At 42.3% G+C, this 144,179-nt stretch overlaps 1 protein-coding gene across 1 annotated transcript; it reads left to right on the top strand.

Moving 5' to 3' along the window:
• The first annotated feature begins 40,696 nt into the window (after positions 1-40,696).
• Positions 40,697-134,777, top strand: LOC124016095 (heparan sulfate glucosamine 3-O-sulfotransferase 4-like). Its single transcript, XM_046331621.1, has 2 exons — positions 40,697-41,931; positions 132,571-134,777. The coding sequence occupies exons 1-2, from the start codon at positions 41,312-41,314 to the stop codon at positions 133,223-133,225; spliced, it is 1,275 nt and encodes a 424-aa protein (XP_046187577.1). The 5' UTR covers positions 40,697-41,311; the 3' UTR covers positions 133,226-134,777.
• The last annotated feature ends 9,402 nt before the right edge of the window (positions 134,778-144,179 follow it).

Below are 144,179 nucleotides of genomic sequence, written 5' to 3'. Positions count from 1 at the left end.
ACCAATACAATTTGATTTGATTTGATTTGGAAACAGGATGCACCTGAGCTCAATTTCAAGTCTCATAGCAAAGGGTCTGAATAATTATGTAAATGTTTTTTTTCTACATTTGCAAAAAATTCTAAAAAACTGTTTTTGCTTTGTCATTATGGAGGTATTGTGCGTAGATTTATGAAGGAAAAATATAATTTCATCAATTTTGGAATAACGCCGTAAGGTAACTAAATGTGGAAAAAGTCAAGGGGTCTGAATACTTTCCGAATGTACCGTAGATAGGTGGGACATCCACATATCACAGTCATACTAAGTCATACAGTCATACTAAGTCATACATATTTCCTCAATAAAGTAGCTATCAGCAAAGTCAGATCTAGCAAGTGGGGGGAAAAGTAAAGTGCAAGTTTTAGTTCACCACTCATTTATTAGTAGTAATGTTGTCTCTGCTGATGCTCCACTGTAAGCCTCTTTTAACCAACACGTCAGGGTTTTCGATTAGCCTATTAAAAAGCACTTAAGACAACTTTGTTTCTCAAATCAGTGTCCTGTCACTGTCATTACAGAATGGCAGGTAGTAGCATTCAGGTCTAGTGTTTCTTGGATATCACAGCTCTTTTTCAGACAGCATTCAGAAGGGTTGAGAAGGGAGACACTCAGTGGATAAAGACTGAACATAATATTGCTGGATCAGAGGAAGCAGAAGAGAAAACAACCATTAAAGGACCTAAAAGATGACATTTTTATATCATTATCAAATCATATATGGGTAACAATTAAGTCCCTTACTGTAACAGTTTCCCATTAACTGTAACAGTTTTCCATTTTAGCAAAACTATTTCTCAATCCAGATTTTCGCTCGGACTGTCTGGGAGTGGTCTGAGTGGCGAGGAAAACTGAAAACTATCTGTTATTGGTGGAGAAGTTAATGAACTCTCTTTCTGATTGGTCTATTAGCAAATGTACCGCCTGGTGATGTCACCAGGTAAGATGAAACTCCACCCATGCAAAACCTGCTGATTAGAAGGCCCTATATAGACTATGGTGAACTGTCATTACAACTGCTTCGTGGGAACTGGTCAAATTAAGTATGTAGTGTGGCTAACCACTGGATGGATCTGAATGCACTGTGCATGCAGTCAAAGCTACAAAACACTTTTGGAGCTAACAACTGCTCTCAAATAGTTTGCTGATGTCGACAGCAGATGATAGTTATATTCCTAATATAGCCAACGTAGATACATTTGGAGAAAACAAGTTATATTAACTAACTGGTAAGCTAGCTATCTAGCGTTAGCAACGTTTTCAATGAATGCTAGCCAACCAGCTAGCTAGCAAACAATGCAACAAACTAAGTTTTAGATGCTATTGTTAAGTGACTGTCCCACTGGATGTCATAAGGTGAATTTTGATTCTGGATAAGAGCGTCTGCTAAATGACTTAAATGTAAATGTAAATGTGTAATTTTGATTCAAAACACTCTCCAACAGTCTCTGTATGTCAGGTATCGTAGTTGCAACTACCCCTGGTGCACTATTGAAATTATTTAGCCATTTAAGCTTTGTTTTTGCCATTGCCTCATTAGGCTCCATTGGTTTGAGGTGTCAAGACTCGTCGACAGTTGCTTTCCACCGAAGTGCTACAAATAGTTGCTCAAAACTCTGGGGCGGGGCTTAGCAAAGGGTCAATTGTTAGGTCTGAATCTTGCATATAGTCATGGAAATGTGACGTGCTATGCAGAGGTTGCCTCCTTTCTGAGGCATGTGTTGCTAGGCATCCCCCTGTACATGCCCAGACAGGCCTGCGCCTCCCCTGGCTAAAACCAGTGTGAGAAACTTGCTAGCAAACGTTTGGCCTATGAAACTAAACAAATGCTGCACTCTGAACCACAATACGCATTTGCTAGTTACATTGTAGTGTTGTTAGACAAAGCAAGGAAAGTAAACTTCAAATCATTATGCAGTTTTATTGGGATTTGCAGCTGTTGTTGGTAAGTAATGCCTCCTGAAATCTTCTAAAAATAACTTGCTCAACCTTTACCAGTGTTGCCAACAAATGTTCAGTGAAAATTACTATTGGCTCCTTGATTTATCGCTAGAAGTGGCTAGATGAAGTTGTGCACGTCTGTTGCACAGACAGCTTCTCTCGCTCTCGTTTATGCCCCCCCCCTAGAAATCCTTAATGTCATAACTCGCTAAAAGGCAGCCTGAAAAGTATCTGAATTATTGCACCTTTATTTAACTAGACAAATTCTGGTTAAATAACAAATTCTTATTTACAATGGTGGCCTACCCCAGACAAACCCTAATGACGCTGGGAGAATTGCCCAGTTGTGATACAGCCTGGAATTGAACAAAGGTCTGCAATGATGCCTCTAGCACTGAGATGCAGTGCCTTAGACCACTACGCCACCCTTTTACCAGTTAAAGTCACTGGAATAGTCTGAAAACTCACTTAGCGACAAAAGTTGCTAAATTGGCAACACTGACCTTTACAGTCACTATGGGAACTCTTTCTAGAGCTCCCAGTTAAATTGCGCATAAGATCATTTTTAAAATTTTGTATTTATTTATTTATTTCACCTTTATTTAACCAGGTAGGCAAGTTGAGAACAAGTTCTCATTTACAATTGCGACCTGGCCAAGATAAAGCAAAGCAGTTCGACAGATACAACGACACGGAGTTACACATGGAGTAAAACAAACATACAGTCAATAATACAGTATAAACAAGTCTATATACAATGTGAGCAAATGAGGTGAGAAGGGAGGTAAAGGCAAAAAAGGCCATGGTGGCAAAGTAAATACAATATAGCAAGTAAAACACTGGAATGGTAGTTTTGCAATGGAAGAATGTGCAAGGTAGAAATAAAAATAATGGGGTGCAAAGGAGCAAAAAAAGTAAATAAATTAAATACAGTTGGGAAAGAGGTAGTTGTTTGGGCTAAATTATAGGTGGGCTATGTACAGGTGCAGTAATCTGTGAGCTGCTCTGACAGTTGGTGCTTAAAGCTAGTGAGGGAGATAAGTGTTTCCAGTTTCAGAGATTTTTGTAGTTTGTTCCAGTCATTGGCAGCAGAGAACTGGAAGGAGAGGCGGCCAAAGAAATAATTGGTTTTGGGGGTGACTAGAGAGATATACCTGCTGGAGCGTGTGCTACAGGTGGGAGATGCTATGGTGACCAGCGAGCTGAGATAAGGGGGGACTTTACCTAGCAGGGTCTTGTAGATGACATGGAGCCAGTGGGTTTGGCGACGAGTATGAAGCGAGGGCCAGCCAACGAGAGCGTACAGATTGCAATGGTGGGTAGTATATGGGGCTTTGGTGACAAAACGGATTGCACTGTGATAGACTGCATCCAATTTGTTGAGTAGGGTATTGGAGGCTATTTTTTAAATGACATCGCCAAAGTCGAGGATTGGTAGGATGGTCAGTTTTACAAGGGTATGTTTGGCAGCATGAGTGAAGGATGCTTTGTTGCGAAATAGGAAGCCAATTCTAGATTTAACTTTGGATTGGAGATGTTTGATATGGGTCTGGAAGGAGAGTTTACAGTCTAACCAGACACCTAAGTATTTGTAGTTGTCCACGTATTCTAAGTCAGAGCTGTCCAGAGTAGTGATGTTGGACAGGCGGGTAGGTGCAGGTAGCGATCGGTTGAAGAGCATGCATTTAGTTTTACTTGTATTTAAGAGCAATTGGAGGCCACGGAAGGAGAGTTGTATGGCATTGAAGCTTGCCTGGAGGGTTGTTAACACAGTGTCCAAAGAAGGGCCGGAAGTATACAGAATGGTGTCGTCTGCATAGAGGTGGATCAGAGACTCACCAGCAGCAAGAGCGACCTCATTGATGTATACAGAGAAGAGTCGGTCCAAGAATTGAACCCTGTGGCACCCCCATAGAGACTGCCAGAGGTCCGGACAGCAGACCCTCCGATTTGACACACTGAACTCTATCAGAGAAGTAGTTGGTGAACCAGGCGAGGCAATCATTTGAGAAACCAAGGCTGTCGAGTCTGCCGATGAGGATGTGGTGATTGACAGAGTTGAAAGCCTTGGCCAGATCAATGAATACGGCTGCACAGTAATGTTTCTTATCGATGGCGGTTAAGATATCGTTTAGGACCTTGAGTGTGGCTGAGGTGCACCCATGACCAGCTCTGAAACCAGATTGCATAGCAGAGAAGGTATGGTGAGATTAGAAATGGTCGGTAATCTGTTTGTTGACTTGGCTTTCGAAGACCTTAGAAAGGCATGGTAGGATAGATATAGGTCTGTAGCAGTTTGGGTCAAGAGTGTCCCCCCCTTTGAAGAGGGGGATGACCGCAGCTGCTTTCCAATCTTTGGGAATCTCAGACGACACGAAAGAGAGGTTGATCAGGCTAGTAATAGGGGTGGCAACAATTTGGGCAGATAATTTAAGAAAGAAAGGGTCCAGATTGTCTAGACCGGCTGATTTGTAGGGGTCCAGATTTTGCAGCTCTTTCAGAACATCAGCTGAATGGATTTGGGAGAAGGAGAAATGGGGAAGGCTTGGGCGAGTTGCTGTTGGGGGTGCAGTGCTGTTGACCGGGGTAGGAGTCGCCAGGTGGAAAGCATGGCCAGCCGTAGAAAAATGCTTATTGAAATTCTCAATTATGGTGGATTTATCAGTGGTGACAGTGTTTCCTATCTTCAGTGCAGTGGGCAGCTGGGAGGAGGTGTTCTTATTCTCCATGGACTTTACAGTGTCCCAGAACCTTTTTGAGTTAGTGTTGCAGGAAGCAAATTTCTGCTTGAAAAAGCTAGCCTTGGCTTTTCTAACTGCCTGTGTATAATGGTTTCTAGCTTCCCTGAACAGCTGCATATCACAGGGGCTGTTTGATGCTAATGCAGAACGCCATAGGATGTTTTTGTGTTGGTTAAGGGCAGTCAGGTCTGGGGAGAACCGAGGGCTATATCTGTTCCTGGTTCTAAATTTCTTGAATGGGGCATGTTTATTTAAGATGGTTAGGAAGGCATTTTAAAAAATATCCAGGCATCCTCTACTGACGGGATGAGATCAATATCCTTCCAGGATACCCCGGCCAGGTCGATTAGAAAGGCCTGCTCACTGAAGTGTTTCAGGGAGCGTTTTACAGTGATGAGTGGAGGTCGTTTGACCGCTGACCCATTACGGATGCAGGCAATGAGGCTGTTATCGCTGAGATCTTGGTTGAAGACAGCAGAGGTGTATTTAGAGGGCAAGTTGGTTAGGATGATATCTATGAGGGTGCCCGTGTTTAAGGCTTTGGGGAGGTACCTGGTAGGTTCATTGATAATTTGTGTGAGATTGAGGGCATCGAGTTTAGATTGTAGGATGGCTGGGGTGTTAAGCATTTTCCAATTTAGGTCGCCTCGCAGCACGAGCTCTGATGGTAGATGGGGGGGCAATCAGTTCACATATGGTGTCCAGAGCACAGCTGGGGGCAGAGGGTTGTCTATAGCAGGCGGCAATGGTGAGAGACTTGTTTTTAGAGAGGTGGATTTTTAAAGTAGAAGTTCAAATTATTTGGGTACAGACCTGGATAGTAGGACAGAACTCTGCAGGCTATCTTTGCAGTAGATTGCAACACCGCCCCCTTTGGCAGTTCTATCTTGTCTGAAAATGTTGTAGTTTGGAATTAAAATTTCTGAATTTTTGGTGGTCTTCCTAAGCCAGGATTCAGACACAGCTAGAACATCCGGGTTGGCAGAGTGTGCTAAAGCAGTGAATAGAACAAACTTAGGGAGGAGGCTTCTAATGTTAACATGCATGAAACCAAGGCTATTAAGGTTACAGAAGTCGTCAAAAGAGAGTGACTGGGGAATAGGAGTGGAGCTAGGCACTGCAGGGCCTGGATTCACCTCTACATCGCCAGAGGAACGTAGGAGGAGTAGAATGAGGGTGCGGCTAAAAGCAATAAGAATTGGTCGTCTAGAACGTCTGGAACAGAGAGTAAAAGGTTTCTGGGGGCGATAAAATAGCATCAAGGTATAATGTACAGACAAAGGTATGGTAGGATGTGAATACAGTGGAGGTAAACCTAGGTATTGAGTGATGAAGAGAGATATATTGTCTCTAGAAAAATAATTGAAACCTGGAGATGTCATTGCATGTGTGGGTGGTGGAACTAATAGGTTGCATAAAGTATAGTGAGCAGGACAAGAGGCTCTACAGTGAAATAAGCCAATAAACACTAACCAGAACAGCAATGGACAAGACATATTGACATTAAGGAGAGGCATGCTTAGTCGAGTGATCAAAAGGGTCCAGTGAGTGGAGAGGTTGGTTGGGGGTCACGGCGATTTAGACAGCTAGCCAGGCCATCGGTAGCAAGCTAGCATAGGATGGAGGTCTGTTGTTAGCCACCTCTTGTGTTCCGTCAGTAGATTAGTGGGGTTCCGTGTGGTAGAGGGGATTAATCCAAATCACACAACAACAACAAAAATAAAAACAATAGATATAGTTATAGAGGCCCAAGAATAAAACATAATAATAATAAAAATAAATAAATTGTCCGATTTCTATTCAGATAGCAGCCGGTAAGACAGCTAACGGTTAGCAGGCCGCAGATAGGCGTTCAGGTAACGTCGCGATGGAGGAGCCAGCCGGATCTCCTTTGGGTAGATAACGTCGGCAGTCCAGTTGTGAAGGCCCGGTGGGGCTCTGCGTAGGCAGTAAAACGGGTCCGGATAGGTGACTGCAGCCCTTTCGAGCTAAAGGATAGTTGATGACCACAAACCGTGGTTAGCTGAATACTAATGAATTGCCAGTAAAGAAGCGAACTAGCTTCTGAACTAGCTTCTGATTAGCTTCTGGATTAGCGTCTGGGCTAGCTTCTGGCTAGCTCCTGGCTAGCTTCTGGCTAGCTTCTTGGAATTTCTGGCTAGCTTCTTGGAGGATTACAGATTTGAGGTAAATAATACTTTTTTATAAATATAAATTGGTGAGGCGGGTTGCAGGAGAGTGTTTTGAAGATGAGTTGATGGAAAATAAAAATAAAATGTATGTGAAAAAAGTTGTAAATATATATATATATATATATATATATATATATATATATATATATATATATATATATATATATATATATATATAGGACACGACAAGACGAGGACAAAAGACGTCCTAACTGCTATGCCATCTTGGTTAAATGGTTAAACCTGTGAGAAATAAATGTGATTTTTGTAAAAATCTGTGCGTTTGCTTAATTTACTATCATCCCAAATTAAAATATAAAATAATTTGACATATCTAGTTAATTTATATTACTCTACTTCCCTTGATTTGGACAGTATGTGTTACTCGTTCAGTGAAAATAACGAATCTTTCAACTCATTTTATTCATTTGAGTCAGTAATGCCCACAGCATGCCCTGCCGGCGAACGATGAACTGAAAACTCAAAAGAGTCATGATTCTACAAGCCTCTAGGTCACATGTTGTTCACCATAGGGGGTTTATTGAAGCTGGAATTTGTGACAGAGACTTGTAAAAGTGTCACTTAAACAATGGACATTTGTTGATTGCTAGGCATACAAATATGATCATTTTTCTATACATTTGAAACAAGGTCTAGTTGGGGCTGCAACCGGACTAGCTGCAGGATGACATTTCATGTTAATTAACCAGCTACCTGTCTCAGCTTGCACATTTAAATATATGGGCTCATGTTGATAGAGTTCCCCCTACAGACCAGCAGAGATATCACATCTTGAATCAGTGAAATGCTGACTAAAGGTATCAAACACATCACATGTTGTTGTAGTCGACAGGATTACTTTAGGAAAGTAAAATTGTAGTTGTATATGTAAATGTACATGATTTGAGTTTAAAATGATGCTATTCTGCTGAAGGTATGTTTAGAGCCCTAAACACTGCTAGAGGGGAAACCTCCTTTGGATGAATGGTTATAGCCATCAGCATGTCTAGCATGTACTGCAAGTCCCTTAGTCTCCCTCTGAGTTCCACGGCATTGGTTTCTCTTGATGGAAGATGCCATGAAATCCCACACAACAGCACACTTTTGGATGAAGGATGGCAAATTGAATTTCTTCTCAATTTGCTGAATGCCCTTGGAAATGGATGCTTATTGACATCTGTACCGGAGAGCCCCAAACGTCCAAACCTCAAGTCAAATCAATAATATCTATCAGCACAGCTATGCAACCAGTCCAGGTGAATTAATAATATAACCCAAACTAATATCTGTGCAAAAATATAGATTTATTGTTGGTTCTTTGTCATATCACTTGACTCTGATTCATCTTTGTCATTTCGACAACATTGTCTATCAATCAATAACTGTGGGCCGAAGTAGTCAAGATGAATAATGCTCTAAATTTGGATTCCTAACTGTTATCGATTATGAATTTGTCCCTGTCCTTGAACTCATTCACTGGGCCTAAATGCTTTTATGTGAAGGGAGTGCTTCAATCTCTTTATTTGCCAACTTTTTTTAACAAACAGTATCTATCCCTTGCCCATCATGTATACTAAGATGCAGGTTGTTAACATTACTGTATGTGTGGTGTGAGATTCCTTAACATTGCCCTTCAGAACAGAGCAAGCCAGTATTGCTGATGAATCATGGCTGCAGTGGTTATCTGCATCTGATAACCTGGTAAGGGATGTAACGTGGAGAGTGCCAGAGAGAAAGGCCTAACAGCTGTGAAAATCAGCCCAGAATATTTCCCGGGAAACGGGCTTTGTTGCATCATGGCATGAGGCCTTGGCAAAGTACAAGCCAGAAACATGGAGTCTGAAATTATGTCTCTGTCTCTCTGGGTAAACAAGCCAGCACGCATTCATTACACAGCTCTTGACTGGGCCTCAAATGTGTATTGAACAGCTGGGGGCAAATGGGAACAATTTCCTTCTATGAATTGAGCCCATTTGTTATATTTTAGGATTGATTCTTTGTCATGGGAACCATCAATACCAGTATGTGGATGTGAAATACGAAATTATGTTTTCAACAAATGGATTCCCACAAAAATTTCATCTCTCTCTGAAAGATTGAAAATCCTTATCAAGATGCCACCCAGTTGTGACCCTAAACATCAAAATAATGTGGCTGTATTTTTAAAAACATAATATTAGCATTTTCATGCATTTAACAGTGTAATCGTGAGCCTTGGCCTGTCCAGCAGCAACAGTCTTTGCCTCCCCCAATACCCTGTAGAGAGCTACCCAACAAAACAACTCTGACATGGAATCAGTGTTACATGTAACTGATGTTTGAGAAGCCATTACCTTGGCACATAGTAGACAGCTTTATTTAATCTACAAGCTGCCAGGTCTGTCACCTTCGCAGACTGGCACAGCAGGTGCTTGTTCCTCCAATCTGCAGGGGTTGGCACGAGCCAGGTCAATTTATTCAATCTGGGGGCGGGCTGGAAAATCAGGCAAGGAACAAAGTTCAAAGCTGACCTCCAGGTAAATGTATAATTATTGGTACCGACCATACGCGTTCAGTCTTCCAGTATACACCAGACAGAGGACTGCAATGGAGTCAATTAAGAGTTCAAAATGAATGCATTGCTCTGGTGGAATGCAGCATTTGATATACCTGATTACGTATTTAAACCTTTTTTAATACATTTTTTTCCACATCTAAGCAAAGGAGGATTGACCAAGTTATAATAGATATGTGTAGATATTGAGATGGTAAAATACCTCCCATATTGAATAGGTATTCCCCATCTATTTTTCATATCATCTAGATTCAGGATCAGGGGAGCATTGCCCAAGAAGACTGTCATTCAGAGTGGACAACTACCTCATCTCATACAGGGATCATTTTTTAAATTAGGGAGAGTAGGGCCAGGTGCTAGAATGTAATGTTAAGCTGTCAGAGCCACAGTGTGTCTGGGAGCAAAGGTCGGTGGGATCCTCTGTCTTCAGTCTGGAGTTTGGGACTACATGTGGAAAAAGAGCTTCTCCCCAGGATCTACCAGGCCAGAGGGGTTAAAGGCACAGCTACAGGACTTGTGAGAGATGCCATGATGGTGTCCCGATGTCAGGATTAGACCATGACCATGACATACATGTATGGTAGCTATGTACACTCAGGGAACTACGACATTAGATACTTAAAGCAAAGGAGAGCTGTGGTCAGGGTGGAAATTTGGGACGAGCATTTGAGTCATATTTCATTATGAAGTTAATTGTGCATAAATTGACTTTGTAGACACTTCCAATTGAATATGACTCATATATTCATGTAGCTCATACAAGTGGTTGTGTGCCCACAATCATTTTGGATAAAAGCATCAATATCACAGACATTAGAAACAGACCTTTCGTTGCACCTCAATGGAAACATTATAATTGGACAATCTGCTAACAATGGTTGACATTTCATTTGACAAGGCCTTCATAGTATCATTGTTTCGTTAACCTCCCCCATGACATTCCACCCCCCCCCCACACGCAGACACACACTTTTTAACAAAGCACATTTTATGTTCTTTTTACACAGCATTGTCTTTTATTTTCAAAAACATTTTGTTATAATCTTTTGTAAAGTTCAGTTATTCCGACTCATGTCTCCCTTTAGTGGTGCTGCACCTCTCCATTTCAATTTTTCTGATAGACAGAATATAAATTGAACATTTATATTGTCTTACATTTCTCATGACTCTTGAAGAAGAGAGGATGCGCCACTGTCATCTGCTATCTGAGCCTGTTAGTTTTCCCCAGATGAAATGTGATTTGTCCGCACCAAATCTCCGACCATTTAATGTGGGATGTGATCAAGTGTGCAGGCCGTATCTCTAATGCATCACCGTGTTGCTCTGCACACGGAAAGGCCTATAATAAGTCCTCTTTCACCACACCATTAGAGAGCATGTCTCTTTTCATTTCAGTTTACACTGAAAATTTACACAGGGCCTGACACAGTAAATGAGAAAAACCGGGGTTATTTGTTGTTTTTACTCTTCTTTTCCAGTCTCATCAACATAATGGTGGTTAACGCTTTTCTTCTTCATATACATTGTCTGAAAACGAGTTATTGTATTCTGTAATTGTTGAGCGGTAAACACAATGCTTGTTGACATTTGCAGAAAATAGGTGTTGATCACTGAGCCAGAGCAGATTCACAAAGCCAGGAATTGAATAGCGAGGAGTGCAGTGAGGGAGGGAAAGATGTGGCGAAGCCTGCTGTGGAACAGCAGATGGCACTGGCGGAGCAGGAATGAGTGTGAGATCTGAGCTTGGTCGATCTATGCTTTCCTCTCTTTGAGGCTGGCTGGTCCATCCACTCCACCCAAGGTGAATAATGACGGTGTATAACCCACCCGAACATTAGAGTAGCACTTTTTAATCTAGTTCAGATTTACGATGTCAACAGCGTGAAAATGCCCCCTGCTTCTTGTTCGGGATGAAATAGAATGTATGTGGGCATTTAATAAGAGGAGGGTGTTTTGAAAGGTGATAGAAAAAGGCCTTTGCCTCGGCTCTCACTGAAGTGAGTGGAGTTGTGAGTCATCTCTCAACCTTTTAGATGTGCGAGTGAGGAGGAAAAGCATGAGGTGAACTGATAACCAAGGACTACATCAGACGGGAATGAATTGAAAGACGAAGTGTAAATTGCAGCAACTCCAAGAGAGATGAAAGGCAGAAGCGAAGAATGTTGAAATTGGAACTCAAAACAGGGCCAGAAAAAAAAGATGATGAATAACAAATATAGATTGACTGTATCTAGTGCCTCATTCACCATGTGCACCCCTGTGGCAGAGTTCCTCATTTCCATAAAAGTCTACTTCCTCCGTCTGACAAGAGAGAAAACACTAGCTGCTGCTTTACAAGAACACTGGGCGTACCATTAAGAATTCTCCATTACATGGAGGTAAATGTACTGTGCGTCTAGGTACGCTTGTACTTCATTGATTTATTCATGAATTGATTAATTCACTCATTCATTTCCGAACGATACCCATGGTAGCAGTTCAATATGAAATCCAACACGGGAATATATGGAAATGCAATGCAATGTTGCAATTGGGAGTATCATTTTGAGATACAGAGTAACTCTGCAATTGTCAACAATTAACAACAAAGAACGGATTCATTGTATTGCAAAGGATGTATGAACTGAAGACCGATACTCCAACTCCAGCGACAAATGAGGGGTCAACCAACAAATAGACAGATTGTGAAAAAAATGACAAGCCAGAGTGCGAGAGATTAATGTGATAGATCAATCTAAAAATGTATTTCTTCCCAGCCAAAGGTCTCCATTTCTGTCAAACGCCTCCCCTCTAGATCACTCACCATAGACACAGGGCCATATCATTATCTCCCTAAAATAATTGTTTTGTTGGCTGGCAAACAGATGACCTTAATTATCATGTGCCAGCAATGCTGGGTTTTAGGTTACTGAGTTACTTGAGCAGCCTGCTTCAGTAAAGTATGCTGCATGTTATATTGTGATTGTGTGGGCAGGAGCCGATAGCCCCTCTCCTTTCCCCTGTATGGAACCTGATGCCAGCACAGGGCACTCTGGGGAAGGTTTCAGCAGGACAAGGCATTCAGCCAAATAGCACTGCTGCTCCCACACAGGTCTACAATTTGTCTTGCTGCTCCCCTGGATACACCTCATGAAAACAGATGATCTCTCACCTGTGTTGCTACGGCAAGGAAGTACACAACGTTGTTAGTGACAACAATTCATTACCGGATGCTCAGGGTTATTATGGGATTGTTGAACGCCACCCCCTCAGGGTCCAGATGCCCTACTGTACGGCTGCAACTGAGATATGATTGTGGTGGAAATTGGATGGGGGAGAAATAAAAGTGAAGGATATTTAGTGACCTCAGTTGTCCAGTGATGTTTTGTCCAAAAGGGTTGTCAGGACTACATCAAAGACAAGAGCAGAGAGCAAGTGTAGAAAATTCAGTCCGGGGTCAGAGGTCATGTGCTGTATAAGCACTCCTGGTGAGGGAAGATCATAAACCATGGGGTGTTAAATCGATTTTCAGAGTTCCTGTGTGGCCCGTGGCTGAAACAGTGGGGGATAGAAATGTCCGTCATCTTTATGTGTACGTTTATAGTGCCTATGAGAAAGTGTGACCATCTAGACCAAGTAAAAATAGTACAGTAGTTGACTTTCAGTAGACTGAGCCGAATAACAACATTTTGTCTTTGTCATATGGCGATGAGAAAAATAAAGACAGCGATTGTAATGCACTGTAATCATGAAATGGATTTATGAAATTAATGAATATCTAAAATGAATCTTGTGTCTTACCGTCATAACAGAAGAATAATCAAGTAGATTATGGATCGTTGTGACGTTGTCATCATGTTGGCTTAGTTTAATCACAGTGAAATCCCATGCCATAGCCGTACCCCAAATGACCTTTTCACATATGCCGAGACGTTCATTGGGTTGTGCTTCACATGAAGGTACAGAAAGGTCAGCGTGGGATTGAGGGTAAAACACGGTAATCCCTGATTTTTATGGGATTTCAATGGAAATGAGCGTTGTCTTTCATCCCATAATCAAAATTACAGTGGATTTTTTTCAGCGATTGACTGGCTTCTGTGGCGCATCCCTCCAACCATGCATGCCTCAATGTTTAGTAAGACAGAATGAGATCAAGAATTCAAGCTCAGATTCGGGCTAATTGAGTTTGTGTATTCAAATAAATGCAGGTAGTGGTCTTTGTAGCCCAAGCCTATTGCCACTGCTGCCCATGATTGACTTCAATTATAGGCTTTGGGGATTAGGTTGACCCAGGGTGGAAGTAAATCGTCTGGCTCTGCATACATAAATGAGTGATTATCAATTCTTGATCTGTGGGTAGCATCCCAACTCAATTCTTTGAGTGCATCAATAGAAATGCTGTCCCTTTTATAGAGCTATTAAATGTCAGGACGTATTTTCCTGCCTTAGAGCCTAACAGTCAGACTGGGTTTCATACACCACCGTTACTATGCCGTCATCGTTTTCCATCCGTCACCCCCACAAGTGTCCTCCTGTAATGCCATTTCATAGCAAGACATCAGATGTTATATCATTAGAATCGTGTTCAGAAGTCATTAGGATTGCCTGTGCATAGCGCTAAGTATAGGTATGAACCACATTGCCTCAGTGATCACACAGCTTGGACAGATTCCAAGACTCACTTGCTGCCTACTGAGCAGTCATGGATGGGTGCAGTGACCAAGGATTGGGTTTTACCCAGGACAACCTTTGACTACAGGAAACCTCTTGCCCTGCTGCTATTATGGATTTCTGAAAACAGGTTCTCAGTTCATTTGATATTTCACTTTTGATGTATACCTGAAAGAGGAAAGGATTAGCAGGCTTCAACAGATATAGATCTCTGTGTAAAGCTTTGATCCAAGACAGACGTGAACATAATCTACGATTTGCAGATTCAACAAAAAGATATGTTATCTGCCATTTACGAGTCATTTGGAATGATTTGGACGTTCTCACTGGTACCTCATGTTAGAAGTCACCATTGGTTGGATCTCAGGTATCTCCACTAGAAGTGCACTTGTATACCATCTTAACCGGCAGGGAGGATAGACATGGTTGCAGGATCTCTGCACTAATTACACAAAGCCTGCATGTTGCATGCAGATATCCAGATGTCTTTATCTCCTCTCCATCAGAGCCGGAATGGAGTTATAGAATGCAGAGGAGCCAGTGCGGGGTCAGTGACAGCAAGTGCAGCTGCACATGTGTCATGAAGTTAATGGAGGCGCCACTGTAACAGATTACAGCAGCTCTGTCAGAGGAAGAGGGGAGGCATTGCCTGCGGCACATCCATCACTGGGCCCTGTCTATGTGCATCCTCAGTCTCCCTAAGCCATGTGATAAAGGTGCATGTCAGCTTCCCTCTGCTGCTCAACTGCATCCAATCCCTGCAGAATCCACACAGAGGCTCAACATTGGATAGGCTGGTACTATACTGTACCTGCAGCCTGCTATGTGCACAACAGGACAGAAACATATAGGCTTGAGCTCTCACCAGTGCTATTTCCTTCTTTCTTTGGTCCTTAGGATACCTCAGACTCAGACCCTCTGTCCAGATTCATTCCTGCATATTACACGGTTCTCACTGTTACCAAAGGCAATTATAAAGGGTTGAGCTTATTGTGTGGCAAATCCCCATTCGGCTTGTCTGCACAGGGGACTCTAGAATTAATCCTGTCTGAGGGAGAGAGGGAGAGTAGAGAGAAAAGAGAGGGAATAGCAATAGTAGAGAGAGTAAAGAGAGAGAGAAGGCACACCGTGTTTTCATGTCATTAGTGTCATGCTAGCAATGTGTTAAGAATACTTTGTTCAGGTTGTCTCTCTCTGCTCAAGATTACAACATCAGACATTCTTTAGTCCATTAGCGGCACAAGCTTATGTTTCTTTTAGACATGCTTGTGTAGGCCACTGAGAAGTTGATTCATTTCTCAATCATATCGTTTCATTTTTATCGAGGAGGATAGTAATGGAGTTGAAAAACACCAACAATACATTTTTGCTAATATTCCTTATGACACTACACTGTCTGGACCCTAATGACAGTCGTTACCAGCTCAGATGTATGTTTATAGCACAAATACCAATACCAAATAATGCTAGGGAATTCCACTGGTAATATTTCATACCTACTGTAGAGGCTAATGATGATACTCTGTGTTATGTAGATTGGGACAGTGGGCAGGCTTATAGACTCACCTGCACTGAACTCAGATGTCTCTGTATAACACACTGATGTGGCATATCACCATTCATTGTAAATGCACCAATGCAATAAGCATTTTGTACAGCTCACAACTCCTAATATTGTAGCAGCTTTTACAGTTGAATACATGATTACAAATACATTCACAATGCATTACAGGTGGTTTCTCTATGCCGTTACTTACCGATGCATTGAAAACACTCTCAAAAACAGATGACTTATTTCTCTCAAACTCTGCTTGTCAGATATCACTAGTCTTCATTGACTCCGGGAATACTACATGTATTTTCGCTTGCCTGGCATGGGTTTGTCTGAGAGAGGGGCACATGTTATTTCCTGGAATTGTCAAAGCAAATTGTTTAGTTCAGTGTGTAGGGGCGTAGATTGCACGCACTCTGTTTTAAGGAGTTAAGATCAATCATATTAAAAATCTGGCCTTCAAAAGTTTGTGTTCCTTCCACAATTAACAGAAAAATCATTTTTACATGAATTGGGAGGGACAGCTGGAGCTCTACCAAAGCTGTGTGCTGGGAACGGACAGCAAACTTCACCAGTTCAATTAGACCTTGTCGCCGCCAATATCTATTGATAATGTGATGTGAACATGTATCACAAGGCATACCTTTGATCATCAGAAATGAAGGAGATAGCACATCTGCCAGTTACCAGTTACCATCAAACACAGCGTATCTTTAAAGAATAAAGTTCCAACTGGGTCAGAGAGAATCCTTTAGTATTCAGTAAGCCAACTACTCAGATGTTCAATGTGGACAGAACAAAGATGACAACTGCCAGGGCTGAATGTCAGCTACACACATAAGAGCAGTCATAGACTTGAGCTTTTGTTGAATGAACTGCACCGACTTTACTGGGAAGCCTGATGGAAATCTCATAAATCGGAATAAACTGTGTTGCACATTCAAAATGGTGGTATTTGTACAGGAGGTTATATTATTGATATCGATCCATTTTTTTATGATGGAATTATTTTTTATGACGGTGAAATAGAAGAGGTTGTTTTGATTGACATTACTGTGGACGTGTGTCCAGCGGAGTTATTTATTTTCAGAGGGTATGTCGTCCTAGACATGTATACATCTCAGTATCAGTCGGTCTGAATTTATATTCCGCGGACGTGTTTTATAAACAGCTTTATTGCGTTAGGAAATGTGTGGTTATAGGCAACAGATGTATGGTCATAAACAAAATGGCGTCTGTATACTTTTTGGTGAATATGGATTTTATGTGGCCTCAACGTTATGGTTTTATCTCTCTCAATAATCCCCAAATGATACATCTGAAGACTACAGCATTGCCACGAGGATATTAACATTCATCCATCCACTATCATGTACCTTACCATGTATATTTACCTTCCTGACTGACTTAAAAGCCTCAATAATTCAAGAATACGAGATATACTGCAATTATCCATTTCCCCTGACAATTTTAATTCTATTCTGTTTTGATTAAATACGTAGAACACTAACCAATACAGTCACGATTTTCTGTCTAAAAATATAGTACTCTCAATTCTGAAGCATAATTTCCTCCGAGGTTTATAACAACCCGGGCCTCAATTTAATACGAGATGACCAATGTGCTGCAAACCTTTTTCAGATAGCTTTTTAAATGCACCTATTTGTTTTAATCTCCAATCTCTGCCCTACCATTAGGGTTTCCCATTAAGCCCTGAAAGACAGGCAGGAACCTGGCACATCACAGGAGCAAGAGTCCTAAACAAACATCTGTGTGCCACTCAGCCATGCCTTAAATACAGCAAGGCCGTAGATACATGGAATTGAATTAGTTAACATAAAGAATGAAACTTTCCCTCTAATTGGATTAAGTGATGGATGCCCCACTAGCATAGGGACAGATGTATAAGAACATCACTGATTGTTTCCATGGATTTTAGCTGAGGATAAGAGGAAGGCTGGGATATGGATTGGCTTTGTCTCATAATGCAACCTGGTCTCAGGGCATTTCTTATTATTCTGTATGTAAATTCGAGATACTCCATTTAGTATGATATCTAATGTTCGTATGATATGTATTCATTTGTGGATGTCCATCACCCGTTTTGTATGTTAAAATAATGTATATGTTAAAAATGACAATGCGTATTATGTGTTACAAATGTACAAATTCACAATATGTTACGAATTTGATAAACTTATGACGTGTACGAATTCTAGCTAGGTGGCTAATGTTAGCTAAGCCAGGGGTTAGGGTTAAGGTTAGGGTTAAGTTTAAGTTCAGGAGTTAGGTTAAAGGGTTAAGGTTAGTGTTGGGGAAAGGGTTAGTTAAATGGGTTAAGGCTAGGGTTAGAGGAAGGGTTAGCTAACATGCTAAGTAGTTGAAAAGTAGCTAAAAAGTAGTAAGCAGTTGAACAGTTGCTAAATAGCTAACATGCTAAAGATGTCCACGATGAGATTTGAACTCACAACCTTTGATTTTCGTTCTACATTCCATTTCACTTCACTTCTTTGTCCTGGATCATCTGACCTTGAGGGTGTGTTAAGGGATATTCCCTCAGAGCACCTAGGTGTTATGAAGTGAACCATGGTCAGGGCCTGGGCTCATTCTGCTAAGGCAGATCCCTCCTGAGCTCAATGACTTCACACAAGGAGGGTGCTCTCGGTAATAACACTGCTAGATGATATCTAATCCAGGTACTTGAAGTCTATCTGCACTCGCAATTGGTGTGTGTTTTTTTTCTCCATTTCCCATCTCCCAACAACACACGGGTCTATGAACTGCAGTACATATCAATGATAGCAAGGGCAATAGAAACATTATTAATGTGTTCATTTACAGGACAGGCGAGGTGTGCAGGGCTCAGGAGACTGCAGTTTTTGGGACTGAAGGGGATAAAGCTGGAGGAAACGATTTCTATGATGATGGGGATCAAATAGGAAATATGAATTATTAATCACAAGCGTTTTGTCCCTAATGCCCCCAAGGAAAGAGACTGCTGCTAACACAATCCCCCATGCCATTTATTTTTATGGAAAAGTTATTACTTCGGTTCCGCCCAGGGAGCTTTCTGACCTTGAGGGTTGTTAAGGGAAATTCCCTTTCCTAGGTGTTATCCCAAGTATGTACTTGAGATCAAATGGTTAGCACAAGAGGAAACGATGAAAATAATGAATGTCATCGCCCGGGTCCGAACATTTGGAGGCTTTTAACAAGCGATCAGGCATTTGCTGCCATCGAGCAATAAATTATGACCTAGAGAGAACTTAAAAACCTCCCTATTTATTTAAGTATTTAGCTAAGAGTTCCTTTTCAGAAGACAACGGTTGGCTGCCAAGTGACCGAGACCTCCCTGAGGGATTAGGAGAGTACATACAAAATGATCCAGTCTATTTGGCCCTCATTAAACCAACCTGCCTCAGCTCAGCCATATTCTCCAGATAAACCTGGCCACACCCCATTCATCTCAATGTAACCAAATGTACAGTATTATAATATTCTGCTGCAAAGCATACACACCATAATGCATTATTTAAAACCCCCCTAGCATAGAATTCCATTACAGAAAAATGATCGCTCTGCAGTGCCAAATGATAATTAACCTGCTTGAGTGCAACTTTGTCGACTCAGGGTTGTGCTTACAATGGTAATCACAGTAATCGTATGTGAAATATTAAGCAGCAGTAGAGAAATTCAATCAGTGTTTCCTATATAGCAAAAAAAAGCATGTGTCACATTGCATGGTTCAGAATACATCTCAAATCAAATACAATTTTCTTAATCACATGCGCCGATTACAACTGGTGTAGACTTTACAGTGAAATTGCTTATGAGCCTTTCCCAACGATGCAGAGTTTAAACATAATAATACAAATAAAATAGGAACTAACACAAAATACACGAGAATGGAGCTATACTCTATATAGGGAGTGCCAGTACCAGATCAATGTGCGGAGGAGGTATGAGGTACTTGAAGTAGATTTGTACATGAATGCAGGGCAAAGTGACAAGGCATTCGGATAGATAAGAGTCAAATAAATAATACAGTAACACCAGCAAATGATGATTGTAAAAGTGTGTGAGTGTGCATCTGTGTATGTATGTGTGTTTGTCTTGTGTCAATATATACAGTGCCTTGCGAAAGTTTTCGGCCCCCTTGAACTTTGCGACCTTTTGCCACATTTCAGGCTTCAAACGTAAAGATATAAAACTGTATTTTTTTGTGAAGAATCAACAACAAGTGGGACACAATCATGAAGGGGAACGACATTTATTGGATATTTCAAACTTTTTTAACAAATCAAAAACTGAAAAATTGGGCGTGCAAAATTATTCAGCCCCCTTAAGTTAATACTTTGTAGCGCCACCTTTCGCTGCAATTACAGCTGTAAGTCACTTGGGGTATGTCTCTATCAGTTTTGCACATCGAGAGACTGAAATGTTTTCCCATTCCTCCTTGCAAAACAGCTCGAGCTCAGTGAGGTTGGATGGAGAGCATTTGTGAACAGCAGTTTTCAGTTCTTTCCACAGATTCTCGATTGGATTCAGGTCTGGACTTTGACTTGGCCATTCTAACACCTGGATATGTTTATTTTTGAACCATTCCATTGTAGATTTTGCTTTATGTTTTGGATCATTGTCTTGTTGGAAGACAAATCTCCGTCCCAGTCTCAGGTCTTTTGCAGACTCCATCAGGTTTTCTTCCAGAATGGTCCTGTATTTGGCTCCATCCATCTTCCCATCAATTTTAACCATCTTCCCTGTCCCTGCTGAAGAAAATCAGGCCCAAACCATGATGCTGCCACCACCATGTTTGACAGTGGGGATGGTGTGTTCAGGGTGATGGGCTGTGTTGCTTTTACGCCAAACATAACGTTTTGCATTGTTGCCAAAAAGTTCAATTTTGGTTTCATCTGACCAGAGCACCTTCTTCCATATGTTTGTGTCTCCCAGGTGGCTTGTGGCAAACTTTAAACAACACTTTTTATGAATATCTTTAAGAAATGGCTTTCTTCTTGCCACTCTTCCATAAAGGCCAGATTTGTGCAATATACGACTGATTGTGGTCCTATGGACAGTCTCCCACCTCAGCTGTAGATCTCTGCAGTTTATCCAGAGTGATCATGGGCCTCTTGGCTGCATCTCTGATCAGTCTTCTCCTTGTATGAGCTGAAAGTTTAGAGGGATGGCCAGGTCTTGGTAGATTTGCAGTGGTCTGATACTCCTTCCATTTCAATATTATCGCTTGCACAGTGCTCCTTGGGATGTTTAAAGCTTGGGAAATCTTTTTGTATCCAAATCCGGCTTTAAACTTCTTCAAAACAGTATCTCGGACCTGCCTGGTGTGTTCCTTGTTCTTCATGATGCTCTCTGCGCGTTTAACGGACCTCTGAGACTCACAGTGCAGGTGCATTTATATGGAGACTTGATTACACACAGGTGGATTGTATTTATCATCATTAGTGTCACGCCCTGGTCGAAGTATTTTGTGTTTATCTTCATGTATTGGGTCAGGCCAGGGTGTGGCATGGGGTTTTTGTATTGTGGTGTGTTTTGTCTTGGGGTTTTGGTGTTGGTATTGGGATTGTAGCTTAGTGGGGTATCTAACAAAGTCTATGGCTGTCTGGAGTGGCTGTTTCGGTTTTCGTTTCGTTATTTACGTTCTTTGTTTTGTAGTGTTTGTGTTATTTCGTGTTTACGTTGTTCAATAAACATGGATCGCAATCTACACGCTGCATTTTGGTCCAACTCTCCTTCACACCTAGAAAACCGTTACAATTAGTCATTTAGGTCAACATTGGATCATTCAGAGATCCTCACTGAACTTCTGGAGAGAGTTTGCTGCACTGAAAGTAAAGGGGCTGAATAATTTTGCACACCCAATTTTTCAGTTTTTGATTTGTTAAAAAAGTTTGAAATATCCAAGAAATGTCATTCCACTTCATGATTGTGTCCCACTTGTTGTTGATTCTTCACAAAAAAATACAGTTTTATATCTTTATGTTTGAAACCTGAAATGTGGCAAAAGGTCGCAAAGTTCAAGGGGGCCGAATACTTTCGCAAGGCACTCTATGTATGTGTGTTATGTGTGTGTGTGCATATATAGGGCTTGTGAATTTACGAGGGTTTTGTAACAGAGTGAGTGTGTATACGGTGTGTATATAAAGTCTAGTGAGTGTGTATATGGTGTGTATATAAAGTCTAGTGTGCATAGGGTCAGTGCAAATAGTTTGGGTACCATTAATTGACTATTTCGCAGTCTGGCTATTTAGCAGTCTTATGGCTTTGGGGGAGAAAGCTGTCTCGGAGCCGGTTGGTCCAAGAGCCGATGCTCTGGTACCATTTGCCGGACGGTAGCAGAGGGAGCACAGGGGGCAATTTTTTGGGGCTTCCTCTGACACCGCCTGATATAGAGGTCCTGAATGGAAGGGAGCTCGGCCCCAGTGATATACTGGGCTGTCCACACCACTCTTTGTAACACTTTGCGGTCAAGGGCGGTGCAATTGCCATACCAAGTGATGATGCAGCCAGTCAAGTTGCTCTCGATGGTGCAGCTGTAGAACTTTTTGAGGATCTTAGGGCCCATGTCAAATCTTTTTAGCCTCCTGAGGGGGAAGAGGCGCTGCCATGCCCTCTTCACGACTACGCGGTTCTGTGTGGACGATGTTAAGTCCTTAGTGGGCACCAAGGGACTTGAAGCTCTGGCCACCTCCAGAACAGCTCCGTCAAGCTACCAGGCAAAGTAAGTAACTTTTAGTTAAAGTGTCACTTGTCATTTTCCCCCCTAATTTCATAGCATACACTGAGTGTATGAAACATTAGGAACACCTGCTCTTTCCACAACATAGACTGACCAGGTGAAACCAGGTGAAAGCTTTGATCCCTTATTGATGTCACCTGTTTTGTGTTTTTTTTTAACCTTTGTTTAACTAGGCAAGTCAGTTAAGAACATATTCTTATTTTCAATGATGGCCTAGGAACAGTGTCTTGTTCAGGGGCAGAATAACAGATGTTTACCTTGTCAGCTCGGGGATTCGATCTTGCAACCTTTCAGTTACCAGTCCAACACGCTAACCACTAGGCTACGCTGCCACCCCTGTTAAATCCATTTCAATCAGTGTAGGTTGAAGGAGAGGAGAAAGGTTAAAGAATCAATTGAGACATGGATTGAGTATATCTGTCATCCACAGGGTGAATGGGCAAAATATTTAAGTGCCTTTGAACGAGGTATGGCAGTAGGTGCAAGGCCCACTGTTACGCACGCCCCTGTGAAGAGGGAACGCAACACCCTGCTGCAACTCAACTTCCCGCGAAGGGAAAGAGGTATGGACTGTAGGTGTGAGTAAGGATGACAAAAGACAGAGAGAGTGGTACCGTTTACAAGGACTTCATTCGTTTACACGGTAATATGGAAAAGGGGCTGGACTTACCAAAGCAAAGAAAGTAAATATCAAAGCCCCCTCTCCTATCTTACCTGCCTAACCACTGCTTACCTAATTTAGCACCACCTGGTGCCCTAACCAAAATACAGGGGGTGATCCGCCCAGGTCTTACCTAGTGTGCCTAGACAGTGAATATACTACGGTTATATGTATGCCCGCGGGCCTCTTGCCTCAGCACTCCCTAGGTGCCTTCCCCTTCCCCCCTGGGAACAAATGAAACAGGAGAACAAACAATTTCTCAAACAAACTAAGAAACAAAGGACATCAAATAAGCTATCTGAGCAACAAACTCACACAGAACATATCAACTGCTCCCAGCAACAACTAACACAATACATACCAATGACCAACATGCTATAACCCTCACCCATCAGCCTCCTCTCTCAGCAATGATCTATATCACAATCAATCTCTCCCCTGAACAACAGAACACTGGCTTTTATAGCTTCAGAAGGCATTGGAAATTGGAGACAGCTGCGTCTTGACGAGGGGGCGGGTTCAGCTCTCCAATTAATCGTGGAGTCGACCAATCAGCAGCTGGGGGATTTCAGGAAGCCATCTCCTGAAACACACTCAAATACACAAACTACAACACAGAAACTGGGGAAAGTAACACGCCCACCACAAAATTGCAAACATACAGTTTGTAATAACAAAAACCATATCGCATCCCCAGTTACTAAACTCGTGATAGAGCGTCGGCAACCACATTTGCAGAGCCCTTCACATAGGCTATCTTTACATTATATCCTTGTACAGTCAGAGCCCACTGCATAAGGCGGCGGTTCTGATTGTACATTTGCTTCAAGAACACCAATGGATTATGGTCCGTGAAGACCATTACAGGCAAGGCACTGGAGCCCACATATACCTCAAAGAACTGTAAGGCTAGCAATAAAGCCAGCGTCTCTTGTTCAATTATAGAGTACCTTGACTGACACGAGTTGAACTTACGGGAGAAGAAACTGACAGGCCGATCCACTCTGTCTTCATCTTCCTGTAAGAAAACTGCACCCACCCCCACTATACTAGCATCTACCTCCAACTTAAAAGGCTTGTCAAAGTTGGGGGCGGCCAGCACTGGGGCACTACAAAGTAGCGCTTTAGCGGACTCAAAAGCATAGTTACAGTCCTTGGACCACTTAAATGGTACCTTTGGACTATGCAGAGATGAAAGGGGAGCTACTACCATTGAGAAATTCTTACAGAATGTACGATAGTACCCTACCATCCCTAGGACTCTGCGCAACTGGCGGCGAGTCGTGGGAGCAGGAAAATCAACAATTGCTTCCACTTTGCCAGATACTGGGCGCACTTGACCTTGTCCCACTTGTTTCCCTAAGTAAGTCACAGTAGCCTTCCCAAACTCACACTTGGCCAAATTGAGGGTTAAAGAAGCATTCTCCAACCGCTGAAACACACTTCTCAAAGTGGAGAGATGATCAGACCTAGTAGACGAATGTATAACCAAATCGTCAAGGTAAGCAGTAGAATTTGGCACATCTGCAAACACAATGTTAACTAGCCGCTGAAAAGTAGCAGGTGCATAACACATGCCAAAGGGCATCACAGTGTATTGTATGAAGTGTGTCAAGAACTGCACCTGATTCCCGTGTGTATCAAGAATGGTCCACCACCCAAAGGACAAAGGAGTCTGACACAAATTGTGCAGAGCAACAGACTGGCTACAGTTAGTCAACTGACAGGTCCAGTACAGAATTAGTGCCCAAAGACCTAGAAAATAATGAACTCGTTGTACCTTGACACCAATGGGGTATGGCAGCCGATGACCTTACAGAGTTCCACTTCTTTCAGGAAGAAACTGCAGTTGCAGTGGGCTAAGGAACAAAAAACACTGGACACTGAAGAATTGGAAAAACATTGCCTGGTCTGGTGAATCCTGGTTCCTACTGTTTCAAGCTGACAGGAGGACTAGGGTATGGAAAAAACCACATGAGTACATGCATCCATCATGTCACATGTGTCAACATTGCAGGCTGGTGATGATGGTGTGATGGTGTGGGGTTTGTTGTCATGACTCACATTGGGCCCCTTGATAAAAATGGAGCAACGTTTGAATGCCACAGGATATCTGAACATCATTGCCAATCAGGTGAATCCCTTCATGGCAGCAGTGTATCTATCTGTGAATATATTTTTTCAGCAGGATAAGGCTAGGATTGTCCAGGAATGGTTCCACGAACATGACTGTGAATTCAGCTTACTGCAGTGGCCTGCCCAGTCACCAGATATCAATCCAATTGAGCATCTGTGTGATGAGATGGAATGAGCTATTTGAAGTAGAGATTCACTACCAGCCAACTTGACAACTGTGAGAAGCATTGGAGTCAACATGGGCCAGCATCCCTGCGGAACACTTTCAACACCTTGTAGAGTCCATGCCCCGACAAATTGAGGCTCTTCTGAGGGGAAAAGGGGGGTGCGACTCAATATTAGGAAGGTGTTCATAATGTTTTGAACACTCAGTGTATATTCATCATACTGCACGAGAACACAGTATTTCTTGAGGCAAAGATCGCTGAAACAAATCAATGTTTATTTGGGTCAGTGGAATCCAATCAATCACGTATAGTACTTTGGGCTGTGTCTGTGTTGACCAGGGTGTGCTCATATGCAGTACTGATGTGATGTGGATGACTTCAGCTCTCAGCCTTCCTCTGTGGTTGTCCAGGGGAAGTTAGCTGATGAAGAAGTAGAGAGCCATGGCCACCTGTCAGCAGGGTTTATGACTAGTGTCAACACGCCCGAAACACTTCCCGGTGGATCATTTATACACTCTCACAGCGAGCGGCACCTGCCCAGGGGGATGCGGATCACCTGTGGAGGAATGGCAAATTGTTTCCCATGTTTCCTTCATGCCTAAGGAAGCTTGGCATGTATTATGAATGTGTAGAGAATGATGTTTCTTTCTGAATGTGAAACACATGAAACAACTTTGTACATATATTTTGGACCATGTTACCAGTATCTACTGTTGCTGGATTGTATTTACTGTGCTTTTCACTAAATCTCCATTGAATTAGCTTTCCATCCACCACCAATGTAAATCTCCCACCAAAATGTGGCTTACCACATATCACAGTGGAGAGGTGAGGAATGATTGCACCAATTGAATCTGGAGATGATTAGATGACCATGAAAATTGGAGGAGCCAGGTTGGGCATTTAGCCAGCACACCAGAGTCAACACCTTTATTTTTAAGATAAGTGCCATGGTATTTTGTCACCACAGAGCCAGAACTGTGGATCAAATGTCCAATCTCATACAATCCCCTAGACCGTAACTCACATGGAATTGAATGGGTTGCCAACTAAACATTGACAGTGGGAATTCCATGGACGTATGAGGATACAGACCACTCTGGCTTAGATAAGGCTTACTTACTTCGGAAAGTATTATGAGGTATTGTGCATAGATTGATGAGGATTTATTTGATTGAATCCATGTTAGAATAAGACTGTAACGTAACAAAATGTGGAAAAAGTGAAGGGATCTGAATACTTTCCGAATGCACAGTACCTACCTACTTACTTACCATGATGACATCCAAAAATGAACACCGTGCTCTGAGATGGGCCTCTTCGTCTATTCATTAATTTTGCACAAACTCACATATTACCAAGCGTATTGGGGTAGATCTTTGTTTGAAAGTTTGAAGGACAGCATCCTTTGCAGGGCAGTGTTCCAATCAGTGCCATTGGCCACTATGGCCTCCGATGTATGCTGCTTTCTAATGTATGTTACTTTATAATGTACACCACTTTTCTTTCCCCGATTATTGCTGTTAATCATAAAAGGATGGAGGAACACACCTACAGGTCCCTGAGGCTTTGACAGAGCAGGATCATTTTCATTCATGAAATCCACATCTTTAATTGAAATCTTCGTTTGTCATTTGGAGTATCGTCCACAGTATAAAACAGTCTCTGACATAAGCAGTGCATTGGAATTATTATATCATTAGTAATTAAATAGGTAATACACTCTGATCTTGACTCTGGGGACAGTTACATTCTCACATTTCTATCACATTTCTCTTTTGAATGACACATTTTTGTTCTTGCAAAGCACAGATAAGGCTAATTGGACAGTTGAGAGGTTCATGAATTGATGATATTGCTTGTGTTTCTTTCCATTCAGGACGTGGATGGAATGAATGAATGGAAGGTCTTTCTCGGGTTCCTTGAGTTCTGTGTGACTTTGGGGATGTTTGTGGAATATTTCTTAGTTTTTTTCTTCTCTTTTCCTTTTCCCCTTTTGACAATGACAAAAGAGGCTTTACATGCATACCAATCTGACGCGTGGATGGAATATGGTGACTCTCTGAATGTGAATTCTCTGAACGATTTGAGTCATCGCTAAAGTAGTCATTAGTGGTCAAATCAATGCCAATATAAAGACTGCAGTAAGAGGAAGCAGTACATTGGTCTTTAATAAGTCCCATCCTGTCTCTGCCATAATGATGCTTTCTAAAAGTATGAATCTTTTGTCATCCTTGAAAGCCTTGTCCAGAGATGAAATGCACCTTTTAATACATAGTGGATATGCATTATGGAGGGTTTATTCTGTCATTAAAGTTGGCTGTTAATAAACTGTGTGTAGAACAGCTTGGCAATGCTTGTTCTATTTATGTTGTTGTGATCCAATGTTTCCATGAATCAATCAGCGGCTCACATTGCCAAAACGCCCAACTTGCTCTCACAGTCTCACGTCTGAATGAGATGTTTATCCATGTTTATCATATGTCACATTTCTAAGTTGTTGGTTAAGGTTAAGTTTAGTTTAGTTTCAAAAACAACTTTTATATAATTAGATTCAAACTTGCAACCTTTGGAATCAGAGGCATATGTTTATGCCCATCCACTATCCCAGTACACAATGCCATTGCAAAATCGAAACCTACTTGAAGGTGAAAGCGCTCACTGTTGCATCTCGGATGGTCATCTCCCAACGTCCTCAGACATGGATGGTCATCTCCCAACGTCTTCAGACATGGATGGTCATCTCCCAACGTCCTCAGACATGGATGGTCATCTCCCAACGTCCTCAGACATGGATGGTCATCTCCCAACGTCTTCAGACATGGATGGTCATCTCCCAACGTCTTCAGACATGGATGGTCATCTCCCAACGTCCTCAGACATGGATGGTCATCTCCCAACGTCCTCAGACATGGATGGTCATCTCCCAACGTCCTCAGACATGGATGGTCATCTCCCAACATCTTCAGACATGGATGGTCATCTTCCAACGTCTTCAGACATGGATGGTCATCTCCCAACGTCTTCAGACATAGATGGTCATCTCCCAACGTCCTCAGACATGGATGGTCATCTCCCAACGTCTTCAGACATGGATGGTCATCTCCCAACGTCCTCAGACATGGATGGTCATCTCCCAACGTCCTCAGACATGGATGGTCATCTCCCAACGTCTTCAGACATGGATGGTCATCTCCCAACGTCTTCAGACATGGATGGTCATCTCCCAACGTCCTCAGACATGGATGGTCATCTCCCAACGTCCTCAGACATGGATGGACGTCGAATACTGACTTGTATCACGGTGACCTGGCTGAAAACGTCATGGTCCAGTATAGTATCACAGCCCCAACAAGGTCTCCATTCTTCCATGCCATATTGACTGACAATCAGCAATAGGCTGTAACTCCTAAAGCAGAGCAATCAAAGGGAATCGACAGGCAGTGGAAGCATTATGCCATTTGTTATTGTGTTTCTTCTCAGTAAAGGGATTATGCCTGATGTTGTTGGCTAGAGGGAGGAGTGGGTGTTACCTGAACTGCTCAATAGGAAACTCTAATAATTGCTTATTTTTCAAAACAGAGATGTAGCTTTTTGAGGACTCACAATAGGATCACCAAACGACATTCTTTGAATAATCATAAATATAAAAGGGTTGTTTGGTTCCTGGATGCTGATTGGTTGACAACAACTCCCACACAATATCATCATGTCCCGCAGCCCAGGCAGGAAATTCATCTCCCTCTGGAAATAAATATCTACACATGATTTTTCAATGTTAGTATTTGGTTTGCAACAGTTGGGGGTTGTATAAACCTATCTGTCTGCCTCTACAACCTGTGCAATAATGTATACATTGACTAATGCGATCTCTCCCATACCAGCAAAGAAGAGGCAAGCACTGGCTGTCACCAACCAGCTCCCGGACCATGGACAGTTCTTACACTCATGTGCCATCAACAGAAATGTCACTTTTAACATCACTAACTAGCTTGGTTAGCTCTGACTCGCCAACCATTATAGTTGTTGCCTATTTAGGCCGATTAGATATTTATAAAATTATTATTTATTGAGGTTCTTGTCTCTCGTCTTCATTGAATCTCTGCTCGCTAGCGACATAATGATTTGTTTAGCAATGTCGAATGAATAGAATTAAGAATTAACGACTAGGACAAAAAATGAGAAAGTAGCTAACGACCAGCCTGTCTGGGTAGCATCATCAGAATGCAAAAACACATTTACTCATTAAAATCATATTTGTCATTAATATTTGTATAAATATGTTGGCAACCGTTTTATAGAAGCCCTCAGGCATTATTGCTTAAATAGTCTTTTATCTTTGTGTTTAGAATAACTGGTCTTCGGTAAATTGGTTGCTAAAACCATTTTTTCTTCATCACAAAATGTCACACTTCAACGATAAGAATGCAAAGTATTCTGGGTAGAACTGGAAAAACTAAAGCTTCATCTTTATATATTTTCTAGCAACACAGTGGATAAACACACCACCTCTGTCCATATGTTATCCAACTCCTGTGGGCAAGATCCTATTTCTTAGTTCGCCATCTGAAAATGTGTATCTTCCCACTCGCCTGGTATACAACGGCTCTATATGAAAAGGTGCTGTCATGACGTTGGCCGTGGGTAAGGTTTATGACCCCCCCATAAATACCTTTCTCCATTACCTCTCTCTCTCTGACTCTACTGAAGGTCTGGGAACATCAAACAAGTAGGGGCAAGGAACCATATTTCGGTAATAGAACCAGTTGAAAATATGCGTTGGTACTTAATGAATATGATGTCAGTTCGGTTGTCATCTGAGACATTATGACTAATGACAGGACGACATAAACTGTATCTGGGAAAGTCTACACATTCCATTCACATGGAATTGTTGTGCAATTTAAATGTTTAAATATTACACTATTTGTGAAAAGATTAAATGTAATTTTAGCTTCAAATGAGAGATTGGGGTTTTCATAAAGTTAGAGCTCTGCTCAATCAGTGGCGCGCCCCTGTGAAGAGACATGGGTTATATCCCTCCACTATATAAGCCCTTGACGAAAATGTAACCTTCTGTTCCGAGGACGATAGGACGACGGTCCATCTATTGAAAAGGACTAACATGTCAACTACAGAACTAAGCCAACCTCAGCGTGAGCGTTGGTTGTGAAATGTATAACCTTTGACCTCTTATTCACTAAAGAAGTGAGACATCCTAGCCGTTGAGTTAGCAACAGCAGCTAAAAACGTGGGCTAGGAAAGGACGGACGACGTATTCAGTCTAACACACAACGACGATACTACAACGTATCCAATTTACCACCAGTGACATTCATCCGAGGATAGGAAGATCGCTGTTGGCCAACACGGCCAGCATCTACGACCAACCTACCAAAGCGACGCTCAGAGTAAATATTTATTGCATTTTCCGTTTTCAAATGGGCGGTAATTTAGAATGCATAAGATACCGTATTTACGATAGCAGAGCTTCTCCCTTTGTTCCTCAGTCTTCCCGCTCTTTCACTCAAACCCAACCCCCTTTTCTTTGTGTAACCAGCTGTCATATCTGTTCCGTCACCTAGGGCCGTTTTCCACTATGACATAATTTGTAATCAAGGTATGATTAATTATGTGTATATGTAATTAGGTGTGATTAGTTAGGTATTTAGTAAATAAATAATTTAAGCAATTTTGTATTGCTGATTCAACTTGTTAGCCAGGGTTCGTGAAGAATTCTACGATGTTCAGATGAGACTGAAATAAGGTGACAATTAATATTGACTGCTATTGATGTAAAATATTACTAGGTCTTTCAGAGTTTATTCGGAAGATAACAGCTCTATAAACACTCTTTCGTGGTGCCCTGACTTTCTAGTTAATTACATTTGCATGATTAGCTCATTCAGGTAATATTAATTACAGAGAAAGGATTTTATAGAATAGCATGTCATATCACTTAATCCGGCAAACAAAGACACGACAGTACTCTATCTCTGTATGCTTAGTGTTTGATGAAAAGCCCCTTGTACATCACATATCTTATCCATACTACATACTAAACAGTTTCCCTGGAAGTCAAAGAGAATTACGCTCATGGAATTCTGTAGCATATGATACGTAATACTCTAAATTTGCACCTGAACGCATCTGCTCTACTGAAGAAATAAAGCGTTCTGTGTCTCATTGTCATCGGGACCCTGCTGATCCCTTTAAGGTCACAGAGATCATTCGCCTGTAAAAAAATTGGCTTAACACCGACTGCAAATGATCACTGCTAGAGAATGATAAAGCTGATGATCTCTGGTGTCGATTCTCTGGGTGGTTCAGGACGATAAATCTTCCTCACCAAGAACAACTTTTTCACCTTGTAGTTCTAAGATAACATGAGAAATGATAAAAAGGCCAGTTGGAACTCACCATTTTATAGGACTCCTAGCCTGGGGTCCTGAAAGGGCCACAGATGCCCAATGAATCATACAGCTCCATACATTCTGCAGCCCACTACTCCCCATCTAAAATAATGCTGTGGCCTACTGAGGCTGTGTAAATGACGTAGACTGGAGAACCACAGTGGACATGGCTCAGTGCTCCCTATCTGAGGGGAGAAACGAGACTGGCATCGTGTTTCTGATAAATAAGACACATTCAGAGACGATGGTAGTTGTCAGAGGCCATGCTCTGGAAGTTCAAAGTGAAGCGCTTCATGGAGTTCTGCAAAGGGTCTGTTGGGAATATCGCCCACAAAAAAATATATATCTCAGTGCCCTTATACCACACATATTGTGATGCATAGATATAAAGCATAGCCTCCAGACACTGGTGAATCTTTCAACTTCACACATACAAGCAGTACAAGTTCTGTAACATATGTAAATATGAAATTCTAATCTAGACACATGCTGCTCAGTTGCTATTTTTCCTCCTGCTTACAAACAGTCTTTGTAATAACATCACATGCATGAGATGTATACTACACACATTTGATGGAAGATCATCTTTTTGGTGTATAGCTAATTGTAACAGCCAATTATCCCATGTTGTCATTATACTGGCTCGACAATTTGAGGGTCATATTCCGATTTTCCTGCTGCGTATGGAGAGAGCAAACAAGCTGTGATTTTGTTGTTGTTGTGCAGTAGCATGCCAGGTTTTTGATGTGCGTATTTGTTTATGTCTTGGGGAAATATTGTGAGTATGTATATTTTTAATTGGTAGTGGGGGTGGTGGGAGGCAGGCAGGGGAAGCTGGTTTTATTCCGTTTTTCTGCTGTATGCTTGTTGTGCCTGGCTGCTGCTTTTCACTCCAGCTTGCTGTATGTTCACCCTGATATGCACCCTCAGGCAGTGTGCCTTTCATTATTTCTTTTGAAACTTTCATCTGAATTCTCAGAGGGATTAGCCCTCTTGATTCCTGACACAGTCAATGAAAAACAAGCCTCGTACACTGGGAGGCTTACAGCCGGCAAAGCCGTGCTCAAACCTCCCTCCTTGCCTTCCCTGTGCTGTGTGTGTTGGAGCTGGGATGATTCACACAATGAGTGAATGCTCTTTTTCTCTACTGTTTTGTTTCACGTCAAAACTGGGGTCATTGTCAGATTTAACTGAATTTGTCAAAGCTTCAGAGCTAGAGGTCAATTCAGTGGATAATGTGAGCCATTTTCCATTTCATATGAAATAAGAATAATTTGTACAAGTCAGGATCTGTTGCATAGCAGGTCCAACCCTCACCCTGGGTTGTTGGTATATGAGTCAACTCTCAATATGAAAATAATGAGGGGTGTTTGAAAGGATGGAATTGATGACGTTGAAGAAATAGATTTGGTGGCACTCACACCAAAATGTGACTAAATTAATGTAAGCCGATTGAATTGATCTTGAGTGAGAATTGAATGCAAGCAATTATCTGGGGGATTTGAATGTGAGTTGTCGGAATCGACCCTTACTTATCCCTCGTGATTAGTATTCAATTCGCATGTAGCTCTGAGCAACACTGTGCAATTGGTCTTTTGAGCACTGCCATGCTCCATTCTTCTTTAATGAGGGGTACCCATACAGGCTGCAGAGCACCTTGGAGATCTGTATGTGAGATACACTGTTCACTTCATGTCTGAGAATAATAATTAGCCTGTCTTACCTCCGGTGCTCCCAAACCAAGCATGTTCATTAAGAATAGACAGTGCGCTATGATCACCTTCTGCGCCTGCAAGAATAATGTTAAGCCTGTTTATGTGATATTCCTGGGAAAATGTTGCAGTCCAGATTCCTACTGCTGTACGGAGAGTCGGTGGATTATTAAATAGTGTCTCTGAATCCTTTGGGGTTTTAAATGTCGTGTGTTGTTGACAGCCTCCCTCCTCCCAGTTCTCCTTTGTAACTTATCTTTGTCAGCAGTTTTATTACTTTGCAATGCGCTACTAAGCAGGTGGATTTAATCTATCTCGTTTGCCCTTCAGTTATGGTTTACTGTCCGGGGGACTGGACACAAGTGTCTCCAATAATCCCTTAATTAGGCGATGATGGACTGTTCATTTAGCATGCAAAGCTGAAGATCTGCCTCTCCACTGATCGGGGAGTGCCTCTGCAGTGGTACGGCAGGCCAGCGCTAATGACCTCAGCAAGTGGCAGCAATCCATTGCAGCGCTGCAGCGAGGGCACATTAATCTTGCAGGTGATCTGGTTGATGAATGACCCCGGCCCAGAAGCCCCGGCAGATCCCACCTTAATTATGCTGAGGGAGCCACATCTGGGAGGCACCGGGTCGCACCGCACCGTGGGGACGTCATGCAGATTCAGGGATGGCTGACTGGCTGGGACTCAGGAGGAGTGGAGCCATCGCAGCACCTTACAGGTTGTTCTCGTCTCACCACAGCATAATGCTGGACGAGGAAGTAGAAGCTCCAAAGCGCCCTGGAAGAGAAGAGTGTTTCCTGATGCCACCACTCCAGGGAGGAGATGATGTGTGGGTCATGATCCCCAGGTGGAACTTAGCGGAAAGGGCAAATAGAAAGTCATCAGTCCCAGACGTCACAATGACAGGTCATTAGGAGCCAAGTGATTTCATGGGCTCTTCTCTCTGAATGTGAGACTCTTTGAAGGAGCTTTTTTTTTCTTGTGATGTGGCTTCGAACGGTGCGGTGAGTTTTCATTTGAACATTTCCAGGTGAACCTTATTTCTCTGAAAATAACTGTAACCATTCCAAAAAAAGTCCATGTTAAGTGACACTTGAAGTGGATCAACAGACCAAATGAGTCTAAAGATCTCTGGCCCATTGTCTCTTTCAACATTCTTCTTGATCCTCTCCTGCTGTTTTAGCAATGTGCCAGACCCTTAATACTGTAAAGGTCTGCTGGTGTTTAGGGATGGTATTATGCTTCTGTCTCTCAAAGACAGATTGACCATACAGAATGTATTGCAAATTGCCATGAAGTCTGTCAGGCAGAAACAATATGATAAAGTACAACCCATAGCATAGTCCTTAATGAAGCAAGAGCTGGGATAAAAGTTCTGGCCCCCAAGGACCTGCTGATGTTGGCCCTATGGTGATCCAGTGGGAGAGGCCTAATACAGGTAACTGCTAAAATAAAGGAAACACTTGAGGGATACAAAGTATTTTGAAAGCAAATGCTTCACACAGGCGTGGTGGTTCCTGAGTTAATTAAGCAATTCAAATCCCATCATGCTTAGGGTCATGTATAAAAGTGCTGGACATTATTTTGGCTACCATTGCTATGCCCCCATAGGATGACATGTATAAAATTACCCAGTTGCCCATTAGTTTGGCTACCACGGCTAGAAGAAGTATTAGGCGGAGTGAAACAGGGGAACCCAAGAGCAGACTCAGATGAAACAGGGATGAATGAACCAAAATATTTCTTGTTACACAGGGAGATATGGAGTGCAGATCTGGGGAAGCTCAGATGAGTTGCAGAAAAAAACAAATGTGGAGACTGAGGTTGGAGTTAGCTGAGGAGAACAGGGTAAACAGGTCCTGAGGGGAAACCAAGGTAGTGGTGGTGAGTAAAATCTAGAGCAAGGTAGTTGGGTGGTGAGATGTGGAAGAGGAGCCAGAGACAGAGTGGTAACTGCAATGAGAGGATAAACGGTGTCAGGCAGGGAACCGAGCACAGCAGAGTAACAGGATCTTGAATAATAATAAATGGCTAGACTCATGAACTGACTGAGCAGAGATTACGATCTGGCATAGTGGAAGTGGCAGGACTGAGTATTTGTAGAGGTCTTGATTATGGAACGAGTTGCAGCTGGTAGGGATCTGCTCTGACTCCAGCACACCTGTCTCCAACCACACAATCACACAGAGAGAGAGAGAGAGAGAGAGAGTGTACAGGGGGAGTAACAGCAGGCCATGAAGACACTGGATGAACACCAGAGGGCGTAGCAGGAACAGATGTGACAAGAAGAGATCTCAATTACTTTGAAAGAGGGTTCTCAAAGTGTGTGTGTGTGTGTATGTGTGTGTATGTGTGTGTGTGCGCGCGCGTGTGTGTGCGCGCGCGTGTGTGTGTGCGCGTGCGTGTCTCAGTCACCAGATCTCAACCCAATTTAACACTTATGAGGGATTCTGGACACTTGTAGAATCTATACCAAGGTGCATTGAAGCTAGTTCTGGCTCTATTAAGACACTTTATTTTGGTGTTTCCTTTATTTTGGCAGTTACATGTACATCTCAACTCTGATGCTTCGTGAGTATCAGACCGCCTCTGTCCTCCCTCTGGGTTTGGTCTCTTGGTCTTCACTGGTTGCCATATTGAACATACAGTATGACCCATTCTGAGGTTATTGGATTATTTCGCCCAACAAACCCCACTGTGGATAATTTGTCCCTTTTCTTGCAGTCCTAGACGGAGACTTTTTTATCAGGGCAAATTTGTGAAACCTCATTATCTTGTGCGTTTGAAATGAGGATCAATAGAGATTTATCCTTTGTTGTATTTATTACAATGGAATAGAGGAAAATACCCATTGTCCATTTTCCAACTGCTTTCCATGTAGGACGTTGCCTTATATTTACACATTTAATTGTTCTGCTGTCTTCCGTGGGCTTTTCAAGCACAGAGAGGCCACTCTTATCTGGCCACAACCTTGGAGCCAACTGCTGCATTGCAAACATCCAACAAATTGATTTAATTGCATTCACATACAATAAAGTGGGGATTTAAAAGGTCAGCAAGAAATGATGATCCAAAGCCCAAAGGAGGTTGTTTTAATGGGCCAGCTGAATTTAATTCACATCCATCACTTTTTATCATCTAATTAGTTCACAGAATGGCAGGCTGGTCAACATTATCGATCACATAAAGGCCTGATATCTATCACTTCACCTTCGCATTGACAGATTCCAGCCATTTTCTAACCATGGGAGCCTTATGTGGCTTCAGCAAAGTGTTCTGAGCATCTCACTGAAGTGACGCTTAGCCAGACAGCATGTCTCTACAGCCCGGTGCGGACATCCTCTTGTGATAGTTTACAATAATAACTGTGTTTACTGACATTAGCTAATTAGTTATATCATCGATTGATTTCAATCAAAGAATGACCTTTGGTCTTGGACATGGCTGCTGCCATTGCATGTCTTTTGCATACTGCATCTGTGACTGTGTGACTATGTGGTGCTTTTGTGGTGCAACACGTTCAGCTTATTATGTCAGTGTGAGGCTAAAACATGCAGGGAGTTAATGAATGTAAACCACCTGTATTGATGGGAAATGATGTAAATTCCAGTAAGCTCATAATGACTTCAAATAAGGATTTGCCACATCGATGAGTTGAGGTTACGACCCTGCACAGCAAGTATTTTTCTCGAATGAATGCATAGATATCATTTTGGTAAGACGGGAACTAAAAATGAACTGTTCATTTTGAAATATGGACTCCATTTTATGCCAATTTTGAAGAATGCAATCCAAATGGATTTACTATAAAAAAAAATCTCTCCCTAATCTTAAAACACAGACTTTCTGAGACAGACTGTCTTCCTCCAGAAAAAGAAAAAAACACCCAGGAGACAATGAGTCCTGGATATGGTGATCTCCTTAGGCCGGCTCCAACTACCTCCACATTCCACAACCCACACTGTTACCAAAGAACTTTGGAACTTTTCATACACATCTCCTGTTGATGCCAATACATGCATTATGCAAAAGGATTATTTCAAGTTAGGTGTTATCAACCAGTTGTTATATATAATGTTGAGTTACATTACCAATCAATAATTATTATATCAACAGTTATTAGAACTTCTAGACAATCAAATGTCTCGTATATGTGGACTGCAGGATCCCTGATACAGTACTTTAATGGCAGTGGATATACAGATGACTGACAAAATAAAGGAAACACCATCATAAAGCGTCTCAATAGGGCGTTGGGACACCACAAGCCAGAACCCCTCCTGTCTCAGCCTCCAGTATCTATGCTGCAATAGTTTGTGTTTCTGTCTTAACCGGTTTCCTGTGTGAATTTAAGTACTCTCTCTCTCTCTCTCTCTCTCTCTCTCTCTCTCTCTCTCTCTCTCTCTCTCTCTCTCTCTCTCTCTCTCTCTCTCTCTCTCTCTCTCTCTCTCTCTCTCTTTCTCTCTCTCTCTCTCTCTTGTCAGCAAAACTCTAAAGACATTCTCATTCTCAAAACACATTCTGTACTCTAATGCACATGTCATCCATACTGGTAAACACAAGTAGCAACAATCAAATACAAATAGAGAACATATGTCATTGATTGAACACAACTACTCAAAATGGATTTAACCTGTTTCAAATGATGTGACACAACCAATATAAGCCAGTTCAGAGAGCAAACAGGTTGTTGAAGGTGGGAAGGAGGCGGTATACTGTACAATGGACAAATTGTAAGGCCCTGAACATTGTGCTTTCCATTTATTAAAGTTTTTCTCATTCGCTTTGGTGCATTTCTTCGATCAAAAGTGCAATTTTTGATACTACTTGTACAAATTCCAAATAATCTAGTCACTTGTGCACATCAATAAAGCAATTTCTTATTCCTTTGAACAAATTGCACTTGATAATGTACAAGTGTCAGCTTTTTTCCACATTATCAATTGCTCATGTCATGTTGATCAAAATATAGTAGATGGTTCTCTGTTGAATAGTCTTACCCCTCAAAACATCTAGGCATTAGTTCCTTGCATAAGCCATTACATGCAAAATTGTTCAACTATTTGTCATAAACTGTCAAGCATAGTTTTACACATTTCTATTAGACCTTTTGTACAAAAACATGAATTGATGAATCGTGCAGGTGAAATTGACCCTCACTCATGAAGGAATGTAAAGTGTTAGTTCAACCAACAATAAACCAGTTGTCTAAATTGCTCAAAGGTGCATCTCATGAAGAATCAATTGGCAAGCATATATAGACAGACCACAACACAGAGTTGCAATTTTCCAATAATGGATGGACCAGGAAACGAACAGGGTCAACAGCCAAGAGGAGTTTTAATGCTGCACCTTGGCATAGATTTGACACATTTCTGGAACTTTATTGGAGGGACACCATTCTCTCACAATAAATTCCATAATTTGGTGTTTTGTTGAAGACAGTCAAACGCTGTCCAAGGTGCTGCTCATACTCATCAAACCATTCAGTGGCCACTCGTACCCTGTGGATGGGGGCATTGTCATCCTACGGGGGCATAGCAATGGTAGCCAAAATAATGGCCAGTCCAGCATTTTTATACATGACCCTAAGCATGATGGGATGTTAATTGCTTAATTAACTCAGGAACCACACCTGTGTGGAAGCACCTGCTTTCAATAGACTTTGTATCCCTCGTTTACTCAAGTGTTTCCATTATTTTTGGCAGTTACCTTTACATAACTTTACTATAACAAAGCATACTGTTTGCTGAAGTGGCTGTACAGTATGTACCACAGCTGCTAAGAAGAAAAAAAGAAAGGGTGTGATTTATCTGCCTTTCTCTGTGTAAGAGATGTCCTATTGGATTGTTCAGCATTTCCTGTCCTGTGGGAGGCCATGGGTCTAACACAAAAGAGCCGTACTTTGATTTTTTTGTTCACTACTCCAGGATTATTGCGTTTTGGCAATAAAATATCTTTAGTCTAACCTTTTTTTCCCTCCTTGCTCAGTAATTTCATCCACTGTTTGATTTGCCAAACTGCTGGTTACACGATCTTAGAGATGTGATGGGAAGAGAAATTTGGCCAAATAAGCATACTCTCTCATACTTCCAGATGCTGTAAAATGACCCCTGCCATTCTGCTTTGAGAGCAATGAGCCCTCCATTTATTGTTGTCCAGGCATTGCTGTGGCACAGATATTTCTGGTGTGTTTGAGGAGTATGATGAATGAGACTCTCCAATAAAAGGAGACATATCTCAGTGGCTCACAATCTAGAATCTTACTTTACCTCCCAAAAGGGCATAAGTCAAATTTGTCAACATTTTTCAATTCAGAGAACAATACTGACTGTCACCTTGTGTAATAAATGTGGTACAGATATGTTCTCCCTACATAAGTATCATCAATGCAAAATACCTCAGTAAGGCTACACAGCCTAGTGTCCATTCCAGCTCACTTACATTGCACTCTCTTGCACTGTCACGTAACCCTCCTTTGTATCAGGCCAGCATGCATGAGAAGCAACAACCTCTGTGATATGAATTGGTGGAGTGAAAGGACCACTTTTATCACACATAATTTCCATCGAAAAAAATATTGATCTATTCTTCAACCACCCCTCCTACCTTCTTGTGTAAAATCTCCCAAGATCACGGTTACAATTATTGCAATGTTCCAGAGAACACCAGTAGGGAGCAGCCATGAGCTGCTTGATGAATACTTATTTAGTAGTAGTTGTAGTAGTAGTAGTAGTAGTCGTAGAATAATAATTAATAATAATAATTATTATTATTATTATGACGCATTTTATTCAGTAAATAATTTGAGGCAAGTCAGATGTAGCCTACATTAGTTGGGCAAATTATCTTGAAGATTTCTTCTTCAGTGCATACAGGGCACTACTTTTCCCTACTCACCCTTCCATTCATCCAGCAACATCTTTGCTAATCATAAGGCATAGAAAAAGGAGGAGGAGGAATAGTCATCCCGCCTTCCCAATGCCATCTCAGTGCTATCTGGCTGTCGTATCTGACGTCTCATTGGGTTTCCTACACTCTGGCACCGATTGTGGAAAGTGGGTGTTCACTTACTGAGTTTGTGGTGCTCCTACTAATATAATAGTGCTTCGGTGCGGGCGAGCTCACACAGTTGATGCGCACATCGTATCTACCAATCAACAGAAGGCATTAGGACAGCAAGCAACATTCCTGGCCACTGAGAGAGCGGAGTCAATTAATATTTATGCAAAGGTTGTTCACTTTCTACTTCACAAAGTTAGCAGTGAGAGGACCAATTGTGTGGCAGTTTTTTCACCCTTGTTGGGAAGATCCACCGGATTTGTAATTGGCCGTCAGTGTGTCGGGATGAAGACGTGCTTTGCACACTACTTCAAACACTTTGGCGTTCCCTTTTTTCTTACCAAGACTTCGTCCATGACACTCTGCCCATTTCAAACCAGGCTGCTGGTTTCAAACCAGGCTGCTCATTTGGAAGGACGCCAGACCGCAGGCTTTCTAATCTGCAAATTCAGTCCAATAAACGGTGACATTGGCTGTCAGCGTTGGAATAAGAAATCGATAGGCTACTCAAAAAAGGGACGCGATATTCTTTCGGAATTTTAACGATCTATTTCCTGTATCCTTATAACCATGCGAATTGGGGGTATGCTGGAGTGGTTCAACTACTCACATTTTCAAATGGAGCAATGCTGATAGTGACAGATTATTGTTGTTGAGTGTCCATGCAAGTATTGGGGTGGAAACATGTCTGGCCACTTCTTTGAGAGGATCACTGCTATCAGAGATGGCATTTTGGTCCAGCACTTCGGTTTTTACCTCTAAAGTGCCCCGGAAAATTTTATTCATGTTCACCCTCTCCCTTTCTGTCACCTACTTGTTCTATAGCCTGATGAGCTGTTACAACTCGTTACAGTTCCCCTTGCAAGAGAACTACGTGTACCAAGGGAGGCTGGTGACGGAGGAGACAACTTTCGTAACATTAAGGGAGAAACTTTATTCCACTTCACCCCAGGGCTATTTGGGCGAGGAGCTGATAGAGGTTACTGCCGCCGCCGCCGAGCAAACGGTTGCAATTTCCACTGTCAAAGATAATGTGGAGACCGAGCAAAGAACATTGGATTGGGTTAGGAATCAGGCGGCTCCGACTAAAACTGCCGCGGTGTATCAATCTCCCGCTCTGGAGAGGGAGCACCAGGAATTCAGCACCACGGACAACGAACTCAGGGTGAACTGCACCTCGGATTATGGGGTGAAAAAATTACCCCAAGCCATTATAATTGGGGTGAAGAAAGGAGGCACCAGGGCTCTGCTCGAAGCTTTGAGGGTCCATCCCGATATCAGAGCCGTTGGGAATGAGCCGCATTTCTTCGACAGGAACTACGAGAAAGGGCTGGATTGGTACAGGTGCGCGCATCCACTCTCACTTAATAACCCTATCTGGTTTAGAGGTCTCATTACCCCACATAACATAAACCACGTGTTGGTAGATAGTCTAGATTTGTTCAGATTTCAAATCCATTAGATTACCACTAATAATACGTCGGCCTATACCACTATCAATGTCATTATTCATTATAATCATAATAATCATAATCATAATAAAAAATAACAACTGCTTAAAAAAATTGCCTACCTATTAGATTGGATATCTGCCAAGTAATTCGGCTTAAAAATGTTTCTAGTCTAGTAAAATATCCCCCACTTGTTTTGCATCCAACAATACAAAACAGTTGATCAGTGCTTCTGAAGTACGGTGAACCTAGTTTTACAATAATATACCGTGTTTTATCACAGTATGCATGTATATGAACATAGCATGCAGCAATAGCCAAACTATTCAGTCGAACAGGTGTTCATGCGAGTGCATTCATTGGAACAATACTCAGATCCCACCTACAGTTGTGGTATTACCTTTCTATAGTGTTCAGAACTGCCCCTGTGCAACAGGCCTGGTACTTTAGCAGTGTCCTCTGGGTTTGGGATGTGATGTCGAGTTAGTATTCATACTGTACCACATGTTCTGATAGTGTCACAAATATAGACAATCTTGTCTCATTTAGACAAAATGTATTTCCAAGTGTATTTCCATCTGATAATAGTTAGTTTCCAACTATGGAATATTGAGTTTATTTAGCAAATGCTTTGTAATATCCACACAAAAAATTCCACCATTGCAGAAAAAATGTCCCGTAGCTTGATAACAAAATGAAATCATTCTGCGCTCACCAAGATCCATATCTAATTCAGAATATATTGGAGGAATTGTGAAAAAGTGGTCATTTTAAAGCTATTTAATCTGACACAGAGCTGAAACCAAATGCATGTAGCTAAAGGCCTATTTAAGTCAATCTATCTGAAAGCCATATTGCCAGGCTTTTGCTGTATGACTGCATGGGGGGTAGAGAGATCGTCATTTTGATCAACTAATCCAGATGTTTTTCTACTGATCCTGAGTGTTGTGCCATCCGTGTCTTCTCACATGCAATACATTCAAGGTAAAGATTCCCCCAGTCAGGTTCATCACCCAGTCAGGTTCATCACCCAGTCAGTCATCACCCAGTCAGGTTTTTTACATTTGTTTTCCAACACTGCACATCTCACTGCCTCCTTTGTGATTGTTTTCTTCCTGTTTGTTAAAAGATAAACAACCATGGCATTGAACCACAGTCTGTTTGAGGGTTCGTCCGTCCCTCCGTTTGACAGTGGCACTCGCTCAATAAAGTGCCAGCATCTAGCAAGATGATGGTCTGACCAACCAGGGGAATGCTGGATTTCAAATGGACTCGGTGAGCAGATAATGAAAATGAAGCCAGCCAATAGTACACAGAGTCCCTGACTCCGTGCTTGTGCCCAGAGGGATGAGGTGCTGTGCCTGTGAACCCAGTCTAGTACAGTGGCTCGGGGCTTTGGGTATACCATGGAACCATCTGCCTCAACTCATTGCACTGTGGATGGGAGCTATGCGCTCCTCTGTCCTCGGCTGTTGGCTGTTCATTTAGCCCGTGTTAATGTGAGACGTTTCATTACGCTTTCGGTGTCAGGCTCGTTAGACGACCAGATGACAGGCTTACATAAATAACACCAAAGTGTGCTTGTGTGTTTTTAGTGCCCCTGAGCCAACCAAATCCCTTAAGCGCTCGTAACATTTATTTCCGCGTTTCGTCCTCTGAGTAATGTTAACCTCAGAATGACGTATGCAGAAATGTAAGTATCGGGTGGCGGTGTTTTTTTACACCCATGGGGACGATGTAGCAATGTGTCTATTCTGTCTGCCAAATTTGAACAGTGTTGTAGTGTGACAAGGGAAAGGAAAGTTACACTCAGAGCTATGTGATCTGCCCACGTCCTGATGCTACAGACAAAGCATGTCATTTTTGTGGATTTTTTTCTGTTTAAAAAAATATATACCACATCACGTCTGTGTGCAGGCCTACTGTGTAGGCTGTGTGCCTAATCCTATGACTGAAATCATGATCACAACCATTTTAACGTTGGCTTCCGAGGTTGAGTCTGATAATGTCATCACATGCGCTGAATCAATTTGGTTGTGCAGCGGTGGCCAGTTTCATACTTTGTGATGGCTTGGAGAGTTAGCCACTGGCAGAGGATGAATGTGCTACCGTTGTAAAAGATTTAAAAGAATCCCGTACAAATGCACAGCCTGAAGAGGTGTGCACTGAGAGAGCTATTCTGTGCTTGCCACAGTTATACGGTGCTCCAGAATCCCGGTATGCATACAGAATTCATCTGGTAGAAAATATCAAGTGAAAACATATTTTTATACCCCATCCGCTGGGCATATACTTCACAGGGAGTAAGTTCATCTTCTTGTTCATGAAATATGATGCAGCACCTCGGTGACATCTGTTTTTACCTGGGTTACACATCTGGTTACACAATGTTTACAAGGCTTGCCGGGGAAAGACCTTATGCCTTGTTAAACTCCTTACCGCTTGTGAAGGGAAGCTATAGTCTTTAACCAGCAGGTCATTCTTTCTGTGTGTCGGGTCATAATAGCTATACCATCATTAGAAGAATCCCGCCGTTGACTGGAAGCCTATCTCGGGTTTAAATAGGTGCTGCAAAACAGCAGACGATTCATTGAGCTGGTATTTAGGAACAACTCTATTGCTTGTGATGCAATTGATTTCCCCAGGAAGATTATCTGGGTTGTACTACTATGCTGATCATATTGTGTGAGTTGTCAATGAGATGCTTGGCTCTGAAGCGGCTCTGAGGTCTCCGAGCACTTTATCATTGTGTTGGGAGACTGACACTTGGACCTTGTAAGCGATAAAAGCTGAGGCAATGGGACTGTAAATCTTTTCAGCTGTTTTGTACCTTTGCAAGGCTATGGCCCTGTGTTGCACAAGATGACAAACAATAATGTGAAATTACAGGGGTGCTTATAACGTGCAGAATGGTGTTTTGAATGTGCTCTCCTTCCCCAAGCTATTCCACCTCAGGTGGAGGTCTTGGTTGCTGCCTGCTGGCTTTTATATGAGGTGGCCTTTAAAAAAGATGCCAAAGAATCAGCCTTGCCATCACCAAGGACTTTCTCTCTTTGTGTGAGTTGTAATGCATTCTGATCAATAGGGACCTACACAGCTCAGAAGCCCACACAGTGCAGGCTCTACGCTCTGCCAAGGCCTTGCAATGAAGTGCTCTCATTCTTTTATCTACTTCTTCATCGAGGCTCTGTTTCCCACTGAATGGTGGAAAAAGCTTAACGAAAGAATTTCCAGTTTGCTGCTTCTTCTTTTTCAGTAAATACGAAATGCTAGTAGTGTAGAGACCATGTCAGAGCACCATGTCTTTGCACTGCTGCAGGCCCGGGGGGACTCTGAGGAGAATAGCATGAATTCCAGCCCCAGCTTTATCCGCACCCTTCAGTGTAGTAAGACAGGACCCTCTGACAGGAAGTGTGTGTCGGAGACAGCGATCTACTGCTGAGAGTAGCATCAGAGTCTAAGTCCTGTGTTTATCCCTTGTTTACCCCTCCGCTCCCACCTCAGCATGCCGCTCCACGGCTCAGCTTCCTGAGTCTTGCCACCAGACTAGGGGCCCGTGACTCCAGTCAGCGGGGAGATGGGATGGAGGGAGGTGGGCCTGATCCCTGAGCAGCAGGCTGGATGCCATCCCCTCCATCTTCCAGCTGGGCCTGTGTTGCTGCTCCTGCAGCGCCTCCACGTCCTCCGCTCCTCCCCGGCAAGCCGGAATCTGTCTATGCCTGATAAGATGGCGCCAAGACTCGCAAGGACGCACCTCTGGGTACTTGGATGCCAACGCGGCAGTCGTGGAATTAAACTTTTTAATTAGCAGCATGCCCCAGTGCCTGTCAAGAGAGTGGACCACTGCAGTCAGGTTGGTCTCAACATCCCCCCTCCCCTTTTCCACTTGATTAAACTCCCAAGCACCACAGAGCACAGAGATTCCACCAGTGTCCACAACAGAAACATGTTTATTTCCCATTCCAATAACTTTGACTGGATGCAGACATGGCACAGCGCTATGACACAGACGGTACCTTCCCGCCAGAAAGCCTTTGTGTCATCTCTGTCTGGCTGTTAAACATGAGTTTATGAAGGAGAATAATCAGAACCTTCAGATTGCTGCACCACCAATTACTGTCAGTCTGTATAAATATGGATACTGGATCACACTTAAAAAGCCAAATGTAACTCACTCTGTAGCAAGTTCCTACAACTGTGAATGGCAGGTTTGTGAAGCCATTTACTCGTGTATAATCACATGCACGATACAGTTGAAGTCGGGAAGTTTACATACACTCATTAAAAGTACATTTTCAACCACACCAAAACTATAGTTTGTTAACAAGAAATTTGTGGAAAGTTGGTTAGGACATCTACTTTGTGCATGACACAAGTCATTTTTCTAAAAAATGTTTACAGACAGATTATTTCACTTATAATTAATTCACTGTATCACAATTCCAATGGGCCAGAAGTTTACATACAATAATTTGATTTTGCCATTAAACATCTTGGAAAATTCCAGAAAATGATGTCATGGCTTTAGAAGCTTCTAATAGGCTTATTGACATAATTAGAGTCAATTGGAGGTGTACCTGTGGATGTACTTCAAGGCCTACCTTCAAACTCAGTGGCTCTTTGCTTGACATCATGGGAAAATCAAAAGAAATCAGCGAAGATCTCAGAAAAAAATTGTAGACTTCCACAAGTCTGGTTCATCCTTGGGAACAATTTCCAAACGACTGAAGATACCACATCTGTACAAACAATAGTACGCAAGTATAAACACCATGGGACCACGCAGCCGTCATACCGCTCAGGAAGGAGACGCGTTCTGTCTCCTAGAGATTAACGTACTTTGGTGCAAAAAGTGCTAAATCAATCCCAGAACAATAGCAAAGGACCTTGTGAAGATGCTGGAGGAAACAAGTACAAAAGTATCTATATCCACAGTAAAACGAGTCCTATATCGGCATAACCTGAACGGCTGCTCAGCAATGAAGAAGCCACTGCTCCAAAACCACCATGAAAAAGCTAGACTAGAGTTTGTAACTGCACATGGGGACAAATATTGTACTTTTTGGAGAAATATCCTCTGGTCTGATGAAACAAAAATAGAACTGTTCGGCCATAATGACCATCGTTATGTTTGGAGGAGAATGGGGGAGGCTTGTAAGCCGAAGAACACCAACCCAACCGTGAAGCACAGGGGTGGCAGCATCATGTTGTGGGGGTGCTTTGCCACAGGAGGGACTGGTGCACTTCATGAGGAGGAAAATCATGTGGATAAATTGAAGCAACATCTCAAGACATCAGTCAGGAAGTTTGGTCACAAAGGGGTCTTCCAAATAGACAATGACCCAAAGCATACTTCCAAAGTTGTGGCAAAAGGCCTTAAGGACAGCAAAGACCTCAATCCTATTGAAAATGTGTGGGCAGAACTGAAAAAGCCTGTGTGAGCAAGGAGGCCTACAAACCTGACTCAGTTACACGAGCTCTGTCAGGAGGAATGGGCCAAAATTCACCCAGCTTATTGTGGGAAGCTTATGGAAGGCTACCTGAAACGTTTGATCCACGTTAAACAATTTAAAGGCAATGCTACCAAGTACTATTTGAATGTATGCAAACTTCTGACCCACTGGGAATGTGATGAAAGAAATAAAAGCTGAAATAAATCATTCTCTCAAGTATTATTCTGACATTTCACATTCTTAAAATAAAGTGGTGATGCTAACTGACCTAAGACAGGGCATTTTCACTCTGATTAAATGTCAGGAATTGTGGAAAAACTGAGTTTAAATGTATTTGGCTAAGGTGTATGTAAACCTCCGACTTCAACTGTACCTGAGGTGTGAGCTAGGTAGCTAGCTAGCTAAATGTCTACTAGCTAGATATTTAGGTGTGTATAGCTGTCTTTACAGCGGAACTGTGGGAACAATTCACAACACTTTATCTTTCCAGTTAAACAATATCAGCAGGTATTATCAAAATACGTTTAGTCATGAACACCATCCACACAGTATTTCACTGCCTGGGATTTGTTTTTCTGCAATGGAATCAGTGTTTTCTGTTGGGAGAATGTGGATTCAATTTGTTTTGTGTTACTCTAGGGTCAGCCTTGGGGGGTTATCTGGGTCTATTTCTATTGTGACACTAGAATTATGAAAGAAGTAATACTGCTGCATCCTTTGTGGCTTAGAGAGAGGACAAATCACTCTGGCAGTGGGTTAGTGCAGACAATTTCATTCTACTCCAGCTCCTTCTTGCTATTCACATGCAATACCTTACCCTCTCTCTTTGACATTCATTTCCTATTCCGTGTCATGGACAAAGCTACACCCAAACACCTAAAGTGATCATTCTCCAATTCCAGTAAAGTTGACTTTACTTGAGCTTAGAATTTAATTTGCTGATTCAATTTGCCAACACAATCAATTGGCATTGGGGCATGGTTGCCATCAAGACGCGGCCTCCCTTTAGGTTTGTGTCTGTCAAAATAGAACTGGATGGAATTCTGCCTTGCGTTCTTCTCCATTCCATCGCCAATGGGAAAACAGGGAATTCTTAGACCCCTATTTCAGTTCCATGTCATAGATGGATTGCCTGAAAGTGACAGCCCCAGTCTCGCCTGTTAAATGATTTATTTTGGACCAAAAATAAAGTATAAGCACAAGTCATTTTAAGCTTGAAAGGATTCCTATCTCCCAGGGATTATTTACTTGCCGCTGAATTGCAGTGATGTGCTTCTAGTCAGAAGGAACAACGATTCCATTCAGCAAGAATGCTGCTTTACAGCCATCTTTAAATCTCCCTGAATAAGACTTCCTTTTGGGACAAATAAGCATGTCAATCATACTGGTCAAGATTCCAATGTTCCTTTCGCCTATCCTGGAGCACTTGGTGCTGTGCATACCCTTATCGGTTGTGAATGATGCAGTCTCATGACACAAACCCAAAAGCAAGCTGGTGCATTGGTTCAGTCAGAGCAGGGTTCTCTCTGACAGGGCTGGCCATGGAGCCAAGACGTCACGCAAGGGCTGTTGGGAGCATGTTTCAAATATGTGGCCGTGACCTGACATGTACTCCAGGAGTGTGTTAAGCTGAGGGATGTGGGGAGAGTGGAAATCATAACTTCTCCCTCCACGCTCTACCAGTAGCATTATTCCGCCTGCATGCCCATGACATGTTACACACAGAGCTTATTCATAGGAAATATAGCAGCTTGGCCGTATCAAGATGTAGGAATTACCTTGAGATATAGTCTGGGATGACATGGAAAGCAATTGTCAAAGAACAGAGCAGAATGAAAAGGCAGTTCTAGCTATAGAAATATACAGGTGTCCTGTGAGCCCACGCGCACCTCGCGCCACTGACGCCATCCACAGCTCACAACAATCTTGACAGGCTTAATTCAATTATGGCAGTGCGATGTGCTGAGACTCCGGAGGTGTGAGCTAATTCCTCTGTTTACACCCCTGAGTCACTGTCACAAACAAAGACAAACACATTCATTGGCTTCCAGGAGCTTGTTTGCTGCGATTGCCCCGTTGCCTTTGAAGTTTCTCATCGCTTTATGGTGTTTATTTATTCATGCTCTTTCTTTGCCTGAAATCACCATGGGGTATTCCGCTAGAATATTTTAGCACAGTGCGAAACAATGAAGGAGCTGAGTATTGGACGTGTAAACTACGCACAACACAGTCCTTACATTGAGATGGTACTCTGATTCAGAGGGGATGGGTTCAATGGGGAAGACACATTTCAGTTGAATGCATTCAGTTGTACAACTGACTAGGTATCCCCCTTTCCCTTTCCATGTTGATTGGGCTTTTCAAGTAGGAGCTCTTCATTGGGAGTTGTGTTTATAGAAACCCTTTTATAAGTATTTAGGTTTTCGAGTTTCAACCATCTGTATCAAGAAGACTTTATTAATCAGACCTCCACCATGAGAATGCTGTCCTCTATTCTCTGTATAGGCTGGTGGAAGTGATTTTAATATAGAGGCTGTGGCATTGTGCCAAGCTCCTTTGAGACTTGGTCTAAGCCGATGAAATGCAAAAGGCTGCTTTTAGGGATTATGCTAATTACTAATTGGTGTATAAGAAGGTGATTGTTTTTCCTTGGATAATTTGGATTATTGGGATTAGAGATTTAGTTGCAAGTTAACGTGCTCTTCCTGTTTTAATGGGGCAATTAGCTCCTCCCAACCATGTGAAGCCAACTCTTAGCTAATGTGGCTGAGAGTTTCTCTTTATGCCTGTAACATGCTCAGCCACACACGTGTGCAGGGCAACACACGAGGAAATGTGTTTCAGCGAAATCACGTTTAAAATGCTTGTGTGTTTAAAAGAAAAGTTACATATCCCATAATCCTCTGTGTATGGGGGTACAAAGGGGTACACAGTCAGACATCACAGGTACAATCACGTTTCTCCATGGTCTTGTTTTTCTGTTGAATGTCAGGATTTAGCTTTGTATTTAGCTTTGTATCGTTCCAAAAAAAGATAGATGCCAAACTGTAGTTACAGTATATATATATATTTTTTTCTTTCACCTTTATTTAACCAGGTAGGCTAGTTGAGAACAAGTTCTCATTTGCAACTGCGACCTGGCCAAGATAAAGCATAGCAGTATGAACAGACAACACAGTTACACATGGTGTAAACAATTAACAAGTCAATAACACAGTAGAAAAAAAAGAGAGTATATATACATTGTGTGCAAAAGGCATGAGGAGGTAGGCGAATAATTACAATTTTCCATTTATCACTGGAGTGATAAATGATCAGATGGTCATGTACAGGTAGAGATATTGGTGTGCAAAAGAGCAGAAAAGTAAATAAATAAAAACAGTATGGGGATGAGGTAGGTAAAATTGGGTGGGCTATTTACCGATAGACTATGTACAGCTGCAGCGATCGGTTAGCTATTCACAAGATATGTTTCAGAGCAGGAAGAAAAGATCGGAGTGAAAACATGCCAACCCATACCCAGGGCTATAGCAGGATTAGACTCTCTTTTTGTCTGAGGTTTATCTTTGGAAATGTGAGCTACACTTGGTTATTCATCCCGTTCATTTTCAGTATGCCTGGGATGACTCTACTCACGGTCTCCTTCCACTCCCATCGACCTCCAGTTTGTTTCACATCTGCATGACTCGAGGAGGGAGAATGTTAAGTATGAATTGATTTTTAAATAAGCATACATTTACCTTCAGACACCTGCGAACATATTGGGCTCGTCCTGTATTGCAAAACAGGCTATTGTAATTGATCTTTGTGATGAACATTGAGGACAGACCACCCTGTCTTTGCAGTCAAGGTGACTTTGGCATCACAATCCTATACCGAGTCCCTTGTTTTTTTTCATGATGGGACAACTTACCATGAAAGCGCATCTGGGCAGAGGTGAGAAGGTAACAGTGCTGTAACTAATGGGTTTATTTAATTTAATTTACTGGCTGTGGCCCCCAGGTCATTGGAGGCATGCTGGCCACAGTGAGATTTGAGGTTGCAGTGGGAAAGAAAGAAAGATTAACCCTCTTTTCAAAAGGGCAAATTTCACTCATGTCATGCTGGATTTTCTTGCCGAGATAGCAGGCCAGTATAAATCTGCAGAACTAAATGAATACAGGTTTGCGGTGAAATGGGCCTCTCAAGCTTATTTCGTACAAGCCACCTAATCAACGTCATGCTGGGGCCATGCTCGCTGGGCTGGGGAATCGGTCATAAATGAAAGCTTTGTCAACATGTCCTCAGATGGATGCAAGGGAGCATTTGCAATAACAATTGCTTCTTGATTCGAAACGTTGACGTGCCAACCGAAGGTTAATTGGGCATATCTAACCCGACTGAAGTTTATTTGGGGGGATAGTTGTGAGGGCTAGTATTTTCCTAATGATTAAAGGTATTTAATTCTGTAGAACAGCATGGTAGGGTTGTTGCTGTCATCACTAACACCGGCTTTTAGCTAAATATTATCTTTGATGCCATTGTTGTAGTCACATGTCTCTCCGTATCTATTTCTGGCCACATTGTCTCCAATTAACAGTCTCACAATTTTCTGATGCAATCAGTGGAATATAAATGAAGCAATCCCAGCAGCCTCTGGCTCTGCGTTGTCTCAGCCTCACGCTGAACCACTCGCTGTTAGATCTGTGCTGTAATAAACCCACTTTTTACAGGGCTAAACACGTACTCATTGCACCTTGGGTAAACTCAACAAACGCTTCAGGGTTTCAAAATTAATGTTGCATAATAATTAGTTAACCAACAGTGCGATGCAAGAGGAAGGAATTTACACCTTGTGTTTAATAACAGATCGTTAAATTTGTCTTGCTACTAATGTTGCATGTGTTTCTTCATGCTATTTAATAGTTGGGACTCACTTAGCTGGCTCCTTCCCTCCACACAGATGGATCTGCACAAACACACCCATTCGATGTTTTTCCTTTCAGTAGATTTTTGATTTGTGGTGGCAAGACAGTGTAAAACACTGAAAACTGCCAACAAACCACTGACGGTTGCTCATGGCGGAATCCGATCAAAACAAAGACGCTGTGTTTGGTTAGTTCACTCAGCCAGCCATTGGCTGCTTGATGGGTCGATCTGCATTCTAGCGGATGTTATTGAAGTACATTTTTTAGAACTGAGGCATTTTCTCTTATAGGCTACTCCAGGTGTAAAATGATCACTCTCCTTCTCGCCTGTCTGATGGGCTAACCCAATTCTGAAGCTGCGAGAGGGGTGTGTTTTGTTGTGAGTTCGAGACGAGTGAATGTCCAAATTCAAACCAAGAAGGCGATAGACATCCCACGGTACCACCCATAGATGAAGAGACTAACACTCTAAAAGCCTAGTGCAGTCAAAAGTGTGATTTTACAGTGTTTTATATACACTGCTCAAAAAAATAAAGGGAATACTTAAACAACACAATGTAACTCCAAGTCAATCACACTTCTGTGAAATCAAACTGTCCACTTAGGAAGCGACACTGATTGACAATAAATTTCACATGCAAATGGAATAGACAAAGGTGGAAATTATAGGCAATTAGCAAAACACCCCCAATAAAGGAGTGGTTCTGCAGGTGGTAACCACAGGCCACTTCTCAGTTTCTATGCTTCCTGGCTGATGTTTTGGTCACTTTTGAATGCTGCCGGTGCTTTCACTCTAGTGGTAGCATGAGACGGGAGTCTCCCTACAACCCACACAAGTGGCTCAGGTAGTACAGCTCATCCAGGATGGCACATCAATGCGAGCTGTGGCAAGAAGGTTTGCTGTGTCTGTCAGCGTAGTGTCCAGAGCATGGAGGCGCTACCAGGAGACAGGCCAGTGCATCAGGAGACGTGGAGGAGGCCATAGGAGGGCAACAACCGAGCAGCAGGACCGCTACCTCCGCCTTTGTGCAAGGAGGAGCAGGAGTAGCACTGCCAGAGCCCTGCAAAATGACCTCCAGCAGGCCACAAATGTGTCTGCTCAAACAGTCAGAAACAGACTCCATGAGGGTGGTATGAGGGCCCGACATCCACAGGTGGGGGTTGTGCTTAAAGCCCAACACCGTGCAGGACATTTGGCATTTGCCAGAGAACACCAAGATTGGCAAATTCGCCACTGGCGCCCTGTGCTCTTCACAGATGAAAGCAGGTTCACACTGAGCACATGTGACAGACGTGACAGAGTCTAGAGACGCTGTGGAGAACGTTCTGCTGCCTGCAACATCCTCCAGCATGACTGGTTTGGCGGTGGGTCAGTCATGGTGTGGGGTGGCATTTCTTTAGGGGGCCGCAACAGCCCTCCATGTGCTCTCCAGAGGTAGCTTGACTGCCATTAGGTACCGAGATGACATCCTCAGACCCCTTGTGAGACCATATGCTGTTGCGGTTGGCCCTGGGTTCCTCCTAATGCAAGACAATGCTAGACCTCATGTGGCTGGAGTGTCTCAGCAGTTCCTGCAAGAGGAAGGCATTGATGCTATGGACTGGCCCGCCCGTTCCCCAGACCTGAATCCAATTGAGAATCCATCCACCAACAGACTGTCCAGCAGTTGGCGGATGCTTTAGTCCAGGTCTAGGGGGAGATCCCTCAGGAGACCATCCGCCACCTCATCAGGAGCATGCCCAGGCGTTGTAGGGAGGTCATACAGGCACGTGGAGGCCACACACACTTCTGAGCCTCATTTTGACTTGTTTTAAGGACATTACATCAAAGTTGGATCAGCCTGTAGTGTGGTTTTCCACTTTCATTTTGAGTGTCACTCCAAATTCAGACATCCATGGGTTGATAAATTTGATTTTCAATGATAATTTTTGTGTGATTTTGTTGTCAGCACATTCAACTATGTAACGAAAAAAGTATTTAATAAGAATATTTCATTCATTCAGATCTAGGATGTGTTATTTTAGTGTTCCCTTTATTTTTTTGAGCAGTATATATTACCACACTATGAGTGACTTAAAAAAAAGATTTGTCTTAAAACTGATTATTTTCCCTTTCATGCGATATACACAGTGGTTTGCATCATCTCTTGTTTTGTATCTTTTTTTTGTGCGCTTTCCTATAAATATTGTGAAGCGGAAAATGTCTTTGTAGATCTCATTAGATGTTCCATGAATTTTTCCATACAGTATGGCATTTGGTTCAACTTGAATCATAACTCTATTTGTTCCCCAATTGTCTTCATTCTACTACGTTTTAGTTATCCGTATTCAAGTGTTTCATCATCAGTGCATGATGGGAATTTTTTAGTTTGTAGTTTTAACGTAACTGCTCCGTTGGACTACAGCTCTCACCGGGAGCCTTCACACTCAGATTAGCCGCACTGTGTTTCTAACTTGTTCTGACAGGTGATTTGCCCATAGTCTTTTGATGAGTTGTTCACATTCTGATATAGCAAAGTTTCTGTGCATAAAAATTCCACCGTAAATGCGATTCACAATTGAATCATAGATGTCTTTGCTTGACTGAGTGCACCAGTTTATTTGTAAATGTCTCAACTTTTTGGTATAATCGCCTTAGGTATGGTTGAAATACTGGATGCTGCTTCTTGCTCCCAAACCAGTTCATTCAGGCCACCGTCAGACTGCAGCTGAAGTGTAGGTTGAGTTTAGGTTATTGTAGTGTAAGTCAAAATTATCTGTCCCCCGTATCCTCACGAGTTTGCACAGGAAAAGAGAAGGAAGGTAATGTAACGTTTTCATATTGCGACAGCGTCTTTAGAAAGGCAAAATTCAAAAACTAGCCCTAGTAATACAGGAGTTTGGTAATGAATATCAGTGAAAAACAGTATAGTGTTCAGACAAACCTTGACATTGAAAGGGCATGCCCCCCCCAACTCAAATAAATGGTGCCCCACAGAGCCAGACATGGCCCTGGCATTCCCCGATTTTAGTTCCTTTTGTTTCACGAGTCAAGGGCCTTTTTCTATCAGACTTGTCCATTATCTGAGTCTGAAAGACACAGCAAAGTCCATCACATGGTCTCTCAATTTGTGAACCTCACCAGAGCAGTCCTGGTGTGATAATGAATGTAATTTCTTTCCTCCTATGGCACAGACCCAATTATTTAAAATGCAGTCAGGCCTGTGGACCTGTGCATGTGGGGAAGTGTAAGATACACTAAATAGTCATCTTCACCCACTCCAGGATGAAAATAATTGTCAATGATAATGTATTTCTTTATTATAAGGAAAGTAAATGTTTTAATACAGAAACATGTTCCAATAGGGCTTCAATAGGGACAGGAATATTTCCTAATAATGTCACATGGCTAGGAAAACTCCTGGCCCCAGCATCAACCATGCATTTCTTAACATTCTACAATGCTGCCTCCTGTGCTGGTTCATCTATCTGGCTTGCACCTGACCAGAACTGACAACCCACTGGATTGACTGACTGTCACCAAGGCGCACCCCCTATAAAACCGTATCAGCCCAGCCTGAGGTTGTGATCCCAGCCTCGTGTTGTGTCTGGCTAGGGCATGTTTGTTTTGGAGAGAGCACTCTGCCTTCCTTGGCTGTCCTCTTTATTGCAGCGGCCCCTAATAGCTTGATTTAATGCACTCTCAGAGGTCAGATATTGCGCTGGCAGCCACAGACCACTTCCTTCCTCACTGCCCCATTAATAGCAGCAAACAAATCAGAGACGCACTGTAAATTCTCTCCCTGGCATATTGGAGCTGTTTGGATGGGAGACGTGGACAGATTTATTATGGGGAAGAAGGATGTCTCTAGAAAAGACTAGCCAGGTTTCCCCCCCCCCTCTCTCTCCAAAACATGGGCTGTGTGAACACTAATTAAATGTATTATTCCCAGTAGGATAGCTTAGCTAGTGTTCCGTCACACATCCTCTGATCCTTATGGTATGTCTGTGCAAGATGCGTACTGTATGTAGAGTCATTTGCAGGGTCACACATCAACTTCTTCAGTGACCTCATAAACACTTGTAGTAAAGCCTGTTTATCCTGACCGGCTTTTCACAGGTCTACTTCCCCCAAAGAAGAAGCTCGCTCTCAAGTGGTTTCGTTCGTCAGTGAGGTTCGATAATTGTGCCTTGTAAAAAGACCAGATGTGTACAGTGACAGTCAGAAGCATATCAGTCCAGAATCTTTGACATTGTGCATCTTGGCTTTGTAAAGTCATGTGTTGTGTTTTCATGGACTATCAGCTAAATATTCACTACCGGTCAAAAGTTTTAGAACACCTACTCATTCAAGGGTTTTTCTTTATTTATACTATTTTCTACATTTGTGGAATAACAGTGAAGACATCAAAACTATGAAATAACACATATGGAATCATGTAAACTGACCCTTTTTCAGGACCATGTCTTCCAAAGATAATTAGTCAAAATCGAAATAACTTCACATATCTTCATTGTAAAGGGTTTAAACCCTGTTTCCCATGCTTGTTCAATAAACCATAAACAATGAATGAACATGCACCTGTGGAACGGTCTTTAAGTAGGCAATTGTCACAGTTATGAAAACTTAGGACACTAAAGAGGCCTTTCATAAGGTACCCTTCCTGCAGGCTCATCCTGACATGACCCTCCAGCATGACAATGCCACCAGCCATACTGCTTGTTCTGGGCGGGATTTCCTGCAGGACAGGAATGTCAATGTTCTGCCATGGCCAGCGAAGAGCCCAGATCTCAATCCTATTGAGCACGTCTGGGACCTGTTGGATTGGAGGGTGAGGGCTAGGGCCATTCCCCCCAGAAATGGCTGGGAACTTGCAGGTGCCTTGGTGGAAGAGTGGGGTAACATCTAACAGCCTGAACTGACAAATCTGGTGCAGTCCATGAGGAGGAGATGCACTGCAGTACTTAATGCAGCTGGTGGCCACACCAGATACTGACTGTTGTTTTTAATTTTGATCCCCCCTTTGTTCAGGGACACATTATTCCATTTCTGCTAGTCACATGTCTGTGGAACTTGTTCAGTTTATGTCTCAGTTGTTGTTGAATCTGGTTATGTTCATACAAATATTTGCATGTCCAGTTTGCTGAAAATAAACGCAGTTGACAGTGTGAGAACGTTTCTTTTTTTTGCTGAGTTTAGTAGCCCAAAAATTATTAAACAAATCAAAATATATTTGAGATTTGAGATGGCTATTCAAATAGCCACCCTTTGCCTTGATGACACCTTTGAACACTATTGGCATTCTCTTAACCAGCATTATGAGGTAGTCACCTGGAATGCATTTAAATTAACAGGTGTGCCTTCTTAAAGTTAAGTTGTGCGTTTGAACCAGTCAGTTGTTGTGACAAGGTAGGGGTGGTATACAGACGATAGCCCTATTTGGTAAAAGACAAAGTCCATATTAGGCAAGATTAGCTCAAATAAGCAAAGAGAAACGACAGTCCATCTTTACTTTAAGACATGAAGGTCAGTCAAGAACTTTGAACGTTTCTTTAAGTGCAGTCACAAAAACCATCAACCACTATGGTGAAACTGGCTCTCATGAGGACCTCCACAGGAATGGAAGACCCACAGTTACCTCTGCAGCAGAGGATAAGTTCATTAGATTTGCCAGCCCAAATAAATGCTTCACATAGTTCAATTATCAGACACATCTCAACATCAACTGTTCAGAGGAGTCTGTGTGAATCAGGCCTTCATTGACAAATTTCTGCAAAGACACCACTACTAAAGGACACCAATAAGAAGAAGAGACTTGCTTGGGCCATTAAACATGAGCAATGGACATTATACCAGTGGAAAGCCCAAATTAGACATTTTTGGTTCCAACCACTGTGTCTTTGTGAGATGTGGTGTGGATGAATGGATGATCTCCGCATGTGTAGTTCGCACCGTAAAGCATGGAGGAGGAGGTGTGATGGTGTGGGGGTGTTTTGCTGGTGACATTCAGTGATTTATTTAGAATTTAAGGCACACTTAACCAGCATGGCTACCACAACATTCTGCAGCAATACGCCATCCCATCTGGTTTGTCCTTAGTGGGACTATCATTTGTTTTTAAACAGGACAATAACCCAACACACCTCCAGGCTGTGTAAGAGCTATTTTCCATAGAAGGAGAGTGATGGAGACCTGCATCAGATGTCCTGGCCTCCACAATACTCTGACCTCAACCAAATTGAGATGGTTTGGAATGAGTCGGACCGCAGAGGAAATGAAAAGCAGCCAACAAGTGCTCAGCATATGTGGGAACTTCAAAACTGTTGTAAAAGCATTCCAGGTGAAGCTGGTTGAGAGAATGCCAGGAGTGTGCAAAGCTGTCATCAAGGTAAAGGGTGGCTACTTTGAAGAATCTAAAATATATTTTGATTTGTTTAACACTTTTTTTGTTACTACATGATTCCATGTGTTATTTCATTGTTCTGATGTCATCACTATTATTCTACAATGTAGAAAATAGTAAAAATAAAGAAAAACCCTCGAATGCGTAGGTGTTCTGAAACTTTATACCAGTAGTGTATACCCGATATGAAGCCGTAAATTGGAAATAACCTATTCTCAGACAGCCCTTTCCTTCCAATCACATCTCGGCTTTGCAGCGGTATGATGAAATATTTCCTTTCATCAAATGATGCGTATTTGGTCAGACAGGATAATTATTATTCTTGTCAGCATGTGTTTATCTTGATGTAGCCCTCAATAATCAACTAGATCCAACAAGCACATTTCATTCAGGTGCCACTGGAGTCAAAGCCCTTGCATTTCTAAGGAGCACTGCACAACATCATTTTCAACAATAGTGGTAAAATGAGTTCCTTACACAATGTTAAACATTTTGCTTATATTTCACGCTGTAAATATAGCACACGGGTATATACAGTGGGGCAAAAAAGTATTTAGTCAGCCACCAATTGTGCAAGATCTCCCACTTAAAAAGATGAGAGAGGCCTGTAATTTTCATCATAGGTACACTTCAACTATGACAGACAAAATTAGAAAAAAATCCAGAAAATCACATTGTAGGATTTTTAATGAATTTATTTGCAAATTATGGTGGAAAATAAGTATTTGGTCAATAACAAAAGTTTATCTCAATACTTTGTTATATATCCTTTGTTGGCAATGACAGAGGTCAAACGTTTTCTGTATGTCTTCACAAGGTTTTCACACACTGTTGCTGGTATTTTGGCAGATTTCTCCATGCAGATCTCCTCTAGAGCAGTGATGTTTTGGGGCTGTTGCTGGGCAACACGGACTTTCAACTCCCTCCAAGACCTTGAAATGCTTCTTACGAAGCCACTCCTTCGTTGCCCGGGCGGTGTGTTTGGGATCATTGTCATGCTGAAAGACCCAGCCACGTTTCATCTTCAATGCCCACGCTGATGGAAGGAGGTTTTCACTCAAAATCTCACGATACATGGCCCCATTCATTCTTTCCTTTACACGGATCAGTCGTCCTGGTCCCTTTGCAGAAAACAGCCCCAAAGCATGATGTTTCCACCCCCATGCTTCACAGTAGGTATGGCGTTCTTTAGATGCAACTCAGCATTCTTTGTCCTCCAAACACGACGAGTTGAGTTTTTACCAAAAAGTTATATTTTGGTTTCATCTGACCATATGACATTCTCCCAATCTTCTTCTGGATCATCCAAATGCTCTCTAGCAAACTTCAGATGGGCCTGGACATGTACTGGCTTAAGCAGGGGGACACGTCTGGCACTGCAGGATTTGAGTCCCTGGCGGCGTAGTGTGTTACTGATGGTAGGCTTTGTTACTTTGGTCCCAGCTCTCTGCAGGTCATTCCCTAGGTCCCCCCGCGTGGTTCTGGGATTTTTGCTCACCGTTCTTGTGATCATTTTGACCCCACTGGGTGAGATCTTGCGTGGAGCCCCAGATCAAGGGAGATTATCAGTGGTCTTGTATGTCTTCCATTGCCTAATAATTGCTCCCACAGTTGATTTCTTCAAACCAAGCTGCTTACCTATTGCAGATTCAGTCTTCCCAGCCTGGTGCAGGTCTACAATTTTGTTTCTGGTGTCCTTTGACAGCTCTTTGGTCTTGGTCATAGTGGAGTTTGGAGTGTGACTGATTGAGGTTGTGGACAGGTGTCTTTTATACTGATAACAAGTTCAAACTGGTGCCATTAATACAGGTAACGAGTGGAGAACAGAGGAGCCTCTTAAAGAAGAAGTTACAGGTCTGTGAGAGCCAGAAAGCTTGCTTGAAAATTACAGGCCTCTCTCATCTTTTTAAGTGGGAGAACTTGCACAATTGGTGGCTGACTAAATACTTTTTTGCCCCACTCTATATCAGAGCCTTCATTGTTCAATATTTTTATTGTCATGAATACATTTGAGAATCATCCACTATGTTTCCTAGGATAAATGGAACAAAGTTAATCATGTGGTTTCCATATATTTGATGTGTTTAATACCGTTCCATTTATTCCATTCCAGTCATTTTTTTTTATTTATTCATTATTTTACCAGGTAAGTTGACTGAGAACACGTTCTCATTTGCAGCAACAACCTGGGGAATAGTTACAGGGGAGAGGAGGGGATGAATGAGCCAATTGTAAACTGGGGATTATTAGGTGACCATGATGGTTTGAGGGCCAGATTGGGAATTTAGCCAGGACACCAGGGTTAACACCCCTACTATAAGTGCCATGGGATCTCTAATGACCTCAGAGAGTCAGGACACCCGTTTAACGTTCCCATCCGAAAGACAGCACCCTACACAGGGCAGTGTCCCCAATCACTGCCCTTGGGTATTGGGATATTTATTTAGACCAGAGGAAAGAGTGCCTCCTACTGGCCCTCCAGCACCACTTCCAGCAGCATCTGGTCTCCCATCCAGCAACTGACCAGTACCAACCCTGTTTAGCTTCAGAAGCAAGCCAGCAGTGGTATGCATGGTGGTATGCTGCTGGCATACAATAAGCCCGTCCCCCTATAGCTCCTCCATCCAGCTTGCTCTGATCCCAGGGTGCATTTACTGTAAAGGCATGACTGTATTTGAAGCGTTTCTCTGAAGCCTTTTATAACCAACCTTCCCTGTAGATGTGACATGAGTACAGCTGCTTTGAAAGAAATTACCCAGAAACCCTTTTTTTAAATAAAGTTATTGGGAATTGACCACTACACTTGTCAACAATCACTTAGAGAGACATGGAAAAGCTACATAACTGTCAACCCTTCTGTAGCTTATCTTTAAAGTCCTTCATTATGGGTTAGAGCCATATACTTAGGGTTTTATCAAATGTATGAAACCAACTGGCCGGTGGTCGTAAATGAATCATGTTGTGGTGTATAAACCCGGGACGGTAGTGATTTTTAGGCAGAAAGAGCTCCAGTAATGCTGAATCACTGAGGCAGATGTCTGTATTTAGACAGGACAGGTAGCATATTTGAGCAACAGATACTCCAGGGAGTAAAAAGCCTTTCAGCAAGCTCTCTGTTTGAGCTTGTGATTTACAGTGTTTCTGACAATTACAAAACTCCTCTTCTTATACTCTTCTCCATATTGTTCCTACACCAATCTCCCACTGCATTCTCACCTTGACTTTCCATATGAAGCATAAACTGCCTTGGGGCTACTCTCATGGAACAATGGTTCACACTGTCCATAACACAGAAAAGCATTCACCTTACTCACAGGAGACCATGACTATTTCAACAGTGTGGACCTCTTGTCGCAGAAGAGCAGGAGCGAGGGAGGACGGTAGTATTGTATGCGATTGAAAAGTAGAGATTTTGCCCATCCCTGTATCACTTGATTATGTTGTGGAGAAAGAAAACTTCACAAGGAGTGGAATATCAATTTTGTCTCCTGTTCTAAAAATGGCAGTAATCAAAGACTTGGTATTAATTACACACATAAACAAAGCAGCCTTTTTAATGGTAATCAACATCAAAGGTAGTGGCAGACTCAACAAAAAAATAGTCCTTGGAGAATTGTGTGTGTGTGTGTGTGTGTGTGTGTGTGCGCGTGCGTGTGTGTGTGTGTGTGTGTGTGTGTGTGTGTGTGTGTGTGTGTGTGTGTGTGTGTGTGTGTGTGTGTGTGTGTGTGTGTGTGTGTGTGTGTGTGTGTGTGTGTGTGTGTGTGTGTGTGTGCGTGTGCGTGTGATTGCGTGTGTGTGTATGTGTGCGCGCGTGCGTGCGTGTTCGTGTGTGTGTGTGTGTGTGTGTGTGTGTGTGTGTGTGTGTGTGTGTGTGTGTGTGTGTGTGTGTGTGTGTGTGTGTGTGTGTGTGTGTGTGTGTGTGTGTGTGTGTGTGTGTGTGTGCGTGCGTGTGTGCATTATGTTTTGTGTCAGCCTGTCAGTCTGTCTGTGTGTTTTTGTTTGTGCTGAATGAGAATATTTTCAATTTGGAAAGTCTATGATGATTCATACTTTACTCAAGGAAAAAGGCAACATGTTGGTCTGCCCCACTAAATAACCAACATCATTATGAATTCTATTTCTCTCCCCTCGCTATTAAAAATGAACAGGTCCGCTATGGCTGCAAAACTTGGCAGCAGGGACTTGGTCTTGATTTGCGGGGGAACCAATAAAACGGCTTGGCGGGGGCGGCCATTCTCAGATGTTAAGACATATGAATTATGCAGAAACCAGCTGTTCCAATATTTATCACTATGTGTGAATATTCTTTAATGCATATGGGGGAAGCCAAAGCATTATATCTGTTACATATTTAGGCATACATTTGGTTGATGGATGCTAAAGGATGAAATATGAGGGTATTAAGAATTGCACTTCATGCAAATCATTAAATACGGTTTGCAGTGTTCGGTATTGTGCTAGCATAACAATATCCCAATAAAATGTCCTCAGCTGCTCAATGGTAAGTGATCTCATTATTTAGAATTGGGCTTTTTAGGCAACAGCAAGGAATTTTGAGGCAACCAGGAGAGTGAAAGGATCTCGTGTTTCCTTTCTTCTTTTAACACCCAATCTAAATTATGCACCATAGCATTGTTTATGCGTCAAACCAGGCCTCGTTCCAGAATCCTCACAAAGAAGCTCAGTATTAATTGGCAACAACAGAATGGAGACACAGCAAACAGACACCTTTCTCACTCAGTCCACGATGCAAATCATATTCAGTATGGGGAAAAGCAGAGCCAACAGTCATTTAAGTTTCATCCCCTCAGTTCTAATGCCAAATTCAGTTGAGTTGTGCAGTGTTTAACCTCTCCACCTCCGGATCCCCAAGTCTCCGAAAGGAATATCCTGACCAAAATGAATGCAGGGGTAGACGCCGATTGGAGAGGTGAATGAGGGTTTGTGAATGACGCTGAGATAATTGGGGTCTGCTGCAGCTCTCTATCCCCCTCTCACATCCAGGGGCAGCCAATGGAAGGGGAGACAGGGGGGAGAAGAGGTCAAAAAGACTTACTTAGCAGTGGAACACGTTTGAGGTGGGCATGCACACACCCTCTACTTCCTTGTACTCTCATAGTGGCCCCTTTAGTACACAGGGAGTGAGTTAGGTAGATAGATTGCGTGCATCTCATCTATATTGAGAGTTACTCCTCAGCGGTGCTATCAGCGGCCCCGGTGAAGAGTGCTGACCACGCTTGAGGGGGAATTGGGGGAGTGGCTAAGTGGTGCACCTTGGCGAGGGCTGGGTGTACCCACGAGACACTCACAACACTGACACATGCTTTCACTTTTGCTAATAAATCATTGAAGGTCTGATGTGCACCGATGGGGATGCAGTGTCAGTTTTGATACTTGATTAGCATTTCTGTCACTTCGCTTTATGCTTAACATAACTCCAGCTGTGCAACCAATTCCCACTGCCCATCGGCATGACAATGGCGAGCCATTCCTCAAAGTGACAGGCCGTCATGACGACATGTCCACTAAAGGGGAATTGCACTGAACGTCCAGAACACACCTGCAAAAAAAAAAATGTTTTTCTTAGAGACGTTACACATCTCAAGTGTCATAGTATAAGACTGTGTTGGTATCTGTGTGTAGAACACTGCCAACGGATTGGGGAGTCACGATAACTGCACAACGTGTATACAGATTTATGGTTTACTAGGTCCTTTACTGTAGTTTAGTTCTATACTGTGAATGCTCACTCACACTCCTATTGGACGGAGAAGCTGATGCCGCGTCACACACGACTCACCAGCACTAAAATCTCTGACTACCGGTGGAAAACATGGATATAAACTTTACGTGAGTGTGGCTTATTAATTGATCAGTCCCAGTTGTAAAGCCTACTCCACTGGAAACTTCTCCGCTCAGGGATGGATCTGCAGAGCGCAGGTCAAGTAGCCATGTCATCCTTGTTTGATTGCTACCATTTTAAAGGTGATCATATTGTCTAATATCATCTCATTAGATTGATTTAGATTCAGTGTGGAAGATCAGGCGTTGACTCTGACCTTGGGCACCCACCTTGCTCTGGTCTGCGGCAGTTGCTTAGTCTAAGGTCCTAACACACACTCTTAGTATGGTAATGAGCGATGTTAATATTCCATGCCTGACTTCCTGGTTCGCCATTGGTATGTTGAAATCTGTCAGTCGGCTGCATCATTTCTGATAGCACCCAGTCAGTCTGCTCTGACCGTTCCCTGTCAACTAGGAGGTGGTTTGCGTTGCTGGCTAGAAATAGACGATTATACTTAAATGTATAACTGTGGACTTTACAGGACAATGTTACATTTACATTAATCAAGCTCTTTTGATTTTATGGTTCACTGCTGTATTGGTGATATAATTCAACTTGAAACAATAAAACGATTGCTGTGCCTTATTGTTTAACAATAAATTGCATTTCTCTTGGAATTGTTAAAAACACTTCTACTACACAGTAAATGAAAATGAAACGATAACTGAAGCGTCATTTTCCATCTCTGCACAGACGAGTAGCGTCAGAAAAATAGAAATACTCTGAAAAATAGTTGTTACATAACAGCCTAATGTAATTGTGACTTTTTAAATGGTTTTGTTTGTTGTATTACTGCGTGTCTTTAACAATGTATAACAAGGCCAAGCTGTTCTCTGTGGGTTTGGTGGGTACTCTCTGATTCTCTTCCAGAGCATGACCATAGTATCTATCCACTGTGGGGCCTGACCCTTGCTTGAAGGCGCATGGCCTACATTGTACTGAATATAGTAAGTCCTCTTTGTCTTCTCCTCAGAGGGCCTCTGATTCAAGAACATAAAGGAATAAAGAAACACATGGTTTAGAGAAAGAAAATACACTCTAGGGTATTTTGCTATTCTTGGGCTGGTTTTGCCTGTCCATTATGATTCAATTTTACCATGTCTTTATGCTGTGGAAATGTAAATAGCTAGCTACAAAGTATTACGCGTTATGCTATTAACATTCAGCTCTGTGCATATCTTGGGAAAAGCAGTGTTCCACTTTCAGATAAGATATTGGAGATAGCTTGACAGTACGATACTTAGCTTTCAGAAGTCATTTCGCCCTTCAAATGACAACAGACCTGAAGTCATTACATTCTTCCTGTATCCTCTATCCACTATGAAGGTCTGGACTGGAGAGCAGATCATGGTTAGCATCAGCAACAGAACGATGATGAAAGCCTTTCTAAAACTTGTGTGACCTGACTAACCTGCACAATGACTTTGACTAATTAGATGTCATGGAGCGTGGTGCGCTGGTTCAGAATGCTAAGCCTGCAAATTAATATTCCATCATGTTGTGCTTAACAAGATAATTAAATGCTAATATACGCTAACAAGCAACTCTGTTTGTATAATTGGTGCTGGTGGCATTGTGCTGTATGTGGAAATGATTTGGATGGAGGGTGAAGATTGTAGGATTTAAAACATGTAATAATTCTAAGGAAAGTCAAGTTTAATACATATCAAAGCATTTGTTGTGGCAAGAAACCTGTTCAGATTATGGTCTGTCTTTAGACTAATGGATAAACAATAGATATAGATTCAACCTATTGTTTTGCTTGATAAGTAAGGGGATGTTTTTGTTTTCTACTTCCAGACAAGATGAGCGTAAGTACAGTAAATTATTGAATCTAATTCTAGTTTTGTTTGACATAAGATTGCAGTATATTAGTATATTATTATGCATCGTTTCCGTCGCTGTATATTTTCCCCATCACATCTTGGCTGTCACTCTGGGTGTATCCCTGCCTCTCACTCCATCATATTTGTTGCTGTACATATTTGAGTTTCACAGTAGCACCAGTAATAGCCTTTTAGTGCTGGCAGCTGTACATCTGCAGTGCTATTACACATCCTGACAGCTTTAGTGGCACAGCTGCATTAACCCAACACTAAGGGAAAGAACTGCGAGTCTACCATGCCGGTCCCTCCTGATCTCACCCGATGCCATTTATCCGAGTGGAGCTCACACCTGCCGAAACGCCACACATTAATCTGTCAGAAGTGAGTTCCGTCATAAGTCTTGTCTGCAAATGCGTGACAATGGAATAGTTTTTTTTCCGCCACACGGTAGGTTAAGTTAGGAACGTACATTGTTTTCAACTGGTCCAACTGACTAAGGAAATGTTTTCTGGTTGTTGAATTTGTTCATTGCATGGGAGCTATGATTTTTCCTCCCCGAATGGTTTCAGTGGAGTCATTAATGTTTGGATGAAAACCAAATTGTTCCTTTAGAATCATTAGTCAAGGTTAAAGACAAATATTCCGTGTTTGTCTTGGATGTTGGCCCATGTTTTCAATGTTAATTGGCACACAAAATTGACAGTTTTACTGGCACAGCAGACATGGTTCTGGCCAAAGACGGGAGTCAAAGCAGAATTAATTTAGACATCTATGCACCAAAAGTAATGGTGGGTCTAGAATGTTACTAGTGATTTAAAATACGCATATTCTCTGCCCTTTAATGCACCATACCAATATTACTACAATTGGCAATGTACTGATTGTTTGCTTTAGACTAGAGTACACTAAATACACCCGGTGATTAAAGTACACTTTAAGAGCACATTCCCACAGAGACATGCCGATGCAGTCAGTGACACCTGGTCAAGCACTCATAGCCTGTTCTATTTAACCTTAGACGCCTTGCCAAGACATGATTTTTAGCTCCAAATTAACAGGTTTGCTGGCAAGTCCGAACTGAACATTTCTAAATTGAAAAAGTCCTTATTCTTCATTGTTGATCTCAGCTGTAGCCGTATCTTACTATGCTCTATATACAGTTGAAGTCGAAACAATAGTACGCAAGTATGAACACCATGTGACCACGCAGCCGTCATACCGCTCAGGAATGTCTCCTAGAGATGAACATACATTGGTGCGAAAAGTGCAAATCAATCCCAGAACAACAGCAAAGGACCTTGTGAAGAAGCTGGAGGAAACAGGTACAAAAGTATCTATATCTATAAAACGAGCCCAATATCGATATAACCTGAAATGCAGCTCAGCAAGGAAGAAGCCACTGCTCCAAAACCGCATAAAAAAAGCCAGACTATGGTTTGCAACTGCACATGGGGATAAAGATTGTACTTTTTGGTGAAATATCCTTAGGTCTGATGAAACAAAAATAGAACTGTTCGGTCATAATGACCATTGTTATGTTTGGAGGAGAAAGGGGTAGGCTTGCAAGCCGAAGAACACCATCCCAACTGTGAAGCACAGGGGTGGCAGGATCAAAATAGATGGCTTCATGAGGTAGCAAAATTATGTGGATAAATTGAAGCAACATCTCAAGACATCAGTCAGGAAGTTAAAGTTTGGTTGCAAATGGGTCTTCCAAATGGACAATGACCCCAAGCATACTTCCAAAATTGTGGCAAAATGGCTTAAGGACAACAAAGTCTAAGTATTGGAGTGGCCATCACAAAACCTCAACCCTATAGACAATTTGTGGGCAGAACTGAAAAAGCGTGTGCGAGCAAGGAGGCCTACAAACCTGACTCAGTTACACCAGCTGTGTCAGGAGGAATGGGTCAAAATTCACCCAGCTTCTGTGGGAGATTGTTGAAGGCTACCCGAAACGTTTGACCCAAATTAAACAATTTAAAGGCAATGCTACCAAATACTAATTGAGTGTATGTAAACGTCTGACCCACTGGGAATGTGATGAAAGAAATAAAAGCTGAAATAAATAATTCTCAACTATCATTTTGTTATTTCATTCTTAAAATAAAGTAGTGATCCTAACTGACCTAAGAAAGGGAATTTTTACCAGTTTAAATATATTTGGCTAATGTGTATGAATACTTCAGACTTCAACTGTAGTTTGATATAACAAGATTGTTTTATGTTAATGGGTTTCACAATTGTCATTAAAACAGAAGTTCAACTATTACAAATGAGTGTTATTCAAATCCTCTGTAATTGAATAGTTGAATGGCCAATTAAAATCCCTGTTGTAGGGTGAGATAAGGGAAATTAGCCTTCCTTTATGCACCTGCTCTGAATATGCACCTCCTTTCCCTTTCCATTCCTTTCTATGTCGTAATAGAACTTTTCCTTTCCCTGGTCTGTCACGCTGGTTTAATAAAAGATAGCCCGGAATTAGATGAAGACAATACCCAGTGTTTGCACCCCCCCCCCCCCCCGCTGAGGTAATGGCCTGGGGAGCCTGATTAAATACCACAAGAACCTCTAGCCAACCAGCTCGCTCCGCTCCATCCCATAAACTGCTATATGTGGGTGAAGCATCACCATTCCGTAGTGTTCACACCCGCCCCTAGAAAAGAATGAAATTAGCCACACATCCCACATATTACAGGAATGGCTCCTCCTGCACGCTTTATCTTTGGATCCCCAAGTCTCTTTTCTTTCTATCCTTCTGTTTTTTTTTCTTCCTTTTTTTTCTATCGCAAGCAATCAAGTCATCGAATGTATTTTGTCTTTTGTCTTAACGCTGCATGTTGGAGTATTTATAGAAGTGCAGTTAACAGTAGCACAGAGTTGGGGGGGGTGAAAAAAACCCTCTGAAATGCGTCAGCTTCTGCAGCTAGTATCAGCTCTGTGAATCCAGTCCCCTTGTGGGATCCATGGAAAGACGGGGGAAATTTGCGCATCTGAAAATAATTTTGCTTGCTGTGAAACTAAACAGATTTTCAACTCCCACTAGTCCCGACTGAGGTCTCACTCAAGTTACAGGAATCGTGATGACAGTAATGTGTCTGTATTCATTTGATGTGTGCCAACCGAAGACATCTCAGTGACTAACGATTAAGCATATATCCATTTAGCCATGAAGAAAGGCAAAGTAAACTGATGTTAATGGCATGGTTACCCTGATTGATTGATTCATTGGCCACTAATTGCCATTGAATTTATTGGGTAACCTCCCTTTTTACACTGTCAATGAGAAGGCAGCAGTAATTCAGGATGATTTAAAGAGAACAATGCTTACAGCACACACATGTAGCAGATGATGCAATTACTTTTGGTAAGATCTCAGCTAGATTGCACACTGGGAGAGCTGTTGAGCCAACTTCCAATTATTGCCAATGGATGATATTCAAATGATAAGATAAAAGTGGGCCATAATCTGTCGCACTGCTGAGCATAAAATGGCAGCCTCAAAGTGAGAGGAGTTCAAACACACCATGTCAAACGTTCCCTCACTTTCATATACAACCGCATACATCTACCCTACAGTCAGTTGAGCTTAATTTTATGGAATGCAATCCTGGTGAATATTGTGTCATATGCACTGTATAAAAGCAGGGATTAGCCTTGGACTAGTCAGTAAAAAAATAGCATTTGAGAGATCACTGATTGATGTGTGTCCCAGCACTCTGGTACTGATGTACCATTCCAACGTGTGCCCGTGCTGTGGAAACTGCCAGAAAGCTCCGGTTGATTCTCTCTCATTTCAGTGCACTCAGCACGTTGGGCCCATAATGCCTTGAGTGCTTGCCTGAGCCACATGACATCACTCTGTGTAGCCACTCTCTCCGATTCTAGTTTGTCCTCCATTATCCAGGGTAACAAGAGCAGAGATAGGGTGGGGGTGGGGGGGGTTGGGTTCCCGACAGAGTCCCAGAGCAGCCTCTCATGCAGAAGGCAAAAAGCTCGCCCGGGGCATGATACACCAGAGAGCTGTCTGGCTGCACGCTAATCTCGCCAGCCACCCACCAGCTCTGACCCGTGTTTCCAGTGTCAGTAGCAGACTTCAGGACAAGCCCACCCCTCCATCACTGTCAGAGCCAGGCCTAATGAGTGCCAGAGGGCACCGGGTCAATGACTAAGCTGATTTGCCTACTGATACGCCGTCACCAGGAGACACAGCAGTAAGGAGCAGGAAAAGGAGACTTCTCTGCTGTGTCTAGGCTTGGTCTCTCGCGTTACAATGGGTCATGTGGTTTCCCATTACCTGGGCTGGCGGTGGATGTCTACACTGATCATCCAACTCCCCCTCACAATATACGCATGACCTACTGCAGAAAATCTCAGGGACACCTGGAACAGACTGTGAGAATCCAATGCTAGTGCTAAGGACACAATATATATAAACGAGGATGAGCACAAAGGGGGATTAACTCAAAGAATACCCCCTATAACATCCATTGCAGAGTTTGTAATAAATGTCAGATGTTTCCTTCTCAACCTCAAAAGAGCCACATTTTGTCTTCCAGGCTGCATGATACATTAATGACTTAACACTTTTATTTCTACCTGATCTGTTGTTATTCTTAATGCTGCAATAAGTGATGTGAGACTGAAACTTCTCCTCTGTGATTTTAAGAATGCCATTCAAATATGTCCGCGATTATATCCTCCGAGCTAATTTACATGTGATTATGCAGCTGTTTCTGTGGAAGAAAAAAAAGACCGGATGGCTGTAATTGTCTAACTTTTAGCATGTAATTATACAGCAATTTGCCCACTGTAGTCTTAGGTGCCGTGGTAAATGCCGTGTGGCAGAATTAATTGCAGAAAATGGGTGCATGTTGTCTCAATTTACACTTTCCTTTTTGTTCACTTTTCATTGTCCCTCATATTCAGTTTTCAATAACGATCACCTGGCCCTATTTTCTCTGTGGGAAAGTTCCTTTGTGTGATAGAGACACAGGCTGTATGAACTCTGTTTCATTTCTTGAAGTATACGCACGTTTCAGGCTCCTACACTGTGTCTAACCCCACATCTAACATAGCAGGGGACAAAAAGTGATGAACAATTATCCCCATACCTTCTCCTCCTTGTGTTGCATGGATAGCTCCTTATCAGCCGGTCACTTTGCCAGCTTATCTCCCTTTTAACTTCACTGAAAGCGCCATTGAGCTGCTGATTACTTGAATCTATTGGGAATGAGGCCTATATTTAACAGTGGAGCTCAGAGCATATGACATTTCAGGCTACCAGGGCTTATCCTCTGTCAGTCAGCGGTTGGATCCATCTGCTGGCCATGCCTCTCTGTCTGGGGGAGGTAGGCTTGGTAATTCTAGATACACACTTGATGCCTTTATTTTGGCATGGCCTTTCCTCGTCTGACTCTTGATAGGGAGTATTGGCAGTTCTGAGGAAGACTGGCAGCAGGCGTAATCAATCGGGCCATCCTGTGTCAGGGGGAGACAGCTGAGCCTAGAGGCTGGCTATCCATCAGGGAGAGCAGGCAGAGCCGGCCTCCACGAGTACCTGGATCTCCACCGGACTTGTAAAAGTTCAACAGCCGTGTGCATAAATAAAAAGGTTGTTTTAATTAGGTAGTGCACTGTTGAAGTTTATTCAATCCTCTGTGCCTCCTAAGTGCCATTAAGATGTGGTTAAATAATGCATCAGGTAGAATGGTGAAAGGTAGATTTTTCACCTTCTCCAGTCCGTGGATTTGAAAAACATTGTTACTCTCTGAGACGTCAGGGGAGTGATTTGGCCTCTTAGCCGCCCCCCACTAGAGGCTTGAGTTGTGCGCGTGGGAGTTGATGCTCCGAGGACAGGTACAGCAGTTCTCTTAGCTGCTGGAGACGAAGGACTCAAGAATGGTGTAGAACTGACCACTGACCTTAAGTTCTACACAATTCTGTGGATATTCAAACTGAACTTTATAGTGTGAGGGTGAAAGAGTTCAGTTGGAGGTTCTCTCTATGTCTTACTTGGTCTGAGTAAGACACCTATATACAGCGGGCAAAGTTTGGTGAGATTGATTTCTGCTTCCACTTTTGTATTCTATCTATTTGTTAAATACTTGCCTGCAGTGGGCATGGTATTTGTTTTACTCACACCGTGGGAAGGTGGACACTCTCCACTAGTAGAGCCATAGGGGCTTGGGCACCGTGTCTGCTGCCCCACAGAGTGTGCCCCTGCCTGGCCTGACTCTGACTGTTGTATGGCCGGAGGGGGCAGAGCGCCAGGCTCAGGCAGCTTACTGAGGTGACATTTGTAGTAAGTGATCCGGCACCACAGTAGAGGGACATTAGCAGAGTATCAGTCAGCGTCAGCCTTCCCTCTAACCCTTGCATCCTGCCCCCTGCTATGACCATGATACAGGCAGGTACACTGACATCAGTGAATCATAGGACATGACCCCAGTGCTCCCAAGTGCATAGGTCAGATCAACCCACCCTTTTGTACTGCGTGGGAAGTCATGTGGAAAATTGTTTATCATTAAAAAAGGACACATTTTCATGATGAAGATCGAAGCAACGATTCCATCCGCCATAAACATTAAACAACAACAGACCCTGCCAAATAACCATTATCATCATCGCCCCCACCAAACAACACTCATTAAGAACAGAGCTTTCAGTGACACTAACCCTGTGACTAATGCGCTCCTACTGTGTGAGAGCCATAATGGTGAATTAATGCTCTGGTTGCACAAACTGTGCATTGTGAAAGCCAGCCGCTGTGAGTTCAGTAATCAGTGTTTGCATTTTTGTGTGCGAGGCTTAAACATTGATGCAATGTTTACTCAGGACCCACTGCGCTCATCCCTGACAGCTGATGAGCTTTATTAATACAGGGACATGTAATTATAGGGTAAAATTAGACTGGAAAAAGTCATTTGAATGGATGCAGTACATTCTTCGAGCAACAACAAAAGAGAGATACCAGTACCACTGTCTCCCCCACTGTTCTTCAAAGCATGGAACGGATGCTATTAGCATCTATGAAGTATGATTTTCTCGAGTCATAGCAAGACATATGTTTAATGCCCTTAAAATAATGTGTATTTCTTCCCCCGCTGCATAATAGGGATGCAACTGCAAGTGCTTTCATGTTCTTTCCCCGCATGGCCAAATGTGTCAGCGTCACTTCTGATATGCTTCATTTAGATCAGTCATTTCAATTATGTCATGCAATACATCCTGGGAAGAAAGTCAGGATGGAACTTATGACGGAAGCAAGCGTTATCTCTCTACGTGTGTAAACAAATACAGACCCTCCTCCATTCATGCAGGCTAATAAAAGCTGTGTTGAGTATAATCCTGCCACAAGGTCCAGCAATACTAATTACCTGCTGTTTACTGGGCTCTATACAGTCCACCTTTCTCGGGACAATCGATGACTACACACAAAGGCCGGTGGAATCAAATCACCGCTGATAACCATTAGAATGAAATTGGATGTTGGAAGTTCATTAGTGATTCCTAGGGCATACTCTGGTCTGCAATATTGGAGAGACAACCCTCCCCTCCTATCCTTTGGTCTTTTGTTCTCGCCCTGTGTGGAAAGCATACAAGTCGGGACTTCTATAAGACAATTAATTAAACTCGCAGACGATAGGCAACCTCATGCACTGCCTGCCTCACAGCAATCTGCAGGAAGATTAGCGGAATTGTATTCTCAGTGTTTTTCCTGCTGTTTGGTTATTTGCACACGCTGTCTCCAGTGTTTGTCATCTGGCATGACTGCACTGATGTTGCCGTCCCATCGCTGCGTGTGTTGTTCAGCAGCGTCTTCATGGGTTGGTCTAGAACAGCCTCCTCTCTGTTGCCAAGGCGCAGTCTTAAGTCCCTCGCCCACCATGGCACAAGCAGCACTTTTGGGTTGAAATCGCTGCCAGAGATGTTTAAAGAGTGCAGATTTTTTTTTGTCAACAATGTGGCACCATGATGTGTTTTGATCTAATTATTATTTGTAAATTTTTGTGAAGTGTGTTGCGTAATCTGGTAATTGCTAGGTTCGATCCATTCTTAGGCGACTCTGTTATCAGAGGAAAAATAACATGATGTGTTACTCTCAGACGATCACAATAGCTTTGGGATTATGAAAGATGCCATCTGGCCAAAATGTCAGACTTGTATCATCAATTAAGCATCAGTAGAGTTTGGACTCAGACAGTGTCTGGCAAGTGTGAAAGTGTTTTAGTACGTTTAGTACGTTTAAGATGGGAGAAGCAAAGTTTGCTCTACTGTGAAGTCTTGAATTCCTCTAACAGTACTTCTGCAACCTGCACAAAGTGAGGTCACTGCAAGGTTTACAGATAATCTATTCCAACCTTTACCAAAGCAGAGATTGTGCGGTTGGTTTGTTGCACTGATGCTTTTTATGAACGGATGTATGTGCTGCTTATAGTTCACAGTTCTGCTGTATAGTACACTGCACTGTATAGTACTGTACATCCCTGGCATATCCAAATAATTACCTTATATTTACTGTGGAGGGCTATTTGCATGTGCTGAATATTTATAATGAATGGTAATGTATTCAAATCCTGTGATTTTTGTATTTTTTACTAATTCAAGTAATTATATGCACAAGCTACTTATTAAACCATGTCAACTGCAAGGCATGACAGAAACACAATTAAGAGACAATCTGTGTACCTTTGAATCGGTTCTCTTACAGTGCCTATTTTCACTTGAAATGGGTGGAGAAATTAGACTGCACTCTAACTACACCAGCACAGAACACAAACCGTAATGCTCTCAATTACACTGCATCATTTTGAGCAATGAACATGTGTTATGACTTGTGCATTATACACTACTTCATTCTGCCTCTCCTTCATCTCACTGTTGCATTTGAAACGAGTAGCTGTACGAGGTAGATCAGTGTAATCCACACAATACTCTGGCTTCCATGATTTTAAGACAGTTCATTTCTCCATTGGACCCTCAGATTAGATGAGTTGTATTGGATAGAGTGGCCCCTAACCTACGGCTTTTGCCTTCATCACAAAATGTATTAACTCACGTGGCCTATCTAATTAAGCATGCAACAGACCATGAGCATCGAGCCAACAAGAGTGAAGCGGGAACAAAAGATTGGGCAATATCAGCTAGGGATACGCTGTGGCTGTTTCATTGTATAAAAGCCCTCTACAGCTCTCACTGGTCTTTTGAGCCGGATAGGAACGATTGTCCTGGAACATGAATTTTCTCTTTCTGTTTAGATGTTGACTCATTTGTATTTTCACATGGGAAGACCTATTGTACTGAAGTCCACCTTTACCAAGATGGAAAGGAGCATTGTGGGTATCTGTATGCTCTAACCCAGGTTCCCTACACCTCAAATATTCAAGAGGTGTCCGGAGGCCAATTCTCAGCAGGTTTAGTCCAAGTGCATCACCTGTCAAACGGCATCGATTCAGCCTCTGACTCAGCTGAAATAAAAACAGAGACACATGTGTACCTAAGCACTGCTACTTTCCACGTACACGTTCTCACTACTCCAGGAAGGGAGCGTTACGCCATGTGGCCAAGCCATTTGCTCTGCCTATAAAATGCTTGGCTGGTTTTCTCTTTCTCTCCCCTTTTACTTTGGTGAACGTATTGGAAACCACCGTCCGTATAAACTGTTAAATGCAAGGAGTGTGGAGCATGTCAGAGAGAAGATAGGAAAGGCCTTCTCACCTCTGAATACTCACTTTGAAACCATTGTGTGTATTGATTTTAGCAGTCATCGAAGGTCTCGTGCAGTATCTCCTTGTTTTTTTATACAACTTTTTAAAACCAATACTCAATTCATCATCAATATTGCAGGTAGTGGTTAGAGCGTGTTGGGCCAGTAACTGAAAGGTCATTGGTTTGAATCCCTGAGCCGACAAGAGAAATCTGTCAACGTGCCCTTGAGCAAGGCACTTAACCCTAATTGCTCTAGGGTTGCCGTTGATAATGGCTGACCCTGACTGTGACCCCACTCTTCTTGGGAATGGGATATGTGGAGAAAAAAAACACATTTCCAATTCACACATGAAGATTGTGGAGAAATGTAAGCAACTCACCTAATAATGGGGCAGCAGGGTAGCCTAGTGGTTAGAGGGTTGGACTAGTAACAGGAAGGTTGCAAGTTCAAATCCCCAAAATCCCAGAGCTGACAACTGCCCCTGAACAGGCAGTCAGTTAACCCACTGTTCCTAGGCCGTCATTGAAAATAAGAATTTGTTCTTAACTGACTTGCCTAGTAAATAAAGGTAAAATAAATAAAAAAAATAAAAAAACATTTGAAGTTGGAAATTGACACACACTTAGGTTGGAGTCATTAAAACTCATTTTTCAACCACTCCATAAATTTCTTGTTAGCAAACTATAGTGTTGGCAAGTCGATTAGGACATCTACTTTATGCATGACACAAGTAATCTTTCCAACAATTGTTTACAGACAGATTATTTCACTTATAATTCACTGTATCACAATTCCAGTCGGTCAGAAGTTTACTTACACTAAGTTGACTGTCTTTAAACAGCTTGGAAAATTCCAGAAAATTATGTCATGGCTTTAGAAGCTTCTGATAGGCTAATTGACATAATTTGAGTCAATTGGAGGTGTACCTGTGGATGTATTTCAAGGCCTACCTTCAAACACAGTGCCTCTCTGCTTGACATCATGGGAAAATCAAAAGAAATCAGCCAAGACCTCAGAGAAAAAATTATAGACCTCCACAAGTCTGGTTCATCCTTGGGAGCAATTTCAAATGCCTGAAGGTACCATGTTCATCTGTACAAACAGTAGTATGCAAGTATAAACACCATGTGACCACACAGCCGTCATACCACTCAGGAAGGTCTCCTAGAGATGAACGTACTTTGGTGCGAAAAGTGCAAATCAATCCCAGAAAAACAGCAAAGGACCTTGTGAAGAAGCTGGAGGAAACATGTACAAAAGATATCTATATCCACAGTAAAACGAGTCCTATATCGACATAACCTGAAAGGCCGCTCAGCAAGGAAGAAGCCGCTGCTCAAAAAACGTCATAAAAAATCCAGAATACAGTTTGCAACTGCACATGGAGACAGATTGTACTTTTTGGAGAAATATCCTCTGGTCTGATGAAACAAAAATAGAACTGTTCGGCCATAATGACCATTGTTATGTTAGGAGGAGAAAGGGGGAGGCCTGCAAGCCGAAGAACACCATCCCAACCGTGAAGCACAGGAATGGCAGGAACATGTTGTGGGGGTGCTTTGCTGCAGGAGGGACTGGTGCACTTCACAAAATAGATGGCATCATGAAGTAGGGAAATTATGTGGATAAATTGAAGCAACATCTCAAGACATCAGTCAGGAATTTAAAGCTTGGTCACAAAGGGGTCTTCCAAATGGATAATGGCCCCAAGCATACTATGGCAAAATGGCTTAAGGACAACAAAGTCAAGGTATTGGAGTGGCCATCACAAAACCATACCTCAATCCTATAGACAATTTGTGAGCAGAACTTAAAAAGCGTGTGCGAGCAAGGAGGCCTACAAACCTGACTCCGTTACACCAGCTCTGTCAGGAGGAAGGGGCCAAAATTCACCCAACTTATTGTGGTAAGCTTGTGGAAGGTTAACCGAAACGTTTGACCCAAATTAAACCATTTAAAGGCAATGCTACCAAATACTAATTGAGTGTATGTAAACTTCTGACCCACTGGGAATATGAAAGATGAAATAAATTATTCTCCACTATTATTCTGATATTTCACATTCTTAAAATAAAGTAGTGATCCTAACTGACCTAAGACAGGGAATTTTTACTTGAATTAAATGTCAGGAATTGTTAAACTGAAATTTCATATATTTGGCTAAGGTGTATGTAAACTTCCGACCTCAACTGTACTTACAAATTGAGAATCTCTTTTATATATATTTTTTTTTAAATGTATGTATGTTAATGGAAATATGTCTGAAGTGCAGGTTTGAAGGCGATCATATGGGCTGTTATTGACATATAAACACTCAATGTTCGTATCCCTTCTCAGCTTCTCTCACCACAGGTTTCTTTTAACTGTGCTATGTGTCACAGATGTCCAACTTGCCCCCCAAAGGGGATTTTGGTGGTTCTAGTTCTACGTATCTTTTTCAGTAAGAAGGATTATTTACTGTGTGCCGGGGGAAACCTTACTTCACTCTTGTAAATGTACATCTTTCAAGTTTCTTCTCTGCAGTCGGTGCTCTAAATCAAATGAGCACAGACCTCTTTTTTCCTCCCCCATCTCCTGAGAGATATTTTGTTTCAGGGTTCAGAAAATAAAACAGTTTAGTCAGGGTTCGAGGGCATTGTTTACTGCATTAGCAACACTCCTTGGAAAGAATTCTGACATCTTATGATTTGGAACAGAAGGTGGTTTTGTTTTGTTGCCTCTTGTCTCTTGTACATTTACTGCCATGTCACCCTGCTGTGTCTCTCTGTGTACAAAGTGTTTGCTAGGGGAGTTATCTTCGATAGAGATCTGTGAAGACCACTGATAACCTTTTAACATGCTTGTCCATGTCTGGTTGGGTGCTTGATGAAAAGAGAAGAGTGTCTCAAACAGTGGATAGGTGAAAGTGCTGCCTATGCCCTTCCAGTGACATTATCTCAAGTGCGACACTACTGGGGAGCAAGTGGACTGGAGTGCAGGGAACGTCTCAGGAAAAAACTAAAGATGACATTGATCAAGGAGACAAATAGGATGCCTCCACAGAGCCATTCATCATTAGCTTTCGCTAATACTAGAACCCCTGTACGTTTCAAAAACATGTTAGTCGGATACAGTAGAAATAAAACGCATGAACTAAGGAAGTGCACACTACAGAGTGCAGCTCAAACTAGTGGAATAAAACAAGCCTCTTTCATGAGATAAGAAGCTAGCGATGAAACTGTGGACTTTAAAGCTGCGTCGATCAGGTCAGGATGGATGGAATACTGGACGTCTGGAAAGGGATAAAGAGAGTTTGTGACCTTGTTAATAATTCCTTCCCAAACCACTGGAGACCCTCCACCATTACCAACACAAACACCCTAAAGAAACAACTGCCATAGCCTTGACATTAGGTATATACTGGTGCAGGCATTAGCTTTGAGCAAACCTTAGCTTATTGCCTTTTCACCCGGGGAATATTGCTTACATGGCGGAAACACAGTATTTCCATAAAAAAAATGCCCAGGCTTATTCATCGGAGTGTTTCAGGCCATTATGAGAAGTGCCCTCTGTGAAGATGGTTCCTGTCCTCTAACAACTGAAACAGCACAAGGAATAAGTGAAAACCATATGTCTGGTATACCCCCGGCCTGCAGTGAAATCACTGGTAGTTTCACTTCTAAGGAAAAGACAAGTGCATGAACATCCCTCTTGCTTCTGGGGTGGGGGTGTTTGCTTTAGGACATACTGAAGCCCCAGCTAAAATGTTTTTCTCAGTTCCATCCACTGTTTATCCATCAGGCTTTTCTCTCCCACTCGGATTAGTTAGAAATCCATGCGCCAGTTTCGAGGGGTTAGCCTACTTGACGGCAATTGCTTGCAGTTCTTTCAGGTAATTAAGAGGGGAAGCCAACCGCCTCCCCAATGTCTAACGGATTTCACTATCAGCTTTGCAAAGAGCTAAAATGAAATTAGTAGGCTACCGGCGGTTAAGTCTAATCTATCTCCTTCTTCAGACACTGTCCTGAATTGCATTTTTAGACAGGGGGTGCTGTCCCGTGTCGGGGATGCGATCATTAGAAGGTCAGCAGCACACAAAAGAGGACAGCTTTGCACAGCCACCTCTCAACAGGACTCATCTAATCTCGTTTACAGCACAGTGGGTTCTCCGCTCTGCTCACAGGGCGCTATGCTAGCTAAGGAATGTGACGTGGCTAATACTGACAACTACTGGAAACTAAATACATAAATAAATAAATAAAACACCTCCAGACGAACGACAGAGTGGCCTGCCTGTGTTTTGAGATGCAAATGTGTCATTAAGGATGAGCTTGTCACCTTGCGCTCCTTGTACCGTTGTCACATGGCCGACTGCTGCTGTCTGAACATTCAGTTTAATGATACCACCGGTAATGAGGCAGCTTTTGATGAGAAGCTATTGCGCCGATGTTGATGTCCACTGGATGTAAACGGGGTCACATCTACCTTGAGTAATGTAATCAATGCTGTGCTTCTATACCACTTAGCCTGCTTTGAGGGCTCGGAAAGTTGTCACGAAAGAGATATGCTATGTCGCTACCTGTGCTGTTGTGCTGCAATGGAACGGTTCATTAAAATGGGGTTGAGCTTTGTGCTGCATGCTATGTTGGCTATGTCATGTCACTGACCCACAACTGATTCCAATGATTCAACGTTATTATGTTTCACACTAACGCTAACACCTCGACTTACTGTCTTGCACAAGTTATAACAGGATCATACATGTAATTTCTTTACATTATCGGTAAACTAATATAGTTGACCTTTTTAATAAGCTTTTGCTCATTGTAAATCTAAGCTTAAACGATTTTTCCAATTGTCTTAATATTAGTTTTCCAAGCTCCATAGTACCATTGGTGCGTTGTTGGCTGCTGGACATGAATACAGAGCCCATTGTGATCACTATATGTGTGTACAGTAATGTGTGTGCCTCACAGGCAGCTCTTAACTGATGGCTGTGATTGACATGACGGCTGCCACAGGGCTCTGGATCTCAATTATGACTCACACCCCATCCCTCTGTGAAGCACACACACCCACAGACTCTCCTCTGTGAAGCACACACACCCACAGACTCTCCTCTCTGAAGCATATACACCCACAGACTCTCCTCTCTGAAGCACACACACCCACAGACTCTCCTCTGTGAAGCACACACACCCACAGACTCTCCTCTCTGAAGCACACACACCCACAGACTCTCCTCTGTGAAGCACACACACCCACAGACTCTCCTCTCTGAAGCACACACACAAACCCCTGACACACGCACACTCACACCCTATGTGAAGAAAACGCATCCACAGTGTCTCTCCCCTGTGAAGCACACATATCCACAGCCTTCTGTCATACACTGTGTCTGACTGCACATCAAATAGCAGGGTAGTCTCCAAAATGTTGCTAATTTTAACTCGCTAAAACGCTAGCAATACATTCTTCATCCACAGCTTTGGGGAGCATATTTAATGACCGAGTATTTAATTACAGCAGTTGTACACTGCAAGGCAGTTAGTTATTCGCAGTGCTGCTTGTCAGTTTTAGCGCAATGTCCAGGCTATGAAGAGACACTTTGTATGGTGCTTTTTGTTCAGGGCACTAAGGGCAAAGCATTCTGGGAATGCTTGTTCTTTTAGCCATCAATTTTTCATACTTACGTCATATTTGAGCTTTTAACTAGAGAGAGAGGAAGTTGCCTACTGATTTGCTAGATTTATACAACGCAAAATGTGTAAAATGTATGACCTACTTTATATTTCTGGAATAAGATGGGTGGGAAAAATTAATTGAAATAATTTGACCACCCTCATGTCTTCCTTTTCAAGTGCTTAATTTTTCCCTCTTCCTCTCTCTCTCCCACTACCATTACCTTCTTGCGTTCTTCTCTTTTTCTTCTTCTAGCTTTGTATGTACACCTTGCTTTTTCACTCCCCCTCATGTTCAGCTTTTAAACATTGATAATACCTGCAGAGAACATGGAGGCCCATGTAGGGAGAGTGTTGGTGACCTCAGGTGACGCGGAACACCTGCCTCTCTGAGGAGATGTGAGGAACAGCTATGCTTCTCTCCTTTGCACTCCGAAAGGACTTGTACAGACCCTCTTTTTCTGACTGATGATGGAGTTCTCTTTCCTGGTTGCCAGTCCCAGATGTGCCTTTGATCGCTGTGTCTATTTTTAGAGCCTTTCATTGTCGCCAAGGAGTGAAATTTATAGAACAAATACATCGTTAGAACAAATACAGCATTGTGCAGCATTCAAAATATGTAGAACAATTCAGTCTCATTTTTCGTAACCCGAAGACACATCTCAGATGTTTGACAGCAGGCGCTAAATTAGCGACACATGTGTTTTCATTACTGGATCTTCCTTGTGATTGGTTGTGGCTCTAGCTGTTTGAAGTTGAACACCAGGAACTGCATCCACAGTGATGAAGAGGATGGGCATACTCAACTCGCACCTAATTTAGAATTACTATTTTAGCACCACATGTTTAAGCATCATAGATTTTTTTTCCCTGGCACCCAGTTTTGCACTGATTGCTGTGTTTATGGAACTGACACGGAGCAGCATGTCCCTGTATATTATCGGCTGTGGTGTGCAATGTCATGCCTCTCTTTGCTTGCCCTAGTAAATGGAGCTTTCTATTTCCAAGGAGACGTTTAGTCATAGCTCATTTGGTTTGAGGATACTCATCACGCTCAATTAGTTAAGTGTATGCTTTTGCTGTCACCCTTTTTAATAATAATTATTGTCTGTTTTTATGGTCAAATCAAATCATGACTGCTCGCTGTAGAGATAGCCTCGCTGTAGAACTAGCCTCTCTGTGGAGCTAGCCTCTCTTTGGAGCTAGCCCCTCTGTGGAGCTAGCCTCTCTGTGGAGCTAGCCCTCTGTGGAGCTAGCCCTCTGTGGAGCTAGCCTCTACACTAATGTTTAGACAAAATATTACGCCTGTATAGAGAGAGGTCTCTAGTGAATTAACTGGTGTAGTTGCACAATGTCAACGAGTACAGATTTAGCCACACATCACCTGCTGGTCTGCATTGATCTATGGAACTGAGATTTACTGTAGATGCTAAGAGCACTGTTGGACCATAATGCTTTGTAAAAGCAGAAATATACAGACAAATAGTGGATGAAAGTGGTCGTGCTTGGTGATTATTGTCCTAAATTCCCTGAAATGGGTGGATTTTGGAGGATTAATATAGAGCTGTTGTGCGCAGCCATTTCCAGATGTTGCAGCTGTAATGATTGATGCTTACTGCCTCCTAGTCAGTGGGTGGTTTTAACTTTTTATTTCACTTTATCTATGCAAATGTTCTTTCCTAGGGAGTTGAATTGGAAACTCGTCAATGTCCATGACGGTATATCACCGCCAAACTGCTTTGATAATGCACTAAAAAGGGATGTCTGTCTTACCTGGGACTTCTTGACGACATGTCTTGAGATAAAACAATTTCCCAAGCTGACAATCTGGCAATGACTGAGAAACGTCCTATTCTAATTGTTAGTGCCATGTAAATGTTTTCGTCTTTATCCTTTCGTCTTTACACCCCGCTTAATGGCAGAACCTACAGTGACTTTAAGGGTAAAATAAAATAATGGCCACAGGAAAATCACATTGAATATAAAAATGGCATATCCTGTACATACACAAAACATATAAATATATACACATACTGAGATGCTTCACATACACTATATACACACATATATGAACTCAGCGAAAAAGGAAATGCCCCTTTTTCAGGACCCTGTCTTTCAAAGATAATTTGTAAAAATCCAAATAACTTCACAGATCTCCATTGTAAAGGGTTTAAACACTGTTTCCCATGCTTGTTCAATGAAACATAAACAATTAATGAACATGCACCTGTGGAACGGTCGTTAAGACACTAACAGCTTACAGACGGAAGGCAATTAAGGTCACAGTTATGAAAACTTAGGACACTAAAGAGGCCTTTTTACTGACTCTAAAAAACTAATCTTCGTGAATGTGACTTAGGCATGCTGCAAGGAGGCATGAGGACTGCAGATGTGGCCAGGGCAATAAATTGCAACATCCGTACTGTGAGATGCCTAAGACAGCTCTACATGGAGACGGGACAGACAGCTGATCGTCCTCGCAGTGGCAGACCACTTGTAACAACACCTGCACAGGATCGGTACATTATACCAGGAATGCACAATCCTTCCATCGGTGCTCAGACTGTCCACAATAGGCTGAGAGAGGCTGGACTGAGGGCTTGTAGGCCTGTTGTAAGGCAGGTCCTCACCGGACATCACCGGCAACAATGTCGCCTATGGTCACAACCCCACCGTCGCTGGACCAGACAGGACTGGAAAAGAGTGCTCTTCACTGACGAGTCGCGGTTTTGCTTTACAAGGGGTGATGGTCGGATTCGCGTTTATCGTCGAAGGAATGAGCGTTACATCGAGGCCTGTACTCTGGAGCAGGATCAATTTGGAGGTTGTGGCTCCGTCATGTCATGGTCTTGGGTGGTGTGTCATAGCATCATCGGACTGAGCTTGTCATTGCAGGCAGTCTTAATGTTGTGCATTACAGGGAGGACTTCCTCCTCCTTCATGTGGTACCCTTCCTGCAGGCTCATCCTGATATGACCTTCCAGCATGACAATGCCACCAGCCACAATGCTCGATTCAGAAATCCCGGATCCCAATCCCATTGACCACGTCTGGGACCTGTTGGATCGGAGAGTGAGGGCTATGGTCATTCTCCCCAGAAATGTCCGGGAACTTGCAGGTGCCTTGGTGGAAGAGTGGGGTAATATCTCACAGCAAGAACTGGCAAATCTGGTGCAGTCCATGAGGAGGAGATGCACTGCAGTACTTAATACAGCTGGTGGCCACACCAGATACTGACTGTTACTTTTGATTTTGATCCCCCCTTTGTTCAGGGACACATTATTTCATTTCTGTTGGTCACACGTCTGTGGAACTTGTTCAGTTTATGTCTCAGTTGTTGAATCTTGTTATATTCATACAAATATTTACACATGTTAAGTTTGCTGAACATAGACGCAGTTGACAGTGAGAGGACGTTTCTTTTTTTGCTGAGTTTAGTATGAACATCAGTACTCATATCTTAGACGGTCAGTGAGTATGGTTACATGCACACAATAACACGATTATTGTGAATAGTCATTAGTCAAACATTTTATAGTTTGTTTTAAATGTTTACATGCTTTGCAAGAAGGACAATTTTCCTAATAATCCTGTGGACATGGGCACATCTGAAATCAGGCTTCCCTAATGGACTTTGAGAAAGGGAGAAAAACAATCGAAATAAACATTCTTCCACAGCGACTATGTTATTTTTGGGAAGCCTAGTTTGGCCATATAACGTTTGTATGTGAAAACTATGTCTAAGATGAATACTTTCAGTTTTTCCAAACTCACTTGACATAAGAGGGAGGTTGCTGGTGGCACATGCGCAGGACAAACACACTGCTGGAACTCTGAACTGTTATACATGTACTAATAATATGAAAGATTGCTCAGAAAGCCAGGCGTTTTAATCTGTGTTTCGATGATGACCGTATGCTGTTAAGCTAAGCAGAGCAAGGTGTTTACATGACTAATGCTGTGTTGGGCCTACTGCCCTAATCAGTTTAATAGTGAATGACTAGTTTATTATGTATAATTGTGATGTCTACTGTATGAGGGTAACTCGTCAGATGAATGCCAGCTGAATGACATGTGTTCATTGCTTTAAACCTCCCAAACAGGCAAGTGGAAAATGATTCCAGCCATTTCAGTTGGATTTAGGAGAAAATATGAGCCATAACAAATCTTGCTCTATGCCCTGCCTAGTCCTTGACATAGAATCTGATAAGATGTACCACATGCAATCCTTTATATTCTATTGGCTGTACAGTAAAATCATTAACTACTGGAGGTGAAATTGATGAACACTAATCTAATCCCCATTGGTGCCGGAAGAAATGGCAGCAGTTTTACGGGCGCCTAACCAATTGTGCTATTATGGCTCCTAACCAATGTTTTGTGCTATTATGCAAAAAAAGAGCTTTTTTTCTCACCTTGGATTATTTGTAACTTGGATTTTTGTACATAATGTTTCTGTCACCGTATCACTCACCTCGGATTAGACAAAGAGCTTCTGGATATCAGGACAGCGATCACTCACCTCGGATTAGACAAAGAGCTTCTGGATAAGCGATCACTCACCTCGGATTAGACAAAGAGCTTCTGGACATCAGGACAGCGATCACTCGGATTAGACAAAGAGCTTCTGGATTCTGGATATTAGACAGCTTCTGGATATCAGGCGATCACTTGGATTAGACAAAGAGCTTCTGGATATCAGGACAGTGATCACTCACCTTGGATTAGACAAAGAGCTTCTGGATATCAGGACAGTGATCACTCACCTCGGATTAGACAAAGAGCTTCTGGATATCAGGACAGTGATCACTCACCTTGGATTAGACAAAGAGCTTCTGGATATCAGGACAGTGATCACTCACAAAGAGCTTCTGGATATCAGGACAGTGATCACTCACCTTGGATTAGAGCTTCTGGATATCAGGACAGTGATCACTCACCTCGGATTAGACAGGATGTACTTCGAACACCCGACAAAGCCAACATCTTCCTCATTGGCAAGAGAAAGAGATGCAGGGACAGACGACACACAGCGTTGTGCCTCGTAAGGGTCTGCAGACGGCGAGTGGGAAAGCTGCCGTTACCGTCAGTATTACTTGCCAACTGACAATCATTGGACAATAAATTAGACAAGGTACTATCACGAATATCCTACCAACCGGACATCAGAAACTGGATATTCAGCTAGTGGGATATACGCTGCACCAGCTAGATAGAACAGCACACTGGTAAGACGAGGGTTGGGCGGTCTGTGCATATTTGTAAACAACAGTTGGTGCACGAAATCTAAGGAAGTCTCTAGATTTTGCTCGCCTGGAGTAGAGTATCTTATTATTAGCATCTATACTTTTCGTGGCTGTTTATTTACCACCACAGAGAGATGCTGGCACGAAGACCGCTTTCAATCAGCTGTATAAGGAAATAAGCAAACAGGAAACCACTCACCCAGACACGACGCTCCTAGTGGCCGGGGACTTTAATGCAGGGAAACTTAAATCAGTTTTACCTCATTTCTCTCACCATGTTAAATGTGCAACCAGAGGGGAAAAAAATATAGATCACCTGTACTCCACACACAGAGACGCATACAAGCTCTCCCTCGCCCTCCATTTGGGTAAATCTGACCACAACTCTATCCTCCTGATTCCTGCTTACAAGCAAAAATGAAAGCAGGAAGCACCAGTGACTCGGTCTATAAAACAAAGTGGTCAGATGAAGCAGATGCTAGACTACAGGACTGTTTTGCTATCACAGACTGGAACACGTTGTGGGATTCTTCTGATGGCATTGAGGAGTACACATCAGTCGCTGGCTTTATCAATAAGTGCATCGAGGATGTCGTCCCCACAGTGACTGTACGTACAGTGGCTTGCAAAGGTTTTCACCCCTCTTGGCATTTTTCCTATTTTGTTGCCTTACAACCTGGAATTAAAATGGATTTTGGGGGGGTATGTATCATTTGATTTACATAACATGCCTACCAATTTGAAGATGCAGAATATTTTTATTGTGAAACAAACAAGAAATAAGACAAAAAACTTGAAAACTTGAACGTGCATAACTTTTCACCCCCCCAATGTCAATACTTTGGGGTATGTCTCTATAAGCTAGCCACTGGGATTTTTGCCCATCCTTCAAGTCAAAACTGCTCCAGCTCCTTCAAGTTGGATGGGTTCCGCTGGTGTTCAGCAATCTTTAAGTCATACCACAGATTCTCAATTGGATTGAAGTTTGGGCTTTGACTAGGCCATTTCAAGATATTTAAATGTTTCCCCTTAAACCACTCAAGTGTTGCTTTAGCAGTATGCTTAGGGCCATTGTCCTGCTGGAAAGTGAATCTCCGCCCCAGTCTCAAATCTCTGGAAGACTAAAATAGGTTTCCCTCAAGAATTACCCTGTATTTAGCGCCATCCGTCATTCCTTCAATTCTGACCAGTTTCCCAGTCCCTGCTGACGAAAAACACCCGACAGTGTATGGCTTAAACTGGGCCTATGGACAGATACTCCAATCTCTGCTGTGGAGCTTTGCAGCTCCTTCAGGGTTATCGTTGGTCTCTTTGTTGCCTCTCTGATTAATACCCTCCTTGCCTGGTCCATGAGTTTTGGTGGGCGGCCCCCTCTTGGCAGGTTTGTTGTGGTGTCATATTCTTTCCTTTTTTTTTACAATTGATTTAGTTGTGCTTCATGGGATGTTCAAAGTTTCTGATATTTTATAACCTAACCCAACCCTGATCTGTACTTCTCCACAACTTTGTCCTTGAGCAGTTTGGAGAGCTCCTTGGTCTTCATGGTGCCGCTTGCTTGGTGGTGCCCCTTGCTTAGTGGTGTTGCATAGTCTGGGGCCTTTCAGAACAGGTGTATATATACTGAGATCATATGACAGATCACGTGACACTTAGATTGCACACAGGTGGACTTTCTTTAACTAGTACTGTCATGTCTTTGGCTATGCCGGATTAAGTGATATGACATGCTATTCTATATAATCCTTTCTCTGTAATTACAATTACCTGATTGAGCTAATGATGTAAATGTAATTAACTAGAAAGTCAGGGCACCATAAAATAATATTTATAGAGCTGTTATCTTCCGTATAAACTCTTAAAGAGCGGGTAATATTTTACATCAAAGTATTCAATATTAATCATCACCTTACTTCAGTCTCATCTGTCATTGATGAGAATGTCTCAGATGACAACCGAACTGACATCATATTCATTAAGTACCAACGCATATGTTCAACTGGTCGGATTACCAAAATACGGTTCATTTCCCCCCACCTTCTGATGTTCCCTGAATCTCTATGTTAACCAAGGGATTTTCAATAGTCACATCTGTAGGGTAGATAGAGGAAAAAAGGGGGGAGAGGTATTTATGACTGTCATAAACCTATCCCCTGGCCAGCATCATCACAGTACCCTCAAAGCTTATTACTAAGCTAAGGATCCTGGGACTAAACACCTCCCACTGCAACTGGATCCTGGACTTCCTGACGGGCCGCCCCCAGGTGGTGAGGGTTGGTCGCAACACATCCGGCATGCTGATCCTCGACAAAGCCTATTCCCCCTCAGGAAACGAAAAAGATTTGGCTTGGGTCCTCAGATCCTCAAAAGGTTCTACAGCTGCACCATCGAGAGCATCCTGACTGGTTGCATCACTGCCTGGTATGGCAACTGCTCGGCCTCCGACCGCAAGGCACTACAGAGGGTAATGCGTACAGCCCAGTACATCACTGGGGCTAAGCTGCCTGCCATCCAGGACCTCTACACCAGGCGGTGTCAGAGGAAGGCCCTAAAAATGATCAAAGACCCCAGCCACCCCAGTCATAGATTGTTCTCTCTACTGCCGCATGGCAAGCGGTACCAGAGTGCCAAGTCTAGGACAAAAAGGCTTCTCAACAGCTTTTACCCCCAAGCCATAAGACTCCTGAACAGGTAATCAAATGGCTACCCGGACTATTTGCATCATGTACCCCTCCCCCCAAGCCCTCTTTTACGCTGCTGCTACTCTCTGTTTATCAAATATGCATAGTCACGTTAACCATACCTACATGTACATACTACCTCAATTGGTCCGACTAACCGGTGCCTGTATTTAGCCTCGCTACTGTATATAGTCTCGTCACTGTTATAGCCTTTCTACGATTATAGCCTCGCTACTGTTATATCTTCGCTACTGTATATAACCTTGCTACTGTTTATTCTTCACTGTCTTTTTACTGTTGTTTTTACTTCTTATCTATTGTTCACCTAATACCTATTTTTATACTTACAATTGCACTGGTGGTTATGGGTTGTAAGTAAGCATTTCACTGTAAGGTCTACTACACCTTTTGTATTCGGCGCACATGGCAAATCAACTTGGAATATTTCAAATCAAATCAGACTGTATATGATTTTTTTTATTAACGGCTGAAACAGTTGTCTTTGTACATACTCAGAATGCATGCTGAAGAATAGCTACTGTATTCCAGGAGATATGAATCACTTGTTTTGACCAGTTTAAATCTTGAGAGTTAAGAGTCTCTTCATTTTGAGTTGTGGTCCTCGGTAACTCAAAGCATATGACATGTCTGCTGTGGAGACAGTTTTATTTGAATAACTCGAGTGCATGAATTAAAAGGGATCTGATGTGTTCAGCGAGCTAACTTTTAATTAGCGTCAGCTGTACAAGTTGAGCCGAACAAACCCCTGCTATACTGAGCTTAATTAGACGCTGACTTGTTTTTATTTATTTACAAAGCCTCGCATAGACACTCAACTCCCCTACTGACGACTCATTGTGACCAACGGGAACTCACTCACTCCGTGCTTTGCCTGCTGGGGGGGCCTGGGGGTTGGCATTCTCATCCTCATATCAGCCATGCGTGGAAACAGCAGAACTCATGCCTGAAAGAGCTTTTTCCATTCCTCTAAACGTTTTTCCTTTTGACACATTAGTCATTTGGTTTGTGGGGTCCAGATTAAGTCAGCACACTATCATCCAAATGAGGCAGGAGAGATAAGTAATCTAATTTACATTTGTTGTTCTGCTTTAAGCATAAACAGCCAGATGCTCTATTTGTGAGACTGTCACAATTAGCAAATAAACATTTTCACATTAAACCTGATTAAAATTCATAGTAGGACATTGGGTATTCAATCAAAAGTAAGGTGAGGAGCCTCCCGGGTGGCGCAGTGGTTAAGGGTGCTGTACTGCAGCGCCAGCTGTGCCACCAGAGACTCTGGGTTCACGCCCAGGCTCTGTCATAACCGGCCGCGACGCACAATTGGCCTAGCGTCGTCCGGGTTAGGAAGGGTTTGGCCGGTAGGGATATCCTTGTCTCATCGTGCACCTGTGGCAGGCCAGGTGCAGTGCACGCTAACCAAGGTTGCTAGGTGCATGGTGTTTCCTCTGACACATTGGTGCGGCTGGCTTCCGGGTTGGATGCGCACTGTGTTAAAAAGCAGTGTGGCTTGGTTGGGTTGTGTATCGGAGGATGCATGACTTTCAACCTTCGTCTCTCCTGAGCCCGTACGGGAGTTGTAGCGATGAGACAAGATAGTAGCTACTAACAATTGGATACCACGGAGGAGAAAAAAAGTAAGGTAAGAGAGGCACTTAGTGGTAATCCGATACAGTGTCTTTTCCTAAGGCATTCTATTCAAATTTTAGAAATAACCTGTTCATTCTCATACTCTGTCTGTAATCAATAGGGTTGATGGCAAAGAAAGCACACTTACATAACCCACAAACCCGTCTATGGTCATTGTAAGCCACGTTGCTTCAAACTGAAGCTAAAATAATTTTACGTCATCCAGAAACAATGCTTCCTATTCAGCCCTTTAAGAGCCAGTCCATGTGACCTGTTGATAAAAGCTCAAGATGTGACCAGTACAGTCTGATTATATGTTAGTGAAATTGATTGAAATACTGTACTTCAAACACTGCTAAAAAAATGTTATTCTAATTATTATGAGCTTGAGTAGCGTTGGTGCAATGCCAGAAATGGTATATAATTTGCACAGCTCTCAGATCCCTCCATTTAGAATGTTCAGGACTATGCGTCATTGCAGATACGTCTGTTAGTTGGTAATATTCATAGGATGACATTGTAGTCGCCCACCTTTTTCCAATACATTTCATTTTCTACAGATTACAATAGTTAGAAACCTTCTACAGTTCATACATTCTACAGTTCATACATGGTACAGTATGTACATTCTACAGTTCATACACGGTACAGTATGTACATTCTACAGTTCATACATGGTACAGTATGTACATTCTTCAGTTCATACATGGTACAGTATGTACATTCTACAGTTCATACACGGTACAGTATGTACATTCTACAGTTCATACATGGTACAGTATGTAGATTCTACAGTTCATACATGGTACAGTATGTACATTCTACAGTTCATACACGGTACAGTATGTGCATTCTACAGTTCATACATGGTACAGTATGTACATTCTACAGTTCATACATGGTACAGTATGTACATTCTACAGTTCATACACGGTACAGTATGTGCATTCTACAGTTCATACACGGTACAGTATGTGCATTCTACAGTTCATACATGGTACAGTATGTACATTCTACAGTTCATACATGGTACAGTATGTACATTCTACAGTTCATACATGGTACAGTATGTACATTCTACAGTTCATACATGGTACAGTATGTACATTCTACAGTTCATACATGGTACAGTATGTACATTCTACAGTTCATACACGGTATAGTATGTACATTCTACAGTTCATACATGGTACAGTATGTACATTCTACAGTTCATACATGGTACAGTATGTACATTCTACAGTTCATACATGGTACAGTATGTACATTCTACAGTTCATACATGGTACAGTATGTACATTCTACAGTTCATACACGGTACAGTATGTACATTCTACAGTTCATACATGGTACAGTATGTAGATTCTACAGTTCATACATGGTACAGTATGTACATTCTACAGTTCATACACTGTACAGTATGTGCATTCTACAGTTCATACATGGTACAGTATGTACATTCTACAGTTCATACATGGTACAGTATGTACATTCTACAGTTCATACACGGTACAGTATGTGCATTCTACAGTTCATACACGGTACAGTATGTGCATTCTACAGTTCATACATGGTACAGTATGTACATTCTACAGTTCATACATGGTACAGTATGTACATTCTACAGTTCATACATGGTACAGTATGTACATTCTACAGTTCATACATGGTACAGTATGTACATTCTACAGTTCATACATGGTACAGTATGTACATTCTACAGTTCATACACGGTATAGTATGTACATTCTACAGTTCATACATGGTACAGTATGTACATTCTACAGTTCATACATGGTACAGTATGTACATTCTACAGTTCATACATGGTACAGTATGTACATTCTACAGTTCATACATGGTACAGTATGTACATTCTACAGTTCATACACGGTACAGTATGTACATTCTACAGTTCATACATGGTACAGTATGTACATACTGACAGCATGTTTGCACAACTGGCCTATGCTTCCCTTTTCAATACAGATTTGATACTTCTATTGAATCTAATTCACCCACACACCACCCGACTTCAACAGTATTCAGAAAAACACATTCAAAACTACGATTATTGCGTGGTCATTGTCCTACCATTTCGTATTTAATTGATTCCTCACATTTCACATTTGCTTTCCCCGTGGTTTGGTGTTTACTTTTGAGTCCACTTTATTAAGTTGTTCCAATATCCTGGTCAATTTCTTTGTGTGTGACGTGAGCCTCTCCTTATCGTTACCACGGTAACCACTCTGAGCAGATGAAAGTTTGCCGTAAACATGTCCCCCCACAATAGCTCTGTGTCTCCCATTAGAGATGAGGCTTTAAATACGGGGGAAACAAAACGAGTATACTGTATATTGTTCTGTTTTTAAACATTAGCTGACTCCAAGGCCACACTTGTCAAGGGAAATGTCAGTGTGCTCCTCAGCCTTTTATCACGCTCGCCGCTGCTGTCACAATGAAGCGCCATTTCATTTCTCTTCCCCCAGATGAAGTGATAAGAGTTGAAAAGTGGTTTTGACATGTAGATGATGGAGGAGAGAAGTAAATAAGTCCCACCGCTCTGTGGAGCTCTGTACACTTCAGACAGTGTCTGGAAGCAGGATTGCACAAGGGTTATGTCTCCTCATGAGATGAAAGAAAGCAGGCTTGATTTTGTCTGGGAAACAGGTTATATAAAAAAGCCATATAGCGTGCAACTGCAAAAAAATGTTGATCAAGAAATAAGGAGACAAAACTAATTGAGACAAGGTTGTTTTCTGTCAAGCTTGTTAAAGATGACATGAAGAGGAAGAATATTTTTAACTGCAGTTGATGGGAAAATACAACAAGCATGTCTCGTTACTATACATCATATTGGAGAACACAGAAGACTGGATGATAGCTACCAATTCCTATGGGATGATAGTGAGGTTTAGTTCTATATACTATCATTAATAATGATGAAGGTGATGATGATGATGATGACAATTATGATTCGTAATGGCTGACAAATCTAGCATTAATGGATATGAGATATTGTTGGCTATAAAGTGGCAATAAATAAACAAACCTCTTCAAACAAAAACCTGTGCTGCCCACTGACATTAAAGGATGTGCCTAGTGCTCAGCAACTCTTGTGCCAGTGAGGAGGAAGGCCATGACAGTTAGCTACGGCATTATGTAGAGAGGATTAAATTGCAAAGCAACTGTAATTGATTAACCATTCAAGAGTTGACTGCTTTGAATTCTGACCTCAATGATGTAGCATTTCAAATGACCTGGCTTATAGAAGTGACTTTGAATGTGTGCTGTGCGAGGCCCAGTTTTGTGCCTGTGGTTTGTGCACAGAATCTCAGATTAGTTCTCAGAAATGTAGACTTGATAAAACTGTATAGCTAATATTCCAGGTGAATTCTTTTGACATTACATTTCCCCAGACGAAATGAAGCCCACTGACTAAAATGTCTTCTCATTTCATGTTTTCATCAACCGTTTCCATTTTTTTTTTTTTACTTTCTGATACACTGTAAAAGTACGCCTGTGTTGTAGTAAAGGCTTAAAATGCATTTGTAGCTCTCCTTCAGTCGCAACTCTCCCAGGGCTTGTGTATTCCTTCTCTGTGCATTGTTCCTCTTTAATAGCCCTGTCTCCATGTCTCTCTGGATTACCATGTAAAGGAACCATTTACTTGGTCAAATACTGTATGTTAGAAGAAAAGACAATCATGCATTTTTAATGATATTGTTTGTTTCTGTCTCTCCTTTTTCTCCAGAGTGCCATCCACCCTGAGCCAGGGTAGTTCTGGCGTCAGTTCATCCAACATCAAGTGCATTTTTCATGGGGCAATCTGTGTGATTCTTTTCATGTGAGCAATTCCTGCCCCCCCCCTCCCACCCCACCAGCCTGCTTCTCTGTGCCTAAGCAATGTGGCATATGAAAGGAACTCATCAGAAAGGAATTGTTTTGTGTGCAGGAGAAAAGAGGTGAGAGGAATAACAGTGTCTGCAGGTCAATTTAGATGTCCATTGACAAGGCCTCAGAAAGGTCATCTGTGGCATTTCTTTATTTTGCCAGTTTATAAAGGCCATGTGTTGTAGGGCATGAAGGGCAGCAATGAGCAAGGGGGATCGTGACTGGCAGATTGGCACATTGGTTCAAACCCTACCCATGACATGTGCTCACTACAATTATATTAAGGACTCTGTCAGAACAACCCAGCAATATTGGAGGTAGCAAAGGTCATGGACATTGATTCCAACAAAACTGATTTCATGTTACAGGTCTGTGGAACTCTTCACATGAAGCTGAACTGCTCAGCAGTCGGAGAAGCTCCCAGTCTTCTGCAAACTAATTGCTGTAAAATGGAAGTGCCCTGAACCGGATGGCTCTCATATCAATCCATGACATATTTATCTTTAATTGGGCGCAAGAAAGTTTTTAGGGCCCAGATCTATGCCATTTTTCACATGACATTTAACTGCTTTTGACTGCCATTTTATTCACAATTTTTGTTCACAAGTTCACCAAGACACCCATCAAAACACTTCTGCCTACAGTATGTGGGTAATAGCTTTTTTCCCCCTGGCAGTAGTCTTCGTTGTGCAAGCTTTAGAAATGGCTGTACAATAATTTGCAACAGACAGTAGGCAAAGATAACATGGTATTGAGAGTAGAATGATCAAATCAAAGTTTATTTGTCACGTGCGCCGAACAAGTGTAGACCTTACAGTGAAATGCTTACTTCCAGGCTCTAACCAATAGGGCAAAAAAGGTATTAGGTGAACAATAGGTAGGTAAAGAAATAAAACATCAGTAAAAAGACAGGCTATATACAGTAGCGAGGCTATAAAATTAGCGAGGCTCCATACAGACACCGGTTAGTCAGGCTGATTGAGGTAGTATGTGCATGTAGATATGGTTAAAGTGACTATGCATATATGATGAACAGAGAGTAGCAGTAGCATAAAAGAGGGATCGGCGGGTGGTGGGTGGGACACAATGCAGATAGCCCGGTTATCCAATGTGCGGGAGCACTGGTTGGTCGGCCCAATTGAGGTAGTATGTACATGACTGTATACTATGCATATATGATATATACATATATGATAAACAGAGAGTAGCAGCAACGTAAAAAGAGGGGTTGAGGGGGAGGCACACAATGCAAATAGTCCGGGTAGCCATTTGATTACCTCTTCAGGAGTCTTATGGCTTGGCGGTAAAAACTGTTGAGAAGCCTTTTTGTCCTAGACTTGGCACTCTGATACCGCTTGCCATGCGATAGTAGAGAGAACAATCTATGACTGGGGTGGCTGGGGTCTTTGACAATTTTTAGAGCCTTCCTCTGACACTGCCTGGTGTAGAGGTCCTGGATGGCAGGCAGCTTAAGCCCAATGATGTACTGGGCCGTACACATTACCCTCTGTAGTGCCTTGCAGTCAGAGGCCGAGAAATTGCCGTACCAGGAAGTGATGCAACCAGTCAGAATGCTCTCAATGTTGCAGCTATAGAACCTTTTGAGGATCTGAGGACCCATGCCAAATCTTTTTAGTTTCTTGAGGGGGAATAGGTTTTGTCGTGCCCACTTCACAACTGTCTTAGTGTGTTTGGACCATTTTAGTTTGTTGTTGATGTGGACACCAAGGAACTCTCAATCTGCTCCACTACAGCCCCATCGATGAGAATTGGGGCATGCTCGGTCCTCCTTTTCCTGTAGTCCACAACCATCTCCTTAGTCTTGGTTACGTTGAGGGATAGGTTGTTATTCTGGCACTACCCGGCCAGGTCTCTGATGATGGTGTTGGAGTCGTGCCGGGCCATGCAGTCGTGGGTGAACATTACATTTACATTTACATTTAAGTCATTTAGCAGACGCTCTTATCCAGAGCGACTTACAAATTGGTGCATTCACCTTATGACATCCAGTGGAACAACCACTTTACAATAGTGCATCTAAATATTTTAAGGGGGGTGAGAAGGATTACTTTATCCTATCCTAGGTATTCCTTAAAGAGGTGGGGTTTCAGGTGTCTCCGGAAGGTGGTGATTGACTCCGCTGTCCTGGCGTCGTGAGGGAGTTTGTTCCACCATTGGGGAGCCAGAGCAGCGAACAGTTTTGACTGAGCTGAGCGGGAACTGTACTTCCTCAGTGGTAGGGAGGCGAGCAGGCCAGAGGTGGATGAACGCAGTGCCCTTATTTGGGTGTAGGGCCTGATCAGAGCCTGGAGGTACTGAGGTGCCGTTCCCCTCACAGCTCCGTAGGCAAGCACCATGGTCTTGTAGCGGATGCGAGCTTCAACTGGAAGCCAGTGGAGAGAGCGGAGGAGCGGGGTGACGTGAGAGAACTTGGGAAGGTTGAACACTAGACGGGCTGCGGCGTTCTGGATGAGTTGTAGGGGTTTAATGGCACAGGCAGGGAGCCCAGCCAACAGCGAGTTGCAGTAATCCAGACGGGAGATGACAAGTGCCTGGATTAGGACCTGCGCCGCTTCCTGTGTGAGGCAGGGTCGTACTCTGCGGATGTTGTAGAGCATGAACCTACAGGAACGGGCCACCGCCTTGATGTTAGTTGAGAACGACAGTTTGTTGTCCAGGATCACGCCAAGGTTCTTAGCGCTCTGGGAGGAGGACACAATGGAGTTGTCAACCGTGATGGCGAGATCATGGAACGGGCAGTCCTTCCCGGGAGGAAGAGCAGCTCCGTCTTGCCGAAGTTCAGCTTGAGGTGGTGATCCGTCATCCACACTGATATGTCTGCCAGACATGCAGAGATGCGATTCGCCACCTGGTCATCAGAAGGGGGAAAGGAGAAGATTAATTGTGTGTCGTCTGCATAGCAATGATAGGAGAGACCATGTGAGGTTATGACAGAGCCAAGTGACTTGGTGTATAGCGAGAATAGGAGAGGGCCTAGAACAGAGCCCTGGGGGACACCAGTGGTGAGAGCGCGTGGTGAGGAGACAGATTCTCGCCACGCCACCTGGTAGGAGCGACCTGTCAGGTAGGACGCAATCCAAGCGTGGGCCGCGCCGGAGATGCCCAACTCGGAGAGGGTGGAGAGGAGGATCTGATGGTTCACAGTATCGAAGGCAGCCGATAGGTCTAGAAGGATGAGAGCAGAGGAGAGAGAGTTAGCTTTAGCGGTGCGGAGCGCCTCCGTGATACAGAGAAGAGCAGTCTCAGTTGAATGACTAGTCTTGAAACCTGACTGATTTGGATCAAGAAGGTCATTCTGAGAGAGATAGCGGGAGAGCTGACCAAGGACGGCACGTTCAAGAGTTTTGGAGAGAAAAGAAAGAAGGGATACTGGTCTGTAGTTGTTGACATCGGAGGGATCGAGTGTAGGTTTTTTTCAGAAGGGGTGCAACTCTCGCTCTCTTGAAGACGGAAGGGACGTAGCCAGCGGTCAGGGATAAGTTGATGAGCGAGGTGAGGTAAGGGAGAAGGTCTCCGGAAATGGTCTGGAGAAGAGAGGAGGGGATAGGGTCGAGCGGGCAGGTTGTTGGGCGGCCGGCCGTCACAAGACGCGAGATTTCATCTGGAGAGAGAGGGGAGAAAGAGGTCAGAGCACAGGGTAGGGCAGTGTGAGCAGAACCAGCGGTGTTGTTTGACTTAGCAAACGAGGATCGGATGTCGTCGATCTTCTTTTCAAAATGGTTGACGAAGTCATCTGCAGAGAGGGAGGAGGGGGGAGGGGAGGAGGATTCAGGAGGGAGGAGAATGTGGCAAAGAGCTTCCTAGGGTTAGAGGCAGATGCTTGGAATTTAGAGTGGTAGAAAGTGGCTTTAGCAGCAGAGACAGAGGAGGAAAATGTAGAGAGGAGGGAGTGAAAGGATGCCAGGTCCGCAGGGAGGCGAGTTTTCCTCCATTTCCAGAACAGTAGTCCAAATAGTCCAGGCGATATGTGCCAAATTTAACTTTTTCATAAAAGCATGAAACTTGTAAAGTTTGGGGCCCTGAATATTTTCACATATGGAGCCATCTCAAAAATGCCTCCAGGCGGTCATTTTCCATTCCACCATAACCGAATGATGTATTTTGTGATATACCGTAGCTACTGAACCAAACATAATAACCCTGAAAAGGTGATGTCTAGAGGTGTTACTTCCGGCGCCAACAGAGATGGCCGCCTCGCTTCGCAATCCTAGGAAACTATGCAGTATTTTTTTTTTTTATGTGTTATTTCTTACATTATTAGCCCAGGAAATATTAGGTTTTATTACATACAGTCGGGAGGAACTATTGGATATAAGAGCAACATCAACTCACCAACTTTACAACCAGGAATACGACTTTCCCGAAGCGGATCCTCTGTTTGGTCCACCACCCAGGACAATGGATCGGATCCCAGCCGGCAACCCAAAACAATGGCGCCGCAGAAGGGGCAGACGGAGCGGTCTTCTTGTCAGGGTCCGTAGACGGGCACATCGCGCACCGATCCCGAGCATACTATTCGCCAATGTCCAGTCTCTTGACAACAAGGTAGACGAAATCCGAGCAAGGGTAGCATTCTAGAGAGACATCAGAGATTGTAACGTTCTTTGTTTCATGGAAACATGGCTCACTCGGGCTACGTCACCTGGCTTCTTCACGCATCACGCCGACAGAAACAAACATCTCTCTGGTAAGAAGAAGGGCAGGGGTATGTATGCCTTATGAATAACGAGACATGGTGTGATCATAACAACATACAGGTCCTTTTGTTCACCTGACCTAGAATTCCTTACAATCAAATGCCGACCGCAAACATCTACCAAGAGAATTCTCTTCAATCATAATCACAGTCGTGTATATCCTGCCCCAATCAGACACATTGATGACCTTGAAAGAACTTAATTTGACTCTATGTAAACTGGAAATCACATACCCTGAGGCTGCATTGATTGTAGTTGGGGATTTTAACAAGGCTAATCTGAAAACAAGGCTCCCTAAATTCTATCAGCATATCGAATGTGCGACCCGGCATGCAAAACCCTGGATCATCGTTATTCTAACTTCCGCAACACATATAAAGTCCTCCCCCACCGTCCTTTTGGAAAATCTAACCACGATTCCATTTTGTTGCTCCCAGCCTATAAACAGAAGCTAAAACAGGAAGCGCCCGTGCTCAGGTCTGTTCAACGCTGGTCCAACCAATCAGATTCCACGCTTCAAGATTGCTTCGATCACGTGGACTGGGATATGTTCCGCATAGAGTCGGACAATAACATTGATGAATACGCTGATTCGGTGAGAAAGTTTATTAGCAAGTGCATCGGTGATGTTGTACCCACAGCGTCTATTAAAACCTTCCCAACCAGAAACTGTGGATTGATGGCAGCATTCGCGCAAAACTAAAAGCGCGAACCACTTATTTCAGTCAGGGCAAGGTGACCGGAAACATGACCAAATACAAACAGTGTTTATTCCCTCCGCAAGGCAATCAAACAAGTTAAGCGTCAGTATAGAGACAAAGTAGAGTCGTAATTCAATGGCTCAGACACGAGAGGTATGTGGCAGGGTCTACAGTCAGTCACGGACTACAAAAGACTACTCCTTCGAGACCCTGGGTCTCGACCCCACCCTGTGCAACTGGGTCCTGGACTTCCTGACGGGCCGCCCCCAGCTGGTGAGGGTAGGTAACAACTTCTACATCCCGCTGATCCTCAACACTGCGGCCCCACATGGGTGCGTTCTCAGCCCTCTCCTGTACTCCCTGCTCACCTATGACTGCGTGGCCATGCACGCCTCCAACTCAATCATCAAGTTTGCCGACGACACTACAGTGGTAGGCTTGATTACCAACAATGACGAGACGGCCTACAGGGAGGAATAGCAGCGCCTCTTCAACCTCAGGAGGCTGAAGAAATTTGGCTTGTCACCAAAAGCACTTACAAACTTTTACTGATGCACAATTGAAAGCATCCTGTCGGGCTGTATCACTGCCTGGTACGGCAGCTGCTCCGCCCACAACCGTAAGGCTCTCCAGAGGGTAGTGAGGTTTGCACAACGCATCACCGGGGGCAAACTACATGCCCTCCAGGACACCTACACCACCCGATGTCACAGGAAGGCCATAAAGATCATCAAGGACAACAGCCACCCGAGCCACTGCCTGTTCACCCCACTATCATCCAGAAGGCGAGGTCAGTACAGGTGCATCAAAGCAGGGACCGAGAGACTGAAAAACAGCTTCTATCTCAAGGCCAACAGACTGTTAAACAGCCATCACTAACATTGAGTGGCTGCTGCCAACATACTGACTCATCTCTAGGTACTTTAATAATGAAAAATTGATGTAATAAATGAATCACTAGCTACTTTAAACAATGCCACTTTATAAAATGTTTACATACCCTACATTACTCATCTCATATGTATATACTGTACCATATACCATCTACTGCATCTTGCCTATGCCGTTCGGGCCATCGCTCATTCATATATTTATATGTACATATTCTTATTCATTCCTTTACACTTGTGTGTATGAGGTAGTTGTTGTGAAATTGTTAGGTTAGATTACTTGTTAGATATTACTGCATGGTCGGAACTAGAAGCACAAGCATTTAGCTACACTCGCACTAACATCTGCTAACCATGTGTATGTGACAAATCAAATTTGATTTGATTTGTCTATGTGTTTCAATGGTCAAGGATTACAATGCTGCCATGCACAACATAAAAAAAGACTCCAGACAGCCGTGGCGGACATTTTGTTAATCAGCCATAAACGTACAATGTATTTTTCGCCATATCTGTAGAACCAACCATGATAACACAGAAAAGCTGATGTTTACACCTCTGTTTTGATGGTCAATGATTACAACAGTGACATGTGCAACATCACAAACAGGTTAGATGATTATATAATGGTGGCCTGCCAAGTTAAGCCATGGGATGAAATTCAATAAAATCGTTGTTTCTGACAGCGTGCCCTATTGAATATTATTTATGTAGCACACAGAGCCATACAGTTGTCTACTGCTGTCGTCTTGTCCCTGGTTGTGAATGTGGATACTGTGTGACACTGTGTAAATTCATGGAACACAAGGGAGGTTTTAGAAATGGTCTGGACCCAGGTATTTGGTGAGTTTATGGGCACATATGTACCTCAAGTGCTTGTCGGTCCCAAGTGCGGCCCACCACTCCTCAAGTAATATTTCTGAAGAGAACATTTCCATTTTTGAGCACTTCACAATTGTCCTTTTACGCACACACCATAACCGGACAATGTATTTTCCATCATATCTGCTGAACTAAACATGACAACAAACATTTGATGTCTACCCCCATGTTTTGATGGTAAGAGATTAAAATGGTACCATGTACAACACCATAAACAGTTCTGATTATTATATGGCAAGAAATCCAATGAAATCGGCGTTTCTGACAACCTACCAAATATAATATTATTTCTGATGTTGATTAGAAAGTTGTATTACATTATTTTTTTTTACATAATGCTTGAAAGTGAAGCTCACGGGTAATACCACAGTGGCTTCAAACCCAGAGTAACAAGTGGCCAATACTACTGGGAACGTCTCAAGGAGCAGACTCAACAGACCAGACGGATTTGGGGAGTCTATGGGAGAAGTGAAAATGTCTTCCTTACTAGTTACTTTTCTCTGAAGGCACAACCTAAATTCAAGCCAATGTCTCAAATATCTGAACATGTAATTACTACAACCTCATAAAAGTGACAAACTGACACGTTTGAATTTGAGTCAAAAACAGCTTTTTTTCAAAGTAGTGCCTTTGATTTGATGGCCTGCACATGCGTAGACTGGCGGGACACTGACCTGATTATGTGTTTCTGTGCATGAGCTTAGTTAGCCAACGTCACGATGACATTGCCCACAAGCGTGATGAAGGATTTCTATTAGAGAAGCAGTTTCTGGACCTCTTTATGTATATTCTCTTTGGCAGTACCCTCTAAGTGATTCCCTGTACAGTCTGGAGTAAGACAGGCCCGGGGTCACTCATCTCTCCTATCCTCTTTCTTATTAACATTGACTCGATCATGACCAAAACCAATCTTATAAACCCAGTGGTATTGAGTGTTCTCCCAGCTGGAAGATCTCTAGACAACAATCTTTCATTGTGCATTTGCCAAAGTCATCCCATTTGAATTTCTTAGCAGAACAGCCTCAAAACAAATATCCATCTAGAATAGAACAGCTCTGTCAAATCTGTTCTGTTGTATGGTTTGGAGTGTTGCTGTGTTGTCAAGAACATGAGAAGGGTGGAGTCTTTTAGCAGTGGTTGTCTCGAGAATCTGCTGCGTCTTCTGGACGAATAAAATGCACTACAGTAAGCTATACAAGACCAGTTGCCAAAATGTCACAGCATGACTCTGATGGCTTGGCCACATTCTCAGAATGCCCAGAAATAGACTCATTATGGACTTATGTCCCAATGGGGATGAAGTGGATTGACCGGATTGAGGCCTATTTAGGATATGAGATGTTTGTCGGCCTATGTGGACAGCTCTCTGGCTAAAGTGTCTTGTACACTCTGATCTAATATGGTCATCCATGGCGTGAATATTGCGTAAATGAACAACTGGTTAATTAATGGTCACATACTTTACATGTACTCTCGTCTAAATTGACAATTTGTCTGGCCTAGATGGTCATATGCACTCCAACCTTTGCTGCGTGCTCTTTGTTCGTCTAGACCAGGATGTTGTAAAACACTCTGAAAGTCGTTGTGAAAAGGACTATACAAATAACTTTTGTATTCAATTTGAATGTGCTGCACCAAAGTATCGTTTGTGGGAAGATCTGCACCTTTTCTCATCCTTTCTTCACGAACATAGCAAAATTAGCTTTAATAGTAGAGAGACTTATTTCAGCTTTTATTTCTTTCATTACATTCCCAGTGGGTCAGAAGTTTACATACACTCAATTAGTATTGCCTTTAAATCCTCAGTTTTCACCTATCAAAGCCATTCAACTCTAACTGTTTTAGTCAAATGGCATCATGTTGAAATCCCTGAGCTGTTTCCTTCCTCCAGCAACTGAGTTAGGAAGGACGCCTCTCTTTGTTGTGACTGCATGTATTAATACTCCATCCAAAGTGTAATTAATAACTTCACCAAGCCCAAATGTATATTCAATGTCTGCTTTAAAAAAAAAAGATCTACCAATAGGTGCACTTTTTTTGCTAGCCATTGGAAAACCTCCCTGATCTTTGCGGTTGAATTTGTGTTTGACCTTACAGATAATTGTATGTGTGGGGTACAGAGATGAGGTAGTCATTCAAAAATCATGTTAAACACTATTATTGCACACAGAGCCCATGCAACTTATTATGTGACTTGTTAAGCAAAATATTTTAACTAACTTATTTAGGCTTTAATAGTACATGCAGTCACAACAAAGATAGAGGCGTCCTTCCTAACTCAGTTGCCGGAGAGGAAGGAAACAGCTCAGGGATTTCAACATGATGCCATTTATGACTTTAAATCAGTTACAGGGTAACGGCAGATTTCCTCCTATTCGTCTGAAGAGGTGTAGCAGGGATTGGACCAAAACGCATCGTAGTAAGTGTCCATATCGTTTATTGTAAAACATAAACTGAACACTAAGAACAACAAAACAATAAATGTGAACATGAACGAAAACCAAACCGAAACAGTCCCGTGTGGTGACACAGACATGGAAACAAACCAACAGTGAAACCCAGGCAACCTAAATATGATTCTCAATCAGAGACAACTAACACCTGCCTCTGATTGAGAACCATACTAGGCCGAAACAGAAACCTAAATATAGAAACACAAAACCTAGACTTCCCACCCCAACTCATGCCCTGACCATACTAAATAAAGACAAAACAAAGGAAAATAAAAGGTAAGAACGTGACAGTAGTACCCCCCCCCCAAATGTGCGGACTCCGGTCGCAAAACCTGAACATATAGGGGAGGGTCTGGGTGGGCGTCTGTCCGCGGTGGAGGTTCTGGCGTAGGACGTGGACCCCACTTCACCATAGTTCTAATGCGCCTCTTCGCCCGCCTCCGTGGCCTCTTTGGAACGGCGATCCTCGCCGCCAACCTAGGACTGGCCACACTACTAAAATGCCCACTGGACTGAGGGGCAGCTCCGGACTGAGGGGCAGCTCCGGACTGAGGGGCAGCTCCGGACTGAGGGGCAGCTCCGGACTGAGGGGCAGCTCCGGACTGAGGGGCAGCTCCGGACTGAGGGGCAGCTCTGAGGGGCAGCTCCGGACTGAGGGGCAGCTCCGGACTGAGGGGCAGCTCCGGACTGAGGGGCAGCTCCGGACAGACGGGAGGCTCCGGACAGACGGGAGGCTCTGGCAGCTCCGGACAGACGGGAGGCTCTGGCAGCTCCGGACAGACGGGAGGCTCTGGCAGCTCCGGACAGACGGGAGGCTCTGGCAGCTCCGGACAGACGGGAGGCTCTGGCAGCTCCGGACAGACGGGAGGCTCTGGCAGCTCCGGACAGACGGGAGGCTCTGGCAGCTCCGGACAGACGGGAGGCTCTGGCAGCTCCGGACAGACGGGAGGCTCTGGCAGCTCCGGACAGACGGGAGGCTCTGGCAGCTCTGGACAGACGGGAGGCTCTGGCAGCGCTGGACAGGCGGGAGACCCTGTAGGCAGAAGACAGAGAGACAGTCTGGTGCGGGGGGCTGCCACCAGAGGGCTGGTGCGGTAGCCAGGCCAGGCCAATGTCCCCTAGCCAGACCAGTGCGGCGAGGTGGAATAGCCCGCACTGGGCTGTGCTGGCGAACCGGGGACACCATGCGTAAGGCTGGTGCCATGTACGTCGGCCCAAGAAGACGCACTGGAGGCCAGATGCGTAGAGCCAGCCTCATGGCACCTGGCTCAATGCCCACTCTTGCCCGGCCGATACCAGCCACACCCGCACCAGGGACACCGTGCGCTCCACAGCTTAACACGGTGCCTGTCCGGTCTCTCTCGCGCTCCGGTAAGCACAGGAAGTTGGCGCAGGTCTCCTACCTGGCTTCGCCACACTTTCTGTGTTCCCCCAATAATTTTTTGGGGCTGCCTCTCGGGCTTCCTACCGCGCCGCCGTGCTGCCTCCATTCGCCAGGATCCCTCCTCACACTGCTCCAGAGAATCCCAGGCGGGCTCCGGCACTCTCCCTGGGTCAACCACCCACCCGTCTATCTCCTCCCAAGTAGTGACACAGTCCAGATCACGCTCCCATGTCCAGAAATCCTGACATCGCTGCCAATGCTTCTGCTGCCCGTTACCACGCCGCTTGGTCCTCTGTTGGTGGGTGTTTCTGTAATGGCAGATTTCCTCCTCTTCGCCTGTAGCAGGGATTGGACCAAAACGCAGCATGGTAAGTGTCCATATCGTTTATTATAAAACATAAACTGAACACTAAGAACTACAAAACAATAAATGTGAAAACCAAACCGAAACACTCCCGTGTGGTAACAGATATGGAAACAAACACCCACAAACCAACAGTGAACCCAGGCTACCTAAGTATGATTCTCAATCAGAGACAACTAACGACACCTGCCTCTGATTGAGAACCATACTAGGCCGAAACAGAAACCTAAACATAGAAACACAGAACCTAGACTGCCCACCCCAAATCACTCCCTGACCATACTAAATAAAGACAAAACAAAGGAAAATAAAGGTCAGAACGTGACATACAGAGATTTAATGGCTTTGATAGGTGAAAACTGAGGATTTAAAGGCAATGCAACAAAAAATCGTCCCGCTGCTGAATCTAGTTGATGATCCCTGCTTTACATACAGCTAGTTAAGTCTAGTGTCGTTAAAATTGCTAGAGTGTACAACACACAGCTTGGCATAGCTTGACAGGTATTCAGAAACTCCCCATACCTCTTTTCTAGACAGCCAGGAGTTGCTCCCAGGGCCTTCCAACATAGCTCATCCGACATGAGATGGACTGTCACAGTCTGAGGCAGCAGAATCAGTGCAGGGGAAATGTGTGAGCTGCCTGCAGCCTTATGCCTCTCTGTCATCGTCAGGGCCAGTGACAGCCAGGCAGGCAGACAGGAGCTGGGGGTTTCTGAGACTCAGCTTTCAGTGTCAGGATCAGGAACCCAAAGGGCCCTGTGCTGTGTTATCTCATATGGGAGTGGGAAGACAGGGAGGAGGGAGGAGAGGGAGGGTGAGATGGGGAGCTTTGGTCAATGATGAGCAAACTGCCCATGGCTAGTTTATGCAATATGCATGCAAGCTGTCAGATCAGAAATGTCACCGTGAGTGAAGCTGTTGAATGAGAATATTATTTAAGTGATAAAATGTTGGGGAAATTGAAAGTTTGGCTGTTTTTTTGTCCCTTTTTATTATATATATTTTTTTATCAGAACATGTGTTTTGTGATTTAGAATGAGTACAAAATCAGTTCTATGTAGGCTACAGATCTTAATTTGAGCCAGTTTGCTACAGCGGGAAGATAATCCTGTAGCAACAGGAAATGTGAATTATTATGTGGATTATAATTCATTGATATTTTTGTAGGGGTAGATACATTTGGGGGTAGGGGGGCTGCAAAAATAGGTTTGTCCGCGCTACAGGTGGCTACATCGGTCCACTAATACTAGTAAAGGCCCAGGGCAATACTTTTGTGATGTAGATATATATATATATATATATAATTTTTTGTAACATATTGTTGTATTGTTCAGATTTTTCAGGGGGTGCTGCATCACCCTCAGCACCCCTGTTTCCCACGGCAATGTAAAATACACTACAAGTTTAAAATGTCCTGCATTGCAGGAAAATTCTTCTGCAACAGGGTGATACAATGAAGATCCAACATCTGTACAGGATATTTTTGTCAGTCCTGCTCTTGAGTCTGGACTGACTGGTAAATGGAATGTTTAGGCTAAACAGGTGCTTGAAGAAAAGAGAAGATGTCCCAAAATGGTTTCTTTCAATCAGTTTCTCTCTTTTTGGATCTCATCTCAAGCAGCAATTTCAAATCCATTGTAATTCACTATAAGGAGAAACTAAATACCCAAGTCACTGACTTTCTCTCTGAAGCAAGTTCCACCTAACAAATGATTCCAATGTCTGGTTCAGAGCACTTAAGCAGCATGAATAATTACACTCTGTGGTAGGATGGGGCAACAACAGCTTGTATGTGTGCATTCTGTAGGGATGACCAGGGATGACCAGTAGGGATGAGTAGGGATGACCAGTAGGGATGACCAGGGATGTTTACTTGATAAGTCCGTGAATTGGACCGTTTTCTTGTCCTGCTAGGCATTCACAATAAGGAGTACTTTTGGTTGTCAGAGAAAATGTATGGAGTAAAAAGTACAACATTTTCTTTAGGAATGTAGTGGAGTAAAAGTAAAAGTTGTCAAAAATATAAATAGTAAAGTAAAGTACAGTGCCCGGTTGCATAAAACATCTAAAGTGTTTCCCTTAAGGGTTTCCCTTAATAAATAATGTTCCCTTACCTAAGGGAATTGTTTAAGGGCGTTGCATAGAGCCCCTCAAATATTTCCTTAGGTAAGGGCATACTTAAGGGGTTTTACGGTAGTTTGAAGGCATGTATGGCAGAAAGAGTATCTGGCTACCATGGAGATGGACTGATTCACTGACTAAACGTCTCCTCAAAGAGATCCCTTTCGTTTTGTGAGATTGGAAAAAAAATATACCGTCTACAATCAAGACAGGACAACCAAATTGCTTCAGAAGATAGTAAACCATGTTTCATGCTACTTTTCTTTTTTAAACCAACTTGTTTATATCACTTTCTAGTACGTCAAGCTAGCTTACAGAGTAGCTACAGTATAGCTAACAAGCCAGCTATCTTTGTATCCAGGGGTAGTGCACCTTCCAATGTTTATCTAAATAGCTATCCAGTTGAGGTTTTACTTTTGTAACCACATCAGATGAAAGCAACATTCACCTCCACAGATGCTTTTTACATTGATATCAAAACTGAACGAAGCAATTAAAGGACCTCATGGGCACCCTTAATGTTATGCAGGTGAATGAGGACCCAAAAGCGACTTGGCGAAAACAGAGTCTTTAATCCAGTAAAGTAATTCTACAATCATAAGACATAATTCCACTCGTAATGACGAGAACAGACTGGAGACTCGATCAAGAACTGCAGGTTGCCTCGGGAAGGCACTTGAACATAGCAGACTCAGACACCTGCTCACCACGCAGCATCTGAGGGAAACACGACACGACAGGGCGATACACAGACACAGCACGGTGAACAATAGACAAGGATCCGACAGGGCAGGAACGGAAAACAAGGGGAGAAATAGGGACTCTAATCAGGGAAAAAGATATGGAACAGGTGTGGGAAGACTAAATGATTGATTAGGGGAATAGGAACAGCTGGGAGCAGGAACGGAACGATAGAGAGAAGAGAGAGAGGAAGGGAGAGAGAAAAAGGGGAACGAACCTAAAAAGACCAGCAGGGGGAAAACGAACAGAAGGAAAAGCAAAATGACAAGACAATCTAAGACAAAACATGACACTTAACTTTTCTCTTAATTTAAGGGGGGAATTCACCTTAAAGTGTTTTATGCAACGGGGCCGTGATACCCACTACTTAAGTAGTACTTTAAAGTATTTTTAACTTAAGTACATTACACCACTGTGTGTGTGAAAACAGCATCACTAGTGAGTGTGTGAGGTCTGACCGTGTGTGACTGTCATCAGCTGCACATTAGGGCAACGTGATTTCAGCACTGTCCAACTGGGGCTGTTGTCACATCAATAATGAAAGGCAGATTCAGACCTCCCATTGAGCTTGTACCGTGCTGCTCTAGTAATGTCTTTAAGGCCATCGAACCCGCATTGCAGTATTCTTGTTGTAATGGTCAAAGAGAAGGCTAGTGGGAGGCGCTATAGGAGGACAGGCTCATTGTAATTGCTGGAATGGAATAAATAGAACCGAGTCAAACATGGTTTCCATATGTTTGATGTGTTTGATAACGTACCATTAATACCTTTCCAGCCATTACAATGAGCCTGTCCTGATATAGCTCCTCTCACTAGACCTCCTCTGGTACAAACATACTAATAAGACCAGGGCCGGCTCCAGGCATAAGCCAAAAACCTAATGTTGAGAGAGAATAATCGAATTACAGGGGGGACCAAGATGCAAGTTCAATATTTGGTTGTGCATCAGCAATTAAAGAATAAATAATTTGGTTAGTCATTCTCACTCATATCATTAGCATGGCATAAATCTTTTTTTTATTTTTATAAAATTCTAATAATTAATTTTTGATGCCTGTGTAGAATGTGTAGAATTACAGGGGGGACCAACCAAATCTCGGTTAGGGCCCCCAAAAGGCGAGAGCCAGTCCTGAATAAGACACCTGAATAAACATTGCTGTGAATCCGAACTCCTCCTCAATACAACCACAGATTCAGACACTACATTGGTGTAGATTGCAGCACTGATGCACTGAGAGATAATCCTTCCATGGAAAGTAATGTATTGCTGAGTGTGCAACTGACGTCAGTGTGCTGATAACAGTTTAGCTTCCTCCACAGTTCCTGTCCCAATACTGCACTCAAACCAGTGTTGCTGTGCTCGCAGACACACGTGACTGCCCTCCTTGACAACGTACCAACTTTTTGAGCTATCGAATTATATCAAATATCTCATTCGATAGCTCCTTCGGTGACATTTCAAGCTATCCGTGGAGTGAGCTTACGGTACGTTCTTAACTCCGTTCCACGTGGTCATTGGGTATAATGGTGTGAAAGAATTCCAAAGCTGCATGATACTAATGTCAACCCTAACCATGATGTGGACATGCAAGGAGGCAGGACTTTTGGGAGGACTGTGAGATGCCGGCGTCCTTTGCTCAAGGAAATAATGAACAGTTAAAGGGATAAAATAAGCTCGTAATAGCTCACTGCCTGTGTGAGGCAAGAATTAATGTAGAAACCATTTATAATGAGTCCATCAGGAGCTTGGACCTCATCATAATACCCTTCTGCTCGTTTGGTGGACAGCAAAGCCATTTACTCACAAACCTTGTATGGACGTGTCATGCCCCTACCCTCTGAACTGAATTGTTCACCATAGTCTTAGATAGTCAATATACACATTATTCAAGCTTATAGTGCTCTGTGTATGTTGATTCTATCTTGAACGGTGCAAACAACTACCACTCGTATACAGCACATGATATTTCTGCCTGTAGTTTTGAATCTGCTCATTTGAGATGTGATCATGTGAAATAAGCAAGCAGGGAATTAATTGCCTGGAAAATTCCTTCGACAAGCTTTTAACTGCTGTGCTCAAATATAAAAACGGTCTATTAAAAACAATAATAACTCCAATGTTATTCATCAGTAGATGTGAATGCTTGAGATCTGTTTTCAATGCAAGATGAGTCAGGACAGAATTCATTAAGCCAATGTTGAAGAAAAATGTACACACTTTCACTTTGATTACATGGAAAGTGAATATGCATGCAGGTGTGTCACAATTGCTAAATGGTTGTGAAACTAACTGTACACAACCTTAGCTAGCTAGCGAACCATCTTAGCTAACTGTGGGGTTAAATAATTCACTTGTGTTTGTGTGTGCACTTATATGCTGTTAGCTGCACACCATTCTTTGCTAGCAAACAAAAGCAGTCTAGTCAATCAATATACAAAGTTGTGTGCTATGCAGATGTCCTTTAACTTCCTTGTTGGTCCACATTTTCAGTTGCTTCTGTGAGGCATTATGGATCGATGGCCCCAACCAAATTATTCAAAGCAACTATTCATTCCTCTCCTAGCAGGAATGCATCCAACACACCACCTGTGTCAGATGCAGCCTTCAGTAGGAGTTCAAGGGTCGGTCATCTTACCGCTGATGGCTGTTGCTTTTAGATGATTGTTTCTACTAGATGATAAATCAGTAAAAAGCCCAGCAGTTAATGACATATACAGATGGACCACTTATTGTAGTGTTGATGAAGACATGGGGTGTTGTTGTAGTGAGTGTTTCATTTTCAGCCAGAGTTTCGGGATTAGTAGCTCTGTTTCAGGTAGAGTAGGTCTATCCATGTGTCTTATAGATTTAAAAGCAACCAGACAAATGCATACCCAGTCATGCTGACAATCTAGACCAGAATCCAAATGTATTCTGAACTAAAGTCTGCAAGTTCTCAGACAGGTGAAAAAAAAAAAACATGTATCCTCAATATAGGTTGACTCCACTCCCTCCTTCCTCCCTCATTATAAAGAGTCTTCTCTTTGAAATAACATCTGTTTCGGATTCCTCGCAGTAGGGGAGACGCCAGAAATCCGCAATGCAGTTTGCTGTGTCAAATCATCAGATCACAGTACTTAATTGAATGTTGTTCAAGAACCAGGCAGCAAGGAACAGCCAGCCGGCTAAATTCAAAGTAATTCCAATATACATTTCAGTTCATGGCAAATTATTTTGATCATTTTACCCTTTAAACTCCTGTACCGCTCCGTATACGCACTTTCTGAAAGCTGCTGATGTAAAAAAGGGCTTTATGAAATAAATGTGATTGATAGATAGATAGATAGATAGATAGATAGATAGATAGATAGATAGATAGATAGATAGATAGATAGATAGATAGATAGATAGATAGATAGATAGATAGATAGATAGATAGATAGATACTTTGGTTACAGAGGAATAGGCCTGATATCATTATTGTGTTCGGATACAGCCCTTCCACGGTCAGAGGTGTATGGTGATGAACTGTCATTGAACTGTCATGGAATGCAAAAATCTATTTTTACAACCTACAGTTCCGTGGCATGACGGGTCTTGACAATGTGCTGTGGTCTCAGAAACAGGGGCTTATTATAACAATAGGGTGGGGGAACATGTTCCTGATGAGTGGAGTACCCTCCACTTAAGTGCTCACCGGTAACCAAGCTGGAGCACGGGTAGCAGTCCCCATGAGCTTTCCAGGGCTTTACTGGGATGTTTTATCCTTTTGTACCCTGTCTCGCTCAACTTAATGAGGCCCAGGGACAGTCTCTGGCACTGGGGTGACTGGGGTTATAGGAAGTTCTCAGGTATCAAGTGAGTGTAAGGTATAAAGCTGCTAGTGAACCTTCCTTGCTCCCCATGATTCAGAAGTGCTTTGGAAGGGGTTTATCTGATCAGCAGAATGATTCCTGCCAAGGCGGTTTTATGTGATTATACATATTCAGTACCACAAGTAGACAATGTAATGAACAAGAGAAAAAGTCCACAATTCCTGAATAGGTTTTTTAAAAACTTGTAAAGTTGTGAAATTCTCTGTAATGTTTGATCACATTAAACAATCTTTGGTCAGATATGAGATATGTTATTATATCCAGTGATTCTGACACTCGGGTTAATTGACAGGCAGTGGATCGTCCTTAAACAAAAGAGACTCTCACAGCAGTTGAGGAAAACTAAAGTGGGTCATGAGGGAGTTGTTTGAGGGTCGAGTGTTAAAATGAGGCTGATGGAACTACAATGGTGCATAAGAGGGAGGCTGTACTATTACATGGAATATATCTGCATGTATTATAGGAAAGGAAATCAGCCTCAGTGGAAATGATGCCAAAAGGCCATCATTTCATTACCACACGAGTAAGATGACTTTCCCCTCCTAATATGTCTTCATTCATTTAAAAGGATGTCTTATTTTCTCAAATATTTGCAGGGTTTGGTTGCTAAACTGTTATCTTGTTCCACATATATCAGCAGAAGACATGGACTGACACTCTACAGATGATAAGTACAGACATTCAGTTGCATCGTAAAATCGGGTGAAACACATTTACTCGAACAGTTTATAAGGTAAAAAAAATCAAATCTGCAGAAGCGGAATATAGGCCAATAAAATAGAAATTGTGTAATGTACTGTAGCTAGCTGAGGAAAATAAACAAAACACCAAATTCATACTCGTTTGTAGAAAAAACGGGTGCCTCTCTATTATACCATCCCTAGATGAATCCAGCCTTTCAAGGAGCTAACTGTCATGGAAAATTGTAAATTGTACCATTTCACTTCTCTTCAAAGTATTTTTATTTTTTTATTCTCCTGAGTTACTGTAGAAAATATAGTCTAACTGAAGCAGTATATGGATAAAAGTGGGGAGAGTAAACTCTCCAAGAGGTTATTCATCGGCCAGACACCTTTTAGTCCACATCCTTGCCATTTCTGAAGTGGAGCAGGCCTTCTTTGTGGCAAGCTTCAAAGGCTCTGACTGTGCTGCATACCGTCCCAGGTCAATCACTCCATCACACAGGCACAGAGCCGGAGATATGCCCCTGCTTTAACTGATCAGGACCATCACCGCCCACAAAGTCATGCAATCATAACAGTTCGCATTTAGTATTGGGCATTTGTATTTTTGTATTTATGTGTATTTCTGCAACTACTTTGGGATGAAAGATGCGTAAGTACAGAAGGTCACCTGAAGTTTCTGTTTCACTGCAGTGCTCCACCCAGTCAAATGTATTTTGTTTACTTTTTTGAGGTGATGTAAGCTGTTGTTTAGCAGTAAAATGTTTTATATCGCCCTGCCTGCTAAATGAAAAAAAAATTCAAGGTTGGCTGTGCAGCTGGGGATCGAAGGACAGGATCCTCCATCAGTGTCTGAAGATGTATCTTATTTCCAGTTAGGAAATGCTCACTGATACTGGAACACTCTTTCATCCTGCAAAATCCTCTTGGCTGGGTTATCTTCACTCACTTCACTTGCTGGAAACGCCAATATTTGGTCAAAAAGGCACATTTAGGCACAACTTAAATCCATCAAAAGGCCTTTAGAATAATAGTCCGGTATCTCAGACTGTAAAACTGCTGCTGATGATGGTGAATAAGTCAGTTTAACCTCGGCAGTGTGAGCCAGCCCACTGACATTCTGGAAAAGATTTACCCTAGCACTCATTTTTCTCCATAACCTTGGTGAATAGTACTGTTAAATAGTTTATTTCAGCTGTGGTCAGAGAAACACCGCTTATACTTAGCGCTGTTATAACCCCGGGATCACAGTCATTTGTCACCATGGACACTGTTGGTAAAGTTCTTCAACTATTCATTTTTAACCTTCTTGTTCAGCAAAGGGAGATTCTCAGTTCTCTTGAGAGGGAGAAGATTTGTCAGTGATCTTGCAGATACTCCTAGAAGAGAAAATGTTTCAGATTAGAGCAACAAGAGAAAAAAAAAAGAGTTTAATATTTGGGTTTTATTTTGTCCATAAACGTTTGATACGTTACTTTTTAAGCTCCCCCTTTGGCAGCGAGGATTACACGAGTTAATCTGTACATCTGCAAAACACTATCCTGCATTTGCGATGTGTGTTTATGGCAGATTCACTCACAGTGTCAGACTACCTCTAGCTGAGGAGATTAAGGATGTGTACAGTGGTTTATTGGAAGTGCTGCTCATTGGCTCAAAGCTGGCCTCAGAGGGATGCACTGAGATCTATTCCAGGATAACAAACCTATCCCCCCCCCCCCCCCCATCTTTAGCATTGCAAGCCAGTGAGTCTGCTCAATGACTTGGGATGGCCATTTCACAACTGACGTGTTCCCTGTCCCTTTTCCCAAAGATAAAGAAGGACTTTATATTGAGTTGGCTCAGCATACTGTTGAGGAGACATAATGCTAAACTTTCAACAATCAATCTGTACTGAATGTGGAATATTGTCTAAGATTCGCTTTATAACATAGTTGCAAGTGGGGTACTTGGGCACAGTTCAATTGGACTGCAGGTGCTAGGCTTTGATCCTGAGAATCATGAAATATACAGTGCCTAGTGAAAGTCTACACACCCCTTGTAGATTCGTCACATTTTACTGCCTTAAAATGAACTCCAAAAAAGGATCACATTGAGGGTTGTAATATAAAGCTACAAAACCTACTCCACATTTTCAAAGTATAAATTATGATTATGTATTTAAATTATGATGTCTTGATTGTGTATGTCGTCACGCCTAATAATACAGTGCATTGGGAAAGTATTCAGACCCCTTGACTTTTTCCACATTTTGTTACGTTACAGCCTTATTCTAAAATGGATTATATCATTTCTTCCCCCTCATCAATCTACACACAATACCCCATAATGTAAAAGGTTTTTAGAAATTTCTGCAAATGTATAAATAAATAAAAACTGAAAACAGACCGTTTACTCACTACTTTGTTGAAGCCATGGCAGCGATTACAGCCTCGAGTCTTCTTGGGTATGACGCTACAAGCTTGGCACACCTGTATTTCGGGAGTTTCTCCCATTCCTCTCTGCATATCCTCTCAAGCTCTGTCAGGTTGGATGGGGCTGCACAGCTATTTCAGGTCTCTCCAGAGATGTTTGATCGGGTTCAAGTCCGTGCTCTGGCTGGGCCACTCAAGGACATTCATAGACTTGTCCCAAAGCCACTCCTACGTTGTCTTGGCAGTGTGCTTAGGGTTGTTGTCCTGTTGGAAGGTGAACCTTCATCCCAGTCTGAGTTCCTGAACGCTCTGGAGCAGGTTTCCATCAAGGATCTCTCTGTACTTTGCTCTGTTCATCGTTCACTCGATCCTGACTAGTCTCCCAGTCCCTGCCGCTGAAAAACATCTCCACAACATGATGCTGCCTCTACCATTCTTTTCTAAAGGGATTGTGCCAGGTTTCCTCCAGACGTGACGCTTGGCTATTTAGGCCAAAGAGATCATTCTTGGTTTCATCAGACCAGAGAATATTGTTTCTCATGGTCTGAGAGTCCTTTAGGTGCCTTTTAGCAAACTCCAAGCGGGCTGTCATGTGTATTTTACTGAGGAGTTGCTACCGCCTGGCCACTGTACCATAAATGACTAATTGGTGGAGTGCTGCAGAGATGGTTGTCCATCTGGAAGGTTCTCCCATCTCCACGTAGGAACTCTGGATGTCTGTCAGAGTAACCATTGGGTTCTTGGTAACCGCACAGACCAAGGCCCTTCTCCTCGATTGCTCAGTTTGGCCAGGCGGCCAGCTCTAGGAAGGGTCTTGGTGGTTCCAAACTTCTTCCATTTAAGAATGATGGAGGTCACTGTGTTCTTGGGGACCTTCAATGCTGCAGACATTTTTTGGTACCCTTCCCCAGATCTGTGCCTCGACACAATCCTGTCTCAGAGCTCTATGGACAATTCCTTCGAACTCATGGCTTGGTTTTTGCTTTGACATGCACTGTCAACTGTGGGACCTTATATAGACAGGTGTGTGCCTTTCTAAATCATATCTAATCAGTTGAATTTAGCACGCAATATTGTGTATGATTCTCAAGAAGATTTAAGTCAGGACCGAGACAAGACAACTCAGGAACACTCAACACCTCTTGGAAAGCTATTCTGGTGTCTTTGGCATTCAAATGTGTGTAGTTGTCCCGCTGAAAAATAAAACACTATCCCAGGGTAATGTTTTCCAAAGACTGGTGCGGATTTTCCTCTCACTTTGTACCAAGGCTTTGCTCCTTTCATATTTATTTTGATCCCCAGTCTCTGCCAGTGACAAGCATACCCATAACATTATGTCAAAATGTGAATACCTTCACTAGGCACTGTACATGAAAATATAACCTAGAATGAAAAAAAGACTCTTTGTGTTACGTGAACCCTGTCCAGCGCAGAGAGCGACATTAAATCGAGTGGTCTGGCCATAACATTTTTTTTTATCTTGAGTTGTTTATTTTGACAGTGTTGTTAACCCTCTTGCCCTTATGTTGTTGAACAAGGGTCCCTACCTTAGGGATGCTGGATCAGAAACAGGGCACACTATGGGGATTCCTTAAGAAGCAATCTTTTGAGATTAAGTTGTTCTCTGGTGTTTTTGTGAGATCAGATTGCAATTAATTATATTACATCAACAGGAAATTCAAGTAGCCAGTGGCATGTTCACTCAAATGTACTCAAACTGAACACGGCATCAACCCATCCATAAAGAGCCAGGCTTGCATAAACCAACCCACATAGAGTAATGGTAATAAGACTATTCCCTGAAGACAGGCCAGAACTCAGTACAACAACACATCTGCCCATACATATTGAATGATTTTAAACCCATTTCAAAGCATTTTGTCAGACATTACCGGGGAAAACAATCCCTGCATTAACTGTCGTTCTTATATAAGCATGCATTTCCTGTCCTTCACCTACTCTACTATCGTGCCTGTGAAAAGGTCTGTTGCACATCCGTGTGTGATGTAACTATACCACAGCTGTGGAAGAACTATGAAATGTCCAAATGATAGCATGCTAAATTTCATAGATACAGTCAGATCCCATATTATTGACACCCTTGATAAAGATGAGCAATAACGTCTGTATCAAATAAATAATACAAATACTGTATTGTATGTAAAAAAAAAAACGGTGTTTTAAATTCTATTATTTTATACTAATACAGTTCAGAAACACACATTTTGTTTCACAAGTAATACTTTTTTCTCACTGTTTTTGTCTCCTTGTTTCTCTATAGAACTTTCAGATCTTGTTATGATGAGAAATCAGGTCTGTGCGCACGGTAGAAAAATGAACTCTGTAGCTGATTGGCCGATTTATGGGCAATTGAGAAATAGATGCACTTCCTCAATCAAGAAAGCTAAATCAGGCTACTTTCTAAGTTCTCAGACTCTCCTGGTGATCCGTCAACATTTTGGAAAACAGTTAATGCACTGAAGCATGGACATTCCTCTCTTTCCCTGCCTAAGCAAGTTGTGTCAGACTTGGGCATCATTACTGAGAAAAACTTGATAAGTGATGCTTGTAATCAACATTTGATATCGGCGGGCTTTTTATTTGGTTTAATTTACCCTGGTCAGCCAATCGACTGACTGCCCTTATCTCAGCCTCTAGCTGGCTCGGTGTAAGTTTTGTTAACTTCTAGTGAATCTTTGTTCTCATTTCAATAGTTGATACTTCTTTTCCAAATCACTTTGTATGGTGCCCACATTGATTGTGTCCCCGCATATACTGTAAATACCAGGGAATCTGGATTCAAGAAAAGCTATCTGTAATGCAGGCGCTGGGAGTCAGGAAGCAAGTACAGGGGGTGAATTTAATTATACAAAAACCATGGCGCAAAACAAGAGTGGTGTCTGGACATGAGAAACATAACTAATACTGCCTGGGGAAAGAACCACGGGGTGTGACAGATATAGGGGAGGTAATCACAGAAGCGATGGAGTCCAGGTGAGTCTCATGTTGCGCAGGTGCGGGTAGTAATTAGTAAACTAGCGACAATGAGTGCCAAAGAGGGGGAGCGGGAGTAGACATGACACTATCTTTCAATAAAGCAGGTTGATGACTTAGTTAAGAAATTAAGAATTAAAATATAGGAATTCCTATAGAACTCTTCTATAGGAACAGGTTATGTCTTTCGTGAAATAGCTGAAAACAAATAATTCAGTCAACATTCATTCCCATTATTGACTATGGCAATATTGTCTATATGAATGTGGCTGCCACTGTATTGAAAACATTTGAACGCAGTTTATAATAGAGCATTGCATCCTTATTTCGACGCCAATCCCCACCACTGATGTGCGTGGCCTCAGAGCTTGTTTTTCATGTCATCCAACAAATGTAAACACCTGGAGTTTGCTAAATGCCATTGGTACTTGGATTGGAACCGGTGTTATATTCAGATGACATGAAAATAGAGCTCTTTGGCCACGCACACCAGTGTTGGGTTTGGCATCAAAATAAGGATGCTTAAGCAGAAAGGAACCCCCATACTTACTGTAAAATAAGGTGGTGTATCTTTGATGTTGTGGGGCTATTTTGCTTCCACTGGTCCTGGGGCCCTTGTTTAAGATCACCGGCTTCATTAACTTTATCCAGTACAAGAACATTTTAGCCAAAAATCTGGTTGCCTCTACCAGGAGGTTGACACTTGTGCACAAGTGGATCTTCCAGCAAGACAATGACCCCAAACACACATCAAAGAAATGGTTAATTGACCACAAATGGTTAATTGACCACAAAATCAACATTTTGCAATAGGCTTGGCCAGTATTCAGATTTTCATAACATGACATTGCTCTTCTGCCATCCCGGAATTTACAGTATTACCGCTGGACACCACACAAGGTGGCGCAAAGAAAACACACAAAAAAGCCCATTGAGGGTCTACTATTAACCACAATGCTAACAAAATCAGCACAAGTAATAGCGAAGTCACATAGACGCTGTTAGCTAAATGCTAACGTGTGAAAGCGAACATAAACTAATTGCAAAGACAGGTGAATCCAGTTCATAAGGTTATACAAGCATAGCTAGGCTCTACCGGATGTCACTTTCTATGAGTGTCGACATTTACAAGCGAAGGTGTACGAGAGAAATTGTGCAAATGAACAAAACATGCTGTTTCTGAAGGAAGAGCCTCATGTGTACACGGAGCAGACGGGGGAAGAACAGAGGAGAGAAAAAGCACAGGGGGAAAAAATGGCAGCTGTACAGATAATTCACTTAAACTTCTCACGGCAGAAAGCCGTTATTTACATTTACATTTAAGTCATTTAGCAGACGCTCTTATCCAGAGCGACTTACAAATTGGTGCATTCACCTTATGACATCCAGTGGAACAGCCACTTTACAATAGTGAATATAAATATTTTAAGGGGGGGAGGGAGGGGGGGTGAGAAGGATTACTTTATCCTATCCTAAGTATTCCTTAAAGAGGTGGGGTTTCAGGTGTCTCAGGTGTTTTTTTTTTCAGACATTGTTTTTTTTTGTGCCTTAGGACAATAAACAGTGCAGCAATCACACCTTGGTTGTCAATGACAATTATTTAGGTCAGGGATGCACAACTCCAGTCCTCGAGGCCTACACTCTCGATTGTTGTTGCTCCCTGGCATGTAATTGATCAATTAATGTCACTGATTGCCTAGAGAGTCTTTATAAGTATGTGATTAAACGCTAATAAAGATATTTACCTTAAATTTGCCACAAGTTTGCAGTTACTTAAAAAGGACATTTTGAAAAAAGTTATAAGATAGCTTATGGCAGACATGTAGTAGTGAATTGCATACAAGTGTAGCTTCATGAACTCATATGTGCAGCACAACAGAGACTCGCCGATAGATACTGTATAGAACGCTATGGACTCACTAGCTCCTGCTTTCTCCAGCTGTTCTATTTACAAACAAACACGCGACTAGCTCAACTCTTCTGGGGAACTAAGGTACTGTAAGCTTCATAATGTAAAATGAAGAACGCAATCTGTTTTTATCTTGTAATGTATTGCACAAGTTGACTGCAGGTGTTAACTTAAAAAGGAGCTACAAATATTCAAATGTCACATACTTTTGACGCCAGTGACGGTATTGAAAAAACATCCTGTGGCTTTTTCCAAGTACCCCGGTATATGGTTCAGTATACCGTCCAAGCCTATTTTGCAATGGCCATCTCAGTCTCCGGACTTGAAACCGATTTGAAAACCTGTTGTTTGAATTGAAGAGAGCAGTCCATAAGCGCATACGAAGTATATCAGGTGATGTGCAATGTGTTCTTCAATCTCATAAAACATTTTTTAGTTGATTTTTTTACCCCCTTTTTCTCCCCAATTTCATGGTATCCAATTGTTAGCAGCTACTATCTTGTCTCATCGCTACAACTCCCGTACAGGCCCGGGAGTGACCAAGGTCATGCTTCCTCCGATACACATCCCAACCAAGCCACACTGCTTCTTAACACAGCACGCATCCAACCCGGAAGCCAGCCACACCAATGTGTCGGAGGAAACACTGTGCACCTGGCAACCTTGGTTAGCGTGCACTGCACCCAGCCCACCACAGGAGTCGCTGATGCGCAATGAGACAAGGAGATCCCTACCAGCCAAGCCCTCCCTAACCCAGACGACGCTAGGCCAATTGTACATTGCCCCACAGACCTTCCTGTCACAGCCGGTTATGACAGAGCCTGGGCGCAAACCCAGAGTCTCTGGTGGCACAGCTGGCACTGCAGTACAGCGCCCTTAACCACTGCGCCACCCGGGAGGCGTCATAAAACATTTTAGGAAAAGGTTCCTCTGCCGTTATCCTCGCAAGGTGAGGTATTGAAAACAGGGGTGGCAATAATTTATATAGAAACAAATATTGCTTCTAATTAGTATTAGTATAAAATAATTTTCTATTTGTTTAGCATACATTATAGCTCAGTATTTGTATTATTTATTGCAGTCTTTTTGCTCCTCTTTAAAAGGTGCCAATAATTCTGAAAATGACTATATATATATATATATATATATATATATATATATATATATATATATATATATATATATATATATATATATATATATCATCAAATGAACATTTGTATATCAAAAGAAAAAAGACTGCCCTTTGTGTACAGAGATAATCGAAAGGATAACTATTTGCATAAATGGCTATAGCCGTTCACGAACCTGATCCACCATTTCAGTGTTTTCAGCTCACTGGTTGAATTGAGCAATCTGTGCCAGCTAGAGCACAATTTGGATTAGCAAAGGTTCCACTGATAGGTCAGCTTAGTCCTTAATGGAGCGGCTTAGGCCTTCTGTACATGATTATAATGTTCTTAGCAGCCTATTTTCTTGTAGCCAGATGTTCCGGGAATAAACACCAGGGTGTAATCATGTTGCTTTTCCCCTTAAACCCAGACCTGGTGTGCTCTTTTTTTGTGACAGGGAAACTAAGCCGTGCATACAGATGTTTAAATAACTTTCTTAATACAAATAATATAGGAAGAATCTACTGAAATAGGTGGGCAGGTAAAGCGCAGACATTGCGATTTAGCTACTGAACAGTGCGGACATGTTTTGACACTGCAACAGAAGTGCATTATAAAAACTCATTATCTTCTGACCAAGGTTCACCCCTCTTCCTCTCAGGACTGCTTAAGAAACAAATACCTTCCATACATATATTTAATTTAGTCAAACATATATTTTTGAAGCGCCTCCTGCATGTGAAGAGTTTCTGTGAGTGGCATAGGATTTTGAAATATTATTCAGATTCCTTAATGAATGTGGACACACATCTGACATCTTCAGATTGCAGCAAATAGCTTTCATTCTAAGTGACCACCTACTACTGCATGTTTAAAGGCTTTCTGGCAGCCCTTTGCTGAGTAACTTTATAAATAGTTGCAGAAAAGAGCTCAAGATTTTGAAGGGAAGGCTATAGCCTACCACACTTAGAATGATGTATACAAAACTCAGGGATTTCAATTTTTTTTATGACATGCTATAATAGAGTAAAGAGACAGCTATGACTTAAACCCTATTCATAATGCTAATTTGATTTGATTTCAGTATTTCAAGTGTCCTTCTGAGCTCTATTGAACTGATCATGCTGGTTTAATGGAGCAGATTGATAGGCGAGTGAATTATCTCCACATTCTTTGCACAGGTATTTACTCTACGTGATCTTTTTGTGTCTACAAACCTCCTGGGGGTAATTAATAAACCGGCAACAGAAAGAGACCAGAGGCAAACTGGACGTTCAATATCATGATTGGAGTGCGATTGTTCAATTTGAGTCAGATTAGGGGTAAACCAGGTTAAACTGACAAAAATTTGGTACAATTCTGACACCCAATTCAATTGATCACGAATGAAAGGAATCTACAGTAGCTTCTCTAACTTGACGTGTCCTGATTTCACAACTTCAATGTCAAAATAATGCCTCAGCAACACAGTAAATGTCTGAGGGTTCCTGCAGGCCAGTTCTTTTCTCACAGATGAAGAAAGTACATTGAATCATGAGCTCATTTGAAGACTGGGGGAACAATTGACGTGTCAGAAATACATTTAATGGAAATTCATTGGTGGGTTTATTCAAAGCAATGCAACCTCTATATTGTAAGCAACACCCACTACAACACAATACAAAAGGAAGGAAGAAAAACAGTACAGTATATTGGAGGCCGATGATTAAGGCCGATGATTAAGGCAATTCCAAAACGTATAACTATAGAATTATCTGCAACTTGGAGCAGATGCTGTCAGGGATATCATCAGCATTATTTGTATTAAATCCATACACTATGAACTGTAAACAAGTGTTTAATATTAAGTTTGTGGGCGAGAGGATATATCACATCCGTCATATTACACCAACAAATTGACAGTCACAGAATGTGAGTTGAATCTTGGCCAACTCCAAATTCTAGTTTGGACAAAGCAGTGCTGTGGACAATTATAGTTCTGGCGAGGATTGCTGACTCAAACCAATAGCGGTTTCCATGGAGTAGTGGGGGATATCGATATCGTGGGTTTGGCATCTCAACCTTCCTGAGAGAATTGCACAAGCTATTAGGGGCTCCTGAGTGGCGCAGTGGTTTAAGGCATTGCATTTAAGTGCTAGAGGCACCACTACAGACCCTGGTTCAATTCTAGGCTGTATCACAACCAGCTGTAATTGGGAGTCCCACAGAGCAGTGCACAATTGGCTCAGTGTCACCCGGGTTAGGGTTTGGCTGGGGTAGGCATCATTGTAAATAAGAATTTCTTCTTAACTGACTTGCCTAGTTAAATATAAATCTATAAATAAAATATTATTATATTCTACAATCTAAAAGACGAATGTCTTTGCTTTTCGGGAGCTAATACTCACACTTTACTTTTTCCTACTGGCACTGACTTTGCTGATGGATACTTTATTGATGACAAAATATTTACTATAACTGAGATGTGGTTGTCCCACCTAGGGCTGTTACGGTGACCTCAGTACCGCCACACCGGCGGTCACGAGTCATGATGGCAGTCAAATTCCATGTGACCATTTAGTCACGGTAATTAGGCTTCTCCAAGCTCTGGTGCTGCTGATGGTCACTAGTAGCCTACCAAACGTGCTAACTGCCTGGTACTCCGCACTCTATTGTCCCTGTAATCACTCTGAGATCAATGCAAATGTAGTCGACAATTGAATCAAACACTTCATGAGAGCACAAGAGCTCATGTTGCCTACTATATTTATTTCTCAACCGTCCTAATATTAAGCACATCGCTTCTCTTTAAAACAGGAGTATAACCTACCTGGCTGGCATGAGAATTAACCAAGGGAAAAGAATCCTCATTCGCTATTTAAGTGCATAGATGTATTTTTTCCCCCACTATCCCTGTTTCGAGAAAGCTGCATGATAATGGTCCATTCTAAATCAAAACAAATTTCTCACACATATTATTTAGTATATGTAAAGACAATATTAAATCAAGAATAGTGTGATGGGTGACAATATTAGCCTATCACTTGTAAATTATGTATTGCCACTTGTGAATGATGCCCAGCTAAAGGCAAACAACGCATTCTTTTTTTTGCAACTTTTTCAAATCATAGTCGCACACCTCATGTAGCCTATCCCATAGGCCTATATGTTTTGATAAGGTTTGTATCACAACTAAATTGGCCAAATAACATCTTAAAAGGAAACACATTTATCCGCTTTACAGCGGGTGTAGAGCCTATCTGGCATACATATGCAGCGTGTGAGTTTCAAATTTGGGGAAGATAATTTTCACCATAAAAATGCACATTTATAATAAAAGCATAAAATGAATAATCACATTTGTGGTCACTTTTAAGAATCGTGACTTCCTGCTAATGGAACATTTGCGGTTATAGCCTACTACCATGTGCGCAATAGCCTAATAGTTTATCAACATTTTAAGCTAAACGTTCTCATCTGTTGCGTCAGGTTCATTGCTTAAAACAGGTTTTTTGATGCTAGTGGTTGTATTAATTTGGGATCTATCGCATCTCACAACTGTTCCGGACTATGTTTGGAATATTTATTTCTCGCACAGAATAGAATAGGTCAACTTTTGTGCTAAGGGGGATAGTAGATTGATACAGGTTAGTGCTTTTGCTGCTCGTTAGGCATACTTATCTTGTTGGCCGACGAAAAGTAAATGTGAACATTCTTTCAATATGTGTCGGAATTAGCTAAGGATGCGCGCAGTTGCGTCCCCGAATGTGTCTGTCTTCACTTGTAGCCTGTGAGAAAGACCTGTGCAATGTGAGTGAGAGGTGGTTCAGAACACAGCGGGGAGAAGGGAATTTTAATGATTATATTCAGCCCAAGGGCACAACGGCCACTGGCCACATAAGGCATGGATTATAGGGGGAGTATGGCCACACAAAGGGGATTCAGCCGGGGGAATTTGAGGCATCAAGTGAACAAGTGACTGATGAAGTGTGTACAGCCTGTTCAAAAAAACAAAGCGGAGCTCATGCCTTTCATGCAACTTTAAAAAAAAATCATCATTAGAGTCGCATCATGCAGCCTTAGAATGTATTAAAAAACAAAACATATAGCCCAACATTTGTATCACAACTAAATATCTCTAAATGAAGCATATAGGAGTACCTGTTTCTTTGTTAACTGCTCAACACAGAATAGCCACATGTGCGCACTCCCTCAAGTCGTTTGGAGAAAATGTCCTCTATTTTATTCAGCTATGTTCAATTGTATTCTTCATACTATAAAATAACAGAAAATAATGCCATGGAATTCTAAGCAAATCTTGTCTGCTAAATGAACTAGTGTAGCCCACAGCCATATGGCACAGCCAGATCAGGGCCTAACATAAGGACAGCTCAGAGTATGCTATTCTGTTCTTCTGAAATATACTACATTTTCTTCATATCGTGATTCTTTAGACCTGTCTAAAATAAATAATGGATGTACTGTGATGGTGTAGGCTATATTACATGGATTTATTAGACTTGTACAAATGTAGATGTTCCAAACGTCTGCATCAGTGTCGTGTAGGCTATGCGTGGAAGCCAGGAGATGCTAAATGTGTTTATGTTAATTACAGTTAATTACCGTGAGACTGGCAGTTATTACCTTGACGATCACCCGGCTGACACAATTTCATGACCGCTACAGCCCTAGTCCCACCTGGCTACAGTATTTTAAGATTAATGCACAAACTGTAAAATTACTAAAATGTCAAATTCAGAATCTAAAGCCATTTGAGTTATTAAGTCAATCATATATTTTAGTTTCTTTCCTGGATCAAGAATTGAACTTAAAACTTCCTGTAGTAAAACATGTACTGTATAGTACAATGACAGTATGCACTGTACTGTCTAACAGCACTCTGGGTTGATGACAATGTCTTCCAATATGGGTAAACCACATTGAACGTTATCCATGGGTGGTTTTATGTCACTTTGTTCGGACGGTGGTGTGAGCCATATGGGGCTTTCTCTGATGTGAAGTGGGTTTTTCTATATTTTACGCCCACATGCTTATCCACGCACTGATAGATGTCCCTCACTCATCACTCATGCAAAGGCCTTAGTATGAGAGAGATGTGTGGAGTTTCTTACATCCATGATCAGCTGCAGCCGAATCTCCTAAGTGGCCAGATGAGTGTTCCTAGGTGTTATTCCCATGCAGGATAGGAAATCTATCAAGTTCAATCTGTCATATTGTTAATTGGTTCTGCATAACTGAACCAGATCTGCCAAAATGCCCTGGATACACATTTTACTCTTTGCTTCTGACATACTCAGGTGTGACCAGCAATTACTGTCTGGGCTTTTATATTATTCCAATATATTCTTGACTGTGTTTGGGTAAGGTAAATAAATGACATTGAGAGACAATGAGGGTGACTGACAATTTGTACTTGTCTATTCACTGTGGCGCTCAGAAGCAGAATTACAGGCCATCACATCTGCTTGTTGTTGTAATTGCCACACCAATCGTATAATATAGAGGGCTATTGTGAGCAAATTGTATGTGTGTAGCCTGAAGCACTCTCATCAGTTCATCCAAATGCACGTAAACAAACACAAGCGAGGAACATTTAGAAGTAACAGCATATATATTCAAATGAGTGGCATGTTCCCAGTATTGTAAGACCTGTGTATTTGAGTGCTGATAAAAACAGTAATGTTTGAAAATATTTTTCTCTTAGGGATGGATCTGCAGAGTACGGTTTCGGTTCTGATCTAAAGCCACTGAACTTAAAAGAGTGACACAGAAAGTGAACTTGAAAGCTGCCGATAATATCTCCTGAATCCTTGAAATGCGATTGGTCCTATTCCTCTCCTCTGGCTTTAATGTGAAAAATAGGCTAATTTACTGGCCAATGTATAATAATAATGACCTAATCATGCAGTTTATTATGATATTCCAAGGGTCCATAAAGTTTTTTTTCTCCCTTGCATTTGTTTTATTTCATGATGTTCTATGTCCAAAGAGAATGTGAACATTGCTTCAGATCTCAGCGCGCCAGTCTGCCGTGGTGGGTAGAGAAAGTGCCTGGCTCCCCCACTGTTGGAAGTGGAATGGTCTTCAGGGGATCTCAAGAAGAGAGCGGGAACAAGGTTTTGATCAGGACCAGCTGTCAGTTCTCTCCCTAACTGTTCCATTGAAGCGCACAGTTCATCTGCAGTATAATGGGCTTATTTACAGCGGGGAGGCAGTGTCATGTTTTAATTCAACTCACCTCTCCCTCTTTTCGCACTAGCAAATTGTACACCAATGTTGTGCTCATTACACATACCAAGTAACATGGCAAAGCTGGGAGATGGAAGTGTGTCGGCACACAGCTGCTACAAGTGTTTTGCAACATAACCCGCTTTTCTTCTCAAAATAATGCCTTCATCCACCAACAAAGACAGAATAAGTCCATTTGCAGTATTCCTCATGACAAAAACAAAAACAAATGTTGTTTTCTCGCTGGATAGGACCCACTGTGTGTGGACTGCTCAAGGATTGTACAAATGCCATTGACATGACATGGCTTTGTGAGTTCGATTCAGTACCAGTGCCTACGATGCAGCCAAATGAGAGATTGGAGCAGCTTTTATTACTGTGCCAGTGTTTTATTAGAAATGACCAAGCCTCTCAGCAGCAATGTTTTCTATGCTCCAAGAAACAGCTTGGCCTTATTAGTGTCTGGGATGCAAATGAATATTATCCCCAACTCGTCATGCCTCAACATTTTCTTCTTTAATGGTTCTGACAGGGCGTAATGAAACATATTCGCTGAGGGAAATGCATGGGCATGTTCCAGAGCCCACTCATAGTGAGTGTAGCAGAAGACTTCCTCAGTAGGCGTTTAAGAGGTGGTCATGAAATGGCACTGTTGGTAGTCTGCGTGTTGAAAGAAAATCTGCATTTCCTGAATCTTTTGTAACCACTCCAGACGTGTGAATTCAGCATTCATTTTTGTCTCTATGTGAAATGGTTTAAAGCTGTGATGGTCGGTGGGGTGAACCTATACCCAGTTCACAGTGCACAGATAGTGGCACCCAATCTGGCGAAGCAACTATATTATAATAGGTGTTTGTCTGAGTCTGGAACCAACATCTGTAGCTATCCATTGGTTGGAGGATTCAAAGGACATTCCATTTGCATGAGTTTGAAACACCTGGCGGAAATGATCAGTGCTGTCATCCTCCTCTTTTTTCTCTCTGTATATTAGAAATCATGAAGAGAAGGAATTGCAATTGCTTTTAGCTTCAAAGCAGCAAATGAAAATGCATTTTAAAGATCACTTTTTCCTGTTTACATTGTACTACTTCAGAACAGCATGCTTTTCAAAGTACTTATCGAAATGACCTTTTCTACCCTCTCATGTTGAGAACTGCAGCTTTGTTGTCATAATATGTAGTAGTCACACAGTTTTTTTCTCCTGTCTCTAAGTTGGTACAAATGCATGACCACCATGTACTCTGTCATACAACCACTGCATCCCCATATGCTTCAGGAGCAGGACGTGAGTGACTCACTTGTCTTCCAGGAAACGGGAAGCCCTCACACTTATGTTAGATAGGACTGGATTCAATCCGTATTGCCGAAGTTCCGCGTTGTAGCCCGATTGTCATGGAGCGAAGACTGCATTAAACGGTAAACGCTGCATATGTTGGCTCAATCAGATGTTACATTTACATTTCAAGCGAGCTTATCGCTGAACGACAGCGATAGGGATTGAATCCAGCCCTTAGTGTATACATTAGAGGGTCTGCTGTTATGGCACAAGAGGTAAATGTTAAGAGATGTGTTATGTGGTCCGACGGAGTAAACAGCAGATGGTTCGCCGGGCCTCTTTAGCGTTCTGCATTTTATTTACTTACCCACCTGAATGACCCACGTTGAGCTCAACAGCTGATGGGTCGAGATATGAGAGTTAACTCTTTGCTGTTGATTACTTCAGTTCCGCCAGAGTGCAAGGCCAGAGGAGCAATCTGCCTGGCGCATGCAGGAAAATTTGCTTGTTTATCAGCATTGTGATTTCTGTTCCGCCTCCCTGTTCCACTGACATTTTCCCATGTACGCGATCCATGACGGATTCCTTCTCAATCAAAAATGAGTTCGACCTCTATCAAAGACGAAGGTATCGCGCGCTTGTTCAACCTCTATATTTTTTTTTTATGAAGCCTGATGAGGACAATAGCTCATGATGTGGCTGACGTATATAGAAGAGGTCACCTTGAGAATCATTTATCTGTCCTGTCGATGGGATGTTTGTGTCAAAAGAGGCATGACACATTACTGTTGAGACATGCTATGCTGTGCTTATGGTTCTATATAGGATGTGCAGTACATAGGTTGTTTCAAGGCGATTCATTGTGGTGTGTTTTATTGAGTTTCCTCTCTCTGTGCTTTAGTTCTCATACACAGTGATGGCACACCCTCGCTACCATCTAACATGCTTTAGACTTGACTTTAAATAGCCATCAGCTGAAGACCTTGAAGGGAGAAAAAAATCTTTAGCCATTCATTACCCCACTGAGGAAGTGTGGAACATTGATGGAATGTAATGAAAACTAATACTCCTTCCAGTCTTTATGCAATCTGTAGGTATGTTTTAAATCCAATTACAGCCTAAGAAATAGCCACAGCCTCTATAGTATCTTGAGCCAAACAGAATCCAGGGGGAAATTACCCATCAGGAGTGCAATATTGTTACAGAAATGACATCACCAGGCCACTTGTGTGTCTTGAGGGCCAGTGTCCATGTGTGTGTTTATGTGGTGTGAGAGGGGGGGGGGGTCAATATGTATGTACATAACACTTGATTTGTTTCTCCCAGTAAATTGGATTCTTTGCAAAGAGAACAGTCCCTATAGAATGTGTCCAGGATGCAAACGATTGATGTGGCTACATTGTACCATCTTTAAGTCTATGCTGATGACAATCTAAATTGAGAAAACATTGTACTCTCTGTATCTGTGAAAGCGGAATCATTTGTTTTGAAGGAATGGAATAGTTACGAGATGTGGATTTCACAAATATTCAAAGAAAATATAGCATGACTAAATATAGAATGACTTTTATACAGCAAGGAGATTGTAAAACATGATCAAAGCAGTAGCATTTATTACAGTGTTCATACATTTGTATTGTATTTCATGTTTCTATTTGGTGGAAGTACATAAAGGCTATATACCATTCACAGCTTTTAATGTGGCCAATTTAGACTGTAAATCATGTCTAAACAAAAAGAACATGGATTGCAATGAAAAACAATGTAAGCATTTAATATCGATTTGCTTGAGGTACACATAATGCTTCATTATCCATAGAGGAAAACAGAGAAACTGTAGGAACTAATCTCTCTTTCGCATGTATGAATTACATTTGCTTCCACATTGATTTATCCCCCAACTTAGTCCCAGAGACAAAGTTGAACATAATATTTGCGGCACTGGCAAATGGTTTCCTGTTATCCCTGAGATAAATCTCTCAAGGCAGGGGCATTTCTGGTCTACTACAAATGATCACGAGGAATCGTACAATTAATCACTATTCCCTTCAATGAACAGCCTCTAACCTTAAGAAAGAAAAGGAATGAGTGTGTTGCACACAACGCAGAAGTGGGAGTGAATTCTAAGGAATGGAACTCAAGGCAGGCACACCGTGTGGAGCACACAAAATAAATGTATGACAAAACAATACCCCAGGCACCAGCAGTATTAATGATATGCAGTGAACTCATTATTAAAGTTCCAACACAGCTCCTGGAGTAACACAGATGGAGCCAATTAGGCAATGAGCACACTTGCTCACTTGCCGTTACATCTTCCGTTTCTTTTATCTTGCCCATATTACTCCACGGATGAAATAAGCTGTATGTTTCTCCTCGCTACATAATGTCCAGTGATAATAACAGTTATTTTCACTTGTAATTTCAAATCATTTATTGCTCCAGAAATACCAAATGTTCTTTGACCCTTTCCTTGAGTACCTCATTTGTGTTGCAGTAGGTGCAGAGAGTTCAGTGTAAACAGAGTTGAGCTAACTGCCGCTTTTGTGTTCACAGAGACCTGATGCCTTCGACGCTGGAGGGACAAATCACCATGGAGAAGACACCCAGCTACTTTGTGACTAGCCACGCCCCCAAACGCATCCACACGATGGCCAGGGACATCAAGTTAATCATTGTGGTTCGCAACCCTGTCACCAGGGCCATTTCAGACTACACACAGACTCTGTCCAAGAAACCTGAGATCCCAACCTTTGAGGTTTTGGCCTTTAAGAACCGGACGCTGGGCCTAATAGATGCGTCGTGGAGTGCTCTACGTATAGGGATCTACGCGCTCCACTTGGAGACGTGGATGCAGTACTTCCCTCTCGCCCAGATGCACTTTGTCAGTGGAGAGAGGCTTATTGTTGATCCCGCTGGAGAGATGGGCAAGGTGCAGGACTTTCTTGGGCTCAAGCGGATCGTCACGGATAAACACTTTTACTTCAACAAAACGAAGGGATTTCCTTGTCTCAAGAAGCCAGAGGACAGCAGCACCCCGAGATGTCTCGGCAAATCTAAGGGGAGAACTCACCCTAAAATTGACCCGGACGTTATCCGCCGACTGCACAAGTTCTTCAAACCCTTTAACATGATGTTCTACCAAATGACTGGCCAGAACTTTGAGTGGGAGCTGGAGGAGGGCAGTGACTCTCGGGGCTCTCAGAACTAACAGACTGTTGCCCCACGTCACAGCCACAGCTACACCACCAGCCTTTCTCAATAACACATCCACTGTCTGTCCCTACCGCTTCATCCTCTGAGAGAGGGTTTGAGTACGTCAATCAATCATGGCTGTCTTCGAGAAGGTGTCTGTATCCATAGGGGAAAAGAGTTTACCGATATGCTTCTATTCTCGCCCTCAAAACGAATGACGTTGATGGTGGCAAAACATTATTGTACATACTATACATAAAATGATATTTATATTTGTGAAGAGGAGCTGATTTGATTCCTTTTGTTTTAAAAACATAGAGCTGATACATGAATCACGTTGACTGTGACGATGCATGCGATAAGTTAAGTGTCCTTACCTCCTGAGCCCTGAGGGTGTATTCCGCCTGCTTCTTCTCCTTTTACTTTTCATGCAGTTTGCCCTTTCGCCCACACACACCAGCGTACAGTACAAAACAGTCATACTACTCAGATGACTGAGGCCATGAAGTATTCTGGATGATTTATTTCAACACTCTGTAGAGAGATAAAAATGAATCTTACAGTACAATTATCCCTTGACGTGACCCTCATGTCGTATTTGAGGTCGTCCGTGTTATAAACGGAGACAATCTCTTCTTTGTCAATCCAAGTTTACCAAAGCAGAGCTTTCATTTCGTCAGAGTCAATATTGTTGTTGACCTGCGCTCGTAGGTAACATGTTTTAAACAAATGTACAGTACATATATTTCAAATTGTTTTTTGTATATCATCCTTTGTGAGGCTGGAATTGGCATATGGTGTATCAACTAGAATGTATTTCTCACACACATCAAGGGGATTACTGTAAATGTCACACCCATGCAAAGTATCCTATGCCCACTAATCTGAAGTAACTGTATTTTGAGGTGTGCACAAAGTATATTATAAATGGAGGAAAACTATTCTAAAAACTATTTTATATAGAGCTATTATATGATAAATGTGACAGAACTACTACGAAAACAAAATATGCAGTGAGATTTGCGAGCCAATGGGGTTCTCCTGTTATTGTTAAGTCGATGAGGTGAAGAACAACAGAGGAGGCCCCAACAGAAGGGAGTTAACAAACATCTGGTGCCACGCAGTCTTCTGTCATTAAGAGACAAATGGGTTAATTAAGTAAGCCTGGAACATCATTGTCAATGTCAAATTGAGGATTTGCTTCAGACAAAATGTTATTATGCACAGGTTTACCCAGTAAATCTCCCACATTGTTTTGACAGTATGTGTCTGACTGGAATATGTCTACTTGTTGAGGAAACATTATGTACATCAATGCATTGCAACCGACTTGTGCTCATCTTCATCCAGGTTTGTATACATGTCACGGATTATAATAACACGAGTTTTACAGTCCTTTTCTGCTTTTCTATAAATGTTACTTTATGTTTCACTCCAGGAAATAAGAACCGTCATCCTTTTTGCATAGCTTGCTGTGCTTCTGTCTGCTGTCTTACTACTGTCTCTGGACTTTTCATCAATTGAGACAATCAATGCAGTCAATGAGTCAATAAATACAGTCTTCAACACATCAATGGTCGCCCACAGCTATGATGCATTACACTGTTCATCTTCCCTGTTTCCTGGTCGGCCGTGACAGGCTGGATTGGTTCACTCTCTGCCGGCCCCCCTGTCACCCAGGGGAGGCTGGGTGCAGCAGCTCGTTACACAGAGCAATTGATTCAATCAAGGTAAGAACTCTACTACCCGTTCGAGCACTGAGCATGAACACTTACCTCAGAGCCTCAGTTTCCCAGTCACACCTTCCACTCAGGCTTCCCTGTGCCGATATCCCCTGGTGTCTTCCTCTGAACCTCTGTCTCTCTCTCTCCGTCCCCGGAGCACACTCTCTCATTCCTCACATGATTCTCTCTGTCTAGCACTACTCTCTTTGTTCAGTTTAGAACAGAGATGCGGGGTCATAAATAAGATTGTTTATAGTTTGACTACTTTGGGGAAAATGGTAGGTCGCATCAAATCATCAAATTTGAATGGGATTCTGCTGCCTGTTTTAATAGTGTGTTTGTTTTACTCCGATGAAGAAACTGCATTGAATGCATATGCTTAGAGTTGGAGAAATGGGATTTCTTGCAAAAAGAATACTTTCCATTTGCCAAATAAACACAAACAAAATATTCTAGCTAGCAAATCACTATATTGCACACAAAAGCAAAATTGTTTTCTGGCAACTCATTTAAATATTTTCCATTCTAAATATGTAGCAAACCTTCAGATATTGCTTGCAGAAGTTCTTTCCTCTTAATTAGGGTCCATGCTATTAAGTTTTTTTAATTCTGCTGAGTCAGTGTGCTTGAGAAACTAGGGCTGCACAACTAAGAGATTAAACAAGAGGGTTGAGAGAAAAAAATCATACTTTTAGGAAACACCTACTTGGTTTCTCAGTAAAACCAAATCTAATAAAAAGATGTAAACACTGGATTTGACAAAGTGGCAACAACAACTTTGGTATATGTAGAAGTACATACAGATGTAGGATCCTAATTTGAGCCAGTTTCTACAGAAGGATAACAATCCTGCCGCAACAGTGACATTTTTTGTAGGGAAGTTTTAAATGTCCTGATTTTCAAGGAAGTTATCATGCAACAGGGTGATCAAAGATCGATCCAACATTTGTGTGCCTCAAAATTCCCCTCAAACATTGTTCAGAGATGCCACATGGAAGGACAAAGATACCTAAAGTGTCATGAAAACAGATACAAATGTTAACAAAGCATGTAAGTATCTTCTCTTTGTGCACCAAAGTACAGTCCACAGTCGGTGGAGTAGTGCAGTGCTTTGAGACGCCTTGCGAGAGTTCCATTGTATGAAAGGCATGCAAAGCTGTGTTCCACATGTTTCTCCCTATGGGGGTCGTGGGGTGTTTTTGGCTCGGCACGGCGGGGGTGTGAGGAGATAGAGGAGCTCTACTTAGACAATGGGAGGAGCCTCCCCCACTCATCACAACCACTATTGTTACGCTGTCATCATGCTCTCCCGAATGTACAAATGAAAAATAACGTCTGTCACTCAATACCTGTAAGGAGATAAAAGAGACCATATATAATTTCCTCGCAAGTGGCATCCGCAGTACTTCACAGTAGCCTACTGTCCAATGAAAAATGCTTTTTATACATATAGTCTAGCTCGCAGAATGACGAAGAATAACATTAAGGCATGAACGTAAACAACAATGATGCAAATCTACCCTTGGAAAAACAATAAACTAAGGGCTGGATATCAAATCAAATCAAATGTATTTATATAGCCCTTCTTACATCAGCTGATATCTCAAAGTGCTGTACAGAAACCCAGCCTAAAACCCCAAACAGCAAGCAATACAGTTGTAGAAGCACGTAGATACAATCCGGAGAGTGGAAGATCCGAGTTATAGTGAAATTGAAATGTAAAGGTAATCTCTGACAATGTTCTGTATGCAGGTTTTCGAAGACGTACTCTGTTTGTATATATTTTGACTCATGCATCGATTCAAGCTTTAACAGAAAGTATGCAAAGACATATGCCGCAAACCACTTAAAAAAATTACCAAAATGTTATTGAAATCAATGGCGGCCATTATTTGAGTTGAAGAGAGAAAATACACTCTGACTTTGAAATGTTGTCTATTCACATCTCATATGTTGCCTGACTACAATATTTTATCTTGATACGTTAATGAATATATGCTGTGTTCAGTTTTGCATACCGTAGATCCGTACCGTAGATCGCAAGCCCATAATAAGTCAATAGGGCTAACTGGCTAGCTACTACTGTTACAATAGCTAGCCATGAAGAATTGTTAGCTAGCTACCCACAAAGAATGTACATCTATCTTGCATAATATTAGTTTTAGGGCATTTAGCCTTTTAAACTATCTGGTTAGCTACATTATTACGATTCACATATAGCTACATTATTACGATTCACATATAGCTAACTGACAGTTATGAAGTAAAACGGTTGCTTTGTGTATATGTTGTTTAGTCTACTGTTATCCATTGTCCTGGCTGGAAGAAGGTTCAGTGAATGGGGAGGTGTAGCCTGAGGTAATACAGTAGGGGGAGTATGAGTGCTTCTCAAATGTAATGTTTTATGCTTTCTCCACACTCTCGTCCCCACAAGAACGTATTCAAGAGAATGTCGCCAGAGCATGCACTCGGAGCATGAGAGTGTGGAGCACGGTAGTATGCATATTGAGAAACACCCTCTGGCAACGTGGGAACAGTGCCTTTAAATTTAAATTGTGCTATAGCGCGCATCTCCCACACTCCGGATTGAATCTAGCCCTTACACTCTCTCTTCTCTCTCTAGTGAAATTGTTACATCATTTTGTTTTGTTATTCAAGATTGGGCCTTTTAAAAATATGAATTTGTCATCAAATATGTTAGGAGAAGGGTCCTTTTTAACACAGTACAGTAGTTTAACATGTCTAGAAAGAATCATAGTTGATAGCTACGTTGCAGTCCAATCTTACTCTGACTGGCTAAAAGCGAAATGTAATCTCAAATGGAAACAAACAATTCCTGTAAGGTACAATATAAAGCATCTCAACAAGATCCAGCATATCATTTACATGACCTAAACTCATCTTGCCGAGAGCCATTGAACACGTATGATCCATCTATCACTGTAGGATTGTGTGTGTGTGTGTGTGTGGGGGGGGGGGGGTCTAAATAGGTAAACTGTTGTTGTAGAGGAGGGGAAGGGGTGAGCTTGTTTTTCATCCTCGTCTCCGAGTATCAATTACAACACCATTTATAGTGCATGAAGGCCTGTATTGTCTGGGATCACCCTTCTGATGCCAGCAGGACAAAGTGTTGTCTATATAAAAAGCATTATTTTTCCAATCAATATCTCTCTGCATCCAATATGCTCCTCGTCCTAAAGGAGACTAATTTTTTGATCCATCATTGGTAATGGACTCATTAATACACTGTTGATTCATTTTCTGCTGAGTGGATATTAACCTTTAGCCAGCAATCATTAATTATGTTTGTCAGAGGTGTAGTCAGTATGTATTGTGAATTAGATTCTTGGAGGCCACATAAACAAACCTCTTAAAGAGCGACTGAACACATTGATTCTGCATGTGTTTCTCTGTTGCTCATTAAGAAAAAAAGGGATTTCATTCTTGGGGATGTCGTTCGATGTGGCTGTTACTAATTTTTGTCCCCAATGAGACACCATAGAACAAAGACAGTATTACTTCCTCAAAATAGTCAGCATAAATCTAATATAACTATAGAAATCTGTAATGAATTTTGACGTGTTTTGCCAAGGGTTTAGTCGTACAATTTTATGTCTAGCTAAGATGTTTATTGCAATATTTGTTATGTATTTTTTTTGCAATTAATCGTTTTATGTAAACAAAGTCAGATCCAATATCCTGATGGGCAGGTCTGCCTCACTGTCTGTGTGTTCTGAGGAAGGAATGGAGAGAGTGCAATCATTTCAGCTGTGTATCGTGCTTAGCCTGTCGCATGCTTCCCAGTCAAAACAGTTCGCACATATATTATGCCAACATTTTGTGACATTTTTGTTCGTTTTGGTGTGTGGCAGGTTTTTTTTCGTCTGTTCGAGCACATTTTTTTTTTTCTTAAGGCAATTCGAAGTTCGGTAGCCGAAGTCTACGCCCCTTCGTCGATGATTGGTCAACAGTACTACTGCTAGTAGGAGTGGGAACTATGGATGGGATTCTTCAATGATGTGTTTGTTGTCATTCAATGAGAGATGACTAGTTTTCATTAAAAGAAATTCACCTGAGAAATACTGCACCAAACATTTTCCTTCTATGTAAAATTGCGCATCTTACACTTTGTAGTCAATAAATGTTTCTGACTAATATCGATGCCATATAGGCCATTTTCTATCAGATAAGTTGAGCTTCAGTTGCGCTTTAAAAATTGAAATATTTCAGTTCACTGTATTTACTGTCTGTTGATTTCAGTTGCCATACCGATAGACTCGCTACTCTCTGCCTGTTCATGTTCTGTTTTCCTTTGTACACAATCATGTAAGTTTGCCCTGAAAGTGGCAACAGTGGTCCCTCACGTTGCTTTGTTCAGTGATGCATGCCTTCGGGGGCAATTATTATGCTCTGAAAAATCTAAAACTCATGGTACAGTAGGTGATCTAAATGCCTGGCCCGATGCATCTGATAACTGCTTCATGTAAGGGGATGGGGTAATGTTAGCTTTAGACATGCTAGTGATTGGTCAATGTAAGGGTTTGAGGAAGCCTGGGGTGTTAAAACTCTGCAACTGGAATATAAACCACTTAAGTTCTCAAAATAACTTTTCACCAATTATACACTCACTAGATATCACATACGATGCAGCACTTCTTTCTTTTCTTAATTAGGCTTAGTGCCCATCCGTCAATAGCTCCTATTCTCCTATGAGGGTTTGGTCTCCACTCTCATTTGTCAGCAAAGTAAAAGATTCTCAGCCTAATTAGACGGTATGTTTTTCATGAGAGTATTGAGGGTAACAATTATCAATGTTTGTTGATTGTTAAAGAAAGACGTCTTGCTCGCTACAAGACACTCACTCCGACGTCATTGCAATGACATGGAAGGCCACAGTTGGGTGAGTTGTACAAGGTTGTTAATCTTTGATCAGATGTGTAATATGAATGACTTAATTATTGCATCTGAGCTCCTAGAGTGTACGGCTCTCCTTTTGTTTTTCATATGCATGACCTAAAACTGATTCTCTATTCCGACAGCCTTATTTCAATGAGTTTATGATCCATTTGTGCCATGGGGGAATGTCGCTAATGAGAGACCTACATCACGTTGTTCCTTGAATCATCTATTTTTTATGAAAAATAAAATTGTATTTTTATATGTTGTTTGACTGTAACCTAAGTGATACATTTATTCATGTATTTTTCACCAATCTATAATGTATACATTTGCGTTGTGATTACTATCAAAAGCCTTGCAATTTCCTCTCTATTTTTCTCTTGCATGCAATGAAAAGAAAAGACATCTCTGGAGAATTGTCTACATAATCTTCATATTCTGGGAGGTACGGCAATTTTGCATGAACAATAAACCCTAAGTAGGAGCTGAATAAGTCCTGTGTAAGAGAGGAAATGTAATGTAGTCTGTGTGTAGCTGGTGTAGAGGAGTCAGGCGCAGGACAGCAGATATGAGTAAATAAACGTATTTTACTCAAAATAGCCAAATACAATACAAAATAAGTGAGCCCACAATAAACAGACCGTTTACATAAAAACAATCACTCACAAACAAACATGGGGGAACAGAGGGTTAAATAATGAACACGTAATTGGGGGATTGAAACCAGGTGTGTAAGACAAAGACAAAACAAATGGAAAACGAAAAGTGGATCGGCGATGGCTAGAAGGCCGGTGACGTCGACCGCCGAACGCCGCCCGAACAAGGAGAGGGACCGACTTCAGCGGAAGTCGTGACGGGAATCTAAGTAGGAGATTAATCTGTTCCCACTAGGCCAAGTCAACCTGTCTCCCTTGGAGGTAACTGTACAGTACCAGCTTCATTCAAGTCACATGTAAAGACCAGTTTTCATTAGATTTGTCTAATCTCCCAACAGTATCATTCACAAAAAAGTCTGAGGAATTAACTTTTGATAAAGGTTGGACAATTTCCATTTATCAGGTATGCATATTGTTTTGTATAGTCTTTTAATTTGAATGCTTATTGGGTTCGGGATTGTTGGTGTGTGGTTTGTAATGTAAACATATAGCACACAGTCAAGTATGCACAGTAGAATGGATTTTGTGTATTGGGAGGAGTTATCTGCCAGAATGTAACTATGGTCTGCTTTATGCAGTTTGTCATCCAAGCTCCCCCTCTTAGTGCAGATCATGCATTAAATTATTTGGAAAGCCTCCATTATTAAACAGCCCCCTGTCCTATTTCTGAAAGTGTTACTTGAAATGAACAATGGTAATGGAAACGCTTACCCTCATGGTTAACATTTATTTAGAATTGCCCCAGGTATTATTTGAATAATTTATCAAACTTTTCTGGGAGGTTTTCTGCAGTTGTTAATCATAACACGTACATATTTGCTAAACATTGTTATGATTCTCCATTACCAGTGATACAACATGTGTTGATTTAGCTAGTTACTTACATTGTAAGACAATTCATTGCACAGGATTTACCACGATCATAGGGTTAGAAATCTCTGGTTGGCATTTCAGCGCATTTGCAGAAAAGGCATGTCACTCTGGACGTTTCCAATACATATGTATTCCACGTGTTTTGCAAGTGACAGAGTGAGAAGGGTACAATATGTTCAAGAACCTCATTTCGAAAGCCTACAGGCAATACAAGAGGTGACACGAGCTGAGGTGCACAGGCAAAGTTTAAACGTATTAGAGCTCTAATCAATCTGTTAAACTGACACGAGCTGAGGTACACAGGCAAAGTTTAAACGTATTTGGGCTCTATACAATCTATTAAACTGACACAAAAACTGAGGTACACAGGCAAAGTTTAAACGTATTTGGGCTCTATACAATCTGTTAAACTGACACAAAAACTGAGGTACACAGGCAAAGTTTAAACGTATTTGGGCTCTATACAATCTGTTAAACTGACACAAAAACTGAGGTACACAGGCAAAGTTTAAACGTATTTGGGCTCTATACAATCTGTTAAACTGACACAAAAACTGAGGTACACAGGCAAAGTTTAAACGTATTTGGGCTCTATACAATCTGTTAAACTGACACAAAAACTGAGGTACACAGGCAAAGTTTAAACGTATTTGGGCTCTATACAATCTGTTAAACTGACACAAAAACTGAGGTACACAGGCAAAGTTTAAACGTATTTGGGCTCTATACAATCTGTTAAACTGACACAAAAACTGAGGTACACAGGCAAAGTTTAAACGTATTTGGGCTCTATACAATCTGTTAAACTGACACAAAAACTGAGGTACACAGGCAAAGTTTAAACGTATTTGGGCTCTATACAATCTGTTAAACTGACACAAAAACTGAGGTACACAGGCAAAGTTTAAATGTATTAAGGCTCTAGTCAATCTGTAAAGCTGAAGCATTACAGATTCCGCGATAGAAATTTCAAAGGTAATTTCAGATTGAGCCAACATATGGAGAGTTTACCGTGAATGCAGTCTCCACTAAAGCGGGAACATTGCCTTTAAATTTCAATCACGCTGTAAAGCTGAACTTCCACGATGCGGATTGAATGGAGAGATAACCTGACAGAAGGCAGGATGCCAAAAGTTGCACCAGGTTTTCTCATGTTTGGACATTGGACTGTTGTTCTGTTCCATCCTAACTCTGACACTACATAAATGATGCAAAAATAAAGTGATGTCAGTTATCTGAGGGAAGAGTGCATAATGCATGCTTACTTGACAACCCCCACACACCTAGCACAAACAGGGTAAGAAGTGTTGTCAGTGAACAGAATCGGTGACCGTGTCTTACCATCTCAACATTGGTGGCTGTCATCTATGTTTGTTGATCCACATTTTACCAGTCATTACTATGTTTTCCTTGTTAGCTCAACAGCTTTGAAGATTTACATGCAAACTGTCATACATTTGTATGAATGGCATAACAGGAAAACCTTGAGACCGTGAGTGGCATGGGCAAATGTGTGGCTGAAGGACCCTTCAGCACCATGGACAGGGCCACAAGCTTTTCTTCCTGGGATCCGACTCATAACGAACAATACATTACAGACAAAAATACTTTACAATTTACATACATGTATTACATTAGCAAAGACATTACATACTTATATATATAAAAAACTAAAGACACAAACACACACACAAAATAAACAATAATAATGTGTGGGTGTGTGTGTGTGTGTGTGTGTGTGTGTGTGTGTGTGTGTGTGTGTGTGTGTGTGTGTGTGTGTGTGTGTGTGTGTGTGTGTGTGTGTGTGTGTGTGTGTGTGTGTGTGTGTGTGTGTGTGCATCCATCAGTTACACATACACTACATGACCAAAGGTCATGCTCATCAAACATCTCATCAAACATCTCATTCCAAAATCATGGGCATTAATATGGCGTTGGTCTGCTATTGGCTGCTATTCTAGGAAGGCTTTCCAATAAAAGCTGTAACATTGCTGCGTGGACTTGCTTCTATTCAGCCACAGGTCGGGCACTGATTTTGGGCGATTAGGCCTGGCTCGCAGTCGGCATTCCAAATCATCCCAAAGGTGTTTGATGGGGTTGAGGTCAGGGCTCTGTGCAGGCCATTCAAGTTCTTCCACATCAATCTCAACAAACCATTTCTGTATGGACCTTGCTTTGTTCACGGGGGCATTGTCATTGTCCAAAGTTGGAAGCACATAATCATCTAGAATGCCATTGTATGCTGTAGCGTTAAGATTTACCTTCATTGGAACTAAGGGGCCTAGCACGAACCATGAAAGAAAGCCACAGACCATTATTCCTCCTCCACCAAACTTTACAGTGGGCACTATGCATTCGGGCAGGTTGCATTCTCCTGGCATCTGCCAAACCCAGATCTGTCCGTCGGACTGTCAGAAGTTGAGGCGTGATTCATCACTCCAGAGAACGCATTTCCACTGTTCCAGAGTCCAATGTCGGCAAACTTTAAACGATTCAAGCTGACGCTTGGCATTGTGCATGGTGATCTTGGGCTTGTGTGCGGCTGCTCGGCCATGGAAACCCATTTCATGAAGCTCCTGATGAACAGTTTTTGCACTGACGTTGCTTCCAGAGGCAGTTTGGAACTCTGTAGTGAGTGTTGCAACCCAGGACAGACGATTTTATACACCACGCACTTCAGCACTCGGCGGTTCCATTCTGAGAGCTTGTGTGGCCTACCACTTTGCAGCTGGTCCGTTGTTGCTCCTCAACATTTTTCACTTCAAAATAACAGCACTCACAGTTGACCGGGGGAAAGTTGACCGGGGCAAACTGAGTT

Source organism: Oncorhynchus gorbuscha, linkage group LG26 (assembly GCF_021184085.1).
Source record: "Oncorhynchus gorbuscha isolate QuinsamMale2020 ecotype Even-year linkage group LG26, OgorEven_v1.0, whole genome shotgun sequence".
In the NCBI taxonomy this organism is placed as follows: Eukaryota; Metazoa; Chordata; class Actinopteri; order Salmoniformes; family Salmonidae; genus Oncorhynchus; species Oncorhynchus gorbuscha.
Note: the sequence above shows the minus strand (reverse complement) of the source record. Positions and strands in the feature narration are given on the sequence as shown.

Bases quoted from the DNA above. Each gene is read 5' to 3' on its own strand.
- LOC124016095 (XM_046331621.1), top strand. From the start codon at position 41,312: ATGGCATTTTGGTCCAGCACTTCGGTTTTTACCTCTAAAGTGCCCCGG. The intron at 41,932-132,570 runs GTGCGCGCATCC...TTGTGTTCACAG, and splicing joins AAAGGGCTGGATTGGTACAG to AGACCTGATGCCTTCGACGC.